A 130,678-nucleotide genomic window follows, 5' to 3' on the forward strand; every position below is an offset into this window, starting at 1 on the left:
GATCCTGTGCACAGTTGAAAAGCATTGCAAGGTCAAAAGGCAGGAAATATTCTGAGCAAAGAATATTTTCACTGTTTGTTCACTGGAATGTATATAATGAAATCCTTTAAAAAAAGTCCCTATATGTTATTATTCAAAACATACACTTTTTTTTTCTAATTGCCATATCAAATTTAGCATTAACCTTGCATAGTCTTGTTTTCATTAGGAAAACCATTAGATATAAAATTGCTAACCTTGTCATCTTTGCCAGTGGATTGTACCTCGTGTGTAATAGGAGCAGGTCTATGAAACTCTGATAAAAAAAACCTTCAATATTATGAACAATGCAATCATACGCAATGGGACCACTTTAAGATCAAATACGTATTGATATGTGTTATTATGGATTGTCCTCATGTAGCATTCTTAGTAAAGTTTTCACCTGAATCACATTAATGTCACTATTTTCTTGCAAATGGGATTTGATATTATCTTGCTTTGATTTATTTCCAATTGTTTATTAGATACAAAAATAATTTTATCCAACATTTCTAATATAGTCAAATTTAAATATATTTAAATCTATGTAAGAAAATGTTACACAATGAGTCACAATGATTTAAGTCTGTCCTTATACAAAGTCATCTACCTGCTTATTACATCCTTCTCCTAAACTGTAAAAGCATACCTCCCTGGTGGTTCAATTAGGAAAGTGAAAATCCAAAGAAATCAGGAGGTTGGCTACTGTATCATGCTGTAATACAGGAAAACTCAAGTGCCCTATCCAAAGGAGAAATGTCAGGCTATAGTTGATGAGTAGTGGCCACAGCAAATGAGTAAACATGAGTCTGAGGAACTGAATGCTCCAGTATGGCTGTGAAGGAACCAAGATCGAATAGGCAGTATCCATAGTGATACAGGGAGAATGTCCTCCTGAGCAAGATGCTTGAAGAGTGCTGGAATGCATGAAGCTCCATCACGTCTTAAAAGACTGCCTTCAAGCAGAAAGGAGAAAAGCTAGGAAAATAAACAAATTATGAGGTTGGATGTTAATTCTAATGAAAGGTCACAGACCTGTATCATAACTATGTTTCACTCTCCATAGGTTTTGCCTGACCCATTGAGTATTTACAGCATTTTCTGTTTTCATTGCAGATTTCCAGAATCTGCAGATATACTGTAGATATACATATTTTTGTGCTTGCTCTTGAGTTGTAAGTAAGGCATGGCAGTCAATCATTTCTCATTGTAAATGCACTTAAAGTGAAAACATGGTGGTCTGAATTATAACAACATTGATGTATGTTAAGGATTAATGCAAGATATGTAAATAGTCAACAACATTAGGGATGTAAAACATTACATGACAAGAGACTAAATTGAGTGATGGTTCTGTTCTGAACCCCATGCCAAACCTTATCCTGTTATAATGTTTAGTAATGTTGCTAACAGCCCAGTTTGAGCAGTCGTGATTGATCCTGACCAAGGACACCTTCACTAATTCCCTAAGATAACAAATAGTAGCAGAGAGTGACAACTCACCATCGGAAAAGAAACAGTGAAAGCACTAATGGAACATCCAGAGAGGGTGTTGCAATGATATAAAATATGGACTATTGATTTTTGAATTCCATCACCCAACCTGGGACTTTTGTGAACTGAAATGATTTATAAAATGAAATCAGATACACTGATTTACAATGGCCACAGTAATCACCTGGCCACACAGGGTTAGCCAAGTTTCATGAAATCGACATTGATTAAACAAGAGACATCCTGAGCTGAAGTTACCATTTTACTTACAAACAACTAAACCAGCCAGTAGGACTCCTGGGGAGGTGTGAAAAGCCTGTTACATCCTATTTTGACTGATACCATTCTGTGAATATTCACATGCTGGAAATGGAACTGCATCTGTAAGGAACAAGTCTAAAAACTTCACCTGAGGAAGGGGCTACGCTCCGAAAGCTTGCACTTTCAAATAAACCTGTTGGACTGTAACCTGGTGTCATGTGACTTCTGACTTTGTCCACCCCAGTTCAACACAAGCACCTGCACATCATGTTATATTTGCAACTACTGATGGTCCTAGCCACAAACTAACGTGCGTGCATGAGTGTGCGTGTGTGTTTGCACACATACTAACTGAAGATGATACGCTTGACTTTGCATGTATTACTTTTTCTGGGTTAGCAGATAATAAACTTGAACTTGAAGAAAACCTTGTAATTGTTTCCTTATTCTTCCTGGTTAACTATATTTTAACTAGAGAAAGGCATAGCCACCTACTAGAAAGGCCTTAAAACTTTGCTGAGACCGAGGTTGAAATGAGAGGATGAGAGGACCCATGTTATCTCTCCTTACCTGGTCATAACGGAGGGGAGAAGTCCAGCAACTGGAAAAGCAGCAAATGAAACATCTGTGAGTGAAGGTCAGCATGGGTAATAACTCAAGTGAAGCGAAGCCATGAAAAAAACTATAGCAAAACAGGAGCGCATAGTATATGTTTAAAGGTGCAAGTCAAACAAAGAAGGGGCTGAACTGGCATCAAGTGATTACTCGATATAGGATTGTTTCTGGATTAGCAAAGAAACCTAATGATGAACAGGTCAATCTCCCTCTCTGCACTATCATGATGATCTGATGATGAGTTATCAGACTCAAAATGTTAACACTGCCTTCTGCCCACAGATACTAGTTGAGGTTGCCACCACTTTCTGTTTTTGTTTCAGATCTCCAGTATCCACAGTTCTTTGTTTAATTTTAGTGCAGATCTTGTGTTAGCAAGACAGTACATCAATGAAGAAGCTGTAACAGAGGAAGATATTATACATCATCTGTCATCTGTTTCAGTCATAGAAATATTCAATTATTTAAAAACAGCAGGGGGAGATGGGTGGATTCAATAGATGCACTAGACTGTTTACATTGAGAAGTAGAGAACTGAGTACAGAATACTGAAAGACTAAATAATTCATGATTCCATTGTAGTCAGAGTCTTGGAAGAGACTTTATCAGATTTTGAAGATTGAAGGGAGATTTAGCATTATCAAAGGCTGTGCAATTGGCAGGACAGGCAGCAGTGAGGAAGCAAAACCAGATTTTTATTTGCGATGACAGGAAGCCTTCATGGAGAAAAATGAATGAGGCAGTGAAGTTTGTGGGGCAGTGAAGAGGACGTTTACCTACCCAGAGACCAGGAAAATGCAAAGACAGGTCAGTAGCTGCCATTAGGCAGTGCTCTTCCTGGGGCAGGGAAGGGCTACACTGGTGTGATGATTATCTGGCCAAAATGTATAGTGTCTTTCCCACAAGAAGAGAGAAGATTCTAACACAGGACCAAAAACAAAGTTACTGGAAAAGCTCAGCAGGTCTGGCAGCATCTGTGAAGGAAAAATCAGTTCTGAGGAAGGGTCACCGGACCCGAAACGTTAACTCTGTTTTTAACTTCACAGATGCTGCCAGACCTGCTGAGCTTTTCCAGCTACTTGATTTTTGTTCCTGATTTACAGCATCCACAGTTCTTTCGGTTTTCATTTAAAGAAGATTCTAAGGCTGTTTGCTGCAGCGAAAAGAACCAAGCTCATAAAAAAAAGCTACCAGAACAAATTGCATTCAAGAAATTGAATATGATAAAGACGATGAAGTGACATTCCCGGGAGAAATTACAGGATCCAATGGAAATTATTAGATTACTGAAATTATTGTAGACAAGCACAGAACAAACTACAACTTTGACATTGGAGCAGGAGTGTCTATTCTTTTAGACACAGAAAGGTTACTAAACTGAAACCTTTTCCAGCCATTCACCATTTAACTCCATGGACCAAGAAGCATTCAACACAAAGTCAAGGAACAATTGACTCTGACATTTCAGTACAAATGAAAAAATTCACAGAAACCCTGCGTGTGATTTAAAGCCAAGAGTGTTCATTAATAAGCCGGGCAGTGTAAACAGTTCTGTGAACTCATTTATAAAGTAGGCAAGTTGGAAAGTTGAAGCAAACCATTGGATTCAAATCCAAATTCCCAAAATTATATAGAGGCTTTGGAAAACTAATAATAGCTTATCATATCACATTGAGACTAGATGCCAAACCAGTGTACTTATTCACCCTAAGGAAAGTTTCACATCTATTTTTAAAGAAGATAAAGCAAAAATTGAGTCAATGCTGCATCAGGGAATAATCTCATCAGTGACAAAACCAATAAATTAGTGACCAGGCCTGGCTCCTGCACTAAAACCAGATGAGTCACAGCAAATCAATGTTGAATTCACACAGTTACACAAAGCAGTGGAAAGGGAGATCCAGCCAACAACTTCCGTAGATGGCAAACCTAGGAAGAATATGACTTTTACCAAACTAGATGCACGTAGTGGCTTTTCGCAACCACCCATTGACAAAGAATCCAAACTATTCACAGTTTTGATGATACTGCTTCAATCAGTTGGCTTTTGGTATCACATAGCAGCAGACTTTTTTTTAAAACAATGACTGCAAATATCTTGGAATGACTGGAATTGGTTATTTGTCATATGTATGACATGTTAATTCATTGTTTCACCAAATTAGAGCACACTTACTGTAAAGCTTGAAAAGAGCAAGACTAACTCCCAATGACAAATGTGAGTTCTTGCAACCAGCCTTTCAAGTTTTGGGACACATCACTCATGCAACAGACATCTGAGCTTATTCTCAAAAAGTGACAGCAATCAGAGATTTCCCGCTGCCTCACAGCATCATAGGACTACAAAGCTTCATTGAAGTTGTGAATCATGTTGAAAAGTTCTTACCTAATTTAGCACATGCAAATCAACCTTTCATGACAATAACTTGGACAAGACCAAGTATGGTGCTAGGAAGAAAACCAATAAATTTATTTGTAGAGGACAAACAAAATGTGCATTTCACCAGACATTTAGTTCACTATGAACCTGTACCACCTACAATATTGGTAGCAGATGAATCATCAACAGGACTAGGAGCTATAGTTTTTTGTAGTAGTTGAAAAGGAAGGACTAGCAGCAGCAGGGCATATGAGAACCTTTCAAATTGTATCAAGTCTAAGTTTATCCTTGAAACAGACCACAAACCATTAGTTATGGTCGGTAAATGCTAAAATATTAGAGAAAATGCCATTGAGAATTCAGAGACTTCACTTAAGATTGATATGATCAGATACTTTGACCCATATGTCCAAGGGAAAAAAAAAAGACAAACTATGGTGGAATCATTGTCCTGTGTTCCGAGTGAAAGGCCTTCACAAGAGGACAAAACTTTTGTCAAAGTTGTGGAGTCCTGTACTTCACTGACTTAAAAAATATTTTCCTGCAAAAAGAAAAAGACTAGATGAAATTTAGAAAGCTGAAAATACGAGTGAATAATGTGCCCAATTCATGAAGATAGTCAGAATATCTTTGAAGTATTCCCATTCTCTGACAATGCTTCAAGTAGCAAACACAGCTTAATGCAGTGGACATCTCACTGATCTACCATGAGACATGCATCATTCCAAGAGGCCTTAGACTTCACATTCTCCAGTGGTTACATCAAGCTCACTTGAGTATTGCAAAGTGCCATGCCAGAGGGCAAATTCTGTGAGGCACCCAGGCCTTTCAAAATCACTGGAAGAAATCATTTTAAATGGCTTCAAATATGAAAGGCCTTGCAATGAAAAAAAGCTACTGATGTGGGTCCTCATAACATGCACAGTTCTTCAATCTCGTTAACAACTCTAATGGCTGCTGTATAGAATCTGGGCTCTGTGTTGAAATAGTGTTCACCCTAGACAGATTGATGGGCTGAGTAATTGGCAGCTTTGAATATGGACAGCATCTTCTGCAGTTTGCTGTCCCACACTGTAATCAAAGAGCTGAGCTCTAGTCACACAGCAATATTGGTGACAGTGGCTTCTCCCTACGTGTCTGGACAGGAGTATGAACGGATCTAGACCCAAGGGAAGTAATGGACTTAGGTCACATGATCTAATTGAATGATGCAATAGGCTTAAATGAGCTGAATGTCCTATCTCTGCTCGTAACTTCCCATGTTCTTATGCCCACCCTCTGGGCACTACTTCAGCCAACACTCATCATGGTGCCACACATAAGTTCAGCCAGACTGCTCTGGCAGTTGTCAGAGAGCAGCAGTCTGCATCAATAACTGATGGACCTCAGCACGCAGGTCTTACAAGCCGAGCGTATCATAAGGTTTTCAACATGCTTACATCTTTCCTCTAGCTAGGCTGTCTACCAGTGGATCATCTCGTGCAAGCAAACGACTTAGAAAGCCTATTCGGAAAAACATCATGTTTTGAAATGAATAGTTGCCAACTATTGTGATGGGAGTTAGATTTATGAATTTTCACATTCAATTATTTTGAATACCTATCCAGCTGGAGCAAATAAATTGCCTTTGCTGATGAGAGATGCAGAAGTAAATTTATGACCTTCAGCACTGACTAACTGTATATCTATTGAGTACTTATTCTTGAAGGTATGCAGCATCACCTCCCCTCTGTGCTCCACAGGGCACATTGATGATTAATAACATGAAACACTAGCTGAATGACACCTTGTTATGGGATAAAACAACGGTAAACACTCATGATTATTTTTCAACCTTTCTTGAATAAATGGAACTATCCAATTGATTATCCTTCAGAACAAGTGTTAACAGAGAATAAATTTAATATGTTACACTGAATAATGGTTACAATAATAAATGCGTTAAATATATACCAAAGCTTATGTATTTTACAACAAAAAAAATGCTAACACTGAAATTCTGCTTCATTAAAAATCAAGGGTGAGAGTTGAAATTAGAACACAAATAACAGAACCCTTGGCTCATTATATCAAAAATTAGCATGAAGCGAATTTGTTTTCAGGTAGTCATTGAAGTATAAAGAAAAGTATCTTCTTTTGGAATGGAATAGAAGATTATGACAATTTGATATATTCAGACAAGTCTGTCGTCTAAGAGCTGGTTGATTTATAACAGCCAAATATAATGTACAGAGGGAAATTCAAACATTCAGATCATTGAAGCAGCGAAACTACTAATCTTCCTCAGAATGAGTTAACTATATTGTTAGTTTTGACATTATTTACAGCAACAAATACTTATTTATTTCAGCATTTGAAAGTTAGGCCTATTCATTCAATATAGATTTTCAATCCAAAATGAGACACTGATAACAATTTCCCCTACTTTTCTTGCCAAAATATAAACAACCATATAATATTATTAATCACAAAGAAATGGATTAAAACTTCTTTTAAAAATCCAATATGCATTCTTCACTGCAACTAAAAGACAGCCAAAATGCTCTACTCCTGGCCTCTTCCAGCACACTACTTTTGACAACAGGAGTTTCTGACAATGCAGGCATTGAGCACGAACAGTGAGTGAACGTGGCATTGAAACCTGAATGACACTATTCATATTTCAATTCGGCATTTAACTACCAAAATACACCTGTAAAATTGACACATGAGAGAAGGGCATGGATCCAGTGAGTAGGATACTGATCCACATTTAGATGAACCACAACCCTCTGCCATTTCCTCATTCTCCTTTACTGAGGGGTTAAAGTCAAACCGACTGTGTCCATTTCTGGTCTGGTTATAGGATGAGAGATGTAGTGATCATAGAAAAGATTCAGCGAAGAGTTACTAGATTAAATATCTGAAATTTCTGAGTGCATGTAATAGATTCAGAACTGTTTTATATTTAGTGTAGATTGAAATATTGAAAATGATACAAGGATTAGACTATGCTTATATGAATGGACTTATTGGAACTTGATATGTTTCAGAAAATTTGAGATTGGTCAGAAAGTTACATAATAATAGTCTTTGGATGGCTATTGGGCAATTTTACATTTTGTGGTATGTAAAATGTTGTTGGCCTTTGCAGTGTGTGGATTTGTTGCAATTGTTAAAAAGGCAGTTGGATAGGTTCCTGGATGACACTGATATTACAGTGTGTCAAAGATAAATTCATTATTGAGTAATATACTTGTGGTCAGTTTTGAAACTTATTTCATCTTCCAGATTCAGAGAGAAGGCAGCCAATGCTTTTACTGTTCCATGATTTTTTTAAAGTCTATTTTCTTTCTTTGGGGTACAGCTAGTCTCTTTCTGTGCTTTTCTTTCTAGGTCTGTATATAAATCTGGACCTTGCGATTTTTTGTGATTGGACATATTCTGCATGTACAAGAGAAAATTGTCTTGAAGCCAAGTGTAAATTACAGCAGAAAGAAATTTTAATAGTCGAGAAAGAAACAGGGGTGGCCAGTTGACTTAAAAGATTTAAGGGTTTAAAAAGATGAGTGAATTTAGTGCACAATCCCCAGTACTGACTGTGACCCACTGCATTGAATGAGCTAGACAGGCAGTTCTGAGCAAGAAGTGACCAGACTCCTGACTGATATGTGTACAGCTCCCAAACTGTGTTTCCATCACTCCCTGGACTGGTTGCACTTGACACGTGGGGTTGACTGGGACCCATCCTCCAGACTGCATTGGTATGAATCCTCAAATCCTGACCACCCTGACTGGCCACCTGACCATACCCAAGCTCCTGCACTTATCTCAGAAGCTTCCCTTGATTTAGTGTCAGGACCCCCTGCCTGAAGGGTATTGCCCTGAACTTGACTTAGGACTACTCTCTTTAGCCTGGGAACATTGCATGTGCTTCAAGCAAATGGCCGTGTCTTTGGCATGTACACAGCTGGCGTTGCACTGTGCAGTTAAGTGAAATGGCCACACCTTGTCTGATGAATGCTGAGAAGTTTGACGATCTGCCTGACTTTGTGTCTATCCTAAACTGGAAGGCAAGGCAGACGTGTTGTGAGCCTTCAATGTATGGCCGAGGGGACAAGTGCCAAAGTGCAAGGCATGGCAAGGCAGGGATGCTGTGAGCAATCTGGTAGGTGTGAAATGAGTGAACGCTAAAAGAGCAAGAACTGAGATGCAGCTTGGTCCAGTCTGTGGGCTGGGCTCCTGATGTTGAGCACCTTGCAAGTCTTCACTGCAATGTAAGATTTCACTTGTGCTCCAAAATGCAACATGGTAATGTAAAAGCATACTGTAAGTGGCTCAGAGATGCTGTGGAGAGGTTGGAATGTGTTGGATGCCAGCATCCATGGATGTGGGATGCATGAGGTCACTGCCCACAGAGTGTGCTCCCATGAGATATTGGAACTGGGTGTCCAATTTGGTGGTCTAGAGGAACACGTGGCAAGCTAGATTCGCCAGGTAGCCACACAGGCTTCCATGTTTGGAATTCTTGGCATGTGGTATCTTTCTAGTGGATGAAGTAACAGGAGCCTGCATATTAATGAGGTGAGATAAGGTATTAATGAGGGTTCTAATGAAAATAATCCCTATTGATGGGCGTCTCACCATTCAAAAGCGAGAATCTGCTCTCGACGTGTCAGTCTCAACATCAAGAAAGGCTTCGCTTGACATCTCACATGATTCTCCCAAATTTCTTGACACAGTCAATATCATTTAGGGCCTGGACAGATTACACTTATGATTCAATTTCAAAGATCAATCTAAATTAAAATCCAATATTCTCCTGCATATCCTCGACGAGCTATGAACTACTTCTGTTTTATCACACATATTTGTGTCTTTGAAGTGATCAATCAGATATACATTTCCAGCAAATCTCCACTCATTCTATCTAAAAATGTGTACTCATGGTTGTCCTGCCTTGCCTTGGTCCTGGGAAAGGGCAACTTCAATGACTGCTGTTAATATTTTATGCAAAGATGCAAATGTACTGAAACTGGTTTAGTCTGTTAACTCACTTAATAGTTTAATCTCAAATCCTGCCCTGTTAAACTCATGTAAACATTGAAGGTGTGGATGAATTGGAGCAGGGGGTGTGAGAACAGTGGAAAGCAAGGATTTAAATTGATTTGTTTAATGATTACTTTGAAAACCAGATCAGGATTAAAGCCAGCAAGTGGACATGGCTGGATGTGTTTTCCAGAAAAGAACACATTGAAGTGCTTAAAAGAGCTGAGGTTTTAAACTAATTGTTCATTATTTTTGGAGAGGCATAACTGGTCAGAAATTGCTTTTGACTTAATTTAAACTTCAAGAAAATTTGGCTGACCAACATATTTTTGGAGTGTGTTTTGTGACTGTTGGAAAATACTGAATTTACAATAGGGAACCAAAATCATTACTTTAGCCATTAGGAGTACTGTCACTCAGTTCTAGGTATTTCACCTGACAACCTGGTACCTTATGGTATTTGCTGTCTCTCACAGCATGTGTGGCACTGAGTAAGGGTTATTTGAAGTAGTTTGCTGCCACCAATCCTCCTGTTGCCTTTGCTTTGGCTGAGTCTATCTAATGATTAGTCATAGAGGAAAAAGCAGTATCTAAGGTTTTGGAGTAGGTCTGTAGCTCGGGTTGTGGGTGTTGAGGTTGGTTGGCTCGCTGAGCTGGTTTGTTGTTCAGCAGACGTTTCGTTACCGTGCTTGGTAACATCCTCAGTGCAGCCTCTGCTGAAGCGTCGGTGTGTTTTCCTGCCTGGTTCTTAAACTCTGGGGTCCGTTGCAATGGATCCACAGTTGATCACTATTATTACATACAAATAAATTTTATTGCATAATGGCAATATATGCAATTACATTTGGTCAGCCATAATTATTAGGACCTTTGGAATCCTGAATGAATACACGTGCTGCCTCTGGAGTAGGATTCCTTGTCTACAGCACAAAGTGTACGTGACCTTTATAGAAAGGGTAGAACCAAAGGAACATGAACATTAACCTTTGCAGATCCTTTACCACATCCAGTGGAGGTAAGTGGCTGAAGAAGATTGCCTTACAGGGTGAGTGGAACGGCTGACATTTGATCTATCAGGTTTAAGTTCAGTAGTTGCAATTTCAAAAATAATACATTTCAGCAGTTCTGAGTTGTTGACCTGTTTTATGTCTCTCCCAGTTTTCACTTCAGTTCACTTCAAGCAAAATAAAATTTTTACACATTATTACACAAGCTCAGAGAGTCAAGATTTATCTGAATGAATGTAAACCCTAGACAGATAATGACAAGATAAAAGTCTTAAAATCAGCTCATGTTACATGTACTGTATGAACTATTGTAACTATTAATATGGGTAGACATTTTGGCACATGAGATGTCAGATACAATTGTGAAAACTTTGTTAACGGGAGTATTTACACGAAAGTAGTTAGCAATTATTTTCCATTGCCGAATATTCACTTAAGAGGAATACTTGATTAAAAGCAACATTTGCCCTTGTCACAGGAGTGCTCGTATCAACAAGCTTGAATTGAGTCGAGTTGCTTGCATGGTTCAGCAATATACAGTATCGCTAATAATTGCTCGCATCTGCAACCATTTGAACATGTTTGTGTTCTAATCAGTGTAGCAGTCATCTGGAACATATTTATACGTGCCAAATGTATAGCTTATAAAGAAGTTAGGCCACATATAGGTCATCTAGAAGCATACTGCATGTGGTCATAAGAATCATGTATATCCTTCCAAGAATTCACTTGTACTTAATCCTTTCTTTTTACTGAGCTTCCTAAGGGGGAAATGCCCACTCATGTGTACACCAAGGTAGAAGTGGACCCTGAGCTCTTCATTTGGAGAGAATTATTCCATAGAGGGTTGTGAGTCTTCGTGACTCCCTCCTCAAAAGGCAGGGGAATCAAATCTTTGAATGTTTTTAAGGCAAAGGTACAGTCTTCTTAAGCAAGAGGTAAAAGGTTATCGGGGTAGGTGAGAATGTGGAGGTCAGATTATAATCAGATCAGCCTTGATCTTATTAAATGGCAGGGAGGTGAATGGCCTATTCCTTCTTCTAACTTGCATGTTCACATGCTTTTTCAGCACCGTGGCCGGTTGGTGGAAGCAGGAACGGAATTGAGTAGTCCCGGAATTTCAACCACTGGACAGAATGCTAACCTGCAAATGCAATTCAATCTTCCATTCAATTTCGAAAAGACTTGGCCATGGACAGAAGATCTGCTCACTCACAAGCTGCAAGTCATCAATAAAGGCAGTTGCGGGACCTATTGATGCCTCTCAACCACACCAACTGGATTTTTCAGTCAGTAGACAGGTCTCCTGTAGTAGCTGTAACACCCCCAGAGAAAGAGGGCAGGCTGCACTGGTAAATTAGAGGCGCCAGCTCTCTGGGGTCATTTAAACCATCAGTGCACCTTCACAATGATGACACAAAACTGTGGTCACTTTTATTTTAAAAGTTTTGAAAAAGCTGACAGTGAGAGCACCTCCAACTTGAGGCATCCTTTCTCTTCCTTCCCGGAATTGACAGGCTACTGCTCGCTGAATGTTATTTGTCTGTCACGTCGGCAAGCCCACCACCATCCTTAACTGGAAAGTGAGCTTGCACTCTGCCCATTAATTGACCATTCGTTCATAACCATGTCAGGAAATTCTGACTCAGTGTAATCAGGGCTCCAATTTGATTCTGACATTGTAGTCCCAACGCCTAAACCAAAATACTGCCCCATATCTTCATCAATTATCCACACTGTATAACCAATAAGACCACAACACATACGAACAGAAGTAGGCCATTCAGCCCATTAAGTCTTCCCTGCCATTCACTGTGATCATGACTGATTTCACTATCCTCAGCTCCACTTTCCTGCCTTTTCTGCATAACCCTTGATTCTCTTACTGTCTTTCTCAACCTTGTATACATTTAAAGAATAGCCTCATCAGCTCTCTGCAGTAAAGAATTCCACAGATTTGTTATCCTCTGGGAAAAGATTTTCCTTCTCATCTCTGTTTTAAGTATTAACCCCTTATTCTGAGATTTTACACTTTGATTCTAGACTCTCCCACAAAAAGAAACAACCTTTTTGCATCTAACCTGTCAAGTCCCCGAAGAAACTTTTATGTTTCAATAAGGTTGCCTCTCATTTTTCTAAATTCCAATGAGTACAGGTCTAATCTACTCAACCTATCCTCTTAAAACAGTCTCTCCATTCCCATAATCAGCTGATTGTACCTCCACTGGACTGACTCTAATGCCTGATTACCTTTCTTTAGATAAGGTGCCCAAAACAGTTCACAGTATTCCGGCCATGGTTTGACTAATGCTTTGAAAAGTTTTAGCTACTTGTTTACTGCCGAACTTGCAGAAAGTCCAATTACTCAGCACTGTGAATGTACCTGCACAACATGGACTGAAGTAGTTTAACAACATGGCTCTCCATCATCTTCTCCAATGCAATTACAGATGGGCAGCAAAAACTGGGTTAACCAGTGACCCCCAAATCCCATGAAGGAACTAATTTACTCAGCAAGTAGAGTCTCTTTAAACCACACATTTCACCACTTATCCAAGTCTGGATGTTCCATAAATAGTTTGACAGCCCAGAAGGAGTGGAGGCATCATGAAGAAAATGGAGAAGCAGAGCTAGTTTCCATCAACAGGTTAGCCATGTACTATATGACTAGGATAAGATATAAAACAGAGAAAATTTACAGTCTTTGGACTTGAAGAGATTGCAGGCTGGAACATTTGTACCATCTTGCCGCAGCGTTCTCCCTGAGAGAAAAGACCAGTCACTTTATTAATACAAAGGTAAAATTTAACAAAAACTTCATTTTCTGTTGGATGCAAACAAAACTACTTTCACAGAGATACCAAAACATTTTGTTTTCCTTATAAACATGACTGAAATATTGTATATTGCATATTTTCCACTCTCATAAACAGAAACACAGGAGCACCACAGAACTTCTTACTGGCCTCTCCAAATTGGATGTGAAACATCATCTATGCTGAATGAAAGCCCCTGTGCTGGTGGCTCCCTGAAGTTGTAGAGATGGAATTGCCTGGTCACTGGTATCTGATGCATTACGCCTGGTTGCATGTATTCAACTGGTAACGATAAAGCAACAGTGACAGAATTCAAAAGACTTTTTCTATTAACGTGGCACCACTGTATTCTGCAAAACTGAGACATGAAACAATGCCAAGTTAATGAAGAACGATTTGTTTCTATGAAGTACCTCTCCCGAATACATCAAGACAATTTAAAAGGGGCCACCTGAGATTACCATGCAAATATAAAGTTGACAATTATAAATTAGATTTGAAAAACAATATTACGGTTTGGAGTTACTGTAATGCCTTAGAATATTTGACAAAGCAGGTGATAAAATATAAGTCCATTAAACAACAGAGAATGATGAAGTGAGCGGTTATTTATGTTTTTAATGTGCCAAGATCTTATCTGGCACAAAATGAATATTGTTACTGAAAACGTTCATAATTCCAAGAAACTGCATTCCCTTTAGCTCTCCTGTGAGATCAGTTGTTTGATATGTCATTTAGTTGTTAACTATTTACATCTATTAGGAGCAGCTTGTAAGACTAATTCTTAAACAATTTGAACACTGTCAAGCAGGAAGATTTATTTATTCTGGGAATACGCATTTGTGTTATTTGGAGGAAATGTTCTGTGGAAATACTGGAATATTTGTGAAGCTGAATAAACACTGACACCACCCAAAGTAAAAGAGTGTGAAATTCTCATTTAACCAACAACAAAATATAAGCTCACACCTGTCACTGATGGGAGGAATGTGAAGTGTACTTGAACTTTTCTACCTTTGCTGCTCCTTTCCCACCCAGAATCATCTTTCCAGTGGACACCAAGCAGAAGCTCTTTCCATATCCCCTCACCACTGCCCTGAGCCTTTCACCAGTTACTCTTCTATTCTCCCTTATGCTCTCTCTCAGCTCATTTTATCCAAGAAACCCATCTATTACCCTTTTGACTCCATTGTCTGGTCTCTTAAGCTTTCTTTCCTGGTCGTCAAACTATAAAGATCTCTCTCCCTTTGGATGCTGACACCAAATCACCTGAACTTGCTCCATTTCAAGCATCCCTTCCCTCCGCAAATTCTTCAATTGTGCTGTCACTTCCGAAATCTGTGCTCACTATCCATAAAAATCCAACTTTCAAAGACTCCAATCAGAATTCCACATTATTACTGTACTGAAACAGTCTTAACTAACTGTTAATATTCTTACAGACCCATGGTTTCACTGACAAGTTTCTGAAACCCTGAGATACTCACAGACCTGCATTAAAATGAAGGGAGTAAATCGAGTGAGTGGTTGATAAGATCCCTCTCCTGAAAGGCATCTGTGCAGATAGCCTAATGTTCAATCAACTGCGTACTTTTCAGCCTGATCCCTGATATATTGTCAACTGCCCTGGTTTTGAAATCCTACTCCCAAATCAAATTGCCGTTTCCCATTCAAATTCAACCCATTGTCTGAAATTTCCGTCTGCGTATCAGATTATTTCTCCTTTTGTATCAGCTATGTGCCAGTTCTTGCCTTTGAGTCAGAAGGTTCCAAATAGGGAAGACAGCGGCCTAATGGAATTATTGCTGGGCTGTTAATCCAGAGACCCAAATAATATTCTGGAGACCAGGGTTTGAATCCCACCATGGTAGATGGTGGAATTTGAATTCAATAAATTCATTGTCAATTGTCGGGGAGAGTTCATTGCCAATTGTCAGGGAAAGACCCACCTGGCTCACTAATGTCCTTTAGGGAAGGGAACTACCATCCTGACTTGGTCCTGCAAACGAGTGACACCAGGACCACAGCAATGTGGTTTGCTCTTAACTGCCCTCCTGGCAATTCCGGATGGGTAATAAATGCTGGCCTGGCCAGCAACACCCTCATCCCATGAATGAATAAAAAGAAATTCAGAAACTTAACTATAAAATCTGTGACCACTGAGGGAGCCTGGTGTAATCTTTTGGAAGTACTATTATCCTGTCTTCTCTCTCAGATATATGTATAATGATACTATATCCCATGATACTGTTTCAGTGAAGAACAAGGGACATCTCCCCAGTGTCCTTGCCAATATTTATCTCTCAGCCAAAGCCTGAAAACAGATTGTATGGTCATTATTTCATTGATATTTATGGGACCCTGGCTATGCATAAACTGACTGCTGTGTTACCTTCATTACAACCGTGATTACATTCCAAATGTATTTCATCTGGCCTGATGTGTTTTGGGATGTTTTGTGATTATGAAAGCTGCTACATCAATGTAACTCATTCCTTTCTTTGAAAGCAGCGCAATTTCAGGAATACCTTTGGGCATTCAAACTGAGTGTTCACTTCTGATACACAATCTTAAATCTGGGTTGATTTTATAAATTTTGTGGGTTACTCATCCTGAATAAAGTGATGAGATAACTATCAACAACTAAATCATGACTGACTCCCAATAAGGTCCATATAAAAGAACTCTCACCACTGTATCTAGATTCATTCACCTGCAGCATGTTGAAATTAAACAAAATGTTGAGCTTGTGGAATATAAGTTAATACTCTGACTAACAGGAATGCCAATATGAAGTGCAGATCTTGAAGATGGCCATTTAAAACTGCTTTAATATTGGGCTTCAGTCATCAGCTCCTGTAGCACAGGACTACTGCATCCAGACAATACATCAAAATAAAGTTACAGAGCATTTTTTAAAACCAGATGTCAGAAATTGCTGCGCTTTAAATAAAAATGGTCTTCCTGAGGGCATCCAATCTTTTTGGGCCAGTAATTGTGCTGCTCTGGCCAAGCAATGAACTTTCAGGGTGATATCACTCAAAGCAATGGTTTCTTCATGTGTCTGAAAGGACTCTGAGGCACATTGTCACTGTGGTAGTGCGTGTGCGTGTGTGTGTGAGCTAAAGTGTCATAGTCAGTTAGCACACTTAAGGAATGGCAAACCTTCAGTGTATAGCCAGATTACAGGCATACACAGTACCTATTACACAAATCACTGTGAGAAAGCACTGCAATTAATTCATTCTCCCAAGATTTGATCTACAGAGTAAAATTCATCTGAACTTGGCAAGTTTGTTGAAACTAGGATAATTGCATTCTGGAAGAATATACACACAACATTGAAGAACTGAAGACAGAAGTTACTACCCAACCATTTTTAGTCTGCTTTCTCTTTCTAACAGGGCTGCCTCAAGATTTCTAAAATGTAAACCAGACAAAAACCCACAGTTGAGAAACAAGATCCTTTTCTTCACTTTCTCCTGTATTTCCTGATTCAAAGACATTAGGTTTTAGGGTTATTTCTTAATGAATTTTCAGCAGCAACAAAGCAAGTGCAAGAATTCAGATTATGAACTGTTAACTCACTTTGCTTCCATTCCCTCCTCCTGTCCCTCTTTGTTTCTAGATATGACAAAGAATGGCTGGCTTCTTGAGGCAAGAACACATTGCATTACACATAATCCTCAGAATCCCAAGTATGTGCCCCTCTCAGTAAATAACTCAGCAACATTAGCTTTAACATGAAATATTGCTGATTATTCAGTGCTATAAGGAAACATTTAATATCAGCAAAAACTGGAATACTAGAGAAAAACTGAACCAGACACAAAGAATGAAATAAGCAAGAAGGATTGATGGATGACAGCAGAGGTTTGAACCACTGGTGATAGTTGAACTTGCTGAGTTGCTTTGTTTTTCAATTAATTGCTCAACATTTCCAGATTCCATTTATAATATTTCAGGTATCTCTGATAGCAAGCCCACCATCAGCAGAAATCCTGTGGATCCTGGCATTGATTCCAATTAAGAATTGAAACAGTTTATGCCCCAGGTTATCAACTGTCTAACTCTTAATAAAAACCATTGTAAACAGCTGACTGTGGTGAGGTCTTTCTGCCATGCTGCCAGAAGGCCAGTCTTTTTTGACAGTGTTAGATTATACAGATCTTTCCTAATATCGGGAAAAATCCAAATGAGACATGCTTGCGATTTTGTGTAAAATGCATTCCTCAGAAACGATACATTTGAGGCTTTTGAGAAACAGAGAAATAAACTAAATAGGCATGAGATAACAGCAGGCAACACAATTCTCAACAGCTGGATAATAGAATGGGGTACTTAAGTCATGTACAACTAAGTCTTTATCAATCCATTTCAAATTTATTGATGATTGTGACCAAAAAAAAAACCATCTTAAATTTTGTTATGAACAACTGCAAGCTACATATTTTCAAACGTTGGTTATGATTCTGAAAACAAATCTGATTGATGAAATTCAGGTCTGATCACTGAATGTGTTTCCACATGTCTGTGAATGATGTTTTAGCCAAGTTCTGATTAAGCAGCCAGGCATCAGCATTACCAATGGGAAATCCTTACATGAAAGTTTGTGTGTCTCACATTCCATTTAAATTATAACACTTTTCCAGATATAACCTTCAAGGGTGGTAGCCAAAGGCAGGGAGCAGAAATATTTGCATATCTAAATTTTACAAGGAGTGAGCACATACTTTGTTTTTATTCATTCACAGGATGAAGGCATCGCTGGCTAGGCCAGCATTTATTGCCCATCCCCAATTGCACAGAGTGCAGTTAAGACACAATCACATTGTTGTGCGTTTGGAATTACATGTAGGCTAGACCAGGTAAGGGTGGCAGTTTCCTTCCCTAAAGGACATTAGTAAACCAGATGGGTTTTTCCAACAATTGACAATGGATTCACGGTCACCATTAGACTCTTAATTCCTGTTTTTTTTCTATTTAATTCAAATTCTACCCTCTGCCATGGCAGGATACGAATCTGGGTCAATCAGGGAACGTAGGTGCTGCAGTGGGTGAAGTTTGTTGGTTCTGTCAGAAAGGTGGGATTAGAAAGGGAATCTGGGTGTCTTTGGGTTGTCATGGACAACGTGAGCCAAGTGGTCCCCTGCTGTTCTGTATTATTTCTGTTGTTCTAAATGTTCTTAGCTATAATGCTGCCTGGGTGGTTTTCAGGAGTGAGGACTGGACCTCCAAACCCTCCCCCTTGTTTGAGGATGGCCCATCCTCCTGCATTGCCAACCAATCTGGTTAGCCGGCAGCTCTAGCAGTCCCACCAATGGGAACTGAGTGGTGGGTGCTGCTGGTACTGCAAACATATCCCGATATGAAAACACACATGGAGGCCAGACCCAGTTAAATCTGACGTTTCGAACAGGGAAACATTGGGGAGTGGAGAGAGGGCTGCAAGGTTGGAGAGGACGTGTTTTGCAGATCAAGTGGAATGAAAGAAAAAGGAGTGGGGGTGTCATATCTTGGGAGGTGGTGCCCCTGATGTGCATAATATCCCATGACCCAGGGGGGAAAAAAACAGCTTTAAAGAATGTGGAAATGAAAGTACTTTTTGTTGTTTATTCATGGGAAGTGGACACTGCTGGCTGGGCCAGCATTTATTGCCCATCCCCCATGCCCTTCAGAAGTTGGTGGTGAGCTGCCATCTTGAAATGCCACAGTCCATGTGCTGTAGGCAGACCCACAATGCCACTGGGGATGGAGTTCCAATGTCATGCTAGGTATTTTAGAGCTCTATTTTGAAGTATACAAATTATGGGCCAATGACAGGCTTTACTGTTTCTTTCTTCCAAGAAATGATTTGCTTTCCTTTCCTTCCAGCATTTTCAAGAAAGCAGTTTAAAAAAATGATCTTCTGACTTCCACCTGCCTGCACATGTGAACGACATTGTGGCTTGCGCAGCATGTTCTCTCGATCAGTCAGCTTGTTATAGCTTTACATTTTTCAAAAATGGCAGACAGGCTTCTTAATTTGGCACCCACCTGCCCCCTGCTTTCTCAGATCCCAGCAGGGGTGGCTGGGAAAGTGGGGAGCTAACTGCCAACATATTTTACATGCTCCTGATAAAAACGTGTCTGGCAAAGGACCATGAATTCTAGCCCATGGTGTTTTATTTTGTTTAAAGTGTTCAGGAGCGTGGTCTTGGTGACTGCAACAAAGCTACCCATATTGTTTACTGTCACATCTGCCATTTTAATCTGATAACTGATGAGTTAACCCACACAGGCTAACAACATTTTTTTAATTACATTTCTGACCACAATTGTTTCTCTGACATCAGGGAGCATTTGAGGTCAGAACAATAAAATGGCATTCATGATCCTATTTTAACTTCACATGCGGAAGATTATGTCTGCACAGTGTGCCAAAATTCTCAATGGCAAACATTTCCTAAAAATAGATAGGTTTAAAAGATGGCATTTACTATAAGTAACATAAATGCATTCTCCGATTATTTTCATGAATTAAATAACCTTTTTTTTAATAAAACCGGGCTTTGCACCTTGTGCTTTTGTAAGATGATTCATTTCTAAGCTAAGTTGCTCCCCCTCCAAAAAAACTAAGGTCTATTGTGTATAATTACAGATGACAAATGTTCAGTCAGTGTAAACAAGATGTCATCCTTTATTTGATTTCTTTTTGTAAATGTAGATTGCAGATTTCCAACTATGCTTTTAACAAGATTGTGTACTGTCTGCTTCAACAGTCTGTCTCATCTGAAGTCTTCGATGATGCTTGCAAGCAGTGACTATATAAACACTGCCAGAAACAGAATCTATTGTGATACTGAGGCTAGATGGGTCACACGTTGTAAGTACTCAAGTTCACAAAGTGCATGAACAGCAATGGTCAAGCCACAATAGTTACCTGCAATGTTAGCTGTCACTGTTAAGGCTTACCAAAACCATTTAGTTTTTAGGGTAGGTGGGAATTTGGTCTAGACCAGAAGTTAATGATAATGTTATTGCTTGGCAATAAAAAGATCAATTCAATTGTTTTCTCTCAACTGCTTGCAGGTCATATGCACATTCAAGTCAAGACACTTCAAGCTCAATGATTTGGAATAACTACCAGAAGTATAAGTGATAGAGATGGCCAGTGCTGCAATAATTATTTAACCCAGGGTGGCGGTATTCAAAAACAATAGAGAACAAAAACAGACTCTCTTTGCCATGATTTCATGGAAAAGAGAAGGTTTGAGCCTGCCTATTGTCACCTGAGAATCAAAATTTGCCCAATATCTTGATTATTTTCCCCTGAATATATCACGGTTTCAGACCGGATACTCCGAATTGTCAAGGTCCTGAGTGAAGGGGTGAATTAGCTCCTTTTGAAGAAGGGACTGAAGTTATGAAGAAGTGTCACTGGACCCAAAACATTAACTCTGAATTCTCTCCACAGACGCTGCCAGATAGCTGAGATTTTTCCAGCAATTTCTGGTTTTATTTCAGATTTGTAGCATCTGCAGTTCTTTTGGTTTTGATTTAGGTCATGTTCTATATTCGCCCACCCAATCAGTGGGCCACAATCAGGTTAATTTTAGAAAGGATCCCTTCATTCTGGCAGTACACATCCTTTAATTCCAATCATGGGGCATTTGTTATAGTATGCTGGGATTATTGTTTTGAGGGTTTGGTAGTACTACTCATGTGTTCCCCTGTGACTGCAAGTGATGCCTTGAAGTCTTTATCTTAGTGACATCCAGGTTTCCGATAACGTCCTGGAAAATTTTGGATGTGAAATTTGATCCCTGAGCTGACTGGTTTTCAGTGGGCAAAGGAGAAGGGTCAATTCCTCCACCACTGTTTTGGGAAATATGGCTCTGAGGGCATCACCCTCTGGGAAACGGGTTGCCACATCCATGATATAAGGATGTACTGGTGGTCCTCTTTTGTCTTGGGCAGGTTCTCACACGGTTTATGAACACATGGTGAATCATTCCCCAAAAGGTACCGGAACCATAGTTCCAGTTCTTTCCTCAGGTTGGGTTTTCCCACAAGCTGGCAGGTGTGGCAAGTTCTGCGAAATCTTACTCGGTATTGCTGGTTGGCGGGGGCTGTGGTTTTATGTATATTGACATGCTCCATTATCAGGATCTTGTGAACCAGCTCGAATATTTCCCCTATGGTACCTCTGTACCACCACTACCTGGTGGATCACAGTCCAATCCTCATTTGCTAATCTGTGAGGGATGTCTCCATTTTGGCATCAGAAACTAATTTTTAATGTAGTAACATTCAGGGGCTGATTTTGTCTCAGCTTCAGTGTGAGAGCAGTCTGAGCTAATATCTTTAATAGTGAGTCAGCTTGATGGACTGCTACCAAGGAAGTTATATTTATTACCTCCTTCAGGTCTTCAAAACTCCTGAAAAGGTTTCAGATAACTAGACTAAAAGGTCGTTTGTTTGCAGTCCTATCTCAGTCTCCACTGGCTGAGCTTGTCTTGTCAAGTATGGTGTGACCACAAACTCAAGGAAAATGCCAGAGGCTTTCTCCTGTTCGGTCTTCCTGATCACACAGGGCTTCTTGAAGACCACTCAGGATGCTATTGTTTTTGATCCAGCTGATTATTGCCAAGGAGCAGGGTGACCCAGTCCATATGCAAATCAGGGATGTCTCCCACAGTCATTGGTCTCAGTACAAGGTCACACTCCAGATACACTCAGTGAAGGGGAACGGGCATGCACCCTCCTTCAATCTCTTTTACCAGCGCCTTGCTACTTACTTCACTCTCTGGTGGGAAGTTCTTGTCTTTTCCCAGCAGTACAGTTTGGCTGGCCCTGTTATGCCCTCAGTATCCCTACAGGTTTACCTGTCTTGCCCTGGGGAAATGGGGATGTAAGTGCTCAGTTTCCTATCACTTTCCCCATCTCTATCCTTTGGCTAAGGAAGGGATTTTTTCTTGAGCAGTGGTTTGTGGATTAGCCCATTACCATAAATACTATAGCAGCCTGACTGGTCCCAGTTTTTCTTTGTTCCTCCAGCTATATTCTTATGGGTAAGGTGACAGAATTTTGAAACTCCTCAAGGAGAATTATTTCACAAAAGTTTCCAGTGGCAGTGGTCAAAGGCAAGCTGTGGCAGCCTTTGAAATTTTAAATATATTTCGTCAGGCAATGTCCTGAAGGTATGGAATTTTTGACGTTATACATCCAACACTGACTGCTGCACACTTTTGTGTGACAGCCTTTTGTACTGACTTATAGTCAATGATATTTCCCTCAGGGAAGAGGGAGTAAACTTCCTAAACTTTCCCTGAAAGCTTACTCACCAGTAATAAAGGCCATTGTTAGACTGACTACTTTAACTGCAATGTTATTCACTCAAAGGAGATAAAGAAAGTTTCCAAGTCTACCTTAATGAACGTAGGAAGTAAATGCGCAGACTGAGTTGCCTTCTCCCTTAAACTGTTGGAATCTTCAGGGGACATGATAAGATTCCTGCCCCTCAGTTGGAGTTGTCTCCATTCAAACTAACTTTCTTGTTGGTTTTCCTGAAATTCTTTCGTTTCTCCCCTTGATCTTTCCTCACTTTCCCAACACTCTTTTTCTCTCCTTCTCCCTCTCTTTTCTTGAAATTTGATCTCTGTACTGTTACTCTATACATTTCATTGTCCTCAGTTTCCACCTCCATGTCATTGGCCATTCCTTTGTAAATTTTGGATTTTATGGCTTTTGGGTGAAATTCAAATGCCAGTGTCGCACTAAATTTTTTAACAGCTTGAGTAAAAGAACTTTTAAATCTTAAATATAACTTCCCCATATTCTCCTGGAATCACACTGGAATTGAGTATGAATATTTCAGTTCTGTATTCATACAAACCTAAAAAAAGCTTTTTGCAGAATTTTTAAAGATTGGTCTCAATGATAAAACATACCCACTCTAATTCTTTTGTTTGTGTGTTCAAATCATGGATGTGAAACCCCGATTTGCACTGACCAGTCTCGGGGTGAGGTTCCCAAATTTATTGCAGCTCCTGATGGTATATGCCAAATTGTCAAGTTCCCAGGCAAGGAGGGGTGAACTGACTTCATTCTTTATTCACCTGCCCCCTCCATTGGTACCAACGAGGTTCATTTATATGGGATCCCTTCCCTTCCTCCCCGACCAAATGTTTTAAAAGGACCCAATTTAACTAGACTTTCTTGAGTTGGCAAAAGAATGCATTTATTAGTTACTACACAATGAAGAAATAATGATGCAATGTGCATTTGAAATAAGAGGTGAGTCCAAAAAAATATATTGCAAGTTAAAAAAAGATATACAGACCAATGTCTAAGTTCCTTGAAGAGTGAGTGATAATGTTGTAGATGTACATTGGATAGTAATGGTAGCACTGATATTGGTAGTTACAGGTTAATTTTGAGATGATCGGTTTTGCAGGTCAGCTGAAAGGCCTTTGACCTGTTTCCTTTATTCTGCATTTTTGCTTGCTTTCCTGGTTTCAGCAGAGAAAGAGAGAGAGAATGTGAAAGACACTTTTCTTTTTACCTGTTTTCTCATCTGTGACCCGGACAGCACGCACCTTTGCCCACAAGCACACAAACACCAGAGTTGTAATTGCCTTTTAACCACTGTTCTTGTTTATTCTTGAAAAGGGAAAACACAAACAAGTCTCTTTTCTCCCATCGTATCCAAAGCCTGACATAATTCATAGGCGATTACAATTCAGTTTGCAGTGCATTTCTGCTTTTGAAGTCCTTCTCTTTCACATTTCTTGGCCCCTGTCAAGTGTGACTATCCATGATTTTCATTAAGGCTGGGTGTAATCCATTCAGTCCTTCCAGATGGTCACTGAATCATATTGCTCAGAATTTACATGGTCAGTAATATTTTGGCTGCATGCCCTATTTTATTAAAAAAAATCTTCTTGGAATTAAAATTTCAATATGTCCAGAGGTGATCCAGGGTTTTGATCTGTCTTCAAGACAATAAATACCAGAGAGTCCTATTATGCCTTACATCCCTGTTCCATCACTCTCTCATTAAATTTTTTGGAACTTGAGTATAATCTTTTGAATTTCAAGTGTTGAACACTCAGCATACCTCCAGATGAATTATGGACAGCCGAATGAAAATAATGTATCTTGTTTCATTCACAGGACTGAGTTCTACACAAAATGTACAGGATTTTCACAATTAAAGTTAGAGTCCAAAGAGGTGTAGTTCAAAATTGTGACTCATATCTAAAGGATAACAGAGTGCTTTTATGATGAAAAATGTGGGAGCAGGGACAAAATTCAATAAGTTAATTTAGGATCTATTGGATGTCTCTCTGGAAAGCAGCCAATCATGACACAGCTCAAAGAGATATATTGGGGAATGATCTTTTCACAGGCGCTACAGAACCTCAAAGTAAAGTTATCAGCTCAAGTTTCAGGCAGAGGAGTAACCATCTGATGTTTACAGTTTGGCATTTTCCCAGTGTCAAAAGTCATGTGGAAAGAAATATCCAAAAGCACTTCATAACTTTTGTATAAATTTTGTCCATTAGTTACAACTGTGCTTCAAAAATCCCAACAGTCTAGCCTTCAGCCCTTTGCTTGCCACAACATTCCTGCAGCAGTTGATTCAGTAATGGCACACGCACTTCCACCATTGATCCCAGAGTTCCCAATAAAACCATCATTCTCTGCCACTTTGTCTGCCCTTGCTTGTTTAAGTACAAGTGAGGCAGAAATCTGAAAAGAAAAGATGAGGCAACACAACAGTGTAACAATGTAGGTAAGTAGGACAGGAAGGAGCAGAAGGTTTAACAGTAATTGGTCGTCAGTAAGTAAGGTCCATGTAAGGACTAATAGTAAAGAAAATAATTTAAAGGCTCTTTATCTGACCGCATTAGAATGTAAATGATTTAGTCACACAATAGAGCTAGATTGTTTGGGTTATAATAACAGAAGAAACAGTGCTGAATCCACTCCCTTTTTTAAACTCCCTTGGTCAGCTGCAGCAAAGATTTCAAATACTTTTCAACAACAATCATATCACACTTGAATTAAATGTAGTTTGCTAGATCAAAATTAAGTAGCCAAATATAAGATCTTCTTGAGTGAATGAGAAAGAAATTTCATTACTTAAAATCCTCAAGAAAAATAGTAAGATGTGACATCAAACACACAAAAACACAGGAGTAGAGTTTGACAAAGGGAGATAGTATCTCATTCAAAATAGAAAGTCAAGAATGGGCACTTTAGAAGCTCTCAGAGTGTTTGATATGTTAGATTTTAACCTGAAACCATGATTGCTTACTTCCATCCTTAGCAGGAATGCAATTTATAGATATCTTTGAGTTCTCAGAGAGTGAATATTTCTCCGATTTGCTTTTCACTAGGTATTGTCTTCTGAGAGGCTGAGTGAGACAGGGAGAGACAGTCTTCCAGTTCTGCTTTTATCAATCTATTTTCCTTCTGTCTCTACCCAAAAACTGTTTATCTGAAATACAGTTCACTTGTGTATTCCCATGTCTGTTCTTTTATTCAAGATTGATAAATGGTATAAGACTTCCATCTCAATACGTGAAACTTCCAGAAAGGTGTGAATTAACCCAGAGATACAGGTGAGAGTATCAATGTCTTCTGATACTGATGTTATTTTTTGGCTCAAGCTGATTCTTGTTTACTATTGCCTCCATGAGCTTCACTCAACTTGGTCAGGTGACCAGTATAACCATCTTAAGTTAGTGTTTCACCTTACTTAAGCCCATGTAAGGTCTCAGGTATGAAAATCAGATGATGGAAGTCAAATATTGACAATCCATTTTTAATGTCGTCATAATAAGATATAATTGCCATTGCAGAGAAAAGGTCATATGGTGATTAAAGTTGGGAAATAAATGTAATAGGATATAAAATATTTTGAAAAGAAAGACAGAATAGCAAAGGAGAAGTGATAGCCCTGACAACAAAGGATGATGAAAGGACATTACTAAGGAAGGATCTTGACTTCCAAGATTATGAAGTGTAAAAATTATGAATGACGGTGAGGAATAGCAAGCATTAGTGAGAATCATTTATCAGGTCATTAACAGTTGTTGTAGATATTTTCTTATCAACTTATGCAGAGATATGATTACACAACTCTCAAGCAGGTGTGACTTGAACTCAGGCCAGCAGGGCCAGAGGTTGGGGCACTACCACTGCACAACTGCCCCTCATGGTAGTTCTGCCCAGTTTTAAACAGAGGACCTTTTGTGTGTGTGTTAGGTGAATGTGACAATCACTACGCTGCAGAAACATATCATAACAGTTGTTAAACCATTAAACTGAGAATTAAACAAGAAATCTTTGTATCATACACTGAATGCAATGTAATAATTGTGTGAGTCTTTAGCTTTCATATAGACTGGACCAACCAAATTGGTGAGGGTGTTCCAGAGAATTGTAGAATGTTCTTGTTACGATTTCCTGAAACAATGTTGTGGAGGCAACAATAGCAAAACAATTTTATGATTTTTACTGTGCCATGAGACAAGGTTGTTTAGTGACCTCAGAGTAAAAGATCCAATGGGAACTAATAATCATAATACATTTGAATTCCACACTAGATTTGATAGTGGGATCTTCAATTACAAACAAAAATCTGAAACAGAAACAAAATCATTTCACAGGTGTTAGAGAGTTGACAAAAGTTAAATGAGTAAATAGACAAAGAGGTATCTCAGTAAATAAACAGTGGAAATCATTCAAAGAAACAATTCAAAATGTTCAACAAAAACACATGCCATTGAAAACAAAAGAAAACTGGCAAGAAAGATCTTCTGTGGCTTACTCAGGAAGTTAAGGATAGCATTTAATTAAAAGGAAAGACTTCTAATGTAAAACTTAACAGCAAGCCTGAGAATTGAGATGTTTCAAAAACCAGCAAAGGGTAATCAAAAAGTTGATGAAAGAGAAAATAATATAGAATGAGAGTAAACCAGCTAGGAATATAAAAACAGATCGCAAAACCTTTTACAAGTGTATAATGTTTAACAGACTGACATCTATATGTTGAATTAAGCAGTGAATGACTGTTAGAGATTAAAAGAGATTTTTTTGCAAATCTATGGTTTAGCACAAATACCAAATTTGACCTTTCCCTTTAAGATGCCATGGCCAGAAACCAATTGCCTACTGGGAAAGAATCCAATGCTCTTTTTCTTTGAAAAGCCACACCAAACCACCTAAATAAACAGATCACAAGCACTACCATCCAGGGGTGGAGAGACTATAACAAAAATGAAGGAAGAGGTAAAGAAAGAATAATGGGTATAATGAGAGGAAGGGGCCTAATTAAAATGGGGCTGGAGGGGACAAAGAATTTAGGTCTTATTTTTAATAGATCAAGTCACTCACATAATCAGTTGGACAATAAAATGAACAAGTACTGCCCATCAGGTGCAATGAAACAGTAATGCAAAGTAGGGGAGGGCAGGAAGAAATGGAGGTGATTGAATTAAAAAGGGAGTTGAAAGGGGGAATAATGCATGCCAGTCCCAACAGTGCCATAGAATCCAGATTTATTTTATTACACCACTGTCATTTCACCCATGTCTCTCATTAAATATTAAGAAATTGGCAGCATTTCCCATCGGGGTAGTGCAACAAGAAGAAAATAGGGGAGAGGACAGAGATTAAATTAAAATGGAGTTGGAAGGGGATAAAATGCACTTCAGCTGCTGCAGTGTCTACCTCTCTCTAAATAGAATCCAGTTTTTTTTTCTTAAATATCTACCACCAAATTACCTATTTGACAATTGAGACAATTAAAAATTAACCAGCATAGTCACCAGGGTCAGAGTAACAAGAGCACAAAATGGGGGAGGGTGGGAAGAGAAGGAGGGGACTAAATTAAAATGGAGTTGGAGGGAGATATAATGCATACTCATCCCCACAGTGCCGTAGAAAATAAGTCCTTTTCTGTAATTAAACACCACCAAGTGACCTGTGTCACTAACTAAATTAATGGATTACAAACACTGCCTATCAGTGGCAGTGAAACACTAACAAAAGGGAAGGGGAGGGAAAGAGGGAGGACATTAAATTAAAATGGAGTTTGAGGGAGAAAAGAAGCACTCCAAACCCCACGGTGACCCTCTTTAGAACCCAGGTCCTTTTTTAAAATAAAAAGCACCAATTGACCTGCATTTCTAGCACTGACACATAAAAGGGTAGAGAGCAGCTAAAATAAACTTTTCTATCTTTAAAGTAGAAGGCAGCAAATATCATACCATGAACAGAGGGTAATCTAAGTTTTAAAAATTGTAAGAAAATTATAAGAAAATCTTGAGAGAAAACATACTGGAGGGATTTAAATCATGCAGATACCTATGATTTGATGGGCTGTATCCTTGAGTTCTAAAAGAGATAGCTAAAGAGTTAGTGGACACACTTTTATGATATTATCCCAGAATTCCCTAGGTTCCCTCGTAAATTAGAAGTTAACAAATGTTCCACCTCTGTTCAAGAGAGAGGGAGAGAGTAACATGAAACTGCAGGCCTGTTAGCCAGAACTGTCATTGGGTAGGTTCTTGGATCTGTTGTCAAATTCTCAGGGAATGCATTTAGAAAATTGCAGCCTGATCAGACAAAGTCAACATTGCTGTACAAAGGAAAATCATGTTGGACAAACCATTGGAGTCTTTTAGAGGATATAACTAGTAGGTAGATAAAGACATAATATACTTAGATTTCCAAAAGTGCTTGATAAGGTGTCATGTGAAATGTTAATATGCAAGTTAAGGGCTCCTGCAGTTGGAGCTATATATATATTAGCATAAACAGATGATTTATTAATTGGTAGGAAGCAAAGAGTCAGGATACATAGGACACTTTCAAGTTGGTAGATGACTTTCAAGAATCAGGAGGTAAACTGCACGGTTCCTATCTTCTGACTTGCTCTTGTGGACACAGTATTTATATGCCTATTCCATTTCAGTTTCTAGTTAATGGTAATCCCCAGGATGTTGATTCAGTGATGGTAATGCCGTTGAAAATCAAGGAGTGATAGTTAGATTCTCTCTTGTCAGGGATGGTCATTGCCTGGCTCTCATGTGGCATAAATGTTACTTGCCACTTGTAAGCCCAAACCTGGATAGTGTCTAGGTTTTGTTGCATTTGGACATCAATGCTTCAGTATCAAGTTTTAACCTTGGGATGGGTGTTATGACGGAGGCTGAGTAAGTTGGGTTAATATCCTAGCAAAGTTTAAAGAATAAAAGGTGATCTCATTGCATGTTTCAATGTTTTGAAGGGGTTCGACGGATAGATGCTGCAAGATTGTTTCCACTGACTGGACAATCTTAAACATGGGATACACTCTCAGAATAAGGAGTCTATCATTTGATGAGCTAAGAAGAGGAGAAAAAAAATCATAACAAGGGTTGTGAATTGTTGGAAATTTGCACTTTAGAGAAATTGGATGTACCATCATTGAATATGTTGGCTTGCTGTGTTCATCCAGCTCTACACCTTGTTATCTCAGATTCTCCAGCATCTACAGTTCCTAATATCTTTCAATATATTTAAACCTGTTATAGACAGATTTTTGTCTCATAGGGAAACAAGAGATTTAAGGAATGGATGAGAAAGTGAAGTTGAAACCCAAGGTCAACCATAATCATATAGATTACTGAAACCAGCACAACATGTTCACTCCTACTCCTACTTCTTATGTTCTCTGACCTCTTAAGCATCCTCAGTTTTAATTTGCTGCATCATTGGTGGCTGTGCCTTCAGCTGCATATGCCCTGAGATCTGGGATTCCCTCCCAAATCTCTGTATCTTCAGAGACAGAATTCTACAGCATGGAAACAGACCCTTTTTTCTATCTCGTCCATGCAGACCAGATATCCTAAATTAATCTAGTCCCATTTGCCAGCATTTGGCTTATATCCCTCTAAACCCTTCATACTCATGTACCCATCCTGGTGCCTTTTAAATGTTGTAATTGTACTAGCCTCCACCACTTCTTCTGGCAGCTCATTCCATACATGCACCACCCTCTGTATGAAAAGATTGTTCCATAGGTCCCCTTTAAATCTTTCCCTTCTCACCTTAGACCTATGCCCTCTAGTTTAGGACTCCCCTACTCTGGGGAAAAGACCTTGACTATTCACCTTATCCCTGCACCTCCTGATTCTATAAACCTCTACATGGTCACCCCTTAGCCTCTGGTGCTCCAGAGAAAACAGCAAAGTCTATTCAGCCTCTCCCTATAGTTCAAACCCTTTTCTATTTCTCCTTCTTCCTTAATGACTCTGCTTTGACCAACCTTTAGTCATTTGCTGTAATATTGTCTAATGTGGTTTGGCATCTAATTATGTGGTTAACACTCCTGCCTCACAGCGCCAGGGACCCGAATTTGATTCCAGCCTCAGGTGATTTACTGTGTGGAGTCGGCATGTTCTCTAGTGTTTGTATGGGTTTCCTACAGGTGCTTCAGTTTCTTCCCACAGGCGAAAGACGTGCAAGTTAGGTGGATTGGCCATGCTAAATTACCCATAGTATTCAGAGATGTGTAGATTAAGTGCGTTAGTCATGGGAATATAGGGTAGGGGGATGGGATCTGGGTGGGATGCTCTTCAGTGTATTGGTGTAGACTTGTTGGGCCGAATGGCCTGTTTCTATGCTGTGGGGATTCTATTTTTTAAAAAGTGTCTAAATATAGGACCAATGAAGAGCTTTATGATACTTAATTACATCAAAGATGCTTTTTAAATGTAAGTTGTTGCATGTATTACAAAGGGGGGATGGCTAAACCCTTCTAATAGTTAAACGAAAACACAAGCCCCAATCTGCTATGATGGGATTAGAGGGTCCCTTCTAATAATTACCCGAGAAATACCCAGAGGAGCTTGTCTTTCCCCTCGTAATCTATCAAAAGAGTGGTTAAAAGAAAGAAAATCCCTGATCTTCATTTTACAAGTAACAAGAAACAAGTTATTTACTTAACACCACAATGAACAAATTAACAGTATTACTAACAAACTGACAATTCCCCCTTAGACTACTAACTACTTCCTAATTAGTCTCAATTCTACTGGAATACTGTACAAATAAACACAAGTCCCACATAATGAACTCTATTAATAAGAAAACAATAAATTAAAACTTAATCTCTCCAAGTTCGCACTTGGAATATTCTGTCTTCTCCACTCACTTCAAATGCCTTTCTGCTAATCCTGCTGTCAGGGATGTTTTTTCTTCAATAAGGACGTTGAGCTAAAATACCTTTGATGAATTAGATGGACTTTCTCTGAGAGCTAAATGGTGCTAACTCTTGGCAGGTGGCAGATGACTCTCCCTGATTTTCCAAATGCCCTCGTCTTACATACCTGTAATGACAGAATCAAATTGTTATAATACGATTGATTTCAGGTTGTCAACACAATCAAATTTAAATTCAATTTGCTTTCTTGGTTTAAATGATGCTTGGTTTAAATTAACTGGCCAAATTCAAACTTGTTGTCTTGGTAAAAATGCTGCTTGGCTGTTCTGTACAAGCTGTTTCCATTCGGGCACTCCCTGTGCATCTGCAATTATAAACTTCCAAGCACAGACAAAGTACAAGCTCTTAAAGGGACCATGGCACTCTTTATCCCACAATCATTTTTACCAACAAATTCTAACCTCCTGCCTTCTAATTCATGAATATGCTATCCAACTTCGTAACGCATGTTTTGTATATTGTTCTATTATTTGGTGGCCCATAAAATCTAATGCATTGAAGGTGCTCATGTTTACATTATGTAATCTAATATTGTTATGGGACTGATGACACAGCATGTCAGTGAAAGGCCTTTTGAGCCACTTCAGTTCAGCCCAGCTGAGCAAGATCTTGAGTAGGAAACAAAGCTTTTGGCATTTACCAGAAATTAAATGTCAAAGTGCTGAACTAGAAAGGTCCTGCACACAGATAACATACACATTATCAGACATGCTTCCAGGAAAATTAGACATTTTTGCACCCAAAATACACTCACAACTCATTAGTCTTACCTTGATTCAACAACTAAGGTAATTCAGAAGTTCAAACAATAACCAGTCCGGTTAAAGATTAAATTGAGTTCGAACACTCTCTGAGAAATGCTGGGCATCCACTCCAATTTAATCCAGTTTTGACTGATTGAGGAAAAACATGCAACACACCACTTTTCCTTTGTACAGATTTTGATGCCTACTTTAATACAACAAGCATCGGTCTGGCTCCTTTATTTATACAGGTCCAGAAATTTATGCAAAGTCGCTGGATAACGATGCACTAAAATGGACTTGCGGCATTTATTTCAGAGTAGATTTGAATATAGTCTAGATTTGCCAATTTTAAACTGAGAGTGCATCATTAACTTTCTGAAATGTTCCACCAGAAGCCTTCACTGTTCATTTACACACATCCATCCCCACGTAAGCAATCCGCTTGCAAGGGATTCATGGATTGCCAGTAAGGTTGGGAATAGGTAGGGGTGTAATTTAAAAATCCTGTTCTCAGAACGAACCTCTAGATCTCAACACCATTGGGACTGATTGTGTGGAGTTTGCATATTTTCCCCATGTCTGCATGAGTTTCTTTCAGGTGCTCTGGTTTCTTCCCAGTCCAAAGATGTGCAGGCTAGGTGGATTAGCCAGGGGAGATGCAGGCTTACAGAGACAGGGTTGGGGTGGAGGGGGGTGTGGGTCTGGGTGGGATGCTCTTCAGCAGATCACTGTGGACTTGATGGGCCAAATGGACTGCTTCCACACTGTAGGGATTCTATGATTCTGTGCTCCAATTCTCAAAGTGACTGAGGGAAGGAGAGGGGGAGTCAAGAATTCACTGGCCTCCAACTAACAGTCTGTTATCATAGGAATTTGTCAAACTGACCCAGGACAAGCTGTTCCTCTGCAGGTATATCACTGGTAGGCTCACAGCCCAAAAACTTCTGGGTCATTGTGTACCAGGCTAAGAATAATCCAAATTGAATGCAAATTAGGAATCATTGAATCATGCGTTTGGACACCTGAGCGGTGCTCCTGCCAATGCCAGCATGAAAACTGAGCAGCATGCAGAAATCATTCCAAATTTTTATTTTTAATTTTTGGAAAATTGACCCATGGTTGCTGTATCTAAACTGATTCTATTTTTTTTCAATAAATATTTACCCTTTAATGTATTCATTGGTTCACCCATTCTACTGAGGCAAATTTACGGACACTAAGGTTTTAGAGTAGATTTGTAGCTCGGGTTGTGGATGTTGTGGTTGGTTGGCTCGCCGAGCTGTTCGTTGTTCCGCAGACATTTCATTACCCTGCTGGGTAACATCATCAGTACAGCCTCCGATGAAGTGCTGTTGTGTTTTCCCACCTGTTACTTACTGCATGCCCCAACACACACATCACGCTACCTTACATCAGGAACACATCTGAGCTGACCACAAGACTCCTACGACCACTGGGCATCAGAGTAGCACACAAACCCACATCAACCCTATGCCAACTGCTCACCCGAACCAAAGACTCACTACCCATTATGGACAGAACCAATGTTAGATACAAGATCCCCTGCAGCGACTGCGACAAACATTACCTTGGACAAATAGGAAGGAAATTAAACACAAGAGTACACGAACATTAACTAGCAGCAAAAAGACATGACCAATACTCACTCATCTCCAGCTACATGGATAAGGAAAACCACCAATTCGATTGGGACAACACCAGGATCCTGAGACAGGCGAAGCAGGGACAAGCACGGGAATTCCTAGAAGCCCACTAAGAAAGCCAGCAATAAACACGTAGAGCTAGACCCCATATATACTCCATTGCGAAAGTAAACAGGAAGTGAGGTAATTCAGCTCAACGGACACCAGAGTTTAAACAACAGGCGGGAAAACACAACAGCCCTTCATTGGAGGCTGCACTGATTATGTTACCCAGCAGGGTAATGAAACGTCTGCAGAACAACGAACCAGCTCGGCGAGCCAACCAACCACAACATTTACAGGCAGCTTCTTCAACATTGATTCCAATTCACCTCAAATATTTTGTGGAGCTTTTGGCCAGTTCAGTCAATGCCAACAAGTAGGTCTTTGAGGGCTTCCTGAATGAGATACACAGCTTTTTTGTATTCTATCCAGGCGATAACTGTCTTGTCCGTAGGTTTGAGAGCCCCTGTCAGATGCTTTGGGGCAGGCCATCCCTGGGATCAAGAATCAACAACCAGGAATCCTGTCTCCAAGAGCTACCAATCAATCAGAGGCCAGCACTCCAGTGGGGAGTGCCACTGGAAGGGTGTGGCAGCTGCTGACCACAAACCCAGCAGAGATCCAGGGTCAAAAACAGAACTGAGGCCAGAGGTAACGGCAAACTGGAAATTGAACAGAAGATGGTGTTGGCCAGGGGATACAGGGGTGTTTGACTCTCGGAGAGACTCCTCATCAGCCCTTGAACAATAGATCCTCCCTGGGAGCAAGCAAGCATTCCTCAGGCTCCCCTTGGGCTGGCTGTCCCGTGCTCATTAGTTACATATCAGCATCACTGGCCTCAATAGGCATTAATCACCCACTTAGGGGCCTCAATCAGCACCAGAGTACATAGTCATTCATGAGCTTTCTTGCCCGGACTCAAAGGGGGCTGGGGTAGGCAAGTAGAATGGTCACCAACTGCACCCTCCCATTTTAATAAATGTCTCTAAACATGAGTTAAAGTAGGGCATTAAATTCTGGCTTTATGCTATCACATCACATGTATTCATTTAATGAAGTGATCTCACATGATGGCATCAGGGAATTCAATACAATATCCAAAGAGCAGCAATCCCATCACCACTGCACTACAATTATATTCATGGCCTCACATTTGTTGGCTGTACTTTTACAAAACTACTATCATAACCTACAATTAAAACAGTGTGAAGATAGCCGAAGGTGAAATCAACTCATAAGTTACAATAATTAGGATTTTGGAGGTCTCAACTTTTGCAAATTCCCAGATTTTGTGAGGTTCTCTCCAAAATTGGCCTGGAGTCTCAAGGAATTAAAGATACGCTTGAATGTGTACACATCTCTACAGGTTGATCAGCACTAGTTTGACCACATGGCTGTAATACTTCAATGATGGATAGCTATCAAGACATGCAAACAGAACACTCCTCAGGATTCTTGGTTGCTGCAGGTTTTTGTTAAAAGTTAATTTTGGATTTGTTGAAGATATGCCTGGACCTGAGGTTTGTTAAGTTTATAAAAAAATTCTACTCTGCAGACTTTTATGTCCTGTTATCAAAATTATTGGTTTTCCAGACTGCAATAAAATGTCGGAGAATATCTTTATGAGGGATGATATGCATTGTTCCTTTCAAATCCTTATTTATGCTTTTGACAACACTATGACACTAATAAACTAGTGTAACATAAAGTTAATACTAAATAGCAGAACATTTCAAGGGTCACGAATTCAACCCAACCTATCTCATAACTCATGACTGGTTATCACCTTTTGATGCATTATCAATTGATCTACAGAGTACCGAGGAAGGGCCAGAGTTTAGTCCAGAGCCTGAGTGCCCTGGGATCTGACCTTCTCAGACTATGTTTAGGGGCCAGCTTTGTGCCAAACCCTCAGCACCTCTCCCCACCAATGATGCTGTGCATTAGTGAAGGAGTGTGAAAGTTTAGGGCTTTCCTTAGCTTGCAAGTAAATAGAAGCTAGTCAGCCAAGTCAACTAAAGTCCACTGAGTGCTCTAGCTGAACAAAAGCTGGAAAATAGCATTAGACCAGTCAGCTCTTTTACATAAGAACATAGCCACGAGTGGGCCATTCAGCCCATCAAGCCTGCTCCACCATTCAATTAGGTCATGGCAGTTCATCAATCTCAATACCTCCATGTCTTTTGAAGGCTGCATTTTATACAACTCCTTTGCCCAAGTCCTTGACACACATGGCAACATTTCAATGCGGTACCCACCATCTTTCCTCTCCACCCTGATTTAAGGCAATGGCAGTGAGGCCTGTGACAGCCTTTCCACTCTACCTCCAGTCTTTGTTATTAGTTTGTAGGGTGTGGGTGTCATTGGCTGGACCAGCATTTATTGTCCGTCCCTCACTGCCCTTGCGAAGGTAGTGGTGAGCTGTCTTCTTGAACCACTGCAGTCCTCATGCTGTTGGTAGACCCACATTGCTGTTAGGGACAGAATTCCAGGATTTTGACCACGCAACAGTGAAGGAACGCCGATATAATTCCAAGTCAGGATGGTCAGTGGCTTGGAGGGGAAATTGTGGGTGGTGGTGTTCTAATTAAAGTCTTTAAGTTCCCAACTGATGTACAGCTAAAAGCCTCATCCCACTGCCTCTGGTATTAACCAATTGCAGGCAGGGCCTCACTGTGTGGGGTGCACAATAACCAAACTCTGGCACCACTGAAAGACAGCTCTTGCTTTTGCTGCTGACCCCCGCCCCAGCACCCGTAACCCCTGTATCTTGACTACCCCTTCTGCCATCATTCACTGTGCCTGCGTATTTCTTGTGATCTGAGGCCTCTGGTGGGTGTAGTACCAGTTGCAGCCATCATGTCTCCACTGGCAGTCTTGAGAAAAGATGAACTGAGAACACCTGATAAGCTGGCAGCTCTTGGCAAGAAGGAGTTTGAGGGAGGTTTGATCCCAAAGAAAATTTCTCCATTGGCTTGTAAAATGCCTGAATGGAGCAAGATTTCAATGGCCTTCTTAAAAAGAGGCAACTCTCCAATTGACAACCATTACCCCACAATATTCCATTCATAGTCTGATGTCTCGGCTGGACACGTAAGATCCCATGGCACTATTTTGAAGAAGAGTAAGGGTAATTGTTCTCATGTCCTAAGCAATATTTACCCCTTGATTAACATCAGAAGAAATGGATTCTTTGTTGTTAACAAATTGCTATTTGTGATCGCATTTTGGGAGCTTGCTGTGTGCAAATTGGCTGCCATGCTCACTACATTGCAACACAACTGCCTTTCAAAAGTACTTCATTGTTTGCAATGTATTCTGGGGTGTCCTGTGGCCATCACAGGGTGCAAAATAAATGCAGCAGCCTTTTTGACCATGGTGGTGTCCAAGGTTATTTGATCCAGCCCTTACATGACACATATTGGATGGTGGTATTTGCCACCCTGCCATCTGAAGAGTCAAGAAACGCACCTTTAGCAATCGTGGCACTCCAGAGCCATTTCATGCCCCATGAAGTGTTAATTGACTGGAGATGAGACTTCTGCTCCTCACACAGGCAAAAACCTTAGAAAACTGTTGGCCGACCTGATTTTGTGGAGATTTTTAGTCCCTGCAACATAAATGGAAACAGCCATGCAGACTGGGATGGTAATCAGTCCCCAGATTCAATGTCCTGAAGTCCATTACAGGGGTCTCACAATGGGAAGGAGGTGAGGCATGGAGCAAGGGGGTTCCGGAGAGAAGGTGAGAGTATTAATGTAGAGACAGAAATGACAAACACCCACAAGGGCCAGGCCCTGGAGGAAGGAGTCATCCAATGTGGAAAAGGGGGCTCGGGAAAGGTAACCCTATCTTTTCTCACCTGAGGCCCATGTAGGGTAATCTGCTGGTTTTTCCCCCTGCTCTTGAGCTCTGCCCACCAGCCTCAAGGGGGCCAAGGATGGATCACATCGGGCCTCACCTGCTCACACACCCTCCCGGAAAGTTGTAGATAGGTCGGAATGAGTGGGAGGTTGGCAGGAAGGCTGCAATCCTGCGGTAATGGACAGTAACAATAAAATTCAGCCCATGGAATCAATGCAAAAATAGTTCATTAATGAACAATGACAGAAAAGCTGACTATCAGTCCCCTTTACAGTCCAAGGGCATCAGAGTCAACCGTGCCATGAGCATTGCCTCTACTGAGATTAACAAATGCAGCACTGACCAGCAATCAAACAATGTTCCTAGGCTGTATGAGACGGCAACTCACTTCATTAACTAACCAACAGACTCATTCACCAGTATTACATTTGCAATGGCTGTCTCAGATTTTCCTTTCTTGTGAAAAAGAGGAAAGTTTGGATTAATTTAAAACCCATTGTTATATTCTGTTGCTCCTGCTATATTCTCTTGTGCCTCAAGAAAACAGCAGCTCTTGATTAATGCCTTCTCAGAAGAGGACTCTCACAGCTTGTGTCTAGATTCGAATAAGTTTCTCATGATATTGTAAAGTTACAACAGCTACAAATCATAGTCATAGGTCATAGGATCCCTACAGTGTGGAAACAGGCCATTCGGCCTAACAAGTCCAAACTGCCCCTCCGAAAAGCATCTCACCCAGACCCAACCCCCTACACCTGCATTTCCTATGTCTAACCCACCTAACCTAAATATCCCTGGGCACTATGGGCAATCTACCTACCCTGCACATCTTTGGACTGGGGGAGGAAACCAGAGCACTCGGAGGAAACCCACACAGACACAAGGAGAATGTGCAAACTCCACACAGACAGTCGCCCAAGGCTGGAATCAAACCCAGGTCCCTGGTGCTGTGAAGCAGCAGTGCTAACAACTGAGCCACTGTGCCACCAATGTTTCTTTTAATCACCTGACAGTTAGATCCATTGATGTTTGGGTTATTAGAATGGTTTGTGTAAAATGTAGTAACATATATTCTTGGCATTCCAATGAGCACATCTCTGTTAGTGAACTCACCAATGGACAGCCTCAATAAGTTATTCTTTTCACTTGCTACGTAAACCCATAATTCTTGTGTTCATCAACTTATTATAGCTTTTACAATTCATTTGTTCATATATGTGTCATTGTAGGATTATTAAGTATTTCTGTGAAGAGAAGCAAATGACGTATCAAGTTAGTACATGATCCATCTGTATCATAGCAAAGGTAAAGATAAAACCACCAAAGTCCTACTGGACTATAGGGCTGCTCGCTCATTAGAGAGAGACGATTGGTGGTGGTTTAAACTGAAGGTGACCATACATCTTGCAAGGATAGACGTTGAGAAGGAGAGTGCCTATATTACTTATATGAAGCGTTTTTTCCAAATCCAGCTAGTGTACTGTATGACACAGTTAACAAAATGAGCCTTGGGTTCCATTTACTCAGGAAAATGATCCACTCTGCTTATTTTTGGAGTGGAACCACCGACTATTAATGAACTGAAGCTCATGATAATCACCAATATTACTGTGTGGCCTCAGAGGCAACAAATCTTTTAGCCTGTTCTGAAGAAGAGTCATAGCGTTTTCAAAATGCTAACTCTGTTTCACTCTCCACAGGTGTTACCAGACCTGCTGAGTTTCTCCACTATTCTGTATATCTGTTTCAGATTTCCAGCAACTGCAGTATTTTGCCTTTAATCATTTAGTCTTGGTTCTTTATCTACCATATCAATGGCTTTCCACTTTACACATATTTTCTCATGAGAAAATCCTCAAAATGGCATGTTTTGCCATAAAGAGAAGATGCATTTTGTTTGAAATCTTTATGGTTTAGAATTTGGAAAACTTTACTGACAGTCACAGTCTTTGCATAAATCACAAAAATATTGTTCTCACATTGATTTTATTTCATTCTGAACTCTGTCATCACCCATGTCGGGTGGGGAGGCAATGGCCTAGTGGTATTCTCGCTGGACTGTTAATCTGGAGATCCAGATAACATTCTGGGGACCCCAGGTTCAAATCCCACCACAGCAGATGGTGGAATCTGAATTCAATAAAAATCTGGAATTAAGAGTCCAGTGATGACCATGAATCCATTGTCGATTGTTGGAAAAACCCATCTGGTTCACTAATGTCCTTTAGGGAAGGAAACTGCCATCTTTACCTGGTCTGGCCTACACATGACTCCAGACACACAGCAATGTGGTTGACTCTGAACTGCCCTCTAGGCAATTAGAGATGGGCAATAAATGCTGTCTAGCCAGCAATGTCCTCATTCCATTAACAAATAAAGGAAAAAAAAATGTATATTCAGATTCTGACTTAATCTGTGGTAAAGCTATAATACGGTATTTTACTTCAAGCCTAAACACGGTTACTTCTGCTGGTCCATGGGATTATGGATGATAAATGTTTAGACAACCAAAAATTTTTGATAAAAGATATTAAATGCATAGTATTTAAATATCATTGAATGTGAAAATAATGTAAATAAAGCAAGATTATACATAATGATAGAGGAAGGAGGAGGAGAAGCAAGCTTAGAAAGTTGAGTTCAATGATATTTTTTATTTATTCAGGAAATGTGATTTTTGGCAGTAGCAACAGCATTTAATGCCAATCCTTAATTCTCCTTGAGACTGTATTAAGAACGTAACAAACAGGAGCCAAAGTAAGCCATTAACCCCATCAAGCCTGCTCTGCCATTCAACAAGATCATGGTGATCTGCCCAGGCCTCCAGTCTACTTTTGCCTAGCTCAGCATAGCTGTCATCTTGCTACTCTTTCAAAAAATTATCTACTTCTCTTTAGATACTTCCAAGTGATCTAACCTCCACAATCTCTTGAGTAGAAAATTCCAGGCATTTGCTACCCTATAGAATCCCTACAGTGTGGAAGCAGGCTGAGTCCACATTGACCCTCCAAAGAGCATCCCACCCAACCCACCCCCTATCTCTGTAACCCTGCATTTCCCATGGCTAATCCATCTAACCTACTCATCTTTGGACTGCAGGAGGAAACCAGAGCAACTGAAGGAAACTCACGTAGACAGAGGGAGAATGTGCAAACTCAGCACAGACAGTCACCTGAGGGTGGAATCGAACCTGGGTTCTTTGCACTGTGAGGCAGCAGTGGTAACCACAAAGCCATCGTTCTGCCCTCTCAGGAAGCTAATTCATTGCATCTCAATTTTAAATGTGTGTCCCCTTGGTTTGTAACTATTTCCCCCAGTCCAAGACTCCCCCACAAGTGAAGACATTTTCTCAACATTACCCTGCCATGGCTTCTCAGAGCCTTGTTTGTTTCAGTAAGATCACCCCTTTTCCTCTAAACTCTAATGAATAAAGGCCTAGCCTATTTAGCTGTCCTTGATAAGTCATCCTGGAAACAATCAAATGAATCACTTTTGAATTGCCAGTTAACCTTTTTAAAGTACAGGGACCAAAACTGTTCGCCATACTTCAGGTGTGGCCCCAGCACACCTAGTACAGTTGTAACAGGATTATTCAATTTTTAAACTCCAACGTCTGAGCAATAAAGGACAAAATTCCATTTTCTTTCTTAATTATTTGCTACACTTGCGTGCTAACTTTTGTGTTTCATGCACAAGAACACTCAGACCATCTGCACTGCACATTTTGGAGTTTCTCTCCATTTAAGAATAGTTTGTCTTTTGATTCTCCTACCAAAATGCATGAACCTCACAGTTTCCTACATTAAACTCCACCTGCCAAGTTGATAGTAAATAATTGAGGCTCTAGGATTGATCCTTTAGGCACTCACTCGTTACATCTTTCCAACCTGAAAAGACCCATTAATTAATCCTGACTTTCTGTCTTCTGTGTCTTAAACAATCCTCAATCCATGCTAATACATTACCCCCAGTGCCAGGAACTCCTATCTTGTGCAATTACCTTTTATGGTGCACCTTCTTGAATGCCTTCTGAATATCCCCTTAATGAATTACACTAGTTATATCCCCAAAGGCCTCTTGCAAATTTGTTATTTGTGATTTTCCTTTCACAAAACCATGTTAATTCTGTTTGATTGCAGTAAGCTTCTCTAAATGTCCTGCTATTTCTTCCTTAATAATGGCCTCTAGTGTTTTTCCCAATGACAGGTGTTCAGTTAAACGGTCTCAAGATTCTTACTTTCTATCTCCCTCCCTTCTTGAAAGGAGGTATCATACAAGTTTTCCAAACCGCTGGAACCCTCCAAATCCACTGAGTCCTTGAATATTTTAACCAATGCCTCCACTACCTCTGCAGCCATATCCTGTAAGACCCTTGGTGCAAGCCATCAGGTCCTGGTGACTCGCCTGCCTTTAGTCTCACAAGTTTGTCAAATACTTTGTCCCTCATGACAGAAACTGCAATAAGATCTTTCCTCCCATTAGCATCTGGCTTATCTGATATCTTTGCAATGTTTATAGTGTCCTCCATTATGAAGACCAATGGAAAATATTGATTTAAATTACCTGCCATTTCCCTATTCCCCAATATCAATTCCCCAGTTACATCCTCGCCAGGTCCTATACTTACTTTAGCTGCTGTCTGCTCTCTTTCTTTATCCGTACCTTCAGAAGCTCTTGCTGTTTGCTTTTATATTTTCCGTAAATTTACTTTCAGACCAATTTTCTCTCTCTTTATTAGCTTTTTAGTCATCTGCTGCTAGTTCCTAACAAGTTCCCAATCCTCTGGCCTGCCACTAGTTTTCACTGTTTCACATGCCTGACAGTTTGATTGGAGGATACTCTCCTTCACTAACTTTGTTAACCTTGAGAGATGCATCCTTCAATCAACTCTTTTTAACAGAACAAATTTTTGCTGAATATTCCAAAATATTTGCTAAAATTAACTGTCTGTCACCGCTTATCCACAGCTTTATCCTTTTGTCTGTTTTCCAAGCCTGCTTTAGAGAATACTTTCTTCATAACCCTGCAACTGTCCTTATTTTAGTTGAGGACACTGGTTTCAAACCTTGGTTGTTCTTCTTCAAACTGCATTTGAAATTCCACCATGTTGTGATTGCTATCCCCCCATGAGGATCTTTTGATTATGAGATCTCTTTTAATCCTACCTCATTGCACATTACTATATCTAAAACAGCTTTTTCCTGAGTGTGTAGTATACTGCTGGAAGAAGCAGTTCCTCAATGCACTCAAATCATCCATGTCAGCCTTGCCCAGTTGATTTATCCAGTCAATATGTAGCTTAAAATCACTTATGACAGTTGCAGTGCCCTCGTTATGCACATCCATTATTTCCTGACATACTTTTGTGCTACAGTGAGACCACTCTCTGCGGCCTACAGAAAACTCCCACTGTGACATTTTTCCTTGCTATTCCTTATTTCCACCCAGACTAATTCCACATTATGATCTATTATACCTATATCACACCAGCACTGATATCTTCCCTTATTAACCAAGTAATACACCTCCTTTTCCTTTTTGCCTATTCTTCTGGAATGTTCGAATACCTTTGAATACTGAGATCCCAGTTCTGGTCACCCTGTAGTCACATTTCTGTAATAGCTATCAATCCATATTCATTTCTTTAACTATTTGTGCCAGGCTTTTATCTAGACTAATGCTGAAAAGTGGAAATAACATTTGCACCGCACAAATACCAAGCAATGACCATCTCTAGTAAGAGAGCATTCAACCATTGTTCCTTGACATTTGATGGCACTACTACCACTATATCCCACACAATCAACATTCTGGGGTTTATCATTCACCAGAAACTGAACTGGACCAGCTATACAAGTACAACGGCTACAAGTTAGGAATCTTGCAGGACCATGACCAACAAAATTTAACATCTATGCCATTGTATTGAGGAGCCAATCTTTCAATTCTTTGACAGCAAGGAACTGGCATGTATATCCATGTTTGCTGCTGTAGAGTTTATTTATATTATTGAAGTATGCTTTTCTGTGTTTTTAGGTCTTTTTCATGGTAGCACAGGTCACTTCTGAGAACCATATCACTTCCCTGAATGCAAGGTCATTCTGGAATTTGAAATAATTATTTGACGGTTGCTTTTTGTCACATGTTTGTTTGAAAACTTACCAAGTTGTGGATAAACTGTGGACGGACAAATCAATGACCTTCCTCCCATTACAGAATTGGCGTGTGTATCACTTCACTGTCACCAGCTCAATGTTCTGAAATTCTGACACCATTGTGGACCGCACTGTCATGAAAGAACTGCAATGTTTTTAGAAGGATGCCCACCAACATCGCCAGGGCAAGTCATGATGGACCATAAATTTACTCCTGCAAGTACTATCCATGTACCACAACTAAATTCAAAAAGATAGACAGGCATATGAGGCCATTTTCCTTTAACAAAATGATATGAATGACAATAATGATGGAAACTAATTTTTAAAAGCATTTCAAATTTCTACTGTGATCCAAAAAGGCCTATTAACATTTAGAATCCTTATTTTCTCCTTGTTTAATTTCCTATGTGTTTGTAGCCAAACCACACTGCATTTTTCTGGCTTCTGTAACCAGAGATAATCTTTGTGGGTTATTTTGCTATGTGCCTGACACACTCACAATAAGCTGGGTGTATTCTCAGTGCAACGCTCTGTTGATTTTCTTAAAGTTTTCCATACACCTTAGAAGTACAAATATGGATGTGAGTGATCTTTTTGTTCCTTCTGTCAGGTGATGGTAGTTTATGTAAGACATAAATGTCTTGCTCAATCTTTGAGGCAATGTCAACATGGCAAACAGCAGCCGAGTGCAGAATAGCCTGTTTCTTTTTAAATTATGCAGATTCCCAATTGAACAATCACACACAAAGTTCATGTGAAATATGCATAAACCCAAATGACAAGAGACAGACACTGTGAGTAAGACTTTTTTGGTGGTCAGGACACCAGTGTCAACACCAGGGGTCAAAATAATTTCTTTACAAGCACTCATCTTTAGACTTTCTGTAGGGCTATTTTTGATTATCGAGGGCTCCTTTTTCATTGTCCCTAACAATTATTACATGATTCAGTCACATGCTAACAATACATTCTGTATTTGTGGTAACATATAAAGGGATTTGGACTCAAACAGATGCAAAATTAGAGGGGTTCATCAATAATCATCACTGTTTCATTGATATTAAAGCACAACATACAAGAAAAACACTAATTTTCCTAATACCATGCTCTTTTAATTGGCACAAGACAAAAGGCATAAGTTAATAACAAGTGATACTTTAAAAAATAACACACTTGCATGCACAATATTCCAGTACCTCAAACAAACTTTTTGTGGACTCAAAAGTCACAGCTTCATGTTTGTTTCTAATACTGTGTCTGCCACGAAAGCATGTATGACACTTTGTATGATGATAACTTGTAAATCAAAATCTTATGAAAATGGATCAATATTAAATGATACAATTGATAAATTATCCACTATAAATTCATACATTACAATTTTTCCCCAAACAGTCATTCCTGAACTCCAGCAGCCTTAAGCGAGAAACTGCACAGTCATTTGAAAAGAATTAATTACCTCAGTTTTACTAGTTCCCAGTTGGCAGGGTATTCCCTTTTTGAAATGTTTAAATTGCTCTCTCCCCTTTCGACCCCTTTGCTTCTCTTTCGGATCCCTCTCTTCTTTGCAGACATGCTCTCCTTTTCACAGACCATTTCTCCGTTTGCAGTTCCTCTCCCAAATTTACAGCCTTGCTTCACCTCCATCACCCATGCCTCCAACCTCACCCAGACCACACCAGCCTCATTGCCTGGCCCATGGCCTCACCAATTCCACTTCCCATTTCAACCTTCCAACAGAATTCATCCTCCCTCCTTCCCCCAGCCTTGTTCCCTCTGACCTCATCTCCCCCAGGCCACCAACGTGTCTGAACTCTCTCCCCTCATCCTGTCAGCCTTGTCCCTGCTGATCTAGTTTGCTACCCTACCCAGGACTCTTTGCTGGTTTTGGGGTTGAGTTCACCCAAAAAACCCCTGTGTATTTTATCTGTTGAACTCCATGTCTCATCGGTCCTGAGGCTCAACGAAATTTGTGTGCATCTGGCCAACAGATGCGTGTTACTGGATGATTCACATCGTAAATGGTTACCTGTGGCTGGAAGGCCTTCCAACCCTGAGTGATTAGCAGCCTCTCTGTTGGAGGTAGGAACTGCTGGTGCAGGGAAGAGAGGAAGGGCACCTCAATAGGTGTTGGGGGGAAGAACACTCTGAAAGAGTTTCGTAATTTAAAGAAAAAAAACATATATTGATCAGAGCTACAGACCTCCAATTTCAAGGGGAAACCCCACCATTGGGTGACTCATAGCTAATGCTGTCCATTGGATATAGCCATTATGCAGGTTAAAAAGGGCATTTGCGACGACACTTCCTCAAGCTGCTTCAGTGACCTGGCTGGGATTTGACACTGACTGAGAATCAGCTGCTGGGCCTGACTACTGACTGGGCATTTCCCCAGTGCCCTCAATGTACAATTTAGGAGACTTTATTGGCTAGCTACTGTTTGTGGGCAGTTCGCTGTCATGCCCACTGCTCCACCCTAACCATTCTCTGTTTAAAAGTGTCCAGAAGCAAACAGGTATACCATTCCACAAGAGATAACAAGGTGTAGAACTGGACGAACACAGCAGGCCAAGCAGCATCAGAGGAGCAGGAAAGCTGACCTTTCAGGCCTAGACCCTTCTTCAGAAATGGGGGAGGGGAAGGGGATTCTGAAATAAATAGGGAGAGAAGGGGAGGCGGATAGAAGATGGATAAAGGAGAAGATAGGTGGAGAGGAGACAGACAGGTCAAAGAGGCGGGGGTGGAGCCAGTAAAGGTGAGTGTAGGTGGGGAGTTGGGGAGGGGATAGGTCAGTCCAGGAAGGATGGACAGGTCAAGGGGGCAGGATGAGGCTAGTAGGTAGGAGATGGGGGTGGGGCATGAGGTGGGAGGAGGGGATAGGTGGGAGGAAGGACAGGTCAGGGAGGCAGGGACAAGCTGAGCTGCTTTTGGGATGTGGTAGCGGGAGGGGAGATTTCGAAGCTTGTGAAGTCCACATTGATACCATTGGGCTGCAAGGTTCCCAAGCAAAATATGAGGTGCTGTTCCTGCAACTTCGGGTGGCATCGTTGTGGCACTGCAGGAGGCCCAGGATGGACATGTCATCTAAGGAGTGGGAGGGGGAGTTGAAATGGTTCGTGACTGGGAGGTGCAGTTGTTTGTTGCGAACCGAGCATAGGTGTTCCACAAAGCGGTCCCCAAGCCTCCACTTGGTTTCCCCGATGTAGAGGAGGCCACATCTGGAACAGCGGATACAGTATACCACATTAGCAGATATGCAGGTGAACATCTGCTTGGTGTGGAAGGTCTTCTTGGGGCCTGGGATGGGGGTGAGGGGGGAGGTATAGGGGCAGGTGTAGCACTTTCTGTGGTCGCAGGGAAAAGTGCCGAGTGTGGTGGGGCTGGAGGGGAGTGTGGAGCAGACAAGGGAGTCCCGGAGAGAGTGGTCCCTCCGGAAAGCAGATAAGGGTGGGGAGGGAAAAATGTCTTTGGTGGTGGGGTCGGATTGCAGATGGCGGAAGTGTCGCCCTCCTCAAAAACTTCTGATTGCCCGATCCCAAACACCTCATCTTTATTATGGACGTCCAGTCCCTATACACTTGCATTCCCCATGCAGATGGCCTAAAGGCCTTCCACTTCTTCCTGTCCCGCAGGCCCAACCAGTTCCCCTCCACTGACACCCTCTTCCGCTTAGCTGAACTCATCCTCACCCTTAACAACACTCCTTCCCAAAATCCACAAACCTGACTGCCCTGGTCGACCCATTGTCTCCACCTGCTCCTGCCCCATCGAACTTATCTCTACTTATCTCGACTCCATTTTCTCCCCCTTGGTCCAGCAACTCCCCACCTACGTCCGTGACACCACCCATGCCCTCCACCTCCTCACAAACTTATGATTCCCCGGTCCCCAACACCTCATCTTTACCATGGACGTCCAGTCCCTATACATTTGCATTCCCCATGCAGATGGCCTAAAGGTCTTCTGCTTCTTCTTGTCCCGCAGGCCCGACCAGTCCCTCTCCACTGACACCCTCATCCACTTAGCTGAACTCGTCCTCACCCTTAACAACTATCCAACGCATCATCCTCCGACACTTCCGCCATCTGCAATCCGACCCCACCACCAAAGACATTTTTCCCTCCCCACCCTTATCTGCTTTCTGGAGGGACCACACTCTCCGTGACTCTCTTGTCGGCTCCATACTCCCCTCCAGCCCCACCACACCCGGCACTTTTCCCTGCAACCACAGGCAGTGCTACACCTGCCCCTACACCTCCCCGCTCACCCCCATCCTAGGCCCCAAGAAGACCTTCCACATCAAGCAGATGTTCACCTGCATATCTGCTAATGTGTATACTGTATCCGCTGTTCCAGATGTGGCAGAGGCTTGGGGACCGCTTTGTGGAACACCTACGCTCGGTTCTCAACAAACAACTGCACCTCCCAGTTGGGAACCATTTCAACGCCCCTCCCACTCCTTAGACGACATGTCCGTCCTGAGCCTCCTGCAGTGCCACAATGATGCCACCCGAAGGTTACAGGAACAGCACCTCATATTTCGCTTGGGAAACCTGCAGCCCAATGGTATCAATGTGGACTTCACAAGCTTCAAAATCTCCCCTCCCCCAACCGCATCCCAAAACCAGCTCAGCTTGTCCCCGCCTCCCTAACCTTTGCTTCCTCCCACCTACCCCTCCTCCCACCTCATGCCCCACCCCCATCTCCTACCTACTAGCCTCATCCCGCCCCCTTGACCTGTCCATCCTCCCTGGACTGACCTATCCCCTCCCTAACTCCCCACCTACACTCACCTTTACTGGCTCCATCCTCGCCTCTTTGACCTGTCTGTCTCCTCTCCACCTATCTTCTCCTTTATCCATCTTCTGTCCGCCTCCCCTTCTCTCCCTATTTATTTCAGAATCCCCTTCCCCTCCCCCATTTCTGAAGAAGGGTCTAGGCCCGAAACGTCAGCTTTCCTGCTCCTCTGATGCTGTTTGGCCTGCTGTGTTCATCCAGCTCTACACCTTGTTGTCTCAGATTCTCCAGCATCTGCAGTTCCTACTGTCTCTGATACCATTCCACAAGGCCAATTTTACATTCCAACACTGCCACCCCACCCCCACATCTGTCCCCCAAACAACCACCAGCACCATCAATTGTCTCCTAGGCAAATCCCCTACATCCTCTATTTAAGTCTTTTTGTTTGGTTTTTACCTGTTGGAACCATTCCTTGTTAAGCTTTCACTGTGCAACAGTGAGTGAAACACTTGTGCTTCTATTTCAATGAATAATTACTTCTATTTAAATTTGATTGAAGGAATCCAGGTTCTGTTCTTCAATCATCAGATTTGAAAAAACAGTATTGTGCATTATTTGAACAACTGCAAGGTTTGGCACGTTGTTATTGACAATGGCAAAATTGTAAATATTTAATGCAACTGCTTTGCAGTGAAGTAGAAAAATCAGTTTATTGCGACAGCTATATAAAACACAGTGAAGTGTAAACAATTTATGCAGACTGGCTTGCTCATCAATAATAATCAGGTGAGCCTCTCAAATAAGACTGATGCTATTGATGATTACTCTTGGTACCATGAAACAAGCATTGACACACTTAAATGAGCTACTGTAGTCAAAGAATAGCCAAAATTCAAGGAAAGTTAAATGAAATCTTTTCACGCAAAGCCTGCAAATTTGCAAGTAGTTATAAAAATGATCAAATAATGTATCTTTGTGAGCAAGAGCACACCTAAAGGAGTAGGTCTTCCACTCGATGATAGAGTACATCAACAGGATGCTGTGAGTTTTAACAGCATATTGGAACCCTCTCCTAATCTGCATTTTAATTGGAATTTAACGAGCCTAGTGTACCACTAGGTTCCAAGTGCTTCAGCCACATCTGGGACAGATTATTATGTGCACTGTACATTTGATGCTTTGAAGACCTCAGCATCCAAAATGTAAGTCCCCAATGCCTGATGAGCACTACAGATTGGGAAACAGGAATTTGTATCATTCATCTCTAAATTTGTTCAGGAAATGGTGGAATACTTTGATGAAGACCTGTAGGTTCTCTGTGCATCAACGGGAATATATTGAACTTCCGTTCACATCCATATCTATCTGGTATCAGGATTAGTTTTCATGTGGACACTGATGACAGCCAGGTGCTCCGCACACCACCTGTCTCAACTCCTTCACTGTTGCTAAATTTATCAAATTGCTTATCCAATCTCCAGTGCTGTATTAAATCTCCAATTAAATATTGATCGAAGCCTTTGTTTTGGTTTCCACTCAAAGCTTCATTCCCTATCTGCTAAATTTTTCCTTCTCCCTGAAACTGTCTCAGACTAAATCAGATTGTTTGCGGCCTTGACGATGTTATGGACCATGACAAAAGCTTTCCACTACATATTTGCCTCAACTCATCTGTTACTGAAACCTTCATTGATGCCTGTGTTACTTCTTGTCTTGACTATTCCAAAGCACATCTGAGTGGTTCTCTCACATTCTACTTTCCTCATGCTTTAGGTCATCCAAAATCCTACCAGGTCCTATCTCACACCAATTCCTGTTCCACTATGCTCAAAGACCTACATGGGCTCCTGACCAAGCAATGTTTTGATTTAAAATTCTCTTCCAGTTTGTAAATTCCTTCCAGGTCTTGTCCTCTTCCATTCACTCTATCTCACAAACTTTTCCAGGCCCATAACCTGTCAAAATATCTAAATGTATTGAATTCTGATTTCTTGAGCATCCCAGATTTTAACCAGTCCACCACTGGTGCCTGTGCTTTCAGGTGCCTATGCCCCAAACTCTCGAAATGAATCCCTACACCTCTAAGCTTCATTAGTTTCCTTTCAGACATGTCTCAAAACCAACCTCTTCAAACAAGCTTTTGGTAAAATGGCATAACTATTCGTATTGTTCAGTGTCATATTTTATTTGTAATACATAGGTGAATCACCTTGCAATAACAAGGTGTAAAGTGGGATGAACACAGCAGGCTAAGCAGCATCAGAGGAGCAGGAAGGCTGATGTTTCGGGCCTATATGTTGCATTAAGGATGCTATACAAATATTAATTGTTTTGATCATGAAATATCATTGTTTACTTGAAATGAAAAATGTTAATGTTAATGCAGCAATGCTGAACATCAACTCTTTCACTAATTTTCTGTGCAAAGCACTGTCATTGTCTTACCATTGAAGTGTATCAGGATGACATTATGTGAAATGAGTAAAGAACAACCTAAGCTGGAGACAGTTTGTGGTAAACAAGTCAGTCTCAAGGATGGTTTCTCCAATGGTTAAGTCTGAGTGCACCGGTGTTAGGTGTTCAATTATCTTTTTAAATATATTCACTCAACAAGTGGTACACAAAGCATACACAACAAAGGTTTCCATAGACCTGATTTGCATTGCCTAATACTCTTGGCCTCCTTATTGTTAGGTCTCCACAGGTAGGATTCCCAAAGCAAAGTGAAAAATTAAATAAATCACAGGCTTCTTTTCAGTATCATTAAACATTCCTCTGTGTTTGCACAATTAACTGATTAAGCTCCTAAAGCTTGGATGAAAAGACACAAGTCTTGCACTGAGATCTTAATCTGCCGAAAGAAGTGACTGAGTACTTACAGCGTGTGTACAGTTGGATGAGCCTCTGCTCAGCTGCTGCTGTCCTGAAAGGGAGATGGGAGGAGGGGAGGAAAGGGAAAAAAAACAAAAGAGGCAATTAAAAAGGCACAAAGCTGATTTTGTTTCTAATTCCCTTAAATTGGCAAATAAATGCTCTTCAAAAAAACACTACAAACCAGGCTGCTGCACTATCTGTCTCATCATTGATGTGGTTGAAGGGCTCTTGGTCGTGTCTGGCGCATCTCCCTCACTTCTGCCCTCACCCCTTCCCTTCCGTCCCACAACAGTGATAGGGTCACCTGGTCTCACTTACCATCCCACCAGCATCCGCATGCAAAGGATCATTAGCTGCCATTTCTGTCACCTTCAACAATTTGCCACGAGCAGGCACATATTCCCCTTCTCTCCCTTGTCTGAATTCTACAGAGACTGTTCCCCCTGGGACACCCTGGAGGATTCCTCCTCCATTCCCAACAATTCCCCACACTCCCACAGCACCTTCCCATGCAACTGGCCACTTACTTACCCCTCCTCAGTATCCAAGGCCCTAGACACACCTTCTATGTAAAGCAGCCATCTACTCGCACTTCATTCAATCTAGTCTACTATATTCACTGCTCACAATGTGGTCTCCTCTATACAGGGGAGGTAAAATGCAGACTTGGTGAGTGGTTTATGGAACACCTATGTTCTGTCTGTAAAAATGGCTCTGAGCTTGCAGTTGCCCCCCACTTAAGCACACCACAGTGTTCCCATGGCAACATTTTTGTTGCAGGACTGCTGCAGTGTTCCAGCGAGCATCAGCATAAGCTTGAAGAATAATATTTCACTTTCCACTTGGGGACCCTGCAGCCTCTAACACTCGCAACATTGAGTTCAGTAACTTTACAGCCTGTTTCCATCCTTCCATGTTTTTTTACCCACCCCTCCACCCAGTTCAGTCATGACATAGATTGCTTTCAGCACAGCCAACCCATTCTCAGCTCTTATTGTCACTTATTCAGCTTCTTTTCCATCCTGGCTTACTGTCAATAATCCCCTCATCTGCCTACCCCTTTCATATCTCTCTTTTCTTGAACTCTGTCTCCACTTATCCATTCATCTCTCCTCTCACACTCCTGAACCTTCCTTCAGCATAAACAAGGCTGTGCCATCACACTGGCCCTCCTCTCCAACTTCCTCGCTGCAATACTGCATGTCATTTCCCACAAATCTTCCACAGGCACAGTTCTTTCTTCAAAGCATATTAGAAAATAGGCCTTCTGTAAGCTCCAAAGACACGAAGTTCGTCTTCCATCTAGCTCCCATAGTACAACATCTTCCCTCTTAGAATCCCTACAGGCCCTTCAACCCAACAAATCCACACCGCCCCTCAGAGCATCCCACCCAGACCTATCCCTAAACACACATCTTTGGACTGAGGGAGGAAATCAGAGCACCCAGAGGAAACCCACGCAGACACAGAGAAAATGTGCAAACTTCACACAGACAGTCACCTGAGGGTGGAATTGAACCCGGGTTCGTGGCGCTGAGAGGCAGCAGTGTTAACCTCTGAGCCACCGTGCCGCCTCATGAATTAAAATCAGCAGTGAGATCCTGCAAAAGGTGGGACATTCTTTCACATTTGGAGTGTTTCTACTCGATGAAGGCAGACATGGACAACAAAATTGGATTCGCCTCTAACATATCAGCTCAGACTTTGATTGAAAGAGAAAGACAGCATTAAACGATCAATGTCTCAAACTCAAAGCTAAGATCATGGTTCACTGGGCTATAGTTATCACTATATTTACTAAGTGCTTCATAGATGTGGACATTCTGCAGCAGGCATGTCATAGTCCTTAAGAAACACCTTCAACAGTGTCTTCAGAAGATCCTTCAAACCTGCTGGCATGAAAGAGGACATTTTTTAAGCCAACCCCATGAACTAGTTACTCAGGACCTACTCCTCTGGGTGGACATATCATTCCCAAAACAACTGTTTTGTACAAAACTCAGTCACAGCAGGAGACTCTCAGGAAAATGGCGAAAATATTTTAGGGGTGTCCTAAAGTATCCATGAAGGAGTCAAACATGCTCACCAACTCATAAGTGTCCCTGGCTTGTGCCAAATCGATATGGAGAAGCTTCATTTAGAAAGGCACTGAACCCAAGGAGGAAAGGCAAAGGTGAAATTGACATGTCAGAGAGATTGCCCAAACTTCCATAAAACTCATCTGCCAGACCCTCTGGCATCAAATGCCCTGCTTGTGTCAGAGTTCGAAAATTGCCCATTGCACTTATCAGCTATCTCAGAACACACCAAATCAGAGTGGAAGCAAGTCTTCCTCAATTCCATGAGGTTGCAAATTGTGTTAGAATAAGATTATATTACTGTTGATGGCCCACGGCATCTCCTAGATGCCCAGTGAAGTTGATAAGTCTGTTCAAAGCCTGTCCAATTTAGCACAGTGATACTGCCATGCAACATGATGGAGGGTATTCTTAATGTTAAGGTGGGACTCTGTCTCTTCAAGGATTGTGCAGTGGTCACTCTTACCAATAATCTTACTTTCATGGACAAATATATCTGCAGCCAGCAGATTGGTTAGAATGTGTTCAAGTATGTTTTTCCCTTCTGTTGGTTCCCTCACCACCTGTTGCAGATCCAGTCTAGCAGCAATGTCCTTTAGGAGCCAGCCAGCTCAATCGGTACCGCTGCTGCCAAGCCAACCTTGTGTACATTTTGTGCCCTTGCCGCCCTCAGTGCTTCCTTCAAGTGTTATTCAATGTGGATGAGGTCTGATTGGAGGGAGGATGGTACATGGTACATTACAACTTGAAGCTCTGAGACATGGGCCCCAACATTGAGGACTCTCAGGGCAACTTCATGCCAACCATATGGCTCAATGTGCCACGACCTGTGTTCTGCCCGTGTGACAGGATATATCCAGAGATGACGATGTTGGTGTCTGGGACGTTGCCTTAAGATATGAATCCAGGAGTATGACTATGTTAGGCTGATGCTTGACTAGTCTGTGAGACAGCTCTCCCAATTTTGGCACTGGCCCCAAATGTTTGTAAGGTCGACAGGATTGTTTTTGCAGTTTCAGGTGCTTAGGTCCATCCCGTTTCTATTCTTTGTTGAGACTGTTTAACAATTTGCTACAACTGAGGTATTTCAGAGATGAGGATGGCAGATTTCTTTCCCTAAGTGAACCAGCTGGGTTTTTCCCCTGATATTCAATAATGGTTTTGCCAATTATTAGACTCTTAATTCCAGAAATTTGTATTGAATTCAAATTCCACATTATCTGAGAATCTGGATTAACAATCTAGCGATAATACCATTGCCTCCCCTAATGTTGAGCTTCGCGCAATTATCGGTGAACATCCCCACGTCTGACCTTATGATGGAGGGAAGGTGGTGAACAAGAGGCCTGATCTTTAATCAGTCCTGATATTTGTGTAGGTGTAAGACTTGCCACTCTTTTTTTTGATGCAGTCCATCCTTTCCACTTCCTCACTGAAATGATAAACATCTTTTCGCTGACGGTCAAATGTCTGCTTCTAACGAGGGCCTGTCCGCTTGCCTCGAGTTTTAACCTTTTTGTTTTGCATTTGACTTGGGATCTGTTACTTTAAGTGGTATTTTCCTGCAACGTTATATAGACCTTGGAGTCCATTCTCCATACCATCCATCCCCACATCTTTCTGAGTCCACACGTACAAACCCCACCTTTCCCAGCCAGCAGGCCAATGTGTTGAGCATTTTCAGCATTGTTTATTGTTTGGCGTTTCAGATTGTCTGGATCTGCAGCGTTTTTGTTTTGCAAACTGTATGTGAATGTTCCCTCACTGCAGAAATCGCAACGAAAGCTGCAAACGTGTCTAAACAGAGTCAATCGGTATTTGCTCACTGTTTGGAAACCAGTAACCCAACCCATCGTACTGGCCAATCTGAGGAAACTCCCCTGAGCAATGACCTTCCAGTGATGCCTGTTCAATCCATTGCTATACAGGAAGGGCCTGAGGAATGGTTTCGAAGGGACAGGCCAACGGATTGGTGAAATACCAGAAGGATCTTCAGATCTCCGATTATCCGTGAAGAACCGGCTGCTCGTATAAATTATTTGGGGTCGGACATATTTTGTACCCTAACCTCAGACAGAAATAATTTTTAAAAATCCTGCACACAGTATTGTACAAAGCGACACTTGTGAAAAATGTAAGGCTAGGGCAAACCCAAATCGAGCTACAGAGTGCTAATGGGATTAGGGCTGGAGCACAGTAAAAAATCGCACACGCACACTTGATGGCTTCAAACGCAATCCACAAGACTGGTGATGGAAAAACTGAACGGCGATGAAAAACATGAGTATTATGAGAATACTTTATTTTCCAATTATACGAGGTAACTAGCCAAACAAATTTGTTGGTGGTTTCTAGATACTGCATCAATGTCTGGTGCCCTTCCCGTTTATATAATGCCGTGCAATTGCACTTTCATTTCGACTTGAAATAATAAATATCAGATAAAGACAGGGGCAGACACAATTTTAATTAGGGCATGAAAAAGGACCACACTTCAAGTCGCCACCTTGGAAATTAAATGATGTGATGTGATAATTATGTTTATTTGACAAGTACTGCACTGGCTACAAAATAGTTGTTTTGGAGTAAGTAACTTTGTTTTACTGGACGAGTCAACAAATTTGTGATCAAACAAAGATTAAAACAATCGTGTCCTGCAAACTGTGTTTTTACAACATGCTTCGAAGGTTCAATACAACAATTGGGAGATGTGGTGTTAATAGGAACTCCGCTTCACCTTACCTCATTTTCTCCTCCCAGACTGTAACATAAAACCACTTCCTAAAATCTCTCTGTGTGATATTTTGCAAAACGGACGTCGCAATGTCAGGAATTTTAACTGCAGTTTTATCCTGCAGCACATCAGCTTTTCGCTCGTATCTCTCACAATAACCATTTTCAATCACTGCTCCCTCAATGGATCAGATTGGTGTGGACGGCGTAACAGAATATATCTGAACCAATATTTCTGAATATTTCGATGGAAACGGAAAGGCAGTCAATGTAATAGCTGGATCTTCAGCCCTCGGACCTCGATACTGCCGCTTTTTTGCTCTAATATTATCGTCTCTAATTATTGAAAGAAAACAATTATTTCATGCAATTATTTAGAGTCGTTTTTCTCCCCGAAACCTAAAAGAATACGCGTTATGTTAACGACAATTAATTAATGTGTACATATTAAAGTTGACAAAAATAAGGCTTCGGGTGAGAAGTAAAACAATTTGTACATTATTTTACATCTTTTTTTCTTTCACTGAATAAAGCGCCGTAAGCTTGTCAGAACATTAAAACAATCTCCATTTGGTGATTCTTAATGTCCTAAGATTGATTGGATGGGGTAATATGGCTATTTTAACGTGTGGTTGCAGTGTAAATTTTGTTTATTTGGAATGATGCTCCTCATTTTGTCAATTGGTGGTTAGAAATATTTCCCTGTTTCGGGAAGGGGAGCAGCGGTATCGTTTTAGAATTTAGTTCTAGTCCCAACGTGGAGCCCTTCAAATGATCAGCATTCAACCATATCTGAAATTCCAAACCAGGAATTGTTCTTCACAAGGTAAAGCATCTGCATCGCCTGACCTCAACCGCTTTCCTACAGGCGTTTGGAAGGTGTACATTTTTTTGTAATGTGTAATGAATAATGAATATTTAACATAAAAGTTCTCGGAATCAAATTTAATAGTCGTAATATTCTTAGTTTGAAACTTGCGCTCTGGCAAGAAATGAGTCAGTAAATTGACCTTTCTTATTGTAATTGTAACGAGGAACTTGCTCTTTAAACGTCGACGTTTACAATCAAGCTATCTCCCTGTAAAGTTGCTGAGAATGTACAATCTAACAATTTCACGGTATCGCCTTTTGTGATAAACTGCGTTTGGTGACATTTAGCAAGCCCAGTTGCTTTTAAGGAACGGGAGAGCCGAGTCTCCCAGTTGAAGATCTCTGGTATTATGAGTGAAATGTGTTTATGGTCTCATGTACTACCCCACCTACATTGGTGTATTAATATCCGGCAGATTAAAGACTGAAACCCAATCCAATGCTAAATTTGGTTCATTCGTAAACTGCTGTCACACCCCATTCGTCCAATAACTCTCCGTTCTCGAGCTACCCTCCGGGATATCGGTTGCTTCGCACCGGTTCCAGTGCCTATAACGGATCAATGCAGAACCGAGATTACGAATCACGTTGATTCATGTTTGAAATTCGTCACATTCAGTCCTTAGATCTGTATGTGTTTCAGAGAGGGCTGCGTCTCGGCAATTCCTGGAATGTTAGAAGGGAGGGTTTGTGCTGGTGATGGAATAACACAGGCAGTCCGCTCAGGCAGGCCAGAGCGTCACCCTGAAATGAATCATGTGTAAAATAAATCTTTGCAATTAGTCCTGAGGTGGCAGAAACATTTCGGCGAGAAAGATAGAAACAAACGAAGGGGAAGGTGAGCCTCAGCAAAATCCCTGGAAACAATATCCACAGCGCCTGATTGCAAAGCAACAAGATGAAGGCTAACCATGTTATATCCTGACACTTCAAACCACACCGGCTTTAATATATCCCCGGTCATGTGGTTTACTCTGCATCCTCCTCACCAACAGAAATTAAATTTTCCAACTATCATGTCCAAATGCAGATATTCGGTTTTTGTTTACTCGTTATAAAGGAATTTAAATCATGATTTTTGAACCTTTTTTTTAAAACAGTTGCTGGGAACGGGTGTGTCTTGGTTAATTTTGTATTTGTCCAAGTGAACGGGGCGCTTCAGGGGCATGCGTTAAAATGAACACGTTCCTTGTCGGTCTTTGTGCTACAGTCCACGAGATGGTGTATATGAATTGAATTTAGAGCAAGGGTGAGAATAGTGTGGTTCGCTTGTACCACACCGCGGTGTGTTTTAATGCAGACGTGACCATTGGAGGCTGACTCAGTTATATTGTAGAGAACATTGGCGCAATTTGTCTATACGACAGTTGTCTGCTGTGGGTAATTGAGCAGTGGAAATAGTATCGCTCTGAAACGAGCTGGATTTATTACTTTCAGTGCTCTTGTCAGTATCTCCGGTCACAGCGTGAAACAGTAGATGGCGTATTTCTTAATTGCCAAAGATCATTTCTGCACTTTCGGTCACCAAATGTGTTTCTTGTTCCGACAGTACCAGCCTAACCACAGTAAAGCAAAATGTGCCATCAAAGTGGACCTATCCTCAGTAAACCGCAAACTTAAAAAGAAGGCAAGATTTTTTTGTTTAAAATAGAAATCGCCTTAAAGCAATTTATGAATGAATAAAAAATCCATATACATTAACAGGAAGGCCTCAAGTTTCAGACTCACAAAGGAATTTCAAGAAATATATTGTACAATGATTTGGGACTTTAGAAGTAAGTAGCCGATATGATTCAAGAAAAAGATTTGGAATCATGCAAGAGTTGAAGCCTAGTGAACACGCAAACTAAAACAGAGGCAGCAAACACCAGAAACTGGCAGCCAGCGTCTGTGGAGAGAGAAAAAGAAACAGTCTCGGTGTTTGAAATGTGGACGCTTCACCCGTGTTCTTCAGCCTCCTTTACAAGATGTGTCAGTGCTCATTCAACTTACTTCACACTCCCATTTTCCACCAGGCAATGTTAGGTCTTTTTTCGAAAAAACGCAAGTTCATATGAAGGATGCAACGGGTGTTCATCGGAATTCTGCTCAGATTGGTGATGAAGCCTTCCTTTAACAGCCTCCTTTAACAATGTATAATCGTCCACTTCACATATATATAATAAAAGCAAAATACTGTTCCGAAGAAGGGTCATACTGGACTCGAAAATTACTGTTTCTCTCTTCACAAACCTGCTGAGTCTAACACTTCCTGTTTTTATTTCACTTCACACGTGTTTTGCAGAAAAAGTCCTGTTAGTTTTCTCTCTATAAATGTTACATACTATCCACTTGTTAAAGTGGGAGAAGCGGGAAGGACTGTACAACACAACATTGCGAATAGCCGTGAAGGGTTTAAAAACGTCCTATTTAAAACTAGCTTCATAACAAAATAAGTTGTTTTAATTTATTTGGCGCTCTTCATTTCTAATGCCTCATAGATTTGAGAAAGTGCGCATTATAAAGTGGCATGAAAAAAGCATCACACACTCCTTTTGCATCTTTGCTGGTTTGATTCTCAATGCACGGCGATTCTTCCTTTCCCTTTTCCTAAAACGCTATTACTTCGAGCTTCCAATAATAGCATCGGCGCTACGACGGAGATGAAAAAAAACTCGAACGATTCAGCCGTGGTTGCACAAGCCAAACCCTGCAGATCGCACGGTGGGCTTCAAATGTTGCCGACTGGATAAGGTTTGCATGTGGTAAGTTATCCCGCATGACCCATTGACTTTAAACAGACGTTTCAGCAAGTAAACTGTAACATTTGCTGACAACACTAATGAATAACCTGGATGAAAAGCTGCCTTATGATGTCCAGGTTTGCGCGCCCTTCGTTTATTACCATTCATCAATTATCCCACTAATCAAAACATTTGTTATGTTTTGTCTCTTTCCGGCTCCTCCAGAATTTGAAACATGATTGCATTTGTTAATTAGTCGCTAATAGCGAGGTAATGTGCGCTTGATGGATAACCGTGTCATTGCCAATCACGCCGCCCATTCATATTCCCAGCGGCGTGAGGCGGGGTCCGTGCTCGTGTTGTCACGTGCGCAATCAGACGGGGCGGGGCGAGGACGCACGGTAATATAACCGCTAAATGATTGACATGGGGGATAGCCCATAAACGTGGGACATGGGCGGCATATGCGCTTTGAATGGTTAAGATCGGTGTTGTTGGCGGGTGTACCAATCGCACGCGTCCCCTGGGCCAAGAGCAGGAGCATTGTGTCGCTGTGTACTTTGGGATCTGCAGTCCCGAGCAGCCTGGGCCTTCACTGGACTAAGTGAAAGGACTACAACCCCCAAGGTGCCATGCGGGGGCCATCCCGCCTGGCTATTCCAAACCTGTCAATCAGCACGCGTCATGCAGCTTTGCTTATCAAGGTTTGGTGGGTGGGGGGCGGGTGGAATGGGGGGAGCCGAAGGGGGAGCAGCCAATGTGAAGAATAGATCAGGAAAGAAAAAAAATCCCTCAAGTGTTATCTTCCCTGCAGGGTAGAAATTTTACTGTACAATGTGAAAACTCCAGTTTCAAACAGCCGCTTTGCATAGGGCTTCGCACAAAGTTCTTTCGCAGATTCAGCAACGAAATGAAACGCAGAAAGATTGCCATCGCCGCTGGGTTTTGCTGTTCATTCTTCCTGGGCACTTTATTGAATTTGTTATTTATCCCTGGATTTGACCATCACCATCATCATCATCATCAGCAGCAGCGTTTTGAGGGACCAGGGCAGGATCACCTCAGCATCGTCCCATCCACATATTTCAACCGGGGGACCGACCAAGACCTGTTGAAGCAACTGAAAGAAAGGTACCAGGAGGTTGTCCGCTATCGGCAGCAGCCTGGCTCCACGGCGGCTGCAGGGAGGCTCGCTAGACCGCTAGAGAGGCGCCTGATGGACCTAGCACAGAACAGTTCCCCCGACCAACTGCAACCCCAGCATCAGCCGCAACCACAGAGCCACACCGGTTTCCAGAAGAACCGGCTACTGACTGCGCCCGGAGAAAGTACCTTCGCCTCGAGCAGTCCGATTCGGTTCCATTCGCTTCCCCTGGGCTGTAGGGATATTAATAACGCGAGCAGTGTCCATTATTTAGGCTCTGGCTACACAAAGGCGGTGTACAAAGCGGTTCTGAATGAAACGCTGGCAGTGGCCTTAAAGTCGGTGGACTTTGGAGGACATGACATGGAAAACTGTGTCAAGCAGTACGGGGCACTGGAAGATTGCTACAGACTAGCATCGTACAAACTTGTCAAAGAGATGACACTATTACAACGGCTGCAGCACTCAAACATTCTAAAGGTAAGTGGCAGGCACTGTCCATCAGTAACCTGTTGGAGCAATTTCTTACTGGGAGGACAGAAAAGATTGGGTTTATTTGGGGATTGATTTCTTTGCTCAGTGAGTCATTTTTGAAAAGCCATCCATCTGTCTGATCTATGTTGGTCCAATGCACGCGTGGAAAATATACAGAGCACTTCATGACAACGCTGTTAACCTGACATTCTCTTCAGTCATTCACGACTGATGTGAAAGCACAAACATTTCAGTTCATTAAAGATATTTATCTCATGACCGTGTGTCACTGGGTTGGCTTTTTCACGGTATTTGAGCTGATTCAATATTAAGACCGATCATTCGGCATCATTTCAGATCGTAATGTGATTGTGGAATTAGGTGGCAGGATTAACATGGATCCTCAGCAGGAATTCACTTCTTAAAGTCCTGCAAAGGCAATTTTGCGCTGAAATTTCATTTTTACATGTCAATTTAAGTTTTTTGAAATTAAATTGGGCTATAACGTGCTTGCATTTCTTTCTGCTGTCCAGATTGTGTTATTGTATTATAACCTGACCTTTAGGAAATAATCCCTTCTGGAGTTTTTAATTGTTGAGAGTGAGGGAATGGGGTTGGAAAGGAGAAGAAGGAAGAGGTGAGGGCGGCAGCCTCTTACGGATGAGCTACCCGGGGAGATGGGCTGAATGTTTTCCTTCCAGTTGCAGTCTGCTTGCCTCGTTTTGCTTTCAGGATTCCTGCCCAACACCGGAGATTCACTCCGCGTTGAAGCGCACTTTGGCTGATAATGTGGGCTGCATTGCCAGCGCTGTGTGCAGAGCCCTCCCTTTGAACCGGCTGAGTTTAAAGCGGCCGCAGTGTGGCTCAGACGTCGCTGCCTGGATTGGAGTCGGCTTTTGTTTTAATCACCGCTGGTTGAAACGGGGCATCAGCTGAGCTGCAGAGGTTATTTCTGTGCCAGTGGAAATCAGTGAATCATTTGCTGCGGCATTACCCCCAGCGGGCTGCAATGCAATTGACGCTGGCTGTCTCGGCAGTACTTTAAAATAAAAATCACGCTGCATTTAGGACATTGCTCTGGTTATAAAACCAAGCACTTCACTCAACACCACGTAGCCCATGACAGTTTTTAGAAGCACACAGACATTATGCAAATACATCCGTGCAATTTTTAATGAATTTGTCAGATTACCTGTTGTATATCCAATGCCTCTGACCAGCATAGAGGATCTCCCCTCCTCTCTCTCTGTCTCTCGGGGCTAAATTCACTTTCACAGATTTGTAAAACAAACTTGCGTCCATTCAGCCCTTTTAATTCAATCCGTCGTTGCCCGCATGCTTTCAATAAGCAGCACGGGGTTGTTCTGTACCATTTTCGTTCCCACGTTACTTGAATGGGGTGGCTTTCTCCAGAAGTTTGTACATAGCGGGAGGACCGTACACGCAATCAGATGATAAAAAGGACAGAATATTCGTACACATATACTCAAGAATTTTTTTTTGTGTGTGTATGTGGGGTTGGGGGTTGAGGCAAATGTATTTGTATTCCCACTAATAAGAAGTGTCAAGTGCTGTTGATCCAGTTTCTATAGTAACCGTCTTTCCGTTCTTTATTACGGAGAGGGATTTTACGGGATGCCCAGTTTAAAGTGTAATGTGCAAGAGAATGGGGAAGTTCTGTATTGTTCAGAGCAGATCTATCCCTTAAGCCTTGTACAATCCACCCAGTGCTGAAGCCGACTTCAAATAGAATGTGTCCCATCATCAGCAAGAAGGTTTAATCTCGAGAGGAAAGCGGTACTTTTCTGGGCAAAGCTGCTTTTACAATTGCAATTGCTCAGGGTAATAATCCATTATTTGTGTGTGTATATGGATAGATGTTGTAATTTAAAATATACCAGCAAAATGTCCTCTGGGGCTATGACAAATCCAATTTCCATCCCCGCTCTTCGCGGGAGTGACGAGATTATGTTTAAAATGAAAATCAGGCCGAATTCTAACTACCCAGTAAAATGTTGCACTCGCCCGACTCTCCAGTTCTGCCCGCCACTCCCAGATTAAGAACAGCACCAAATGTGACCATGTGAAGACTAGCCAACAGCCGCAGGGCTGTGAGGGTTGTCAGTCAGTTGAATTGAAAGTGGGCTTTCAAGGAAAAAAAAAGACCCTCAGTGAGCCAATATTTGTATTCTTTTTCGGGAGAAAATCACGTCCGATTATCAGATATTCCTAAAACTAGGTAGAAATAGATAGACTGCATTACTGGTGTAAGCCTGAGAATAGTGAAAAGGCGCGCCCCGCAACATTACTAAATCATATTCTGAAGCAAGGTCACTAGACCCGATACGTTTAACTCTGCTTTCTCCCCACAGATGCTGTCGGACCTGCTGAGTTTATCCGGCAAGTTCCATTTTGTTTTAGCACTTGGTGACAGCTCCTAGTTGCTCTTAAAAATTAATCAGTTTAAGTACCCTATGAACGACCCCTGTTTATTAAGCGATGACTGAATTGTACAGAAATTGCCGGGAAACCTCAACAGCAGGTGGCGAGAAAGCAGAGTTAACGTCTGGGTGACCCTTCTTCAGAACATAGTATCACAGTGCTGTTGCGACCCATCCACGACTCTTAGGCTTGTTGTGCTGTTTGTACACTAGTAACGCAGTCTATCTTTTATTCTGTCTGGATTGTAGTGGTAAAGTCACTGCACTAGTAATCCAGACCCTCAGATTAATGTTTTGGGAAAATGAGCTCGAATCCCACCAGTACAGTTGATGAAATTTGAACTCATTACAATAATGGAATAAAAGAACTTGTCTCATAGCGATTGTGTTGTCATAAAAAAAAATCCATCTGGTTCACTGATGCCCTTTGGGGAAGGAAATGTACTGTCCCGATTTCATTTGGCCTACATATGACTCTGGACCTGCAGCAGTGTGGTTGACTCTTAACTTCTTTCTGGGCGGTGAGAGATGAGTAAACAATGGTGGCCGAACCAGTGACACCCGTGAATGAATAAAATAAAAATGCAATTTATTTTAAAACAAAATCGAGCCGATTGCATTATGTTAAATTTCCCCCGGCGAAGAAGACCGACACAAAACTAAACCTACAGATCAGAAACCTCAGACATGATACCGTAAATTAGTTCCAATTTGTACTTTGCCTACACTTTTTTTCAAGTGTTTGTCTTTATCGAAGTACATTAGGCGGCTAGTGAAGATTGAACTGCATCTGGTTCGCTGCCCAGTGGTACGTTCATTTGCCTGATGGCCTCCCAGAAGACACTGGAGTGATCCTTTAAAACACTCAGCGCCGGAAATTTTGATATAGTGGATGGTGACGATAGTAAACGACTGTTATTGCAAATAAACCGCAAATTGTTATTTATTTGGGAGGGAGGGTGACGGTCCGTTCCTAAATCGTTGATTTGTTGTCACGTCCGTTCAGTAAACTAAGGAGATTTCCTTGGAAAGCTGCTATCAGGAATATACATGAACTGCTGCCGTTTGGTGAAGCTGCTTCATGTTCTCTCTCACTGTGATCCAGGTGGCCATTTGGGAAGAAAGCTGTCTGGAAATCAGAGTTACTGATGGGAGGGAAATATCAGTTTCCCGCGATGTGGGTTGAATTAAAAAAAAGGTTCGAGTTGAAATTGGACAGAGCGCGCTCGATGTGGCTCACTGATTTACGGCTAGACCTTTAACCAGTACAAATTACACTGGCTGTAGCACTTAAAAAGAGAATGTCCCCTGCCCTCGGAGCTTTTATCTCACGTAATCATTAACCTCCCGTCATTTCAACTTTTGCACCTTGTCTTGGCTTGTTTTTACCCTGTAAATTAACTCCTTCATTACAACATTTTTTTTAGAAAATGCACCAATCCTGGAACTCCAAAATTCTCAGTGTCTAGACTCCCACACACCGAAGAATGCGTAATTTCCCCGTTAGTGACCTATTCTGAGGCATTTGAAAGAATGTTCAGTGCAATAACCTATTATTACATCTTACTGTTAAGTAGGGCATTATTGAGTAATATTTTAAGAATGCAGAAATGTAAAAAGCATTTTATTACGTTTCTGCTTGCTCGATATATGTGCCTACACTTTTGGTTTTCAAGAAATCGAGTTTTTTGTGTCTAAGCCACCCCCTATCCAATTAAAGCAGATGTTAATCCGCTCCTGACATCCGACGCGTGTTCATTCCTGTGTTTATTGACCAGAATTTACCTCTCAGAGCTGGCAGTCTGGGATGGATGGATGAGCTGAATCGACAAACCAACTTCTGGTTGACGCCCAGCTCCCTGAGTTCACTGACGTTACTGATTGGAAAGTGGTATCTTAGTGAAAGGTGTTAATGACGCAATCAGATCCCATCCCGTGTTGTTTCTGCTGCATGCTGCGGTACAGATGAAGCAAGCCGGTCAGATACTGAATCAGCACGGTCAGTACAAATAGCTGACAGCAGAAACTACCTTCGGACTCATAGGATGAGGGGAGAGAGAGGACACATCCCGAACACCATACAAGTTTCCCTCTGTATTTGGAATCAATATTATTTTGATTAAGGCAGAAATCTCATTTTTAAGGGACTCTTTTTGGAAATGTATTGTGACTTTATAACATTAAAAAAATGGTAGAAGCAGAAATGCAAAAAAGAGAATGGGACTCGCTCTTTGCGATGACAGATGCTCTTTAACCCCGCTGTTTTGCATTTTGATCCTGCTATTGATTATTTTCCCCTTTACGGTTCACCAACTACTGAAGGTGATCACTATCCCCGCACAGTTTTGGGAGGAGGGATCGTGGCTGGTTTGTGGAGCTTAACCCTGGGCCCTCTTCCACCCTTTGTGGGAATGAGCAGGATGCTTCATGTTGAGGCCGTTCGGCCCTAAAGGCGTTGCTCTTTTTTAATCCATCGGCGGCGTGACGAGTGTCAAGCTTTGGTCATTTCCCCACGGTCACCGTCAGCCCCTTTCCAACATTTGGAAAAGTTATAATGCTTTCTGCAACGCTGAAGGACGGTATTCAACTCCCGAAGAATAACTGTCTGCGACCCTGAAATACAACGCCGTACAGTAACCCTCCCGCCCAGGCCATGTGACAGGAACATAACAGGTCGCTTGAAAATCCCCGCAGAGTGAAGGCGTTGTACACAGTTCCGCTCTGTTCTGCTGATCTAATGGTTAATCATTAACTTGTGATAACCCAGAGACCCAGACGAACTACATTTGCTGCCCGTGACATGTCTTACAAGCTTATGTGAGCTTAATTCTGGTTCTGTTTTGTTCCAGGCTCATTCATTCTGATCGGAAAGGGGAAAGGGCAGGGCGTGCCTATAATGGAACTATAGTGTGTGTATGTGTGTGTGAGTGACATGGAAAGGGGTGAGGCAATTCAACTCAGAGGGACGCACTCATTGGTCACCTTAGATAAGCTGAATCCAGTCAACCAATCAATAAATAACGATTTCCCTCTCAAATATTGAAAACAAAATTGATTAATCGCATGTGGTTAGATTTTGTGGGTTTGGTGAAGAGGATAAACTCACGGGGTCACATAAAGATAGTGAAGATGCTCGCTGGCTCAGAGAGTTTTTGTTCGATATGTTTTGTTTTCCGTACGAGTGAGAGAGGAAGCTAGGGGGGAAATCGAAATGAAAGCTGGAAACTCAACATGCTCCTGAATGGATAAAGCAGATATTGCTTAAACTTAAATTTATCTGGCAGCATGCAGCGATGCTAAGTGGTTGTGCATGTCAGCAATGCAAGCAATTCCAGCCCCTTCAATTACTGGGACCAATTACATTATACGGTGCGAGATCCTCTCCGGCCAGGCTATCTCATCCCATCATCACTAGCCCAAATTTAGACGGATGCTGTTAGATTCCGGTACACCCCAGAACAAACCTGGTGTCAACATTTATGTTGCTAAAGTAGTGTGTGCTTGCTCCAACAGCACAGAAAGACAAAAGGCGTTGGGCCCACCAGAATTATTTAGTAGAGCCGATGAACATGCAACTTGGTCCCCTGAATCATGCAATGAACTGGAATATTTTTTCCCTAGGATCTTTTCCAATTTAGATAAAATTACAAACAACACGAAAAAGGTAATTGTGCCTCCATTGCTGCCTTGAATTTTTTTTAGGGAAAATGCACAAAATGCTAGACGATGATAGGAGAAAGCATCAAAACAATATTTTACATTTTAGATGCAAAATGAGTGTAAAAGAAAATGACAATTAAGTCATACCTTTGTTTCTAAAGGACCTGGAGAATAGTGAACATCAGAGTGGAACTTACTCTGCACCTATAGAATCAATTCAGAGGGTGAGCATTTTGTTCAAAGTCAGGCTTGGGGTTAATAATCTCACCAATCATATAGGGGAATTGTGTGAGAGAGGAATTGCTCCAGAGTATGTAACAGTTAATGGAGGTATATATCACTGCTGTTGAGCAGAAGCATAGAGGATATCAGATTTCACCACAGCAGTTTAAGAATTTGAATTCAATTACAAATATCTAGAATTAGATTAAAATATCTGTTCTCAGTATCGGTAATCATGAAATAGTTCATTGTTAAAAACCCAACTGGTCCAACAATATTCTTTATGGAAAGATACTTGTTGCCTTCACTTGGTCCAGCCTGAATATGAGCCCAGTCCTACGCAAAACTAATTTCCCTTTGAAGTGACTTATGAAACTATTCTGTAGTATCTAACTGCTGTAAAGAATAGATTGTAGTAGTTCACGAGGCTCACCCTCAATATTTGAGGCCAAACACAATAGACAAGGAGAGTCAGCATTCCTTGTGGTGTCCACATCTTGAAAATGATATATTGAAGCCAGGGAATATGATTCATTGCTGTTAATATTCAAGGTGGTTGACATACTTGAGTCATGTTAAAGTGCAGTATCTGAGGAGGCTCAGGCTAATTAGGAATGATTGCAATTCAGATGTTTGCTGGTCCTTACAGATCTTCAAAGATGTCAACCATTTGCAGTGCACTAACAGTGTCAATGGAAGGCACTACTGTTCTTAGATCTCATGTGATGCTATGTACTACCTCCACAATGACAACCTGTTTTTCAATCTCTATATCTGTTTGCCCAATTTCTTGTCTCCTCTGTTAAAGGTTCAGACTCATGTTGTTTAGTTTAGGAAGTATTGTTGATTCCCCTGCAACATACCCACATGATGACTCTGCAAGTGTAAGCCTAGACACAGAGTGTCAGTAGGCTACTTGACAGCAGAAAGCATCATGATTAGGCTTGATCCCTTGACACATGCTCTTGCAAAATACTCTGACTAGAACTAGGAGAAGAAATCCTGGTTGGCTTTCTGCCTGTCCAACCAAGAGATGTAAGGGCTATTGGTGGGATCTCACTGGCTGAGATCACCTAACTTATGGAGTGAACTTACACTATTTCTGCTTTATATTATGCTGGATTGTTCACTTCTGAAGGGTAAATGAAAGATTACCAGGACAATCAATTCTCATTTCTCCCTTCATTGGTGCATCCTCACACAATGCCTTCTGTAAGTATTATTGACATGGGGAAAGAAGGAAAGGAAGCACACATCCTGTGACCAATCTCAGAAAATCTGTGGACTAGTCTTATCCAAATTAGCAATGGTTGTTCCAACGTTCTTCACCAGCAAGAAATTTTCATGGACCACAGCATTTTCATTCCTACTACCTCCATGAAGAACCTACCAGATAGGATCAATCCTTTTTCAGCAACCTAATCTGACATCTTGTCTTCATATTTTCTAGGCATGCTCCTTAGTTCCATCCCAATCTATTTTGACCATTTTACCTTGATCTACTTATATCTTGTTCCATTATATCTTTTAAAAGCTAGATTCCCTTCTCAGTCTAAAAGATTAAAGTTCATTCTTTTTGCTCTCCTCTGTACCTCCTATGGAGCAATATGTGTCATAAAATAAATAAAATGAACAGTAACAGCATAAAATTGTTACCACTAACTTTGTTATTTATAGGCTAAAGCATTTTTCAAGCTGCCTCGTCCATTATTAGCAAACCCCATTTTTATCCAGTGTATATTTTTCAGGATAAAATGTTCCTCTTCACGAACATTCAGGAAGATGACTCTACCGAGAGCAATTATACGGAAAGCTCACTCTTGCATTAAAACCTTGCTAGAGACTGGCACAAGACAGCTTCTGAATTGCCCAGAAATTCTCTGTCCAGTGATTCTGTTTATTATTCACTTCACACAACAAAACAGGGCCCATTTTTCTTGCATATTCATTCACGAGGCGATGGTGCATACTTGCTGTTAACTTACTGATGACAGCTTAATAAGGTCCTCTCTTTGTGTTCCATCCCAATGAGCTTGTCAAGCTTTGTGCGTCGGGCTAACCTTTCTCTTTTTTTCCCTCTGGGGAAGGGGCAGTTGTGTCACTATTATTTAGAAGAATTAACGACTTTTAAGAGACTGGGCTGTGACAGATTGCACTGAGGTTGTCACATATATAAAAACCTACAAGATTTGGGTTTTCATTATTTAAACCTTTGGTAAACAAGTTAGCCTAGAGCTATAAAAAAGACATTGCATTAAGGATATTTAGTAGTTAGCAAAATGCAATATGCAAATTTTGAAGTTTTGATTTAATAGGTCAAATATTCAAATCTATGGACTGTTTTCAGAAATGAACAGAAAGGTACAGATTTATCTTTTTTAAAAGTACTGTCTGAAAAATATAATTTTCATTGTTATCTTTGAAAATAACAAAAATACTGAACTGATTAAAGAAAATAAATCAGTTTTAAAATGATTAGATAAAAGCAGCAAGCAATTTCCAATCTGTAATCTCAGTAGTCAGACTGAAAATAATTTATATAGAAAGTGTCACTTTCTCTTTCAATAGTAATGGTTATACTACACAGCATAGTATCGAAGATCACAAGCATGTCTAAAGTTGGGGGTAAGTTAAACTGTTGTTGATAAATAAGTGATTTTGAAATGTTGGGTAAAGTAATTTCCTCAAATTGAATTTATTATTTAATAATTTGAGGCAATGTTATTAGATTGAAATCTTACTTTATGTATGCAGTTTAAGAATCCCTCATGTTCTCACTGTATCTTTTTAAACAGTTCACATTTATTTGGTTCTGACAAGTTTGTATATTGATGCTGATGCACTATTTTTGAAGCAAACTTGAAACATTTGATTAAAACGTATCTTTCCACAAGCCATCAAAGGTGTTGTGTAGAATTTACTGTAAATCTGAGCATTTAGAAACACTGAGATAAATTGTGTACAAATCTAGTATAATAGTCCCAGATTGCACTCCACTTTGTACAAGGATAAACTTTAGGAAATAGTAATGATAGGGGATTGGGTGGTGAACTTGCTGTGAGCGCAAAGCACAAATTACCCATAATTTATCACTAACCATCAGGCTGTCAATTTAGTATCTCAAGATCCTGCAAGAAAACTGGTGTTGCTAATTGAAATGTCACACTGATGAAGCAAGCAGTTCTGAGATTGGGGTTAAGGCACATGTTGGAGTTGAGAAAAGGAAGTTTTAATCAGTATATAACTTCTGTAATAATTGGCTTCATTCTTAAGTCTTGTAATGGGTGTAAACAGTAGGGGGAAGTACTGTCATCCCTCACTTTGACAAAATTAAAAGTGATCATCCCTCAAAATAATTTGTTTGAGATTGTTTATATTCCTAATTCTCCAATGGAGCAACTAAATTCATGAAACAATAAAGACCAAAATCACAATTACATGAGGTCAGGTTTAACTGTTGCCACCTATTTTATAATCTTTCTGATTTTCTTTTACACTGACAGCCACTGCCCCTTTTCTGCTAGTGGTAACAGTCAAGTTCAACCCTTATGTTTTGGAAGTGAAAAATCCTTTGACCTGATTATTTTTCTACCATTAAAGGTTTTACTGCAAAAGTAACAGGGCATGCCATTGGTGAAAATAATCTTCATCATAGGACTATACAGAGTCGCTGTATTTCCAAGAAATTCAGTCCTATTGCTTTGATTTAATGAAAATGTTTGGGTTCATTTAGATTTATTTTTACTGGAGTGAAAAATGCTCACATTTATCAACATTTCATAACAGAAACATGACAGACAGGTTTCTGTCTCCCCAACTCGTGGTTACAATGTGGAATTCACTCCCATAAAGCTTGGTTGAAGTAAATAGCATTGTTTTTAAGAGTTGAGGGAGAAAAGTGCAGAAATTAGATAAACTAAGGTGAGAACTGACTCATGGAGCATAAACAATGGTACGTGGACAAAATGGTCTGTTTCTGTGCTGTAAATTTGGTCAAATACAATATAAAAGATCCCAGATATCATGCTTATAATGTTTTGATAATCCATTAGTTACTTTGCAGCAATATTAGACGTAGACTGTTCTCCTGTATACATTCATTTTTTTCGATTAAACATGCTGCTTTTCTTATGTTTTCTTTCTTCCTTTGTATTTATTTGTTTTCTGCAGCTATATGGTTACTGTTACCAGGACAGCAATGACATCGCAGACACATTGACCACTATCACAGAGCTTGGGTCTCCATTGGAGATGATTCAGCTTCTGCAAACTTCATGGGAGGAGAGGTTCCGAGTAAGTAATGAGAGTCTCTGGAGCTTTGAGTGGGAAGCTGGTTGGGGGAGGAAGGAAAAAGTCCTGGGAAACATGGAAAGAAAATGCCTCAGCCACAAAAGAATTTAATTTCCAGAACAGTTTTCGTTCCCTGGGATTAATGGTTGCTTGGTAAATATGGTAGCCCTTTTAAATCTTCTAATTAGTCAGGAATGTGTTAGCCAAACCTAACTATTTTCATCTGGTTGAGCATAATGAGATAATTTCTCCTTCGTTTTGTTTAGGAACTGGGACTTAACATTCCAATTGCTTCAACATTTAAAAATAAAATAATGCTTTTCTGTATGTTTCCCATGTTTCTCATGAAACATCAGAATACATGTTCAAACAAAAGAATGTACAAATTAGGTGCAGGAATAGGCCACTTGGACCTTCGAGCCGCCTGCTCTGCCATTTAATAGGGTCACGGCTGATCTGATTACTCTACATTCCTATCCGCCCCGATAATATTTCACCCCCCTTGTAACTCCCTGTTCCTTAAAAATATTTGAAGATTCTGCTTCCACTGTCCTTTGAGGAAAAGAGTTCCCAGTTCACGATGCCCTGTGAGGAACAAAAAAAATCTAACTTAAATGGGAGACCCCTTTTTAAATAGTGACACCTGGTTCTAGGCTCTTCCACACGAGGAAGCATCTTTTCCACATCCATCCCATCAAGATCTCTCAACATCTTGCATACTTCAATCAAGGTACCTCTGAATTCCAGTGGATACAACCTTACCTGTCCAAATCTTTCTCCCATTGATTCCAATGTATTTACATCCTTCCTTAAATAAGGAGGCAACACTGCACAGAGTACTTTAAATATTTCAACAATTACCTATATAACTGAAGCATAACCTTTCTAATTTTCTATTCAATTCTCCACAAAATTATAACATTCTAATAACTTGAATAATTACTTATACCTGCATGATATTAGGACACTCAGGTCCCCTCTGCAATTTCTCACCATTTTGTTAATATGCTTCATTCCCATTCTTACTGCCAAAATGGACAATTTAGCATTTCCTGACATTGTACTCCATGTGCCAGAACTTTGGCACTTACTTATCCCTTTGTGGCCTTCTAATGTCCTCTTCGCAACTTACTTTCCTACCTCTCTTCGTGCCATCATACGACTGAACTTCCTCGGTAGCTCAAGTCCTCGAATGTTATATAAAATCACCCTGAAAGAGACAAGTCTCAAACACAGCAAGCTGCTTGGCAAGAGAGATGTGCTTTGTATTTGCCGTGAATAATATCTATTAAATTTAATTCTTTCACTCTATGACCCTAATATGATTCTTTCTCAACTGAGTTCTTGCAATTTTCAGGGCAAGAGAAAAACACACAAAGATAAGTTTCATTTGCTTTCTTATTTTTTAGAAAACAATTCTTTAATTTCCTTTTAACTTTCTCCCCACGATAAGCCTCCTGTATTTTCAGTCAGGATGGTAAGCCCATCCAGTGAACAGACATTGCCATTGATACTGTCAATGGTACTCTTCAGATCTCTTCTGGATCGAACTATTCACTGGTGCAAGAAGCCCCAGCTGGGGGGAGATAGAGGGTTTTCTTTTTCTTTGGCATCCCAAGAAAGCTCCTTTCTATGAAACTAGAATTCAAAAGCAAATGTTAGTTGTTCCGTTCAATGAGCCAGTGCTTTGATGTTATTGAGTACAGACTACCCTGAATTCTCCATTCATTTATTAGTATTACTAACAACATTGAAGATCAATCTCTTACTAGGACTCTGTGGATTTTCCATGTTTCTTATCAGAAGTAGGTAAATGTAAAGCCCTACAGTGGTTTGTCTTCTTGTTATTTCTTCCATAGCGTATTTTTTTTTTCCCAAAACTTACAAATTAACTTGAATTGCAACATGTCAAACAAATCAAAGGGCTCAGACACATGAAATTACATCACTTCTTAGATTCATTAAATGTGCGTGTTCTTTTGTGCAACGTAAATGTAGTGAACTTTCCTCTGTTCTGCTGCTATACTACACTTCATATTTAAAGGTGCGAAATGATATAGAAGTGTGATATAAAAACACACCTTGAGGTTGTCTTCTTAACTGAGCAATATGTCTCAAGTCCAATTTTCAGCCTGTGCTAAAGTAACCAGTCTTAGCCAGAGCATCACTTGGGGTTCCAGGGTTTTTAATCACACCCTGATGTAGCTAAATACATTGCAAGTGAGGACAGAAGTCGACACAGCTGTATAAAGCAGAATAACCTATTGACGTTTGTATTCAAACAGTAGCTACTTGGGTGGGATGCAGACTGGTTCCACGAAAATGCCATTTTCTGGACTGTGTGTCCATTGTGCAGTGACATTGAAGGAACTGGATTGCAGCAAGAAAAATTGTTTGTAGCAACAGAGAGAAACCAAAACTGAGCATCTAGGCATGTGAAGGCATGTAAAGTCTAAGTAAAATCAGTCATGTTGACCAGCTAGTCTTTATATATAACTCATTTCCATTGAACTTTCTCCTTATACATTATTGTTAAAGGGAGAACAAGTGAGAGGATGTTTTACAGAACTCTGTCTTTTTCGATCTTTTTAAAACTGAAGCTAATTGAATGAAGTGTGCTATTTTCATTGCAGATATGTTTGAGTTTGATACGCTTACTACACTATTTGGCCCATTCACCTCTTGGCTCAGTGACTTTGTTGGATTTTCGCCCTCGACAATTTGTCATTGTTGATGGTGAACTAAAAGTGACGGATTTGGATGATGCCAGTATCAGTGAAACACCCTGCTCAAGCAATAGTGACTGTTTTATGGAATTTCCAGCCCGAAATTTCACTTTAATATGTTCCTTGGAGGGCAGATGTCAAAGCATGAACGAAAAACGGAATCTCTACAACGCATATAGGTAATTGCTTCTTTCACTGCTGAATGTGTCAGCAGAGCTCAGATTGCAACCACTGCTATTGTCTGAAACTGACTGTCAGTTTCATCACTATGCAAAATTGCTTTGAAACTACATTCCACTTTGTGAAGAACATGTGTAATTGACTTCATTCTGTGGTTCTCAGAAGGGATAATATGTCCAAACGTGATGCAGTCTGATATGGGCTTAGTGTTTATTATGACAAGAGAAGAAAAGCAATGAATAGTGAGAGAGTTTGCTATGATCCCAATGTTTTTATACAGTTCAGTCATAATCTTGACAAAATCAAAAAATGTGTTAAATCACCAATTCATGCAGATAGGTACAGTTTGCCCTACTCAGTTCCTTTCAGAAACATACAAGCTACACAAAGCATCACTTAGCCACTAACACGAGCATTGCTATGAGAATGTTACAGATATTTCAGGACAGAAACCTGGCCCGACAAGATGTTATCGGGTCAATATGTTGAATATTACCATGCACAATATTGTTGAATTCATGTGGTACGTAGAACATGGGCATGCACGTTCTATAACTAAAAACTGCTATAGAAACTGCTGCTAAATGTTCTGACTTCTTGAATTACCACAAAACTGCTGTGGAAATGTCAAAAGGTGATTTTGAAGGGGGAATTGTGTCTGGAGTTGAGAATAATACTGATCAAAAGCCATATCACCGGGGGCATAATTCTTGAATATTATGTGGGGATTAAAAATAAATTCAACACTAATTTACCTAGTAATGAACTGAAGAGACAATCAAACTGTAATAAATGGCTGTCAGTGATTTGCTGTTATCCCTACCCTCTTTCATAAACAGGAAACAGTGTCATAGACTTGAGCATATAATGTTAACTTGACACTTTATTGAAGTGGGGGTGTTTCAATGGTGGAGTTGCCGAGATGTTGAAACTGAAGATTGATGTAACCGTGTGATTCAAGGAAGAACAGAAGTGTTCTCACAGTATCCTGTCCAACACCTTTCCCTTAACCTACACCTAAGGCAGATTATGAGTTTAATTCATCACTGTTTGTTGGAACTTATTTTCTCCAAATCTGTTGCTGTGTTTCCTATGTTAAAGCAGTTCTAAAGTATTTACTAGGTTGATTGTACTAGCAATTTGGGATGCCCTGAGATCATGAAAGAACTGTCGTTTTCTTTTGCAATTCTTCTATGAAAATCCTTGCATGGTGGTATAATATATACTTAGTCCAAAGCAAATTGAATGTTCTGAAGCCTAATTTATAGGCTAATCATTGTTTCTATGATGTTGACAATTTGGTTATTCTTTCTACAAAATGTATCATATCATCATGGGTCCAATGTTCAATTCCCAGCCATCTGCCCATTTTCACCTGAAAAACAAGAAGAGGACAATTGGAAATTAGAATAATGCCTTTAGCGGATACCACTTTTAGATAGAAAGTGAGCAAGCAGTTTAGCTGTCTAACCAGGTGATGGCTCACAAATTAGCTTAGGAAACTTATAATTTGGGCCAAGTGGAGCAAAGTGTTTTCTAGGCCCAAAAGGAAGCTATGGTGGGCTGCCCTTAAAATTGACTGTGTAGTTTGACAGCCTGCTTTTGATTTTATTTTGTTTCCATTGATCTTAATGGAAATTGAAACTGAATTATTTTTATTGCAGTGGCTGAATCACAAAGACAGTTTGCACCAGGTTGGCAGGCTAAACATCTACATTTGTGCCTTTACCCTGTTATATGCTCTTATGAAACATATGAGGGAAATGATACTAAAACAAAACAAAAAAAAAACTGTGGATGTTGAAATAAAACTCTAAGCTTTAGTAACTTGCTTTTCAATTTCATAAAACACAAAATAACTGAAAACGTAGTGGGCATGAGTTGGCACTTGCCATACAGTGAAAATGTGAAAAAGCAGCTTGTTTTATATCCCAGCCAAGTGACTTCAATGGAAAATAAGATTGGGCAATTTGTAATAACAGGCTGCCAATTTGTTACTGTCTTTTTGTAGTTTCACCTAAGCTTGCTCTTAACTCCACTTATTTCTAATATATTAACAAGGTAATTTCTGAATAAGGTTTATGGAACTGATCTGTAAAAGAATAAAAGTAAATCTTAACTTTGTAGAGGCAATAAATGAGCCATTGTAGATTGGTTATTTGTTCTACATATTACACAATTTCCCTTTCCACTAACATAATTCCATCAATTGAGCACCTCTGCAAACGTTCAATTTTACACCCATTGACTCCAATCTCATATTTGCAAATAAGCATAAATCCTAGCTTTTAAACTAAAATTGATAATCTGTTAATAGGATGTAAGAATTATTGGTAACAAATGCTGATTCATAGCACATGTCATTGGCAGATGTTTAGATGAAAATTGGCTGATTGGCCTTCAGACTAGAGATTCCAGGAATGGCAAGATCAGAAGTGGGCAGAGGAGTAAAATGATAAATCTCTTATCCATTAAGGAGGAGTCTAACACAGCTCAATATCTACTTACATTGCAGGTTTTTCTTTACCTACCTCTTGCCGCATAGTGCTCCATCAAGTCTGCGGTCACTGCTGGATACTGTAGTGAATGCCACAGGTATGAAATAGTAATATTCATTACACTGGCTTTATTCTGTTTGAAGGTTTCAGTTTACATAATAAAGATTTAGAAATGGTTTGGATAAATGTGGTTTCAGAATTCTGTAATTACAATAGATCAGGACAGAAGGTATAAGTAGCTGGAATAATAAAGAAAAAGCAATTTGGCTTTATAGTCTCGATGAAGCATTCAAGTTTATTAATAAAGCTTTATGATTTATATATTTTATGATCATATAAACCCTTTATTTATTGAATATATTTCTATGCACAGAACAAAGCACTTACAGCCATGAATGTTGTTTTGATTGCTTTCCAGCTGCTCCTTTGTATTTTATCTAATTTGATCTCCTGATTTAGCTTGCGCAATTTAGCAACAGCATGCAATGCCGCTGATAACATACCTTTATTTATCTGCTGTCAGTTCAGAAAAAAAAACTGTGTTTTACAGAGGACGAGGAGAAAACTAAGCAATAAGTCAATGGAGAAATTATGAAACATGACGAAAATATTTGGCCAAAGACATGCATTATAAGGAGAGTTTTAAAGAAGAAGAGATTAATGCTGGGACAAAGGTGATAAAGGTGCAGTTACATTGTGTGAGATCTAGTCTACTGCAGGCATGGTTGCCAGGAACATAATCAGACTATCATAAATCAAAGGTTACTGTTGGTTAAGACCACTACAGTTAATGATTTCTGCTCTGACAGTCCGTCTTGTTTTGGTCTTTTTCCAATTTACACCAAATGAAATGGATTTGTCTGCCCGTTCAGTCAGCTTGTCTAAATTGACCGTCATCATTATGTTGTTGCATCATGGATAGTTCATTAATAAGTTTGAATATTAATTTGGTACTGTGGGTAGGAGGTCCAGCGCATAGCATAGTATGGCTTGATATTACAAATCCATTTCTCAACCCAGGTGGAGGTGGAGGTGGAGGCGTGGGATGGTGGGGATTGGGTGGGTATTGAAATCAGGGTGAGCTACCATCTATTGTTGAGTCACATACTAAAGGTTCAGCAGCGAGAGGTATTGAATAAAACATCCTTCTCCCACACTCTCGGAATGGTATATCCTTATGGTTATTCAGGTATGAAAGAATGGGAGAACTCAAAGGGCTGAGGTAGAGATTTAAGCAAAGAACTTGGAGAAGGGGATGGAATTGTACAGGCTGGAGGAGACCCAGAATTAAACACAATGCCACATATTTTAAATTTGAGGCACTACAGCCATTTGTTAATTTTGTTTTTGTTCATTCATGGAATATGGACATCACTGGCCAGACCAGCATTTATTGCCCTTTCCTAATTGCTTTTGAGCAGGTGGTGGTGAGTTATTTTCTTGAACCACTGCTGTCCTTGGAGTGAGGGACACTGAAGGTGCTGTTAGAAATGGAGTTTCAGGATCTTGATTCAATGGCAATGAAGGAATAATGATGTAGCACCATGTCAGGATGGTGTGTTGGTTGGTGGGGAACTTCCAGTGGTGATGTTTCTACAGATCAGCCACCTTTGTTAATGAGGAAATCATTTATAGTAGAAACAAAGCACCATAAGAACTTGAGATAACAAGGTGTAGAGCTGGATGAACACAGCAGGCCAAGCAGCATCAGAGGAGCAGGAAAGCGGACGTTTTGGGTCTGGACCCTTCTTCAGAAAGAACTTGATCTGTTTCAATGAGATCCCATCTCATTCTTCTAAATTCCAGTGAATACAACCAAATCCCTCTTCTTACAACAATGCTACTATCCCAAAAATATGTCTGGTGAACCTTTGATGCACTCCCTCTATGGCAAGTTTATATTTTCTTGGATTAGGACACTAAAACAGCACATAATATTCCATCTGTGAAGAAAAAAATCAGAGTTAACGTTTCGGGTATGGTGACCTTTCCTCAGAATTGTTCTGAGAACCAGTTCTGAGGAAGGGTCACCGGACCCGAAACATTAACCCTGATTTTTTCTTCACAGATGCTGCCAGACCTACTGAGATTTCCCAGCAACTTCTGTTTTTGTTCCTTATTTACAGCATCCACAGTTCTTTCGGTTTATATATAATATTGCATGTGTGGTCACACTGAGGCCCTGCACAGCTGCAGTGAGACCTCCATTCTCCTACATGCAAATCCTCTTGCAATACCTTCCTAATTCTTGCTGTACTTGTGTACCTGCTGTCAGTGACCATTTTACAAGGACACCCAGGTCCCTTTGTACATCATTTCCTGAGTTATCACTATTTAATTGCCGTTCAACTGATGTCTTGCCATGTGAGATTCCAACAAGAATGCACCCAGTAGCTCGGTTGCATAATTTCTGTTTTTCCTACCTACCAAAGTGGATAACTTCACATCTATCCATTAATACTGCATCTGCAATGCATTTGCCCATTCAGTTAACTTGTCTAAATTGACCTGAAGCCTGTTTACATCCTCCTCTCCATTAACAATTCCACCAAATTTTGTTTTGCATTTAATTGGTATTAGTAAGACTGTCCTCACAACGCACACATACAAAGGCCTGGTCCCAGTGAGTTATATAGTTTCTCTTATGTTTGAAATCAAAAGAATTGGAGACTCAATCCCTTTCAAAGAATGAACTTGTAGATTGAGTCATGGAATAATCCCAAAGTTTTCATTTATACTTGAAGGGAATTTGAAAGTATTATATAGATGCATAAGAACAGAATATCATTGACTTTCTTCCAGCACTGCTGTACCCACCTTTCACTCCGAACATAGCAGTGAGCCATGGAACAAATTATTTTTGGGCTGACTGGTCACCTTTGGTGGTCAACAGGGAAAAGGACTGCCCTCCTATCCACTATCACATCCACCAGAACTCTGGACCTCTGCCCTGCATGTGGTGAGCTGGCTTGACTTTCCTGTGAGACATTTTGAGGATTGAGCACACTGCAGTGACAGAAGTTATTTCCGGTTGGCAATGTCTTTAGTGGTGTGCAGATGGCCTTTAAATATGTCAACAGAGGTGTGGAAGATGGAAAGTCTTGCCAGAGGGGAGCACTTCCCCCTTGGTTGCCACATGGATTCCAACAAAAATCTACCAACAACTTGGTTGCATAATTGCTGAGATGAAAATTGGAAATTGTCCCTGGATCATGTTAGACTGGACACCACAAAACTCACTCACCCATAACTGGAAATGGGAAAATTCAACTCCACATTCCTGTCCTAAGTACCAATTTAAATCCTCCTTTTAACACATAACGAATGAGTTACAGGCTTCACCAGCCTATAATGTTCATATCCTGTTTTAATTACAAGTTTAAAAGAAAAATGTAGCTAGAACGATTCATTCTCACTCAATGGTGGTTTTAGATCCGCACTGATTATAGAACAAAATATGCAACTTTCTACCTGTATGAAGTCCAATTCTTTGGAAATGGCCCGTTCAGTAATTGGATCCTGTGGATTAGATATAGCCTTTATAGTACTTATCAGGGCGTTGGTATTTCAAACAATACTTGCTTGCTGCAAAACAGGTGCAAACTTGTTTCAGTCTTTCCAACATAACCATAAATGCATCTTGTCATAAACATTTTGACCTTTTGTGCGTGACACCACAGTAAAAAGGAACTATTAAACCATTCCTTTCATTGGCACATACAGTGGCACTTGAGACTGTTCTTGTCATCACATTGGAACATTAGACATTGGAGCAGATTTAGGCCATTCACCCCACCGAGTCTGCTCAATCATGGCTGATTATGTTTCTCAACTCCATTCTCCTACCTTCTCCCCGTAGCCTTTGATTGCCTTGCTAATCAAGAACCTTTCTATCTCTGACTTAAATATGCTCAATGACTTGGCCTCCGCAGCTTCTGCAGCAATGAGTTCCACAAATTCATCACCCTCTGGCTTAAGAAATTCCTCCTCATCTCAGTTCTAAAGGGTCATCCCTTCACTCTGAGGCAGTGTCTTTGGGTCTGAGTCTCTCCTACTAGTGGAAACATTTTTTCCATGTCCACTCTATCCAGGCCTCAGTATTCTGTGAGTTTCAATGCGAACCCCTTATACTTCTAAACTCCATTGAGTACAGACCCAGAGTCCTCAACCGCTCCTCGTATGACAAGCCCTTCATCCTTGATCATTCTTGTAAACTCCTTTGGATCCTCACCAAGGCCAGGATTTCATCCGTAGATACAGAGCCCAAAACTACACACAATATTGCAAATGTGGACTGACCAGAGTCTCAGCAGTATGTCTCTGCTCTTGTATTCTTGCCCTCTCAAAACGAATGTTAACGTTGCATTTGCCTTCCTAACTACCAACTCAGCCTGCATGTTAACCTTAAGAGAATCCTGAACTAAAACTCCTAAGTCCCCTTGTGCTTCAGATTTCTGAAGTACTTCCCCATTTAGAAAATGCCTCTATGCTTCCTACCAAAGTCCGTAACCTCACGTTTTCCCACATTGTATTTCATCTGCCACTTCTTTGCCCACTCTCCTGGTCCATCCAAGTCCTTCTACAGTATCCCTGCATCCTCAACACTACCTGTCCCTCCACCTGTCTTTGTGTCATCTGTAAACTTAGCAAGAAAGTCCTCAGTTCCTTTCTCCAGATCATTAAGGCATTATGTGAATAGTTATGGTTCCGACACTGACCCTTACGGAACTCCATTAGTCACCATCTGCCATCTTGAAAAAGACCCCTTTTACCCCATTCTTTCAATCTTCTTTCATATTATTAGTTACCGCATCCTCATATTTCATCTTCTCCCCTTCCCTCCACTCCCCCACCTTTGCGTTTTTAGTTGTCCTCTGGTGGTTTTTAAAGGCTTCCCACTTATCTTCACTGCTTTGTATGCTTTTTCTTTTGCTTTCATGCTGTCCCTGACTTCCCTTGTCAGCCACGGTTACCTTGTCCTCCCCTTCAGATGTTGCTTCTTCCTTGTGATAAATTTCTTCTGTGCCCCCTGAATTACCCCCAGAAACTCTTGCCATTGCTGCTCCACTATCTTCCCTGTGAGGCGCCCCTTTCAATAAATTCTGGCCAGCACCTCCGTCATGTCTTTGTTGTTCCTTTTACTGAATTGTGATACCATTACATACGATTCCACCTTCTTCCTCTCAAACTGCAGGGTGAATGCTATTGTATTATGATCACTACCCCCAACGGTTTCCTTCACATTAAACTCCCTAATCAAGTCTGCCTCATTGCACATCACCAAATCCCAAATTGCCTGTTCCCTAGTGGCTCTAACACAAACTGTTCAAAAGACCATTTCATAGACATTCCACAAATTCCTTTTCTTGAGATCTCCAACCAACATGATTTTCCTAGCCCAACTGTATATTGAAGTCCCCCATGATTATTGTAATAGTGCTTTTCTTACATTCTTTTTCTATCTCCCAATTTATTTTCTACCCCACATCCTGACGACTGTTAGGAGGCCTGTACATAACGCCTATCAGGGTCTTTTTTCCTTTTTGGTTCTTCAACTCAATCCACACAGATTCTATGCCTTCTGACTCTATATCACATACTATCAATTTAAATCCACTTCTTACTAACAAGGCAACCCCACTCCTTCTGCCCACCTGCCAGTCCTTTTGATGGTTCACGTCTCCTTGGATATTTAGTTCCCAGCCCTGATCCCCTCGCAGCCACATCTCTGTGATGCCCACAACATTGTACCTGCCAATTTTAAGATGCACTACAAGCTTATTTACCTTATTTTGTATACTGCATGCATGTAATTACAACACCCTCAGTCAACCATTGACTGCCATCCTTCTCATAGTTGTCCCCTTATTTTCTGTACCTGAAAGTAGATTCCTGACCCTTTCCATACTCTCTGTCCTTTTACTTATTCTGGAAATATTAATAACCTCTCCTGAGCCCTCCCCACCTTTACTAGTTTAAAGTCCTTTGAGTTACCTCGATTAGTACCATCAGTTCATCCACCTTATTCCCAGTGCTTCATGCATTTACATACAAAGCCTTTAATCTTGTTGTATTATCAAGTTTCCCTGCAATTTTATTGTTTCCTGGTACAATATAACGTTCACATATTTTGCCCTTCCTTTTATTCACTGTTAACAATCAACCCCATCACTAACCAATAGTCCAATGTTCCCCTTCACTTTTGATTTTAAACCTCATCCCTGCAGCTACTATTTAAAACTCTATCAAGGTATGCCCTAGGTATGCAATTCACCAGGACTCTGATTCCAGTATGATTCAGGTGGAGCCCATCCCATCGGGAAGCTCCCTCTTTCACAGATGCTGGTACCAATGTCCCATGAATTCAAACCCATTTCTCAGCCAGTTTCCCAGGTGGAAGATGGTGGGCTATGCCATTATGGGAGTGAGGGAGAAGAAAGTAGAATTCAATGCCATTTTGTCACTGTACTTTGGCATACCCTTGCCACCCCGCCTACACACCAGCTTGGTTGGGAGAAGAATTTGTCATGTCAAAATGTGTAGAGATGGGACTCACTTCCTCCTATAGATAGACATTATTGTGAAAGAATAGATAATATTATTGGATACCCTGCTTGTAGTGCCAATCGAACACTCAAGTTCATTAATAATGCATTGGTAAGTTTTACAAGTTGTAATTACTGTAAAACACAACTAAGGACCCTTTTGTTATAAATTTAAAAATATAATATATATATTTGAATTGAAAGGATTTCATATCTCAAAATCCCTAAACCTTATAATATCCCCAATACATCAACATAATAAGCACATTCTGGAATTGCAGCTTAGCCAAACACTGCATATGGTGTTAGTTGTAAATTAGACAACCAAATGCAACTGTTATAGCAAAAGGCTTTTAACCGTGCCTCCAGTTGTAACCAATGGCTTGTGACATACATACTGCGCGAATATATTTCATTGAAAGTCATGTAAAGCGCTGAGCATCGTATGTGGTATTTTTATAACTGCCTAGTTCCCCTATTTTAATTCTTGTTGTCTGCTTAATTTAGTGTACCTTCACTACCTAAATCAAAACTATGTCAAATGCCATGTTACAGTTAAGAAAGAGCATGAATTTACTTTCTAATACTCTGTTGTCTGTTTCCTACTGTGAAGATGTGCCTGCACTCTTTTGTGCTTGGCCAAACAATGGTATAATTGAGATCAGGAGTGACAGGGTGAACGTATTTTGTAGCTTCCACCCACCACACCACCCCCATCCCCCCAACCCATGCCATTCCATAGCCCAGAACATCAGATGTATGTTTGATTTCTTGAATTGAAAAGCCTAGATGAAAGTCTGAGGTCTACAATGCGATGATGAGAAAAATGGAAGGCAATGGAAATCAGAAAGTAGTGATTAAATATCTTGTTAGTTTGTAAGGTTCTGTGGAAGAATAGAAAAACTAGCTAGTTATTACAATGAATACAATGAGTATTGAGTTTAATACAGTTTGAATGCAGGGGCACAGAAGCAGGATGAGAGGAAACTAGAGCAGCATCGCCATTTTGGGAAGCTAAAATAGAAAGAGAAAGTCACATTGTACTCAATGATTGATGGATACAAGAAAACATTTAACTGAAACATTGTTTGTTTTGTAGGGGAGTTACACTGGGGTATAGACGAGACACTGACTCAGCTAGAGGAAGTTCTGTACCTGTTCAAGAGTGGGTTATATCTGCAGAATGTCACAAGAAGCCAAACATCTGGTAAGATAGCTTTGATTATGCTAACTACAAAACTCCAAACCTCCAGGCGTACTGTTTAAGCATCAGGTTGAATGGAGGAGGCAAAGGAACTTGGATTCATGCCAGATTGTATCATTGACTTAAATGTTCAAAGAATTTTGAGAAGTGGTTTGAGCTCTATGAAAACACAGTGTACAAAGGAAAATAATTACAAAATAATGGTTACATATTTTAATCTAGGTATGTGAATAGGTGGGACTATATTATGTTTGTACTTAGTAAATTCTATGGATAACTTAGAAAATGAACCTTTCATTTTATTTCATAGCAATCCGTGTTGAATAATTTTATTTTGATAATGCTGTGAAATTAAGAAATGACTTTTTGAGTTTTAAGACTAATGTTTGTGTCAAAATCCATGTTGTACCCAAACATTTTTGTCAAGGAAATCTCCATTTGGGTACAGTTTTCTATGCCCCTTTTCAATGTGAGTGTAGGCTACGGGTAGGAGGAGTGGGAGCAAGGTAATAGGCCAACACTGTTTTACTGTGTGGCCATGAAAGAGCATATTGTCCACAACTTATTGAACATCAAAATGTAGGAGCAGAATCTGTCCTTTCAGAGTATAAGAAGAAAAAGAAAAATGAAACAAGTATGGAGAACATAAAACATAGAACAGTACAGCACAGTACAGGCCCTTCGGCCCACGATGTTGTGCCGACCTATTATCCTACTAACATCAATCTACCCTGCACACCCTACGTTATACTATCCTCCATGTGCCTATCCAAGAGTCGCTTAAATGCCTCTAAAATATCTGACTCCACTACCACTGCCGGCAGTGCATTCCATACGCCCACCACTCTGTGTGAAGAACCTATCTCTGACATCTCTCCTATACCTTCATCCAATCACCTTAAAATTATGCCCCCTTGTAATAGTCAGTTCCGTCCTGGGAAAAAGTCTCTGACTATCCACTCTATCTATGCCTCTCATCATCTTGTACACCTCTATCAAGTTGCCTTTCATCCTTCTTCGCTCCGATGAAAAAAGCCCTAGCTCCCTCAACCTTTCCTCATAAGGCCTACCCTCCAGTCCAAGTAGCATCCTGGTAAATCTCCTCTGCACCCTCTCTAAATCTTCCACATCTTTCCTATAATGAGGTGACCAGAGCCGAACACAATATTCCAAATGTGGTCAAACCAGAGTTTTGTAGTGCTGCAGCATAACCTTGCTAAAATCCATATACACCATATCCACTGCTCTATCTTCATCAATGTGTTTTGTCACAGCCTCAAAGAATTCAGTGAGGCTTGTGAGGCATGACCTGCCCCTCACAAAGCCATGCTGACTATTTCTAATCAAACTGTGCTTTTCCAAATAATCATAAATACTATCTCTCAGAATCCTCTCCAATAATTTGCCCATCACAGAAGTAAGACTGACCAGTCTGTAATTTCTAGGATTATCCCTATTCCCTTTCTTAAACAAGGGAATGACATTTGCACCCTCCAATCTTCTGGTACTACTCCAGTGGTCAGTGAGGATGCAAAGATCATCGCCAAAGGGGCAGCAATCTCCTCCCTGACTTCCCATAGTAACCTTGGGTATATCTCGTCTGGCCCAGTGGACTTATCTATCCTCATGTTTTTCAAAATTTCTAGCACATCCTCCTTCCTAACATCAACCTGTTCGAGCATATCTGCCTGTTTCATGCTGTCCTCACAAACATCAAGGTCCCTCTCACAGGTGAATACTGAAGCAAAGTATTCATTAAGGACCTCCCCTACCTCCTCTAACTCCGCACACAAGTACGCTCCACTATCCCTGATTGGCCCTACCCTCACTCTGGCCATGCTCTTGTTCCTCACACAAGTATAGAAAGCCTTGGTTTTCCTTGATCCTACCTGCCAAGGTTTTCTCATAACCTCTTCTAGCTCTCCTAAGTCCATTCTTCAGTTCCTTCCTGGCTACCTTGTAGACCTCTAGAGCCCTGTCCAATCCTTGCTTCCTTAACCTTAAGTAAGCTTCCTTCTTCCTCTTGACTAGGTGTTCAACTTGTCTTGTCATCCAAGGTTCCTTCACCTGACCATCCTTTCCTTGCCTCAGTGGGACAAACCTATCCTGTACCTGTAGCAACTGCTCCCTAAACAACCTCCACATTTCTATCGTGCATTTCCCTGAGAACATCTGATCCCAATTGGTGCTCCGTAGCTCTTACCTAATAGCATTGTAATTCCCCCTCCCCCAGTTAAATACTTTCCCATACCGTCTGCTCCTATCCCTCTCCATGACTATCGTAAAGGTCAGGGAGTTGTGGTCACTATCACCGAAATGTTCTCCCACCGAGAGATCTGACACCTGACCTGGTTCATTGCCAAGCACCAAATCCAATATGGCCTCCCCTCTAATTGGCCTATCTACATATTGAGTCAGAAATCCTTCCTGGACACACCTGACAAAATCTGCTGTATCCAAACCATTTGCACTTAGGAGGTTCCAAGTCTTTATTAGCGAAGTTGAAGTTGCCCATGACAACAACCCTATTACTTCTACGCCTTTCCAAAATCTGTCTCCCAATCTGTTCCTCAGTGTCTCTGTTGCTTTGGGGGGTCTATAGAAAACTCCCAATAAAGTGACTGCTCCTTCCCTATACTGGAGATACTCAGTAGGTCTGGGAACATCTGCGAAGACAGTAATAGAGTTAATGTTTCAGAGTCTGATATGACTTTTTTTCCAAGCTGATGAATTTTTCCAATTCTGGATGAGAGCAAGAAGCAGAACCAAAGACATTATTAATGTAGCAGAGAAAGAGTTGTGGATGCGGCCCGAATAGGACTGGAACAAATAATGTTCCACATACCTTACAAATAGACAGTATCCTTGTGGGTGATGAAGTGAAAAATAATTCGCCTTCTTTTGAGGTGTCAGCATTTACTCAATGGTAGCATTTTTGCCTTTGAATCAGAAGCAAGTAGATTCAAGTCCTAATGTAGAGGAAAAAAAACCCAAAAGAACTGCAGATGCTGTAACTCAGGAACAAAAACAAAGTTGCTGGAAAAGCTCAGCAGGTCTGGCAGCATCTGTGAAAGAGAAAACAGAGTTAACATTTCGGGTCCGGTGACCCTTCCTCAGAACAGATAGTAACGTACCAGATAACTGAACTGTGTGGCCTTTACAACATTTTCTCCATGTACTTTCTTCAAGCCTATTTCTGTGCAATCCAGGAAGATTCCATTCCATATAACTCAGAACCCTAATGTAGAGAAATTGATACAAAAATCCAAACTGATACATTATGCCGTACTGAGAGAGTGCTGCCTGTCAAGGGTACAAATGTGTAAGTGTTAAATGTTAAATCAAAGTTGTATCCTGTAATGGATATAAAAAATATCACGGCACTATTTTGAAGAAGAGAAAAAGAATTTTCCCTGGAGTTTTGACTAATATGACAGTTTTTCATTTCTGTTTTTAGACCTTCCTGTTAGCAAAGTGAAGGTGTATTTTTCCACATTAATACAGTGGCTAACACCACTTCGTAAAATAAAACCTACCAAATTAGCCACAAAGCACTTTAGGAATTGCTGTGGTTGTGAACGACATGATATAACTGCAAGCCATGTTTCCTCTAAGTTACTTGAAGCCAACCAATAATTGAAAAGTACTGTGCAGGCAACAAACAGGCCATGCACAACCAATGCTCCCTTTAAGTTGTGTATTTAAATATACAATATTGTTTACAAATTTCTACAGAGAACAATTTGAATTTGTTTTTTGACCTGAAGAATACCAGTAGTGGCGAACACATTTCTTAATCAGTTCTATCATCTAAGAAACAATAAAATGTTACGTTCCATGTCAGTATTCCTGTGTGTGAACATGCCTGAGTGTGTGCATGTCTGTGTGGCAACGGGCTAATGTATGCGTGTGAGTCCATGCATTTGTTCAGGTGTGTAGTGGGGAGCCAGAGTGTAAAACAGGGAAGCAAAAAGTAGCTTTAATAAGAAAGTTGAAATAACGTGCTTATATGGAATGGAATCTTCCTGGATTGCACAGAGACAGACTTGAAGAAAGTACATGGAGAAAATGTTGTAAAGGCCACACAGTTCAGTTATCTGGTATGTTACTATCTGTTCTGAGGAAAGGTCACCGGACCCGAAACATTAATTCTGATTTTTCTTCACAGATGCTGCTAGACCCGCTGAGCTTTTCCAGCAACTTCTGTTTTTGTTCCTGATTTACAGCACCCGCAGTTCTTTCGGTTTTTATGTTCCTATCTATGTCTGATTCTGTTTTGGCAGCATTGGGAAGCGTTCGCGGCAGCAGTGGGAAGCCTATTCAAGTAGATCCTCATGGCAGGTAGATTCTCACTGAGGCCAAAGCCCAGGTTGTACTGGAGGTTCCTTGCTAGCAGCTGGCTGCAGTGGCTCACAGTAACCCTGTAATTGTCTGAACCCACAACTAATTTTTAATGCACGTAACATTCTATGCATATGCCACTAATGTTACGTGTAAATTTACATTCATAAACTCATCATTCTACCAAAAATATTTACAGATATTTGTAGCCCCTGACAGTTTGTATCTATATATCCGACTGTTAGCTACTTTGCTTTGAAGGTACTTTATTTTCATTTCTAAAAAAAAATTGGGTGGTTAGTTAGATGTTTGATGTGAACAAATAGGTTTCTGTTTTCAGTTGCAAGTCTAGATGCTGTTTGGTCCAGCATTGTGTTTTCTCTTGGTGGTTACATTGCAGGATGCTTTTTTGTAGTTGTGCACATTCTCTAGTTGGGAAGGTGTCTCTCCAAGATGCTTGTGTGTGCTGTTGAATGGCAGTGAACATGATACGTAGATGTAGAGAAATAAATCTTTTAAAATTGCTACATCTGGCTTATATTTCCTATATTTTACACTTGTCTGTCGTGTTAGGGGACCAGAAATCATGAAGGGTATAGATAGGATTAATGGTAAGTGTCTTTTTCCTCGGATGGGAGATTTCACAACTGGGGGCATTTTTTTAAGGTGAGAGGATAGAGATTTAAAAAAAGACATGGGGACAAATTTTTTACATTCAGGGTGGTTCGTATGTGGAATGAACTTCCCGAGGAAGTGGTGGATGTGGGTACAATTACATGTTTAAAAGACGTTTAAATAAGTACATGAGTAGGAAAGGTTTGGAGGGATATGGGCAAGCACAGGCAGGTGGGACTAGTTTAGTTTGGGATTACTTTTGACACGGGCTGGTTGGACCGAAGGGTCTGACTCTATGATTCTCCAAGCAAAGAAATTTCTTCTAACTCTTCTTTTTCTCTCTGTGACCATAGTGAGGGGATTACTCAGTTGAATGGAGCAAGGGAGTTTTGCTTTTTGGTGATAACACAGTGTGGAGCTGGAAGAACGCAGCAGGTGAGGCAGCATCAGAGGAGTAGGAAAGTTGATGTTTCGTGTCGGGACCCTTCTTCAGAACTGACCTGAAACGTCGACTTTCCTACTCCTCTGATGTTGCCTGACCTACTGTGTTCCTCCAGCTCCAACAACGCTGTGTTGTCTTTGATGCCAGCATCTGGGGTTCTTGCTATCTCCGATTTGCTTTTTGGTGCTCTGTTTATCAAAGTACTCTGAGGTAGTATTATGCTCAGGACTTAAATCCAATTAGTTAGGTTTCATGTGTATTCTGTATCCTTGCCCTGAGTGAAAATGTTTCTGAATTGCAAACTGCACAGTTTTTGATGCAGTACTGTTTCACTAATTTATATTGTTTCATTCAAATGTTTCTTGCAAGTAATCAAGACTACATAACCCACTAGTAAAACAAAATTAGTAGTATTTTGGGAGAGCAATAACTTTACAATTTGATTATGTAGAATGTCTGCTTGCCTTGATTGTTAACACTTTTGTCTCAGCTAGAAGTTTTCAGGTTCAAGCCCCACACCAGCACTTGAAAACAGAATTTAAGTGTCGATTCCAACATAGCACTGTGGATTTGGTGCATTTTTATTACTATTTATACACACGGTCAATCTTTCATATATAAGAATGTTTCTCATACTAGATGTAAGTTTTAAAAAGGCCTGTCAATCCACTGTAATGTGAATTTTTTAAACCAAGCTTTGGTCATAAATGGAATTTAAAAATGGGTAAATGTAAAATACAACATTTTCTACTGATGAACTTTAGTGGTACTCCTAGCTTTCATTTTTAAAATACCCAGAGGTGGGTTTTCTTTTATGTATATGAAAGCTTAATAAATGCTTATAAAAACTTATATAAAGCTTAATTTAGTTTTGCTGATGCTAAATTAAAAAGGTGAGACTGGTTTAGTTTGGGATTATGATCAACATGGACTGGTTGGACCAAAGGGTCTGTTTCTATGCTGTATGATTCTAGATGGTAGACTTCCTTTAAATTCCCTCACACCCACTCCGCAGAGTCGGAGGTGCCAAGAGGACTAAAGCTGTGACTGCCAGTCATCCCATTATTTACAAGGATGGTGTAGCAACTGTGGCCACAGTTTATTTGAAGCTTTTAAGTCTCCAGAGGGAACCTGGAATCTTGGGGCACCCTCCCATTCCCCATTTACAGTGGCAGAGTCCATCTCTCAGTGGAGCTGCCTGTGACCCAGAACCTTGGCTTTTCCCATTGGCTCTGCGGATGTGCAGTCTTCCCACTATTCTAATTGGATGGGTCTCCTGTGAACTGCGTAGGTAGGGAGACATCATAAACCGTTGATTTTACAGTGAAGATGGTTAAATAGCACTCAATTAGTCTGTCCTGCTTTACGAATAAAACAGCATAGCCATGACTTAACTTGAGCAGCACCACAGGAAATTTGTCCAGTTGAAATAAAAAAGAGAAATGCTGGAACTTCATAGCTGGTCTGTCAGCACCAATTGGACAAAAGACTGCTTAAACGTTTGGGAAAGTCCCTTCATTAGAAACAAGCCTTTTATCTTTCAGGTGTTCATGTTAACTCTCCTATGTAGAACATGCATTTAGTAAAAATCAAGCACAATGAAAGTTCAGATTGCATTTCCTGTGTGTCTCAGAGTCATCGCATTCTTTGGCTGTTTAATGTTGTAATGTTCAAATCTGTCACATTCATCACTGAGTGCTGTAATAGGACCTGAATAATGAGACAAAATAAAAACATTCGGGTATTGTAAAGATGAATTCCGCACAGGTTGGGGTTGAGGGCAGGCTCTAAGCTGACTGCAGTCAGGTTGTCCATTCTTTCTGGCTGGTTGGTGGTTGTTTGATTTGAAATGGGCGTCTGTCGCTTACTGCTTCACTGCAGCTGTATAGCAAAGGGAGGCGAGTGATGATTGATTGCGGAGCTCGGAGCTGGGAATAGAAAGGACAGAAAAGCCATTCATTGTCAAACAGTACTGAAATAAACCCAGATTGTCTGTAGTTACCTTGTTTCATAATTAGAATGAAAAGCTGCACAGGTGTTCCAAAGGTTTGCTAATACTTTGGGAACTGTCATGCTCTCTGCTGACTGATGCCTGTCATCACATTAAATTTATTCACATCGCTACAATAAATATAACCAACATTCCTTTGTCAAGGAAGTGCTAGGAAGGCTGTGGTTTCTCAGGTGGTAGCTGATCCCAGTTTAAGAGGCAAATTGGAACCCATCATTGAGGTGCTGTGCACTGTTTTGACTTTTTAAAAAAATTGATGAGAGATGCATTACATCAAGAAAAAGAGGGGAGGAAGAATAGGAATGCTGTTTTTCTCCGTCCTTGTTCAGGCCTCGTTCAATTCTCTCACTCTTTCTCTCTCTCTCTCTCTCTCTGCTTATCACATTCACTCTCTCTCTCACTGTCTACCTCTCAACTTATACTTTTTGCCCTCTGCTTTCATCCTCTTTCTGCCTGCATCTCGATCTTAAGCTGTTGTTTTTCTTTCTCATTCTGCCTGTCATATTGTTTCTTCTTCCTGTCCTATTTCTGTATCTGCTTTTCTCACATCTTGTGCTTGCTTTTCAAATTGTCTTTGGGTAGTTGAAGTTTGGATAATGTTTGGGTCACAACCATGAACCTCAACTGTGCCAGGGCAACAAAGGGTCACAGGAAATAGGGTAGTTCGTTGAAGGTGCACAGACTAAATTTAGTGCAATGCTGGTTGACAATGTGAATGCTCTGATTGGGCAGGAGGCCATCTCACTATCAAAGGAGCGATGCTATGCATTTATCGGGAATAGGGAGCTGTTGCTGCTGCAGAGTATGAGGGACAAAGGCAGCCAAAGTGTGGCCTACAGCTGCCATTACAGAATAGAGCAGGCAGCCCCTCGGAGGGCCAGCAGCCTAACTATACTGGTAAATGGGTTTTTTTTTTGATTATGTATGTCTGTTGATTCTTCCCTGTTCTCTGTGCTATTAGTCAAAATTGATTGTGGCTACAGGGAGAAACAGAATTTAAAGTGGAACCACTAATGCTAAGTTCTTGAGCTGAAATTTGAAGCATAGAAACATGGAAAACAGGAGCAAAAGGAGAAATGGGAAAAGTAGGAGAAAGAGGAGAGAATTCGGACCATTATTGACCCCATTCAATATGGTCATGACTTATCTCAGCTCCATATTCCTGCCCTCTCCTTATACCCCTTGATGTTTTTAGTGTCTGAAAATCCATCTATTTCATTCTTAAACATAATTCAGTGACTTCTTGAGTTAGGGAATTCTAGAGGTTCACCACCCTGTGTGTGAAGAAATATCTCCTTTTCTCAGTTCTAAATTCAGTCTCTATACCCTAAATGGTCTACTCTATTTCCTGAGACTGTGATGCCTTATTGTAGACATACTGGACTGGGGAACATTACCCTGCACTCAGTCTGTCTACTCCTGCCAGAATTTTATACATTTCAATCAGATTACCTTCTGAACTCCAGTGAATACAGGTCAAGTTGACCCAATCTCTACTGATATGACAAACATGCCATCTTAGGAATCAACCTGGTGAAAATTTGCTGAACTGTTTCAATGGCAAATATATCTCTGCTTGGGCAAAGACTCCTGGATTTCACCTTCTGCTGACTAACCAATCTGTCATTCCCTTTTTCTCACCTTTCCTTCTTTTTTAAAACATTGGGGCTACATTTGCCACCATTCAATCTGCTGGACTGTTACAGAATCTACAGAACCAATACATCTGTGATTCCTTTCGTTATCTCCTTTCGTACCCTCAGATGTAGATGATCTGGTCCTGGAGATTTACCAGCATTCTGGTCCCATTAATTTATCCAGCACTTTTTTTTACTGATACTTTTTTCCTATCAACACTCCTTCCCAAAGACCCTTGCTTTCCTAGCATTTCTGGGAAATTATTTCTTTCCCTGTGAAGCAGGACTGAAGCAGTTGTTTAATAGCTGTGCCATTTCTTGAACTCCATTATCAATTCTCCCATTTCAGACTGTAAGAGGTGTACATTGCAAGTAAAATTTCTGCTTAGAATAGAAACTAATGTATTGTCTGTCTATATTTCTGAGGCACAAAATGCCACACTAATCATGCATGAAAGTGACCGTAAAATGAGAGGTGATACCACAATTCAGTAGAAGATCCCCCAGGTCCCAACATTCTCCACCACACAGAAAGACCTTTCATTTCTCCCCACATTGAGTCTGACAGTTGTGCACTAATAGGCACTAAACTGTTCAGGTTCACTGATTTCCCAGTTGAAAATTCTGACCTGTTAAGAAGCTCCTTAAATTATAGGTCATTAATTGGAAGTGAATGATTTCCCTGTTTCCACTCCTCCTGCCCTCTCTTTGTATATTGGAATGCATCTGGATGTGTTGGGATCCAGAGACACATAGAAGGCAATTTTTAAATCACGTGGACAACCATTCCTAACTCAGTGAGCAGTTGAAAATCCAGCCCCTCAATTCTTTCTTTCTAATCTGCTGATGGCAGACTTTACTATATTTCTCCTAATAAGGCATTCCCTTTCTGTCTCTTCCATGCCTTTTCTATTTCTGTCTTTGTCTGCCTTTTGCTCAATTCAGCTTGCCCATCTTTCTACTGTGTTGTGTGTTTCACCTGCTCAATTTTTGTCTGAGATGCAGCATTGAGTACAAAGATAATATGACTTTCTCTAAACTGAAAGTTGTCCAATGTGCAAGAGTTCTGCTCCAGGCTGAAAAGATTAGCTTAGGGCTCCTCCTGCCATTGGCTACTTAATTTACCAATGGGACCTATATCTATGGACCCTTGATTGCAGCCCCTGTCAATCACAATCCCGCCCATCACCTGCTAGTCAGTGCTGCGTTATTGCATAGGTCTCATGGCGTACCTTTAATACAGTGAGATGACATCTTTGTCTCACTTGTAGCACTCTCTCTGTCTCTGTGTAATAGAGACAGTGCACTGAGCAATCTTGCAGTCAGCTGTACCTGGTGTAATGTAGTCATAACATCAAGAAGCATGAAACTCAGACGACATGTAAGTCTGAGATGTTAGGACAATTTAAATGGCTAGAATTGTCAATAAACTTTGAGACATCCATTTCAACAAGAATCCTGTCTTTGTGGTATATGTTATGTAAGCTAGCATATAGGATAGCAGTCGAAACATATCATACTGACAAAGGTGTTTGACCTGGCAAACCACATCAGTCAGCTGGCAGTTCTAGTTGAGTTTGTGAATGCCCATGAACCCTGAATAATCACAATTTCACATTGCCAATGCCTGTCAATTTCCTGTCCATCCTAAGCCCAACTCATACCAGGAGTCAAAACTAAGACTAGTTTCTAAGTAACAAGTGCATTACTGTATTCTGTAACTATATTCTTCTATCAATTGAAAGAATATCACACATCATAGTTCTACTGCTGCTAGAGATTTTCTATCCCTTCCTTCACCTAAGAATGAACCTCAGTTGCTAGCACCACTGTGGTATGTTCCCACAAAACAATATTTCATTGAGATGGTCCCCCTATATTTCTGTTGGTGTAACTCGACTGTTGTGTTTCTCCCTCCTCTTCTGAATAAGGAACTACCAGGTGTGACAGAGTAGAAGTCACAGAAGTAGATGTATAAATTTAACATGTGAATTACAACAATTAATAGTACAAGAAATTTTATGTCAAATAAATCAATGAGGAGTACGCAGTTAAAGTTGATAGAGTAACACCGTGCTGCAATAATATGGGGGAACTGCTTATGTGCCAAAGGGATGTATATGGATTTAGACCACAGATCAGCCATGATCATATTGAATGGTGGAAGAAGTTTGAGGTGCAGAATGGCCTACTCCTGTTCCTATGTTCCTGTCTAATACAATGTGTTTGCGTAGGCATAGCTCACGGCTTGAGAAATGAATATCTATAAACTGTATACTGTATATATATTGTCTATGAATTACATTTTAATTTCATGCATTTGGTTGGGATTAACTTGGGAATCACTTGTCCCCGATAAATAGGAGCAAATTGAAACTATGGTGGCTAAGTTAAGAGATGCAAGTTTATAAAAAATGTGGAAAGCTTGGGTTCGTACCTATGCTTCCTCAGCTGACTTTCTGGATTACCATGGTTCCTGTATGGAAATTGGAGTCCACAGTGCATGTCTTCTATTTTGGACACTCAATCACACAATATGTACTTTCCTCGGTGATATATGTCAGTCATTTGATGAGAATTTATTAAACTTGGCATAACATCCATTTTGTTGCTTTGTGTTGAGAAGGAAAGCACAACAATGGATTTGTATCTTCACTGCCTGAGCTGTAATCTGACAGATTAGGTCCCTCATCCATCACGGAATCCACCTTTTTCTCATTCCAGTGGAAATGATTAATTTTGTAATCGTTGAGAGATGCATCCACTAGATTACCACGCAGACACTGAAGCTGAAAACTGACTGTATACTTCCCACAGAGAACAGATATGAAGCATGTTGTGATTTGAACTTAAAATTTGTGAAGACTTTGCAACGTCTCATTAATAGAATGGCATTCAGTTAGTTCATACCTGCACAGAATAGGTAGCTATGCTTTTTGAGCTTTCATTTTTTTGGCTTCAGAGTGTTTTTTTGGTTTTGCCTTTTTGTAAGCACAAGTATAGATGCTGAACCTACATTTTATTTTGTTGCAGCTGTACTTCTGGAAGGATGCTGTATTTGCAGGTGATAACTTGGGAAAGTCTGGCATTTTTCCAGCCAGGATCTGCACTAAGCAGTAAATCACAACCTGGCTGCTGCGGGTAGGGTGAATGGTCATTAGGGCTGATTAAATTCAGCTTCAGGGGCTCTTGAGACAAGCTGAATAAAGAGACCACAATCTATTGCATCTATTACATTGCATTTAGCTGTAAAGTGAGTTTGTTTGACCCTACAGGCTTTTGTGATATGGTCTTATTGGAAATGTATACAAGACTGAGTTATTACTGGTGAACTGTGTCTGTTGTAATCAGTTTTGCGTTTTTTTAACCTATATTTACAGCAGCATGCCGAAAGGTGAAATGTAACAGATCATTTTGTACTCACCAACGCTGTTTACATGTGATGTATAGTATTCATTCTTTGAAAGAAGCATGCCTGTCAAGTTAAGTCAACTCAAATAACGTATTAATCGGAAAAGGAAATTGTTGTTAAATTTTAAGATTTTTATCAAGAATTTTCTTAAAAGAAGAAACGTCCAATTGAGCAATGTGACTTTATTTCTATTGATACCAAAGAATTGAACTAGCATTAATAAGAACCTGCAGTCACTTTTGTAGCACATTATATCCATCCTTCAAAGTATTAGATTGAAGTATTAAAGCGGGTATGGAGAATCTGCTGACTAGAAATAAAAGCTACACTACAGTGTTTATTTCTACCCATTTCCCCCCCTGTTATTTTGAAGATGCTGGGTTATGGTTCCTTGGCAACTTACACTCCTCTGGCACCTGACCCAAGTTAACTATTCTTCATGTCTGAACCTGAATTGTTTGAATGAGAAAGATCGCAGCAGAATTCAAACCCAACTTTGTCCAATGTCCACATATACCCAAGGTATCACTATAAAATGATCAGAAACAGCAATTCAACCCGATTATTTTCATCCTTTTAGGTCAGGGGCATTGAGGAAAGCCATGGAGCCAGTACCTAAGTTGAGGTTAGCTAATGGGATCAAACCTCAGATCTTCCGTGTTCTCAGGCTCAACACTGCACTGAGGAATATCTTTATGAATTGAGCATTTGGGTGGGACATTCTTTTCTTAGTACATATTAATGCCTAAGGTACACTTTGACCATCTATGGTGCTGGATTAGCAGGTTCAGAGGGTCGTGGAGAATTCTCTGGGTAGCTTTCCTGCTGCCTTCTTGCCCGCTTATGACTTTTTACAAGGCGAGGATGGGGCACCTGATTGACGCTCTTAAATACATACTAAACTGTTGGTCCCCTCAGGTGCCACCACTCACTCAGTAACGTATGTTTTTGGGAGAGAGTTTGGGAAAGTTGGGGTAGCAAGGAGGATTATGGTGAAGCCCTGACAGAAGATTTTGCTTGGATCTTAGGTGGGAAAATATCATCCTTCTTTTACTGGCACCCTTTCAAGATTGACCAAACCCCAAAGTGTTCACCCCCGCAACCAGATGCTGCATCCTCTACTCGCCTTGCCATCTCAACCTCCCTCTCCTCATCACCACAAAAGCTCCATCCGGTTCCCTACAATTACCTCCATCCTGGGATCCAGAATATACAATCTGAGGACTGCTTGCAATTCCAGCTGTGGCCAGTGCTGGACACCACAGGAACTGCGGTGCTGCCTTTCAATCAGATTGGCCGCTCGCTCTCTGAGGCAGAACATCTTCTTGAGTGAGGGGCAGAAATCCTGCTCATCCAGGCATTGAATGGCTGTGGGACAGCTTGCGTCACTGGGGATATGTTGCCTGCCAAATCTTCAGGTAGCTGAGAGAGATGCTCTGCTAACCGTAAAATTTTGCTGTGTATAGTCTGAGGCACAATTAGTTGGAAGCTTCTAAAGGGGGGCGGGGATGGGAAATCAGCTGAAAGACATATTTGCAGCCACATTTGTCTAGCTCCTGTTGTTTCTTCAGAGGTCAAAATGACTGGCCCAAGGAATCAATTCCTTTAAAGGAAAAGGAAGATGCTGAGAAAGGGTTTCTTGAGCCTTGGGAGAAAGAACTGTTCAATTGTCAAAAATTAGTAACTTTTAAAATGACTGCATGGAATAAAACAAAACTCTGCAACCACAGCCAAAATCCAAAAATGCAAAATTATGAGTGAATATGTATGAGGGAAGCGAATAGTTTAGAATCCTTACAAAGCCGCAACATGCAAATTGTAATACATGTTGCTTAAAATAAAAGCTTCAAGTAAGAGAGAAATCGCTGGTCTAAAGCAAGGGCCCTGATCATCAAGACAGTTTAACTGTAGAAATAACAAAAACACCCAATAGTAGCTGCCAGGAAATATTACAGCAGACTACAACTTGAAACTGCTGAAGTCTTGTCTGGGAACTGAGCTGTCTGAAGGGAGAGAAACATCAAATGGTCTGATTAAATGGCATTTCATCCACAGTCTCAAAAAATTGCTGATACCAAGCCTAAGTTTTCAAAAAAAAACTGATTTAATTTGTCTTGCCAATGTTGATTATATTTTTAATACAATTTACCACTGCATGTGTAGTTTGAAGCTTAAATACATTGCAAGAAATGAAAATGTGTGATGTTATTGCTGTGCCTATAGTGATAAACATGTGATTAATACTTTAAAAGATCATTAGGGCATAAATCAACCCTAACCTTGAGTTTTGTACAATGATTTAGTACTGTGAGCCTTTACATTTTATTGAAGCTTTTCGGATGAAGGGCTCTCTTGGCAGGACACAGAACTGAACTTGGCTAAACCTCGGTAACATCTAAATGTTTCCAAGGGAGTAATCGCTGTTTGAGAAGATACAAGATGTCTGATCAGTTGAATTTTGTTGCGTACTACTTGAAGTGAGGCTGGTCACTGCTGATGGGAAATCTGTAGTTTCTTTATCTGCTTTGAATGACTGAAAGGTATAGAAGTAGTTGTGGACCTGGGAGGATTTGGCACAGAGATGCACGGAAGCTCATAACAATGGCATACCTTTTGCATATCTGCATGAACTGTTGTAGGAAGTCCCACTTTCTTAGGAGCTTCAGCAGGTATCTCCGATCATTGCCAACCTTCTCTTGGCGAACATCCAGAATTGTCCGTATTAAAGTATAAAGATCTTTGCAAAGTGGGTGGTGATCTTTCAGCAACATTTTGTTGCCACTCAGATAATAACTCCTAATGATTGGAACAGACCTATCAATCAGAAAAAATGCTCCTTCGTATTCAAAGATAAAAGTATATTCAGATTCATGTGGGTAATTACTGTCATTCACTTTTAGGGGTGGGCATTCCATCATTTATTGGTTATTCAAAGTTATTTTCAGAATGCCATTAGAGGGTCTTTTTCTTGAATTGCTTCAGGCCATTTGATCTGGCTGCACTCATCCAGGTAAGTGGAGAGTATCCTATCCATAACATGGCTTGAAAAGCTGGAAATGCTTTTGAGCATCAGGAGATGGCACAGAGATAGTCAGAACTGCCGATGCTGGAGTCTGAGATAACACAGTGTGGAGCTGGAGGAACTTCAGAAAGTAGGGTCCCGACTCGAAACGTCAGCTTTCTTGCTCCTCTGATCCTGCCTGGCCTGCTGTGCTCCTCCAGCTCCACACTGTGTTATCAGGAGATGGCACACACTTGCCACAACATCCCTGATCCCTGATCTACCTCATTCTGTGTCAGAACTTTTCTATTTTTTGATGCTGACATGGTCACAGCATTTATGAGCCAGTTTCAGTTGTGTTTTTGGTCAGTGGTGCCCCTTCAGGATGCAACTGGTGTGAAACTCAGTGATGATCAACTGAATGCCAAGGAGAGGTGATTAAGCTCCCTCTTGTTGGTGATGCTAGTTTCATGGTACTTATACGACACAACTTGTACTCAGGGTCAGGGACAGAAAGCACAAGCCTTGGTGTTGCTCCTTCCTCCTCTGGCTTCCAGTCTGAGCCCAGTGGGCCTTGGCCTCACCCTAAGCATTGTGGCTGCATTCTGGTCTGAGCACAGCATGCCCCTTGGAGCTTTGGGCTCTAATTATTGGGCCCTGATGTCAGCCCAAGCTCCATTGCCATCCTAGCGCCTGAGATGTATCAGCCAAGTCTGAATGTTATCCCAAACTTGCTGCATGGATTGCTTTGTTACCTGAGGACTTGTGCATAGAACTTTGATTCCTGTTAACTCAGCAGTGATCAGCTCCACTTCTGACCCTATGACGGTGAGAAAATCATTGATAAATAAAGTTAGTGTTCTGAGGAATTTCTACAATTATATCTTGAATCTAAGATGCTGACTTTCAATGACCACTGCCATCCTTTGATCTGATACAACTCCAGTCACTGCAGTAAGTTATGTGGATGGGAGCAAAGAATTACAAACAGCCCTAGACAGAGTAACTGAGTGAGCAAATCTTCGTCAGATCAAATTCAATTGAGGAAAAAGTGAGGTTGTCCACTTTGAGTCTGAGAGGAAGAAAGGAAATATATTCTTGACGGTGAAAGCTTATAATTAGGAGCTGTCAAGAAGCAATGGGATTTAGGTGTATATGCACTGACATCCAAGAGCTAGGACACAAATATAAAAGATAACCAACAAGGTTAATGGAATGTCAGCCATCAGGTTAAGTAATGCTTCAGTTATGCAGAGCTTTGAACATACACCATTTGCATTCAGTTCTCAGCGCTGGACTTCAGGATGTATTTATTGACCTTGAAAGGCATATAGTGTAAATTCAGCTAAATTACTTCAGCGTGAAAAGTTTATTTTTTTTTCAATTGGCTAAAAGGTTAAATTATGGGTACTGATTGCTTAAACCTGACTTTAATTCCCTTGAGTTTGGATGGTTGTGGGATGACTGACTTTTGGCTGTTTAAATGATAAAAGGATTTGATACGGTGAATGTTGAGGTATGACCTTTTAGCCCTTTGGAAAAAAAAATAAACTTTTCGTTCTGAAGTAATTTGGCTGAATTTACACGATATACCTTTCAAGGTCATAGCTGCTAGACTGGGTCTGCAGCAGGTGATATGGGAACCAACAAGTGGGAAAAACATACTTTACCAATCTGCCAGCTGCAGATGCATCTGTCCATGACAGTATCGGTAAGAGTGACCACCGTGCAGTCTTTGTGGAGACGAAATTCTACCTTCACGTTGAGAATAACCTCCATCGTGTTGTGTAGCACTTTTCACCATGATAAATGGGACAGACTTTGAACAGATCTAGCAACTCAAGACAGGGCATCCATGAGGCACTGTTGGCCATCAACAGCAGCCGAATTTTACTCCAGCACAATCTGTAACGTCATGGCCCGGCATATCCCCCACTCAACCATTATCATCAAGCCAGGGGATCAACCCTGGTTCAATGGAGATTGCAGTAGTGCATGCCAGGAACAGCACCTGGCATACCTGAAGATGAGGTGTCAACTTGGTGAAGTTACCAAACAGGACGACTTGCATACCAAACAGCGTAAACAGCAAGTGAAAGACAGAGCTGAGCGATCCCACAATCAACAGATCAGATTTAAGCTCTGCTGTCCTGCCACATCCAGCCATGAATGGTGGTGGACAATTAAACAACTCACTGCAGGAGGATGTTGCACAAATATCTCCATCCTCAATGATGGAAGAGCCCAGCACATCAGTACAAAAGGTAAGGCTGAAGCATTTGCAGCAATCTTCAGCCAGAAGTGCTGAGTGGATGATCCATCTCGGCCTCCACCAGTGGTCCCCACCATTACAGATTCCAGAGTTCAGCCAGTTCGATTCACTCCATGTGATATCAAGAAATGGTTTGAGACACTGGATACTGTAAAAGCTATGGGCCCTGACAACATTCTGCCAATAGTACTGAAGACTTGCACTCCAGAACTTGCTGCTCCCCTAGCCAAGCTGTTCCAATACAGTTATAACACTGGTATCTACTTGACAATCTAGAAAATTCCCCAAGTATTTCCTGTCTATAAAAAGCAGGACAAATCCAACCCGACTAATTATCACCCCATCAGTCTACTCTTGATCATCAGTAAAGTGATGGAAAGTGTCATCAACAGTGCTATGAAGCAGCACCTGCTCAGCAATAACCTGCTCAGTGACACTCAGTTTGGGTTCTGCCAGGGCTGCTCAGCTCTATACCATTACAGCCTTGGTCCAAACATGGACAAAAGAGCTGAATTCCAGAGGTGAGGTGAAAATGACAGCCCTTGACATCAAGGCTGCATACGACTGAGTGTGGCATCAAGGAGCCCTAGCAAAACTGGAATCAATGGCTATCGGGGACAAACTCTCTCATGGTTGGAGTCATACCTCACACGCAGGAAGATGGTTGTGGTTGTTGGAGGTCAATCATCTCAGCTCCAGGACATCACTGCAGGAGTTCCTCAGGGTAGTGTCCTTGGCCCAAACATCTTCAGCGACTTCATCAATGATCTTCCCTCCATCAGAAGGTCAGAAGTGAGGATGTTCTCTGAAGATTGCACAATATTCAGCACCATTCATGACTGCTCAAATACTGAAGCAGTCCGTGTTCAAACGCAACAAGATCTGGACAATATCCAGGCTTGGGTTGACAAGTGACAAGTAACATTCGCGCCACATAAATGGCAGGCTATGACCATCACAAATAAGAGACAATCTAACCACTTCCATTTGACATTCAGTTGTGTTATCATCACTGAATCCCCCACTATCAACATTCTGGGGATTATCATTGTCCAGAAACTCAACTGGACAGACCACATAAACATAGTGGCTACAACAGCAGATCAGAAGCTAGAAATACTGCGGCGAGTAACTCATCTCCTGACTCCTTAAAGCCTGTCCACTATCTATAAGGCACAAGTCAGGAGTGTGATGGAATATTCCCCACTTGCCTGGATGAGTGCAGCCCCAACAACACTCAAGAAACTTGACACCATCCAGGACAAAGCAGCCCACTTGATTGGCACTGCATTCACAAGCATCCATTCCCTCTACCACCGACGCTCAATAGCAGCAGTGTGTACTATCTACAAGATGCACTGCAGAAATTCACCAAAGATCCTCAAACAGCAACTTCCAAACCCACAACCACGTCCATCCAGAAGGACAAAGGCAGCAGATATAAGCGAATACCACCATCTTCAAGTACCTCTCAAGCCACTCACCATCCTGACTTAGAAATACATTGCAGTTCCTTCACTGTCTCTGGGTCAAAATCCTGGAATTCCCTCCCTAATGGCATTGTGGGTCAACCCACAGCAGGAGGACTGCAGCGGTTCCAGAAGGCAGTTGACCACCACCGTCCCAAGGACAGCTAGGGTTGGGCAATAAATGCTGGGCAGCCAGCGACGTCCACATCCCAAAAAGAAATGGATAATAGAAAATATCTGCTGGTGGGGGCATTCAAAACAATGAAAATAAAGCAAAAACTTTAAAACTATTTAAGAGCAGTTTTGCACATGAACTACTATCAAGTGATATCTTGATTTCACTAATCCTACCCCAAAAACTACAGGAGTCTGAACCAATTCAAATGTACAAAACTGGAATTGCATAATTTTGTTTTGGGAGGATGGACATCAAGACATTCAGAACAAAGGAGGGTTAATCAAACTGAGGAGTTGATCAATCATGGTGAATTGAATTGAGAAACAGGCTTAATAGCAGTGGAGGAGATTGAGACATGGCTGATAGGATTGATTCTGTGAACATCATTATGTCTGGCTGTTGCTTGACTAGTCTTCAACTGTCACTAGGTGTTAGTCTGAGGACTTTGCAGAGTTAGGTAGGCTGAGTGTGGCTGGGCCCTGATTCGATGTTTAATTTGAGACAAAATGGTTCCTCTGCTTTGACACCTTTTTCTCCTACAAGCAATTTGATATATGGAAGCAGATTGCCAGAGCTCTTCAGAAGTTATTTAAGTAGTTAAATACTTAAATAGAGGAATCAAAAATTACTGTTCATTCCACTCTTACTGTCCCATAGTACAGCCATGTATGTCATTGATCCATTATCATAGCACATAAATTCCAAGGAGACGTGAGAATACCTGAGGGTAAAACCCTGTGAATTTTCTCTACAGTTCCCCACAACAATCAAGAAAAGTTCCAGGAAATCACAATAGCTCAATAATCTTATTATTCCGATTTAATCCATGCAATTGTATTATAGTTCAATAGTACCCATTATTTGTGTAAATATAATGTCTAACTTCTTATGGAATTTTTGAATCATTTTTAAATAATTAATCTGAATAGTTCAGAACAGTCTGAAGAAGAGTCATATTGGACTTGAGACATTCACTTTGTTTCTTTGTCCACTTTTGTGTCCAGCGCTTTCAATTTCCATTTCAGGTTTCCAACATCAGCAATTCTTTTCTCTTGCCCTAATAGTTTTGCCTGGTGTCATTGAGGCAAATTAGTGTCCCTGCTATTTGTCAATTGAAACCAAAAAAGCCTACTTAAGTTGAAAACTTATCCTCAGCAAGTGGATTGCAATTGTCTTCTAGCAACCTGGCCAGCTTTAGTTTGAAGGACTGCAGAAAATTTATTCCTATTGCAAAATTTGGGGAAGAAAATGAGCTGCTGCCTACATAAATGGCACCGTAATAGTACTGAGCATTAATGTGTGGCACATGCGAACGCCAGTCTAATAAAGCTGACTTCTATCAACATGAAAGCAGATGCATCAAGTGAGGTTGTGGCATCTCTTAGTGATTTTAGGGGGAGTTTGGACTGAGATTTATACCTGTGCAGGCTCCTTGCTGGTTACAGGAGAATCCATGAGGACTCAACAGCAGGCTATGCAAACATGATTGTCTTCACAGCCCAGTACATGTGCATTTTCAGGAGGGTTTGCTGGATTGTGATCAAGAGCAGGAACCCTGGCCAGCTTCCCCTAACTGAGGAAAACTGCAATTTGTAACATTTCTGTGCCTTACTGAGGTCAGCTAACCAAACACGCAGTCTAGGGATTGTGTCAGTCTAAATATCTCAGTGAATTATTCAGTATCATAATCACAAGAAGAATGAACTTGACTTATATAATCGCTGAGATATCTATGAAACTAAGGCTATTTTGTTTACTGTACAAGCTATAAAATATAATCGTTATTCATAAATATCAGTTTTGAATGAATTAATTTCATAAATTTGTAGGTTTAAGCAACAGGCTAATAATCTGTACTGTCTTTAACTATGGATAACTTGGCAGCTTCCATACAGCAATATCTGCTATGTTTAAACATGTGTAAACATTTCATCTTAGCCTTTCTTTTGTCATTTACCTGGCCAGTTGTGAGGATTCCAGCACTGCATGAAACACATGTTACCACTTTAACATGATTTGGAAGGCTAGCCTAATAGCAACCTCAAGTAGCTCCATATAAACAGTTCAATGCGAAAGGAAGGCATGCTGACTGACAATGTGCAGGGAAGTGTAATAAATGATGATGAAAGTGTTTGGGAAATTGCATTACCATGTGGTGAAGAAGTGCTTTCACACATGTGAAAGGTTGTAAATAGTGGCTTCAGTTATTGCACTCAAATGCACAAATGAAAAATCAACAATGGTCTCTCTGTATAACTTTTTTTGGACGGGGTATTCGTTTCTAAAAAGTGATTTACTTCTCTGAACCCAGTAGAGACTTTCCATTTCGCGTAGTGTCCAAGTCCGAAAGTCTGACTTGATGTCCAGCTTTCCAAACAGCATCAACGCTGCTCTGAAACAAGCCACGAGTTTCTTTGAACAGCAGACTCAGGAGATTCTGTTTCCAATTTCCCCTGCCTCTCACTGGGGAAAACACCTGCCTCAGCTCATTGCTTCTTTGCAGCAGTTACAGAGCTCTGAAACATGTTCTAAAAACTATCTTAGTGATCAGATCATTAAGTGATGAAAAGCATTTTAAAAAATGGCTCGCACTGAATTATTTATAACTAGAGTTGTGCAACTGAATTCTTTGTGCCTGTTTGAACAGTCATCCATATTGAGAAACCTTAAGGAATGATAACTAAAGTAAAATTTCACTAATTGTAAATCATTTTTAACAATGGATTGGATGGCTTTATGAATAAACATAGCTATTCTTGAGTACTATTTCCTTTTGCCTGTTTTCTTTCTTCCTTTTTCAGAACCATTGCATTGAAATATGAGAATGACTTGAGCCAAGTGCTGGAAAATGGGAATTGAGTAGATTGGCGCTTGATCTGTAGATCATAGAGTGAACTACATGTGTGAAAGTGCAGTTGCCTTCAGTCAGATCAAATCTTCATTCATGGAATATCTAAAGTATGACTTGTGCATGTTAGACCTTGTGAGGAAGGTGCAAACTTACTGGAGTTCTTGGGGGATTAGGGTGTGATAACTCAAACTGTTGAATCAACTTATGTCTGACTTTATTCTTGTTTTCTTGAAGTTGCAAATTTTTTTTGTGTAAGCCGCGTACCTGATGAAAAGTGCTATTTATAATTTCTTTTGTTAAATGTCTTTTTTGGAACATGGTGCATAAAATTTCTGTAAGGTACTTTTTTTCCTTGATAACCGCATTAGTCACATGAATGCCTGCATCTTAAGTTTGATCCAATATTTTTAGGCACACAAAAGGAATTTGCTTTCAGCAGCAGTTCCTTGGGTTTTACTCACCTTGCAGGTAACTGATTCAACAGAATCTGATGGCCTACCTTCAAATGCCATTCATAAGGTTTGAGCAGAAAGCAATTTCAGCATGAACCAACAAGAAGGCTCTGGGATGTCCCTGGAAGTCAGTCAATTAATCTACTGCCCAAGCGTCATTGGGAGATTTGGCCCAGATCAGAGCGGTAATACCTCTCTTCGTTGCTAACTCTGATCTATTGCACACAATTAATGTCAAAGCTCTGTCAATAGTTATTTGGATTAATGTGCTAGCAGATATAATTTCAAGCCACACAAACCCGGAAGATTGGGTTTCAGTCTTTGGCCCGAGTGAGGGAGCTGGTCTCAAGTCAGTTTGCTGATGGGGACATAGATGCAATTTATTGGTAAGCTGAAAAGAGACAGGAAAATTAGCTGAGGTCCCATTAATGATCACTGTGCAATTGCCACTGTCAGCAAGTGTTTGTACGTGGATAGTACGGTCATCTTCCTGGTATCTTGGGAATGGGGCGTGCCGGTTAGCTGAAGGAAAAGTAATTGTGGCTGGGAGACCTCGACTTGTCGCTGCCACAAGATGGAAGTGTATTTTAAAAATGATTACCCAGGACCAGTCATAAATACTGTTATACCTGACCACCATTGGTGATTTCATCTTTATTGATGAGGTAGCTCTTAAACCAGCTTTGGTACAGTATTCGATTCATTATTCCATGATACAGTAAAGTCCCTGTTATCCGGCTTCGAAGCTTCTGGAATTTTTCTTTTGAATCTCGGATGCCGGTTGCATGTCAATTCTGGAAGTTTGGGATCCACATAATGGGGTCTTCCTGCAAGTGAATAATGGTAACTTAGATAAGGTGATGAAAGTAGCTGCTAAATCATATTCCCAGCAGGTCCATACTTTCTCTAAAGGAAAATTGAGAAGGGAAAAAACAATTTTGAGCTTCCTAAACCCAGCTCGTGTAGACTATCTTAGAGCAACAGTTGTTGCTAAACAACATCATTAATTTCTTATCATATTTTGATTTAAAACACTCCTGTGAAATACTTTGAGATGTTTTGTAATGTTCAAAGCAACGTACAAATATATTTTACTTTTGTTGGTATTTTGGGAGCAAGTTGCTACTTTCTTTTGCCTGAATTGTCCACAGGCTATTTGATTGCTTAGTTATCTCTCTGGCCAGCAGCGAGTGAATTTTATAATTACCTGCTGGTATGGATCTTCCTCAGCCACTCGGGAAATACTCATGACTAAGTGTTATTAGCACAGGTACTGCAGGCTACATTATATAGTAGCAGCTAAAGTTGCCACAGAAATAACTTCAAGTAGAAGCTACTGTATAATATGAATGTGACATTATGGGAATACTGGATGCTGAGAATGTAGTTCAGCGAAGACTTCAAACAACAGAGAAAGGTTAAAAGGTGGAGTCTACATACAGCTGCAAATAAAAAAAATCTTCATTAGTGATTATTTTAATTTGCTGCTGCATGGCTTAGCCTAAAAGTTCTGAGGCAGCTGGGGAATTGAGAGACAGGACACGTATCTTTTCTCCTTGAACCACATAGAAAAGAGGGAGTTCACGAAGGAAAGCGAGACTGAATGGCAGCCAAGGGTGCAGTACAGGGCAGGCCAGAAGAACTGGGCAAGAATCAAACCGACATGCTTCATGTAATCCTTTCTTAGAATCCCATCAAGAAACCTTTTCTGTCAAACAGAGCAAGAAACGTTTTGTTAATTAAAAGCCTCTGCACCATTCATGTTGAGAGAGAAGAAAAGCAAAATAGTTTTACGTTTCTGATTGGAGGGGGAGGGGCAGAAGACGCCAGTCCAGCTCTAACAGCAACAATCAAACTCAGTGTTTGGGATTTGATGAAGAAATAGTTCAGTTGAATGGATGCTACTTATTAAAAGCTGCATTCTTTCTGTGAGAACTGAATAGAATAGAGACATGCACTTCACAGCGTAATGGATATTGAATTTGCTGAACCAAATTTATCTGCAACATCTTTTTCAGAAGTATGTCAGCTTTCTTAGATTTAATAGATAGAGCTTTGTGCAGTGACTCACAAAGGAACTTTTGAAGTCACGGTTAGTGCCTTTTCTTTACATTTTATTTTGAGGTGGTTGAAGGGCTCACAAACACCTATTTCCTAAATGCTTGTGAATAATTAAAAAGTCGATGATTAGACATTTAAACACTTGACTGCTGAAGTGTGTTAAACATGTCATATTGTTTCTTTATTAAAAAAAACACAGTTGCTCTTGAGAAACTTGCTTTCAATCTGCTGCTTGATTTACTAAAGTGTTGTTCATTGTAGAGCAAATGGAAGTTCGAAAAAATAAATGTACAAAATACAGAAAATGCAGAACAGGTCAGTCAGACCAGAAGAAGAAAAAGTAGATTGATTCTTTGGTTCCAGTGTATTTCCAACATTTCCTACTTTTATTTCAGAAGATTTCCACGGCTTTCAATTGTACACTGGAAAGTGTTGCTTGCTATGCTGGCAGTACAGTCAGTGACATCTTCCTGTGAGGCACAGATGGCAGATAAACATGCCGGGTTTGCGGTCAATACAAAAGTGGCCAAGGATATTATTTGTGTTTCCGGAATTGCTTTCCATCACTCTAAGTGTCTACCTGCTAGCTGATTCCTTCTCTGTAAATATGGGCCAAATATGAACTCACTGCCAGAAAGACCACTGTGTCTGAGCATATGTTCATGCTGTCCATCTTCTCTCCCACCTATCTGCCCCTCCCACCTCACTGACCAATCCCCACCACTCCCTACCTGCACTCACCTATCACCATCCCACCTACCTTTCCTCAGCCCCACTCCTCCTCTCTCTATTTGTTTCTGAGCTCCCTTCCCCCTCCCCATTTCTGAAGAAGGGTCCTGACCCGAAACATCAGCTTTCCTGCTCCTCTGATAATGCCTGGCCTGCTGTGTTCCTCCAGCTCCACACTGTGTTGTCTCTGACTCTAGCATCTGCAGTTCTTGCTATCTCTTCATGTTGTGTTATACCTTTAAACGACTGTGCCACCATGCTGCTAAGATGCACAGAGTAAAAAACAGCCGAATTGCAGTTCTCTTCCTGCGTCATGAATGCTAGGTGAAGTGGATGTGCTTAAGAATTTGATTGTTCTTGTTATTAACAGGATATGTTGTCATGTGAAGAATCTTGTAAACACATAACCATGTTTGCATATCAAAGATACAATGGTGCATATATATAAATAAATACTTGAACGTGCTTCAACAGTGGCTTACAACACAGGTTTGTCACTTAATGATATTTATCAACCCAACTTTGGAAGGTCCAAGGTCTAATACTTGGTCTGTTGGTTGCAGCCTAGGTGATGTTAGAGCTTTTACGGTTAGTACCCTTGTTTTAGGTTGGGCTAAAATCAACTAAGCTTTACTATTCACGTCACTGTCCAGCAAATACTTACGTGTGGATATTGGGTGTGAATCTATGAGGAGGTATAGTCTGCTCATACATGCTATCACAGTTCAGATGTGGAGAATGGTCATCTAGGCAAAATACTGGAGTACCGAGCAATCTACATGAAGCAGCAAGATTCACTGTCTTTGCAGATTGTGACAAATTGGGAAGTAAATATAGAAACCACATAGCCAAGCAAAAGATATGTCAAACTTGATCTTTATATCATTTTAATTGCTGTCACACACTGACTTTGCCAGGAACTAAACTTTCACAAGAACTTCTTAGGTGGTATATTTATTCAAGGATATTGCAGCTGTAAGGTTTTTATTTTAAGAGGAAATCCATCTTTATGAAGTTCCAGGCTATATGGTTAACTGCTTACTCATTTCTTCAGTCAGACTTCTTAAACACTCTTCTTTTAGATTTTTTGAGTCCCATGTAATGGCATTGAATTGCCTGTACAAACCATCTGTTTGCCAATACTAAATGTGACAGCCCCAGGCCTCAAGGTTAAAATCTGTTAGTTGACCATTTAAGTTGCACGTGGCCAAGTCAGTAGTGCTTTGCTTAAGAATGTCATGCACTTAATAATCAAAGGAAGAACTGGATAGTCTACATCAAACACATTAACACTACAATATCTTAATTCATCTGTTTCCAGTTAGATCACTATGTTGTGGATCTCTGTACAATCTAAATGACTTGGAAGAAAAATCTGGAATTTTACATTCCCAACTCCCTCAACCACCTCTAGTGTGCCACCAGGTGACGTGGGGCAGTGCAAATAAACTGATATGTCAGGGGTAGTGCGCCCATCACTTATTACTCTGCTGGGATTACACTAGTGGTGGGTCGGTATTGGAGTGACCCAACATTGAGCTGACTGAGACCCTCAAGTGGGCAATTAAGTGACCCCTCCTGCTTTTGCTGTGGTGAAGGAGTGAGAATGCTCAGGTGATATGGTGATGCCAATCTTTGACGGTCCACCGCAGTGCTGGCAAGGGTGAGTGGTCCTTGTTACTTGGGCACCCTGTGCCCAGTGAAGTTCTTCTCCCACCTCCATGCCAGTGATAGGGGCCACCCAAGCTTGCTTACCTCTGCTGGCACAATTGACACCTTCTGCCATCTCACTAGAGCCTGCCGTACTTGCCCCAGCAATGCTGCCCCCCCTTTCTTGGTTGTCCAACCTCTTGTATGTCTCCTCATTGGGAACAGACTGCTGTCCCTGCTGTGGTAGTGCCAGGCATCTCTTTGGAGCTCTTAGAGGTAGGATATTGCCCCACATGGGGGCTGAGGCCTACTCCCTGCAAACCACATCATTGTAACTCACTTGCTGTGCCAGTGTACCAGAACATTTTTCTTGCTGTCCAATAACCCACAAAGAGCAACAGAAATTTTTCACAAACCACCATTTGCTCTGAGGTGAGAGTATGTGTTGAGAGAAAAGAGCCAGGAAGGAATAAGAAATGGTGGAAGAAAGTAGGTTAATACCACTCGAAGCACTCTTGCAGGGTAAGGTGACAGATGTAGGTCTGTACTTTTGGCCCAGTGTATGTTTTCAGGGAAACTCTTAATGGTTCGCAGCTGATGATCTCCGATTTCCCATTTGTTGAACAGTTGAAGTTCTGCTTGATATCAAAACGCTGGTGAAAAACACAAATTTAAAAAGGCCACGAGTTAAATACTAGCACAGGTACTGCAGGTGGCCCTTCTTTGCTGTAAGTTCCTATGACCAAAGGACAGCTGGGACCCATGGAATTTTAGTCTATCTTGAGAAAGAAGAAAATTATGGGAAAATATGAATCATCCCAAAAGATACAACCAATATTGGAATTTTGTGATCAGTTAACTCACTTTAATCCTTGTAGGTTGTGCTGTACCTCTAATGGAAGAGAATTCCACAATTCCTGTTGCTCTGAAGTTGTTTTCATCTCAAGTTCATGTGAAAAGAAATTGCATTCAGAACAAGGATTGATTAATACTAAATGTCTAAAAGTACTTTTTTGTCAGGTAAATTGTATAAATTATTTCCACTAGTTGAAAATTCTAGAACCAGAAGAGATGTTAGAAAGCACTTCTGTACACAAAGAGTGTTGGAGGTTTGGAACTCAATTTCTCAAACAGCAGTCGATGCTTATCCAACTGTTAAATTTAAATTGAGTTAGAAAAATTTTTATTAAGCAGGGGTATCTTCAGGTATGGTCCCATGGCAGACATATGGAATTAGACCACAGATCAACCATGATCTTATTGAACGGTGGAGCAGGCCCAAGGGGCTGAATGGCCTACTCCCGTTCCTATGTGTCAAGCGATCTGGAGATGGTATATGAAATTGAGATATAGATCATCCGTAATGTAATTGGATCGTGGAGCAACTCAAGGGGCTGAATGGTCTATTCCAATTTCCATATTCCTATGCGCCAAAATGCTAATCTATATTCCAGAATGGGATAAGCAAAGAAATTTGAATAAAATTCTCTGAATGATAAAGGCAAAGCAATTAACATTCTTTTGAAATCAAAATCAGACCAGGCCTCTAGTTCAAAGACTCATTGGTTGTAGCAGGTAATTACAGATGTTTAATCTTTCCACGTTGTGATCTATGATAATGAGGTACATTTTGATGGGAGATCGCAATCACATGTAAGAATGAATGTAGTACTGACTCTTATAATTACAAATAACTAGGCCTAGGTAAAAAAATGCAACTATAATTGTAATTATTTGTTGCAGTTCATCTTAACTTCTGACTTTATATCAGATTAGCAAAAGCACGGCACCAAGATTAAAGCAGCATTCGAAAAAAGTATATTTCAACAAAATCTTATTTGAAAGCAACATTATGTTGTACTTGGGTGGTTATTACAGGTTCAGGTCATGTCCAATCATGTCATGAAACAACAACAATTCAGCAACAAAAACATTTATCTAGATTTTCAAAAGGCCTTCAATTATGTGTCCAATAATAGACTAATATATAAGGTCATAAAACGCAGAGTCAGAAGACAACTGGCAGAATGGATTGCTAGTTTCAAGACTGAAATCAGAGAGTGATTATAAAACCTCGAGGCCGAAGTGGGTACATGTGGAGTTCCACAAGAATTGGCTTTGGGACCATTGGTGTTCACAATTTATGTTAAAGCTTCAAAAGTGGAATCAAAAACACAACTTCTGACTGTAAGAACTGCGGATGCTGGAGTCAGAGATAACAGTGTGGAGCTGGAGGAACACAGCAGGCCAGACAGCATCAGAGGAGCAGGAAAGTTGACATTTCGGGTCAGAACCCTTCTGGCTACATCAATTAGGTCGAGGATAGGTTTCTAAGGAATACTGCAAATGATTGTAGGAGAACATGTGTAAACTGGCAGAACGGACAAATAATTGGCAAATGAAGTTCAAAACTGGGAGATGTGAGATAGTAAATTTTAAGAAGAAGAATAGGGAGGTTTCCTGTTACCCATCACTGCCCAAAAACTCAGGTTTTCAAACTCTTAACTCTTGGTCAAAGAGATGAGTTTTAAGACTTGTCCAACTCCTGTTTCATGACTGTTGAAGTGGAAATGCTCACAGAAAGATTTGTGCTCTGTCCCACTTCCTAGCATTGTTTCTAAATCCTTTAATTCTTGGAGGGGTTGGGGAGAAGCCTTGCACAGCTGGGGTTCGGGGCAGAAGCCAGGAGTCGTGGGCATCTGTTGGGTTGGTAAAAGCAGGACATTAGAGAAAAAAGAAAGGCTGTGATGCTGGACGGGGTGAAGAAAGGGGCTGCAAGGATGGGATGAAGGGGACGTTACATGGGTGGAAAGGGAGGCTGCAAAGACAGGAAAGTGGGAAGCCTGCAAGGAAAGGTAAGAGGGAAGATACAAAGAAGGAGGGTGAGGAAGGCTGCAAAGAAGAGAGAATCATTTTAAATCTGTCAAAAAGGGATATGCCACTCATTAACAGCCAAGGAAGTTAAGCTAAGTAGCTAAGGTAATGAAATCCTTGCAAATAATGTGGAATCTCTAGCTTAAGATTGCGTATGTTCAGGAGCTACTAAATGGCGAAACATCAAATGGATGCTATTGTAATGAACACTGTGACAATTCTTACATTTAAATCTGACGCTGGGATCTGAGATTTAGTAAAAAAGGGTTTTGACTGCCTAATTAAATCTTGCAGTTTTGTGCCTATACATTGGAAACACATTGACTATGATGTCACCAGTTTGTGGAAAGTGAGTTTAGGGTGATGATAGTTGGCTGCAGGAGTGCATTATCAGGTTTTTGGTGAAAAATTTTATGACAAACTTATCACTGTTGTCTTGTGCCTATTTAAATACTGTGGTATCTAAAAAAAAAATCATGCTTTCCTTATGTGCTATAGTTTAAATTTAATGGAAGTTTGATTCATTATTTAGGATATTGATGCATTTTTCTCATTCTGTTTTGTTGCGAGTCCAAATACCCTTTTTGTCAAAAATATGCAAGGTATTGTTGCTAAATGACTACATATTCTAATAAATAAGTCAATTTGAGTGTATAAGGAGCTCCTAAAAGCCAAAAAATGAAACAGTAGTCCTCAAGGAAAGTCAAAATTTGCCGTCAACAAAAGTATTTTGGACTTTGTCTGGAGATCATGAACGGTGCTATGTAAACTGCAAGTTTTTTTTAACCATTGATAGGCCAGGATTTGAAATAATGAGCAGTAGCAGATGCAGCTCATCATGTTTTATTGTTCTCTGTTTGATGGCTTCTTTCATTCAGTGAAATTTAGAAAATGACAAACTATAGAAGGATTGTGGCCAGGCATTCACATATCTTAGTAATGTCACCTGACTACTAACTACGCATTGATAAAAGGAGGTAAAAAGGGATAACAAGGTGCAGGGCTGGATGAACACAGCAGGCCAAGCAGCATCATAGGAGCAGGAAGGCTGACGTTTCGGGCCTAGGCCCTTCTTCAGAAATGGGGGAGGGGAAGGGGATTCTGAAATAAATAGGGAGAGAGGGGGAGGCGGATAGAAGATGGATAGAGGAGAAGATAGGTGGACAGGAGACAGACAGGTCAAAGAGGCAGGGATGGAGTCAGTAAAGGTGAGTGTAGGTGGGGAGTTAAGGAGGGGATAGGTCAGTCCAGGGAGGATGGACAGGTCAAGGGGGCAGGATGAGGCTAGTAGGTAGGAGATGGGGGTGGGGCTTGAGCTAGGAGGAGTGGATAGGTGGGAGGTAGGACAGGTTAGGGAGGTGTGGACAAGCTGAGCTGGTTTTGGGATGCGGTTGGGGGAGGGGAGATTTTGAAGCTTGTGAAGTCCACATTGATATCATTGGGCTGCAGGGTTCCCAAGCGAAATATGAGGTGCTGTTCCTGCGACCTTCGGGTGGCATCGTTGTGGCACTGCAGGAGGCTCAGGATGGACATGTCGTCTAAGGAGTGGGAGGGGGAGTTGAAATGGTTCCCGACTGGGAGGTGCAGTTGTTTGTTGCGAACCGAGCGTAGGTGTTCCGCAAAGCGGTCCCCAAGCCTCTGCTTGGTTTCCCCGATTTAGAGGAGGCCACATCTGGAAAAGCAGATACAGCATATCTCCCCTCCCCCAACCGCATCCCAAAACCAGCCCAGCTTGTCCCCGCCTCCCTAACCTGTCCTTCCTCCAACCTATCCACCCGTCCCACCTCAAGCCCCACCCCCATCTCCTACCTACTAGCCTCATCCCGCCCCCTTGACCTGTCCGTCCTCCCTGGACTGACCTATCTCCTCCCTAACTCCCCACCTACACTCACCTTTACTGGTTCCATCCCCGCCTCTTTGACCTGTCTGTCTCTTCTCCACCTATCTTCTCCTTTATCCATCTTCTATCCGCCTCCCCCTCTATCCCTATTTATTTCAGAATCCCCTTCCCCTCCCCCATTTCTGAAGAAGGGTCTAGACCCGAAACGTCAGCTTTCCTGCTCCTCTGATGCTGCTTGGCCTGCTGTGTTCATCCAGCTCTACACCTTGTTATCTCAGATTCTCCAGCATCTGCAGTTCCTACTATCTCTGAATCAGTTAAGAAGGGATGCGCTGTTAACAGACACTTGGAGGGGGGGAAATGCTCATTGGGTAGGAATCTAGTTAGTGTTCATTGTCTAATTATACCTGATGAATCACAACCCATTGTGCAAGGAATTGTTGCCAGTAGGTGGAAATAAATGTACAACGATTGATAGAAAAGATCAAGCGAACATACATGGCAGTCGCAGAGTGATGTTTTCTTCCGGTTGGCGAGGGAAGGTTTGGGTAGCAAGGAAAGATGAGAAAGAAGATTGAAAATTGCCCTAGTTACAGTCACCTCAACATTACATATTGTTTGACATTGCATTATTTACTTACCTTGTGTAGCAGCCTTGGGCATACCCTTTAAAAGGGATATGGTCCGCATCTGATGTGTTGCACAGCAGAGTAGTCGGAGTTGGTGTGCAAGTGTTCCAAGCCTTCAATTAATCTTTAAATTGAGTTCCTGCATGCTTAAGATGGACACTTGTACCATTGCTGGAAACGGATCATATAAAAACTGGACGCAATTTAGGACTTGTTTACATTTCACAATGCATGAATGGATTTAAGGTTTTCTCACAGATAATTTGTTTATAATGGCTGGACCATTTGATTATTGATTTGTAGGCTATCAACATTTTCCTATCTTTTCTGATGTGGACATTTACTAGGACAACCAGCCTTCCTGTAGACAGTGGGAGCATCATGATGAAGATTAATGAGCTCCTCAGAATTACCAGCTCCTTAGGTGTGTGCACTTGATTTGTGGTGTTTCTGTCACTGGAGAGCACTAGAAAATAAGACATGTTGGGAGGTGAAAGTTTATAGGATTTATAGGAGTAGAGAGAGTAAGAACAAAAAACAAGAGCAAAAAAAAATGAATTCATCTTCATGATGTGTTGATGCAGCTTGAGTGGTTGCCTCAGTCACTGTTCACAGTAGAAAGTCAGGATGTGCTTCACCAGTTTTGTGCAGATCAGTTTGGCTCGTAGATCAATGATGTTAAGCTATTTATTCGTTTGGTTTGCAGAATACAAACAGTTAGCCAATATTGCTGTCCCAGATGAAAATTATCGGTGTTGGCCATCTTACCACCATGAAGGCTGCTTGCTGTCTGTCTATGATCTTAATGAAGCCAAGGAGATATGTGATAGCCATTCTCAGTGCCATGCCTTTGTTCTGACCAACCAGACAACTTGGACAGGTAAGCCTCATTACAGTACAGACAACATCTAACAGGATGACAATGCATCAGTGAAAAAACTTGTCCTACCAGGGGCAAATGTAGTGAGAATATTGGCCTGGTCAGAATTATGTTTACCTCCCATTCACTATTTTTTTTTTATTTATGTGAGATTCCAGGTCATAACCAATGTTTACTGTTCAGTTTCGCTTTCTATAAAAGAGACCTTGCCTTGCTCATTTCCTTCCTTGGTCTTGCTGGTGTTTTGCATTCAAAATGAAAGATAGATCTACTTGTAACAACCCTCAGGGGAATCCTCGTCCCTGCGTTTCCATGTCCATTTCTCACACTCTGACTTTATTTCATTTAAATGTGAAATTGCACAGTATCATGCCAATCTTAATTTGAAGCATGTTTCCATCAGCATGATTAACAATATTTAATGTACTTGAGGAACTCTTGGAACTTCCAAATTCAAACAGGAACTGACTGTTTTATAAGTTTTTCAAAAAGAAATACAGATGTTAAGAAAACTGTTAGATTATGGGACTGTCTTGAAATATGAAAATTTCTAAAAAATAAAGTGCTGTGCCATATATTTGGTTAGCATAGAGAGGGACGAGAGTTTAGCTTAAAAAAAAGTCACAGCAAACCACAGTGTGCATTCCAATGGTGAACTGAATGAACCACTGATCTATTTTTCTGTGTCATATTTTGATGAACGCTTCAGTGATCGCTGACAGCACAGGCTAGGATCGAGTCCAGCTGTTGGAGAATGTGAGTGGGAGTTCAGTTCAGCTTGCATGAGGTCAGAGTGTGAAAACACCAGGCACCGATGAAATCTGCAAATGACACTCTACTGAAAGATGGCTTTAATTACTTCTTGAAGCTGAAGAAGGATAACCAGTGTAGCAGTTACTGTAATGGGTGCTTGCCTGTCAGCATAATATGCTACTTCTGTAATTTAACAGGAAGTTTTGAAAACAAAGTCCCGTCTAATTAAAGTGGACAGTTGAAAGAAAGTCATCATTTGGCATTTTCTTGATGAGCTTTCCTGAAACAAACTGGAGTGGATTCCAGCAGTTCAGGATTTCCTTTCTCACATGAGTATAATTATGACCAGATATTACTTCTCTTCCATTCACAGGTCGCCATCTTGTTTTCTTCAAAACCAGTTCGAATCGTGTAGTGCCTGCGGCAGAGAAAATAACATTTGTAAAAGTGGCAGACTGAGTATCAGATGAGCCGAGGATACAAAAGAACTCAAGCCATCCTAGCAGGGAATAAAAAGCAAGGCTGACTGCAGGATGAAGTGCTTCAGCTCTGGCTTGTGTTTTTTTCCTATGGGGTATCTTGTAATGGGATGAAAGAAAGGGTGATCAGGATCGCCTGGAAAATGTGCAATACTGTGAGGGTAGGGGATAGTGAGCAGAAGAACAATCGACACGGGTATGTGGCTTCCTAATGCAAGGTCACTGCCATTTATTTCAGCGTTATTTCATTTGGAAATCTCCTCTACATCTCTTGTCACTGTTCAAGCACAGAAGCCACCTCAGAATGCTGAGTGAACTAAGCCAAACCATTATGTCACTGTTTGGAGTAGATGAAGAGGGCATTTTGAAATGATAATAATGCCAACAATTCCAAAATATCAGGGTTCAGAAATAAATTTAGTCACGCTGAGCTCTTGGCATTTTCAATCTTGCAGTATAAACATTTCATTAATTACCCTCATTTTTATTTATTGGTGCTATCGTTCCCTCCCGATCTGACTTGCTACACAGTAACTTCCTGCAAAGATTTGCTCCAACCTTCACTGACATTATTCCTAATAGCTGATAGGGAAATTTATGTGAGCAATTGGGGAATTGATACCCCATTCCAAATACTCCCTTTATCTATCAAAATCTCAGGGAAACTCAGGTTTGAGATCTATCCCTTAAAGATAGGTCCTTGGAATATTAACATGTTCAGAAGTTCTTCTTTTCTGCTATTTTACCTTCATGCCTAATTCCGAGGCACTAAATGTTGCCATTCCCTTGACTAATCTACCACCTAATAATAAATATGCTTCATTATTTTGACAAAACCAACATTTATCAATTCTTTGCTGTTCAGTAACGTTAGTGGAGGAAAACCTAAGAATGCAGGAAAATTAAAGCATTAATGTACACCAAGAACACAATCACAAGTGATGCAAGGTGTATTTTCAAATGTATTTTCTGTGATGGACAAAGTTTGTCTTGTTTATTTGCTTTCAGTGAAAGTATTGTTGATGCAACGACATCTGTCATGATTCTTTCTGGCTCCAAGAGGTAATTTTCCAACATTACATTTCAGTAAGGGAATGTTACCCATCAGATTTCATGTTGGAAGTTGTGATGTGCACTGTGCATGACTTTTTTGTCATTATCTTGTGGCATCATATAACTCATATCTGAATTTCTGAACTGGGTGAGGCTTTCTACTGAGCGTACAGTCAGAAAATCACCTCTTTAATATTTTTTTAAAATGTGATATACATGTTTTAGTGCACATTTATTTATTTTTTTGTACTGAAACAGCATTAAACTCGATGAAGTGAGCATCAAGTGTATTGTATTGAGTGTGAGTTCTTGTGTTACACTGTGGTCTGGGAACCTTCTAGGACACAATGTTACGCTTCTCATCAGCTTTCAAGTTCTCCAGTTGCAGTAAAGTAGGTACATCTGGGATGGTTTGCTTAATATGGTGGTGGAGCCACAGCTGCCGGGGATAGGAGCAGTGGTGAGGGTATGCGGGAAATGGAAATTGCTTAGTGAAATATGGGTACATGTTGTCACACACTGGGGAAATTGTTTGCTGTAGTGTTGGCATGATGCAATGGCACTTTCCCTGCATTACTGCAATTTGAATGTTCTGTGCAAGTTGCCTGTGTGATTTGGCTGTAACTGGGACTGCTGGTTGTATGCTGTGCTGTGGATCCCATAAAGTTGAGAGTGTGACAACCTTGTTTAAGCTTGTTCAGTCTGGCAATCATAGAATCCCAATGTGGATTCAGTGTGGAAAGAGGCCATTTGGCTCATCAAGGCCACACTGACCCTCCAAAGAACATTCCACCTGGACACAGCCCCCACTCTATACCCGTAATCCCGCATTTCCCATGGCTAATCCACCTAACCTGCACATCTCTGGACACTGCAGGGCAATTTAGCAAGACCAATCCACCGAACCTGCACATCTTTAGACTGTGGGAGGAAACCGGTGGGGAGATCATGCAAATTTCACACAGTCATCCGAATCTGGAATCGAACCCAAGCCCTAGCACTATGAAGCAGCAGTGCTAACCATTGACCCCATCAGTCAATCACAGGACCAGATCTACAAAAGATGTGCTTGGTGTGTAGTGAGTGCAGTATGCAGCCTGAACAAAATAATTTTTGATTACACACTTGATTAAACTAAAATTCACCCCAGTCCATCAAAGCCTTTTAAAATATGGAGGAGGGAAAAGAAGCAGGGTTCCAGCCTCCCAAGCTGCTCATTGAAATAGATAAATTTGTAAGACAAATAATGTGTTTAAAGCAGTCAACAGATGGACTGTGCTTCTGATTAAAGTAATGTCCGTGTTGAATGGGGCAGGTGTGATGGATTGCTTGTTACGCTATTCTCACTGTGAGGTTCAAACAGGCTGACCTGCCCTTTTGCCTTTTCAAACACATCCACTCACTATCGTTCTGACTTGAGAAGAGCTCTAACCCTTGCTCTGAAAGAAGATCCAGGGATCTGTCGAAGGTTGACCCAGAGCTCAAGATAAACAAATCTGGGGAGAAAAGCACATCTGAATGATATTTGCTCAGTACAAGACCAGCAATCATTGATGAAAAGTGACTGTAGGACAATGAGATGACTCGGTCTAGGAAGACAAAATAATTTTATATACATTTCCTCTAACTTCTGAATGTTACTGCTACTTTGTTTATCCATAGTCCAGATTAATATATTTGTCTCAGAGAGGGCATTCTCTGATGTTTTAAGATATCTTTAGTTACAACAGTCATGGAGTCAAAGTGCTCAATTTGCTAATAATGATTGGAGCTGGATAATTGACAAATTTAACTTTGTGTGGATGCATGAGATGTGGCTGGCTGCTTGTAGACTTTAAAAGGACAGGACAGCACCACATGCTCACTTATCAAAATGTTAAATTAAATGTATACACATGGTATTTCCTTTCTTCCCTTGTCCTCCCTGTTCTTTTCCCATCTTTGGAAGACACTTTTTAACATTGCAATGGAGTTCCCAAAAAGGACAAGAGCCTTTTTTTTAGTTCTTGCCTAATTACTTTTTTTTTATGAATGAAGTATATCTTTATACAAATACAAAGTCACAAATGCAGTTTGGCTCTGCACAGTAGCTTATCAAGGAAACAAACAAACACTGGAGTTTCACTTTATCTAAACAAACCAAAGACATCTCTTAACTTGAATAAGAGTATATTTACATGCATTTGAGGCACCGGGAAGGTCTGATAACTGAACCGACCCCAATTTAACTTCAGCAGAAGGACCTCAGACAGTGGTCTTTCCCCACTGCGTCTTGACAGCAACTGCCCCAAGCTTTAGTGCATCCTTCAGCACAGTTCTTGCCTAATTACTCTTCAAATGGGTGACAAAAACATTCCAGCTTTGGAGATGGTAGGAACTGCCGATGCTGGAGAATCTGGGATAACAAGGTGTAGAGCTGGATGAAAAAAAAATGCTCACTTATCAAAATGTTAAATTAAATGTATACTCATGGTATTTCCTTTCTTCCCTTGTCCTTCCTGTTCTCTTCCCGTCTTTGGAAGATACTTTTTAACATTGCAATAGAGTTCCCAAAAAGGACAAGAGCCTTTTTTAGTTCTTGCCTAATTACTATTTTTCATGAATAAAGTATATCTTTATTTTTTTTCTGAAGAAGGGTCTAGACCCGATACGTCAGCTTTCCTGCTCCTCTGATGCTGCTTGGCCTGCTGTATTCATCCAGCTCTACACCTTGTTATCCCAGCTTTGGAGGCTATTTCTTTCATGTAATTTTAAGAATTGGCAAGACTTTACACCTTATTCAGCTTGGATTGTCTGCCAAGTATTGCCTGATTTTTAAAACATCACCTCAGGTGGTTGGATGGACCAGTACACTAGCCCCTTGGCACATTTTCACTTAAGTTTTCACTGTCATTTCTAGCACTTCAATAAAGATGTAATAACTTGTTAACATCATGCATCCCATCTTCCCTCATTTGCATTCAGCAGTAACTTTAAAAAAGGTCTTTAGGCCAGCACTTCCCAAATCTATTCCTGACGTGACTGCTTCTTAATGCCTGAGATTTTCTTTTATACCAGTGTAGAAATTGGGGATGGTTGCTTGGGGAGTCTTGACAAGTTACTGAACAGGGCTGAGAGTTCTTGAGCAGGTGGGATGAGAGTTTTGTGGTGGTGATGTTGTGGGAGGTTGGTAGGTGTTGAGTGGAAAGCAAGCGAGTTGTCACCAGTTAATTTACCAAGCCACGTGAATGTCATTGAAAGCTTTATGAAATCTTTCGCTTTAACTGTTTTTTATCGACTGAAACTGAATGACTTTCACTTGTGGAAGACCCCAGCTCAACCCCTAAAAAAACAAGGTGCATTGGACTTCTTGAATCATCATCTCTGCCTCTCTACTTTTCCTTCCTGAAGAAAGAGAAGGAACAGCATTGGGCACCCAGGCTGGCAAGGGACATAACATGGCACTATCCACTGTAAACTTCACTCTAGAGATTTAACAAGGGCATTTCTATGAGCCTAAGAAGCTATTTAAGGTAACTAGCAAAAGAAGAAGAGGCAAAATTAGGAAAATGCTTTGCACAGTGAGTTGCTATAATGTAGAATGCATTGCTTGAGAGTGTGATGGAAGCAGCTTTGATAATTTTCAAAAGGCGAATTGGATAAATACGAGAGGAACGTTTCGTAGGGCTATAAAGAAATGGCAGGTGAGTGGTTCTTTCATGGAGCCAGCACCAGCATTATGGCCAAAATGCCCTCCTCTTGACCTTTACTGTTCTATAAGAAGGAGCAATAAATAGAAGTTGTCATAAAGGACAGCTGTTAGAGCCATGAAAGATCATTCATATCATAATGTTACAGAAATCTATGAATTCTATGAAAAAAACCTTCTCTATGAAAAAAACTATAACATCTAAGCTTTCCACTGACAATCCTGAGTGGACTTCCTGTCCTTCCCACCAAAGATATACAGTTTAGCCTGCATGCTACTCAATACACAAACTCTCATTCTTTCTATGGTATATATTTAAAAAACCTTTAAATCTTGCCAACAACAGTAGTTTTAACCAAAAGCCAGATTGTGTGCATATCTTTGTTATCACTTTGCTTCACCTTGGCATAGGTGTGAACTCTTTCATTTAATCTTGTCTTTTCCTAAGCACTGGCAACAGTCTGAGCATCCACTGAGAAAGTACCAATGATCCATAGCATCTCTGTCTTGCAGTTTTAGTGATGATCGAGCTGAAGATTCCACACACTCCAAAGCCATCCATTGCATTAGCATTCATACTGATAATGGACTCCTCTGCTTATTCAGCTCTCTAGAATGTTCCTTAGTACTTAGATGTAAATTTGATACTGTGCATGCATTCTCATTCTGAAAGCTAATCTTTGAGAATTGTTCTTCTGGGGTTTGGGTTGGGGGGAGGGGTGGTTGGGGTGAGAATATTCCAGTCAGTAATACCTTACTCTCTAATTTGCACTGACAGCTATTGCTGCTCATTCACGTGCTGTCGTTTAGCTCAATATAGTTTTCTCAGACACATTCTCTTCTTCCTCTGATGTCTCAGCACTGGTAGTTGAAAGGGAGTGAGTGAATGAAGGACATATATGGAAGTGCTGGCACAACCAGATGTAGAGGGGCCTGAATCCTTTACTTCCGTTTCTTCAAACAGATCTAGGCAAAAGAAAAAGATTGAAATCTCAAGGGACAGAGTTCACGTTTCACTTTCAATATTACGAATAACTTGAGGTTTTTGTGACACTGCTTAAAGTCTGATGCAATAAGATGAGAAAGAAGAGAAGCAGAGTACAATGACAAAAATGTGGCTGGCACATCTCATACCACCGGCGTGGCGACGCCTGCCCCGACAGCCCCAGACACACCTGTTCCCTCTGTCACCACTTCTGAAGTCAAATCAGTCTTCCCGGGAGTCAACCCAAGGAAAGCGATGGGCCCGGACGGTGTCCCCAGCCAAGCACTCAGATCCTGTGCAGACAACTGGTGGAGGTATTCACTGACATCTTCAACCTTTCCCTCCTACAAGCTGAAGTTGCTACCTGCTTCAAGAAGACAACCATCATCCCCATACCCAAGAAAACACATGCAATGTGCTTTAATGACTACTGCCCAACAGCTCTGACTTCAATAATCATGAAGTGCTTTGAGAGGCTGGTCATGGCCCACATCAACTCCAGTCTCCCAACCTGCCTCGGTCCTCTACAGTTTGCCTACCAACATAACAGGTCCACAGAGGATGCCGTATCCCTAGCCCTAGAACATCCCTAGAACATCTGGACAACAAAGACACCTACATTAGACTCCTGCCCGTTGACTACAGTTCTGCCTTCAACACCATTATCCCCTCCAGACTGATCTCAAAACTACGTGAACGTGGTCTCGGCTCTGCTCTCTGCAATTGGATCCTCAGCCTGCTTACCCATAGGCCGCAATCACCACCACCACAATAACACTCAATACTGGAGCCCCTCCCAAGGATGTGTCCTCGGCCCCCTACTGTATTCCCTGTACACCTACAACTGTGTTGCCAAATTCCGAATGAACGCCATCTACAAGTTTGCTGACAACGCCACTGTAGTGGGACAGGTATCTAACAATGATGAGTCAAAATACCGAAGGGAAATAGAGGGCTTGGTGATATGGTGCTATGAAAACAATCTGTCTCTCAACTTTGGAAAAACTAAAGAACTGATCATTGATTACAGAAAGAAAGGAGGAGAACAGGCCCCTTCTACATCAACGAAAATGAGATTGAGAGAGTGAATAGCATCAAGTTCCTCAGAGTGATGATAACCAACAACCTGTCCTGGACTTCCCACATAACTGTGATAGACAAGAAAGCACAACAACACATCTTCTTCCTCAGGTGGCTCAGGAAATTTGGCACGTCCATAAGGTACCTCACCAACCTTACAGATGCACCATTGAAAGCATACTGTCTGGGTGCATAACGGCCTGGTATGGCAACTGCTCTGCCCAGGACCATAAGAAACTACAGAAGGTGGTGTGCACAGCCTAGACCATCACAGAAGCCAACCTTCCATCCATGGACTCTATTTATACACCCCGTGGCTGCGGAAAGGCAGCCCACATCATCAAAGATCCATCACACCCTGGTAATGACCTCCTACAACCTCTTCCATCAAGTAGAAGATGCAGAAGCCTGAACACACCTGCAAGTAACCTGCAATGTAGCCTGTATGCCTCTAAGTCTTTTTGATCTGTACATCCTTTGCTTGCTGTGATCTGCCTGTACCGCTCGCAAACAAAGCTTTTCACTGTATTTCGGTACACATGACAATAAAATGAATCAATCAATCTTGTTGTCCCTCCATCTGGTTCTCCTCCTATGACCACTCTCTCAGGTGCTCCACTGAGCAGACAATGATTTAGGGGTTCGCTGCCTGTCATCTTTTATGTCTCAGCTGTTATAAAGTGATCCTTTGTTATAAAAATATTACAAAATGTGAGAGTGACTTCTGGTTGAGATGCCATCAAAACCAGAGGTTTGCATAGATCCCTTAATGACTATTGTTAGGAATATGAAACAAGCAATCACATGCCACTTGATGGTTTAGTGGGGTGAAATAAATGGAGGAATACTTGCAGATTAAGGCTAGATGTTGGTATGACCAGTGCCTCTTGAGTATGGTTCCCCAAATTGTTATGGTTCCAGATGGAGACTCCAAATTGTTAATCTCCTGGGAGAGGAGGGATGCACTGGCTCCTCATCTTTATTCACTCATCCTCTTGATTACAACAAGGTTAATAAGAAAACAGATCCATTCATTATGGGTCCCTTACTTCAAGGCCCAGTGATAAATTACAGTCACCAGAGAAGTGGTACTGAGTAAATTATTGGAGCTGGGAAATGCCTGGCTCCTGATGAATTTCAAACTGTGGTGGTAAAAGATGTGATGAGTGAGATATTTGATTATTTTGGTTTTAATCTTCTGAACCTCCTGAGATTCAGTGAAGGCTCCATTAAAATGGAAAATTGCAAATGTTGGAAGATATTGTTAAAGACATTATAGAAGGGCATTTAGAAAAGCTCAAAGTGATCAGGCAGAATCAATATGGTTTTGTGGAAGGGAAATCATTTAACCATTTATTGGAGCTTTTTTAAGGAAGTAACATGCTGTGGCTAAAAGTAAACCACAGATGTACTATACTTAGATTTGTAGAAGCCATTTGACAAAGTGCTACATTAAAGGTTATAGGGAAAAATAAACAGTCATGGCATAGAGGATAGCTTCTTGGCATCTTGACTGGCTAACAAGAAGAGAGAGTAGGCATAAATGGATCATTTTCTGGTTGGCAAGATATAGTGAGTGGTGTGCCACAGTAATTGATGTATAACTTACTTGGAGGAAGGACCATTTACCAAATGGTATGTTTGCCAAATTTATTGATAATGCGAAGATTGTTAGGAAAGTAAATTGTGAATCGGACATAAGGAGGCTGCAAAGGGTTATAGTTGGTTAAGTGAATGGACAAATATCTGGCAAATGCAAGATACTGTGAAATTGTCAATTCTCGTAGGATAAATAAAAACAGAAGTATGGTATCTAAATGGTGAGAGATTGCAGAACTCTGAGATGCAGAAGGATCTATGTCATCTAAAGCATGAATAAAAAAAAACTAGTATGCAGGCACAACAAATAATTTGGAAAGCTAATAGACTGCTATACTTTATTGTGAGGGGAATTAAGTACAAATGTAGTGAGGTCATGCTTCAGTTGTGTACTCCAGATGTGTCCGCATCAGTAATGTGTACAGTATGTATGCAGTTTTTGTTTTATTTGAAGAAGGATATAATGCGTTGGAAACAGTTTAGGGAAGGTTTACCAGACTAATATCTTGAATAGACAGGATGTCTTATGAGGAAAGTTTGCACAGGCTATCTGCTAGAAATTAGAAGATTAAGAGGTGACTGGATTGAAATTTGCCCTAAGGGATCATGAGTGGGTTTTTGTGGAGAGGATGTTACCTCATCTCGGAGACTAGGGGTTACTGACTAAAAGTAAGGGGTGGTCCGTTTAAAACAGAGGAGGTGATTTTTTTGAAGTCGGTGGACAAAGAGTTTTTGAATGTTTTAAGGCCTAAGGTGGATGGATTTTTGTAGGAGAAAGGGGCAAAAGGTTATTAGGAGTAGTTGGGAAAGTAGATTTGAGGTTATAATCAGATTATCCATGATCTTATTAAATGGCAGAGCAGGCTTGACGGACCAAATGCCCTATTCCTGCTCTTGTTCCTGTATCATTTCAGATTGTCACGAAAATCTTTCAGGTTTACTAATTCCCTTCAGGGAAGGAAACCTGCTGTCTGTCTATGTGAGACATCAGATCACATCAATGTAGCTGGCCCTTAATGGCCTAGGAAGCCACTGACATAGAGTCATAGAGTCATAGAGATGTACAGCATAGAAAAAGACCCTTCAGTCCAACTCATCCATGCCAAACAGGAATCCTAAATAAATCTACTCCCATTTGCCAGCATTTGGCCCATATCCCTTTAAACACTTCCAATTCATATATCCATCTTGATGCCTTTTCAATGTTGTTATTGTATAGCCTCCACCACTTCCTCTGGCAGCTCATTCTAAACATGCACCACCCTCTGTGTGAAAAGGTTGCCTTTACTCCCCCATTCCGGGGAAAAAGCCTTGACTACTTACCCTATCTATGCCCGTCATGATTTTACAAACCTCTATAAGGTCATCCCTCAGCCTCTGACACGCCAGGGAGAATAGCCCGAGCCTATTCAGCCTCTCCCTCTAGGTCAAACATTCCAACCCTGTAACATCCTTATAAATCTTTTCTGAACCCTTTCAAGTTTCACAGCATCCCTCCTATAGCATGGAGACCACAACTGCACGCAGTATTCCAAAACTGGCCTAACCAATGTCCTGGAGGAAAACAGCAGGCCAGGCAGCATCAGAGGAGCAGGAAAGCTGATGTTTCAGGTCAGGACCCTTCTTCAGAAATGGGGGAGGAGGAAGGGAGCTCTGAAATAAATCGAGAGAGGAGGGGTGGGGCTGGGGAAGGTAGATGGGATGGTGATAGTGAGTGTAGGTAAGCAGTGGTGGGGATTGGTCAGTGAGGTGGGAGGAGCGGATAGGTGGGAGAGAAGATGGACAGGTTGTGTCAGGTCAAGGAGGTGGGGATGGGAGAGAGGGTTGGTAATTGGATAAGAGATAGCAAGGTGTAGAGCTGGATGAACACAGCAGGCCAAGCAGCATCAGAGGAGCAGGAAAGCTGACGTTTCGGGTCTAGACCCTTCTTCAGCATT

General features: G+C 40.9%; 1 protein-coding gene across 1 annotated transcript; it reads left to right on the forward strand.

The window, feature by feature from the left end:
- Positions 1-61,164: 61,164 nt before the first annotated feature.
- Positions 61,165-121,674, forward strand: pkdcca (protein kinase domain containing, cytoplasmic a). Its single transcript, XM_020522235.2, has 7 exons — positions 61,165-62,000; positions 72,488-72,610; positions 75,241-75,512; positions 78,029-78,108; positions 85,656-85,763; positions 118,931-119,104; positions 120,231-121,674. The coding sequence occupies exons 1-7, from the start codon at positions 61,287-61,289 to the stop codon at positions 120,314-120,316; spliced, it is 1,557 nt and encodes a 518-aa protein (XP_020377824.2). The 5' UTR covers positions 61,165-61,286; the 3' UTR covers positions 120,317-121,674.
- The last annotated feature ends 9,004 nt before the right edge of the window (positions 121,675-130,678 follow it).

The sequence above is a fragment of the Rhincodon typus genome, chromosome 9 (genome assembly GCF_021869965.1).
Source record: "Rhincodon typus isolate 14 chromosome 9, sRhiTyp1.1, whole genome shotgun sequence".
Lineage (NCBI taxonomy): Eukaryota > Metazoa > Chordata > Chondrichthyes > Orectolobiformes > Rhincodontidae > Rhincodon > Rhincodon typus.

Coding starts and splice junctions, on each gene's coding strand:
- pkdcca (XM_020522235.2), top strand. CDS start 61,287: ATGAAACGCAGAAAGATTGCCATCGCCGCTGGGTTTTGCTGTTCATTC. Junction 78,109..85,655: donor TACTGTAGTGAATGCCACAG/GTATGAAATAGT, acceptor TTTGTTTTGTAG/GGGAGTTACACTGGGGTATA. Junction 85,764..118,930: donor CACAAGAAGCCAAACATCTG/GTAAGATAGCTT, acceptor TTTGGTTTGCAG/AATACAAACAGTTAGCCAAT.